Here is a 144,179-nt window from a genome sequence, read left to right as displayed (position 1 = left end):
TTCAACCGTTGACTTCTGGTTTAAAATGTCGCTAGTGAAGCACAACAGCTCCTCATCGGTAGGAAACAAAACTGACAAAACTACTAATTACTTCCACATTGAGTGTTTGGCGGCCTCTTTTTTAATTGGTTCTATTGGGTTTCTTTGCTTTGTGGTTGTCTGTAAGGAGACAAATATCAAGGTTGTATAATGTATACATCCTTTGATAATGAGTGTACTTTGAATTTTGATATGAAAGTTCATAATGCTTTAGACAGCTGATCCTTTGTGATAACAAAGTAATCTTTGAGTTAGGTTCAAGCACAACTAGAAAAGTTATGCAGATTGGAAAAATTTAGATTCTTTCAGCAATGGGATTAGCTTTGAGGTGAGAGGGACAGGTGTGCAATGGATGCAATTTCCACAGCCCTACACTCATCTCTGGAGTACCTGGTCAGTAAAGGCAACAAATCCAGACTATTGTTGATTGACTACGGCTCTCCGTTCAATACTATAATTCCAAGAAAACACATCACCGAATTCTGGACCCTGGGAGTCAACAGCTTCATCTACAACTGGATCCTTGACTTCCTGACCAGCAGGCCACAATCAGGCAGCAACACCTCCACCACGATTATTCTCAGCACCTGGTGCCCCACAAGATTGTGCCCTCAGCCCCCTCCTCATCTCCCTGTACACCGTGACGGTGTGGCCAGATACTGCTCTAACTCCATCTCCGGATAATACCACCAGGTTGGAGTACAGGACGGAGACAGAGAGCTTAGTAACATGGCGCCATGACAACAACCTTTCCCTCAATGTCAACAAAACAGAAGGTCAGGTCAGTGACCTCAGGAAGAGGAGGCGATGCTCAAGCTCCTGTCTATATCAACGACGTTGAGGTTGAGAAGATTGAGAGTTCCTAGAAGTTAATATCACCAATACCCTCCGTGGGTCCAACCATGTTATTGTCACGGCCAAGAAAGCTTGCCAACGCCTCTACTTCCCCAGGAGGCTAAAAGAATGTGACTTGAACCTGTCCGTCAACGCGCCATAGAAAGCATCCTGTCCAGATGCGTCATAGCTTGGGATGACAACAGCTCTTCACGTGGCTTCAAGGAACTGAAGAGAGTTGTGGACACAGCTCAGCAAATCAGAAAAACCAGCCTCTCCTCCATGGACTCTAACTATACTCCCCAGTGCATCGGTAATGCAACCAGCATCATCAAAGAGAATGCTGGGCATTCTCTATTGGGCAGAAGATACATACCACCAGGCTCACAGATAGCTCCTATCCAGTCTCAGAAGATCCTTAGTTGATAAATTTGACCCATGACCTTACCATCCACCTTGCTTTGATCTTGCACCTTATTGTTCATTTGCACTGCACTTTCTCTGTAACGGTTACTCTTTATTCTGTGTTGTTATTGTTCTACCTCAATGCACTGTGTAATGATCTGATCTATGTGAGCAGAATGCAAGACAAGTTTTTCCACTGTATCTCAGTACACCTGACAACAATAAACCAATTCTAATTCTAAAGCTAAAGTTGGGAGCTTGCACTTCAGTAGAGCAGTACAGTCGGCCCTCCTTACCCGCGGGGGATTGGTTCCAGGACCCCCCGCAGATACCAAAATTCGCGGATGCTCAGGTCCCTTATTTAACCTGTCTTTAGGTGGTCTTTAGGACCCAGCGGAAACCCGGACTTTATTTAACATGTCTCCGTGCGGTGGACATTAGGACCTGGCGGTGAAGCTCTGAATCCGCAGTGTTTCTGTTCACGAAAATAATCACGATCACGATTGAAAATTAGGTGGAAGTAATAAAACGATCGGAAAGAGGTGAAACGCCATTGGTCATTGGAAAAGCATTAGGCTACAGTCGGTCAACGATCAGAACAATTTTAATGGAGCATGTGAAAGGCCCTGCCCCGATGAAAGCTACAATTATTACTAAGCAACGCAGTGGTTAAGTGATTGAAATACGTATGATTCTTAAGTGTTTTATATGCATAGAAAGGTAAAATATGTACTACATACTAAGAAAAACATTTGACTAACTGACGCTAAATAATACCGGATGTACCTGTTCCGACTTCAAATCCGACTTAAAGACGGACTCGGGAACAGAACTCATTCATAACCCGGGGACTGCCTGTACTTTTAAGTCATTTCTAGATTACTTATAATACCTAATACAATATAAATGCTATGTATATAGTTATACTGTATTGTTTAGGGAATAATGACAAGAAAAAGTAGTCTGTACATGCTCAAACAACGAGTGCTAGAGAGAGAACTTCCGGGTTTTCCCAATCCGCGGTTGGTTGAATCCACGCATGCGGAACCCGCGGATAAGGAGGGCCGACTATATATCTTCCTTGAAAGACTAAGCAGTGGTGTGGGGAAGGAAGCAGAGGTGGCGTTGGAAAGGAAGCAGGGAAAGATTAAAATAAGACTGTTGCAATATGGTTGAGATGATAGGGAGATGGAATATGGGAACCAAAGGCAGAACTAGCTAAGGTGAGTTCTGAGAGAATGCAACTTGGATGTTTATGAGGTTGCCAAAAGGGTTTGCTATTCCTGATTAGAAAATATTCTGGAGAAACTGGAAATGGAGAAAAGTGGGAGTTGAATGCCACAGTTGCCAAAAGAGATTTGAGAAGAAGAAATCATTAAGAGGTCAACTACGGGATCTATTTGGCCAGAATTAGGGAATGATAGAGGAGTTATCATCCTAGATCATTTTTCTCAAAAGCACAAGAGCATCTGCAGATGCTGGAGATTCAAGGGACCACAAAGAAAATGCTGGAGGAATTCAACAGGCCAGACAGCATCTGTGGAAAAGAATGAGTAGTCGACAGTTTGGGCCGAGACCCTTCATCAGGACTGGGGAAAAAAAAGATGAGAATTTGGAGTAAAAAGTTGGGGGCAGGGGAGGAAGAAGTACAAGGTGGTAGGTGATAGGTGAAAGAGGGATAGGGTGAGGGGGTGAAGGAAAGAGCTGGAAAGTTGATTGGTGAAAGAGATAAAGGGCTGGCAGAGGGGAAATCTGATAGGAGAGGGTAGAAGTGATGGAAGGAAGTGAAGGAGGAGAAGCACTTGAGAGGGGTGATGGGCAGGTAAGGAGATAAGGTGAGAGAGGGAAACAGGAATGGGGAATGGTATTACCCTAAGTTCAAGAAATCAATGTTCATGCCAACAGATTGGCAGCTACCCAGACGGAATATAAGGTGTTGCTTCTTCAACCCGAGTGTGGCCTCATAGTGACAGAGGCAGAGGCCACGGACTGACATGTTGGAATGGGAATGAGAAGTAGAATTAAAATGAGTGGCTAAAGGGAGAGCCTGCTTTTTCAAGTGGATGGAGCAGTTTCCCAATCTATGTCGGGTCTCCCCGATATACAGGAGGCCACAGCAGGAGCACTGGATACAGTAGATGACCACAACAGACGCAGCCATGGTCGAGCTAACTTGCAGATAAATGATAGAAAGGTTTAATAATCTACAGGTCAGTTGTTCTCAATAGACTTCAAAGAACAAAGAAAAGTGGTGGAATTCTTGAAATTGGCTGATTTCTTTTCTCATTTTCTTTGAATATATTTATTCCCTACAAGAGGGAAATGATGGCCATTTGACTGAAATGCACAATTGAAGGTCGGTGGCCATATGATGGAATCCCTGATACGCTCACAGCTGGTAATTCTACATTTATCTGGGCATCAGTTATAGAGTCATAGAAAGAAACAATCCCTTCGGCCAACATATTGTTACATTTATAGCATAAGGTTACTCATTTCCCAGGAAACCTTGGCTAGCCTTAATAAATAGAATGTGGTTTTGTTATTTTATTTTTAGATGAGTTCTTTTTGTGGATCATTGTACAAATTTTTTCAATCCGTGAGCTTCCAGCCCAGTGTGGAAGACAGCAGATTTGTTTCCTGTTGCGTATTTAGTATTTCAATAATATTTGAGTAATCTTATAGATTAAGCTTTCCTGTTTGTTTGAATAATTCATTATGGGTTATATGCAAAAATACGTATGTCATTAAGCTACCACGTGATGCGTGCGTGCTTCACTTAAAGATGAGGCTACACCCGTATTGCTGGACACTTGTGTCTTTTTTTTAATTAGAAGTTTGCATTTTTGAAGTTACAGAACATAAGATTTCCATTTTTGGAAACTGAACTGCAGCACATTTCAGTGGGGGAGAATTTGGAGAAGAGTGATCACATTTTTTCACAGTACAGAAAGAGTGGCTGCCAGGAATAGGTTGAGTGAACTCGGCCTTTTCTCCTTGGAGCGACGGAGGATGAGAGGTGACCTGATAGAGGTGTATAAGATGATGAGAGGCATTCATCGTATGGATAGCAAGAGGCTTTTTCCCCAGGGCTGAAATGGCTAACACGAGAGGGCACAGTTTTAAGGTGCTTGGAAATAGGTACAGAGGAGATATCAGGGGTAAGTTTTTTACTCAGAGAGGGGTGAGTACGTGGAATGGGCTGCCAGCAAAGGTGGTGGAGGCAAATACAATAGGGTCTTTTAAGAGACTCCTGGACAGGTACATAGAGCTTGGAAAAACAAAGGGCTATGGGTAACCCTAGGTAATTTCTAAAGTACGTACATGTTCAGCACAGCACTGTGGGCTGAATGGCCTGTATTGTGCTGTAGGTTTTTCTAGGACATGGGAGACATGAACCTACAAAATCTGCATTTTAGTAGGTTCAGAAAAGTTAGGAAAAGATCGGAAAATAGCAACAATTAAATTTAAAAATGTTTATTTGAAGAAGTAAAGGACTGAGTCAAGGCATAGTGGAATCAAAATACGTGAGGTCAAACAATAGTTTAATAGCGGGAAGCCATTGTAGAAGACACTATTTAGGTACGGAATAAACATATTTCCTTGACAATTAGCTGCTTTAGGGAGCAGAGGAGATTTACCAGGATGCTTCCTCAATTAGAGAACATGTCTTATGTGGAAAGGTTAGCAAGCTGGGGTTTTTCTCTTTGAAACAAAGGAGGATGAAAGGTGACTTTATAGAGGTTTCTGTACCTAAATAATGTCCTTTACAATGGCTTCCCGCTATTAAACTATTGTTTAACCTCATGCATTTTGATTCCACCATGCCATGACTCAGTCCTTTAATTCCTCAGATAAATATTTTTAAATTTAATTGCTGCTATTTTCTGATGTTTCTCCTAACTTTTCTAAACCTACTAAAATGTGATCACTCTTCTCCCAATTCTCCCCCGCTGAAATATGCTGCAGTCTAATTTCCAAAAATGGAAATTTTATGTTTTGTAAATTCAAAACATTAAACTAATTCAATGAGAGACACGGGTGTCTGGCAATACGGGTGTAACTTAGTCTTTACTTTAAGTGCAGCGCGCACGTGTCATGAGGCAGTGTAATGATGTATGTATATTTAAGATTATAATGTATAGGTGGAGTGGACAGCCAGCACCTTTCTCCCAGGGCAGCAACAGCTAATACCAGAGGACATCCTTTTAAGGTGGAGGGAAGTTTAGGGGAAATGTCAGAGGTAGGTTTCTCTTTACACAGAGCGAGGTATGTACCTGGATTGCACTGCTGAGGATGCTGGTAAATTAGGGCTGAGATATCGGGGACATTTAAGGGGCTCGGGCATGTGGATGAAAGAAGAATAGAGTTTCATGGGCTATGTAGGAGGGAAAGGTTCATTGATCTTGGAGTAGGCTAAAAGGTTGGCACAATGTTTATTCTGTGTTCTAGTATATTTCACATTAAGAAAGCATGCTAATTCTGATGGAGTTTCCAGAATTAAAGATTAATTGTCAAGGTATTACTGCAAATCATCAAGTTGAAAGAGGAATTGGGTGATTTTCTCCCCCTTTTTTTGGAAAATATTTATTCCCTACAGGAGGGGAATGATGGCCATTTGACTGAAATGCACAATTGAAGGTCGGTGTCCATATGATGGAATCTCTGGAGACGTGCTCACAGCTGGTGATTCTACATTTAACTGGGCATGGGTTATAGAGACGTAGAAAGACATGGTACAGATATAGTCCCTTTGGCCAACTTATACCGCTACATTTATAGCACAAGATTACCCATTTCCCAGGAAACCCTTGGCTAGCCTTAATAAGCAGAATGTGATTCATAAAAAAAATTAGATGAGTTCTTTTTGTGGATCAATGATTTTATTAATGTTTGCCAAAATCAGGCTTTTTTGATTATAAAAAAGTTCACTTAAGAAAAGCAAAAACTTTCAGTCTCCATAAGTAGCAGCTAAAGTGATTACAGGCTCGTCCAGAATTTATCATAATAATTTCTCCAATAAGGGCATCTTTTACATAATTGTGAAAATTTGTCCTCTTGAGTATTATTTTTTCTTGGACATTTTCTTCTGGGTTTATCACTTCAGTCACTCCACTGACCAATGTACTGTATCCCACATTGGTCAATAATCTAAACAAACCATGGGTTGCCATGGTAGCATAGCAGTTAGCGCGATGCTACGACAGTTGAGAGAGTCAGCGTTGGGAGTTCAATTCTGGTGCCGTCTGTGTGGGGTTTGTACGTCGTCCCTGTGAACGCATGGGTTTCCTTCAGGTGCTCTGGTTCCAAAGACGTATGGGATAGTAGGTTAATTGGTCATTGTAAATTGTCTTGTGTCTAGGGATAAATGGGTATGTTGATGGGTGGTGCGGCTTGTTGGGCCAAGAAGGCCTCTTCTACGCTGTATCTTTAAATAAATTATATAAAAAGAAACTATTTTGACAGCCATTTCTACAGCATTCTTGAGACAACATGAATGAAAATGTAAATTCGGCACGTGGATGTTTACTGCTGGTGTGGAGTGTTATCAATATAAATAATTTTAAAAACACCTTTCACTTCGGTCTTCGGGGATGTTTTATTTTTGACTTTCAATCCGTTGAAACTGAAAGCCTTGATCCCTAAAACTATAAGTATATTGGTGCCTCGGCAGAGCAGTCAGGAGGCTGTTAAACGCCATGAGACAATGTCAGAGTTTCTGATGACTAGGACGAAACTCTTAACTGCAGTGTGCATTGACAATCTTTTTCAAAGGCTTTGGTTGGCTATTGCTGCTGCAGAATGAGGGTCAGTAATTAGAGTTCTCATTAGACATATGTCTACAACTGACAATGAATCCTTACTCAAATAAAGAGGCCTAGGTTCAGGTAAAGTGGACTCAGACCGTTTGAATTTCAGAGTTATCTTTATTATCAGAGTACGTATATGTCACCACCTACAGCACTGAGATTCATTTCCCTGCGGGCATGCTCAGCAAACCTATAGAATAGTAACTGTAAACAGGATCAATGAAAGAGCAAGTAGAGCATAGATGACAACTGTGCAAATGCAAACAGCAATAAATAACCACAGCGTGAAATAACAAGATAAAGTCTTTAAAGTGAGATAATCTGTTGTGGGAGTATTTGTCAGTAATAGTCACTTCGAGTAAGGGCTCCCAGTTCCCACGTCAGACATTCGTATGACCTGTCCGAATGAGACAATGACCTAGGACACACTTCCTGTGGGCTCACACTTCTCATTGGTGTTGTCCAGGAACTGGACTATGATTATCCCAAACTCAAACAGCACTACTAAAGAGGCGGGGACTGGAGAAACAGCAGATGCTGGACCCGGTAACAAAAGTTCTGCTGGAGGAACTGAGCCGGCGGAGGAAAGGGGATATAGCTGGTGCTTCCAGGACCAGGGATCGATGGGCTCTGCACAAAAAGCTTGTCGAAAAAGTGGATGGGTTCTGTCTGAACCATGGCACCGCTTGTAGCCTTATCCAAAATGAGAATGGAGTCGGTTCAATATCAAAGCCCAAGGGTCTAGGAGGCCGACTTGAAACCCAGTTCCTGAGTGAATGTTTTCTGATCAAAGTCCAGCCCAAGACTTCAGCAGGCCTGTTCTATATCCATGCTTAGTGAAAGCCCAGGTCCAAAGGTGAAGAAGCTCTACTGGAAAAGACCCTGAGGTACAGTAGCTCTGCTGAAACCTACTTCCCTATTCACAGCCAAAAAGAAACCCTCTTTGATTCAAGCAGCAAGATTTCAGCAGGACACCACCTGCTGTGAAAACAGAACACACTTGCTCCAGTTTCATGCAGTGAATTTAATGGGTAGATCACAGCATTACAGCTTCAAACACCAAGTGACCTGTACCATAATCACAGCATACCAGGCCATGAATACAACGTGCCAGAAAAAAAAGTTTAGCCTAATTCTACTGCAATTCAGTAACATAATCAGCAATAAATCATTCCTGGTGTGTCATTCTATGTAAAACCTACCCAAATCCCTCACTTGTTTTCCACCCTGAAATCTACTCATTCCAAGCATAAACCACATGAACACCTTGCTAAAGTTCCAGTCCATAAATCATTCTAGATATCCATGATTCTCAGTGCAAATCACCCAAGCCCCTAGGTTATGTTCTAGCCAGTAAATCAACCCTTTTGTTATTGTATACATAAAGCATCCGGATTCCTCAATTAGAATTCTGTCCGTAGCTTATTCCAGCTCTCAATTATTCTACAACTGGGTGGACAGGATGTTTCCTATGGTGGGGGTATCCAGAACAAGTGGGCACAGCCTCAAAATTGAAGGGCAACCCTTTAGAACAGAGATAAGCAGGATTTTTTTTAAACCAGGGAGTAGGGAATCTGTGGAATGCTCTGCCACAGACTGTGGTGGAGGCCAAGTCCGTGGGTATATTTAAGACAGAAGTTGATCGTTTCCTGATTGGTCAGGGCATCAGAGGATATGGCAAGAAGACAGGTGTGTGGGCTTGAGTGGGATCCAGGATCAGCCATGATGGAATGGCGGAGCAGACTCGATGGGCTGAATGGCCTAATTCTGCTCCTATATCTTATGTTCTTATGGTCTACATATAAACCATCCAAGCCCCCTGACTAAATTCCAGTCTGGCGCCCATTTCATTTTGGGTAATCTTTATTCTCTGCCTAAACCACCCATTTTGCGATATAATTCCTGACTATAAAAGTCACTTTTTACATTTTACCCTTTATAAAAATAAAACAAAGAAGCCATCAGTTATTTTCCAGGCTGCAATCAAACACATCGGGGTATATGTAGACTATAATTAAAACCTCACTCTTCCATACGTTGTGGCCTCCACCACCACCTTAGTAAATCTTCCATGTGTTTCTCTTCCTCAAGGTCTCAAGCCAGCACTGCTGACCTGGACTAACCACATCAATACTGTGGCCAGAATAGCAGCTCAAAGGCCAAGTATTCACTGATGTGTAACTCCCCTCCTCTGATTTCCCAAAGCCTTTTCATTTACAACGTGCAGAGCAGGAGTGAGGTAGAGTGCCAATTACCACTAACACCTGGAAAAGAGGTGCAAATTCTGCAAATTCCCCTCTGAGGAACAGGATCATTTGAACATTATTTTTATTTGAACAACTTACAATGCCCCACAAATGCACCAACCTGGTTTAGAAATATAGAAAACCTACAGCACAAAACAGGCCCTTGGGCCCGCAAAGTTGTGCCGAATATGTCCCTACCTCAGAAATTACTAGGCTTGCCTATAGCCCTCTATTTTACCAAGCTCCATGTAGCTATCTAAAAGCCTCTTAAAAGACCCTATCGTATCCGCCTCCACCACCGTTGCCGGCAGCCCATTCCACGCACTCACCACTCTCTGAGTAAAGAGCTTAACCCTGACATCTCCTCTGTAACTACTCCCCAGTCTCCGGGCCCTATGCTTGTGAAAAAAGCCTGAAATTGTATCGCTAAGTTATTGTGACGCTGCTACAGGTAAGGTTTTGATTTCACCAATGTATCCATATACTTGAGCATGTGACAGTAAACCTGATGGTGATTTTGACTTTGACAATGCTCTACACTTCCAGAACAAAACATGAACAAATGTCTGAGAAGAATGTCTGTTTCAGTTCACATCTTACCCCTCAGCTTGAGATGAATATGTAGGATACAGTCATAAATTTCCCAATAATTTCAGCTATCGCGGGCTCCAACATTCTGACAGGATGAGGAAAGAAGGATTGATTTCATTTTCTTTTCAATTGTTATTTGTTTAACTTGATTACAGTCTTAGATGAGATTCGTGCAGTGATTTAACTATTTGATATATTTTGCTTAAAGTATTGGGCATAAAAGGTGTTGAAATATTAATCGGTCAGTATTATTCTGGAAGTATTTCTACTAACATTAATATTTTTGTCAATATTGTGAGTGAACATGGAAATTTGTGTACCAATATATTACTTTAATTTGAAATTGTGGAGGGTAAGCCTGATGCGATTGGACCAGGTGGGAAACATCCCGAAGTTGGTACTGTGCAAAAATCCTAAGTGATGTTTGCCTACAGATGTGTGCTAGAGGTCAAACAGGAAGAACTCGTGACTCAGTAGTAGGATATCGACACACAGGCGAAGTCACATAGTAGAAATTCTCTTGGCCAGTTGCATCATAATGGGCGATGATTGGAAGCAGAACATAGGAACTGCTGCAGAGGCCAAAAAGTTGTTAAGAATTGGAGTGAGAGATTAAGGAAAAAATGATGTTGAATCTATTTCTGCATACTAGTTACAGTTCATATTGTAGCAACTCACCACTCTTCGTCAACTCTACCCACAACATCTACAAATGAACAAGGTCATCAGTTCCAAATTCTACTCCATATTACACATCATCCTGTGGGCTTGGTCAGAATCCAGGAATTCCTTATCTTAAAGTGCCAACATCTTCAGGGACTGCTATGGTTCAGTCAACTCACCCGGGGGGGGGGGGGGCACGTGACGAAGGATTCATTCCATCCTCTGTGGAGTTAGCTTACTCTCAAGATGTTCCTGTGTCGGTTTGATTGGATTTGGCATGGCAGGGCTGGTGAAAGTTAAGGTCAGCCAGCTTCCGTAAACCTAATCCCTGTTCTGCAGTAAAGTGACTGTGGGAGTGGAATTGGGATCAGCTGCGGTTGTCCCAAAAGGAGCAAATATTCCCATTTCGGTGAACTGCAGTGCAGGGTTAATAGAAGCCCGACGTTCAACGATTTGGGCAAGATGTGAACAAAAAAAAACTATTGTCAGAACAAACACGCCTGAGGTACATTGCATAAGGAACACACCTAATGGAGCATCAGATTGATAGGTCCCTAGCATTCACACCCTCTTTAATTCAGATACACCCAGAAAACAAATGAATATTGTCATTGTTTCTGGCCTAGCAGCCTCTTTGCTGCTGATGCATGCTCCACTTCTGAGGAATGTCATTTCCAAAAAAACCTGACTGTCCACATAATTTCAAGAGAGTCTCAGACAAGTGCTTCGGCTTTGGAATTTAACATGCCACACTAACTCTGATGGCTCCCGGCACTTCTGTTTTTTTAATCCCTTCCTGTCTTTTCAATGCCATTGTTCAGAGCAGTCTGCAATTTGGACACCCTCTGTGACCTTTACCGGTGACAAGCAATGCCGCATCGCACCCTTTTTTTCCCTCCGTTCTCCAATTAACCTAGTTTACTTCTTCCTGTGTTACCTAAGTGGACTGCATTACTGGGAATCGAGAGCCATTGGGTTTTTGCATTCAATAAACATGTTTTTTTTTAAAGCCATTTTATGTGCTGTTCTTAATTTACCTCTTGTCTCTTGTTCCTTGTCTTTCTGGAGGTCATAGAGTTGCGAGGTGCTATCTGACAAGAGATTGCTGCAATGCATTTATAAACACCCCCTAGCTAAGGTGAAGGGAGTAAAGCAAGTGAAAAAAGTGGAGAGGCAAGTGATGATTAATTAGCTACAATGCCTTGGGTAATATTGTGTGTGAGTGTTATGGGACAAACAAATACAGGGTATCTCATCCCACTCCTGCTGTGCCTCGTAGATGGTGGAAAGGCTTTGAAAGACCAGCAGGTGAGTCAGTGCAGACAGGATACATACAGTAGCTATGACTTATTCCAGATTCATTATTGCACTCACCAGTTGAGGTAATCCTCAACATGTCACGAAGGATTCAACGCTCTCCATCCCACTGAATGTCACGCATAGGTGGTTAGACTAGCTGGAGGATGTTATTGCTTGGCTCCTGTGTGCTGTAATGTGTTGTTCAGCTTTTATCGGTCCCTGTGCGAATGCGGTCTGAAGAGTTGTAAAATTAGTCAGGTCCGTCATGGGCTCTAGCCTCCATAGTATCCAGGACATCTTCGAGGAGTGATGCCTCAAAAAGGCAGTGGCCATCATGAAGGGCTTCCATCACTCAGGTCATGTCTTGCTCTCACTGTTACCATCAGGAAGGAGGTACAGAAACCTGAAGGCACACACTCAATGATTCAGGAAAACCTCTTTCCCCTCTGTCATCTGATTTCTGATTGGGCATTGAACCATGAACACTACCTCACTACTTTTTTATTTCTATTTTTGCACTACTTATTTAATTTAAATATACTTACTGTAATTCACAGTTTTTTCTATTGTTATGTATTGCATTGTACTGCGGCTGCAAAGACAACAAATTTCACGACATAAGCCGGTGACATTAAACCTGATTCTGAATTAGACTGAACATTGCACGAGCATCAGTAAGCATCCAAGGTCAGACCTTATATGAGAAGGCATTGATGAAGAGATTGAAGATCACTGAGGCCAAAGCATTGCTTGGAAGTCCCAAAACTGAAATGACTGACCTTCAACCATCCAACAGATTATTGTTAAGTGCTTCTACACAATAACAGTACAGTAACATTTGCCTTATTAGATAGATAGATAGATAGATAGATAAATTAATGAATACAAAATAAAGACCTGGTTGTTACTTACCAAAATTTGTCTTTACTTGTGTTGGGTGTCCTACCAACGTGTCAATTGATGTCCTTGGATGGAAGGGCTTGCAAAAATTAGTAGATACAGCCCAGACCATCAAGGGTAAACACCTCCCCACTATTGACCACATCTACATAGCATCTATCATCAAGGACCCTCACTGTCTAGACTATGCTCTCTTCTCACCACTGCACTCAGGAAGGAGGTACCAGTGCCTCAAGACCCACACCACCAGGCTTTGGGACAGTTATAACTCTTCAGCCATTAGGCTCTTGAACCGAAGGGGATAACTTCACTCACTCCGACACTGAACTGTTCCAACAACCTATATGTTTCAGTCATTTTATATTCCAGTGACATTTGAATAATCGTGTGTATATATATATAGTTTGATTAAGCATTCTTGTTCATCTAAATAATTAATTAAGGGTTATATGTAAAAATATGTTAATTACTTATGTCATCACCTAATATGTGATGTGTGTATGCCTCACTTAAAGGAAACTCGAAGTTAGGCCTGCATTCACGGATTCCCGTGTCTTCCTTTGAATATTTTGAAGTTACAAAACATAACACTACGGACTCACTTTGAAGGGTTCTCGACATTCGTTGCTTATTTATTTTTTTCCCTTTTGTATTTGCACAGATTGTTGTCTTTGCACATAGAGCGTTTGCCTTGTAGTGTGTGGTCTTCCACCGATCCCATTGTGTTTCTTTCACTGTGCTTGCCTGCAAGAAAACAGATGTCAGGGTTGGATAATGGATATATGGCGACCTATGAGTCCATTGATGATAAATTTACTTTGAACCAATAATTAGCTTTTCTCCCCATTAACTTCAACATGACTTAACATTCCTGATGTCATACTTGATCAAATGCTGCCTGGATGTGAAGTACAGTCACTCTCATCTAACCTCACTGAGGTTTGCAATGTGGTTTTGAGTAAGTGGTTCAGGGGAAACCCAAACTGAATAACAGTCTGCAAGCTATCATCGAATAAATATTCTTGATGGCATTGATAATGACACTCTTTTATTTCTTAGCCAATGAGCAGCATAGACAAATGGGCAATTAAATGCGGTGCTGCACTTGTCGTGAGTTTTATGGAGGAGTGTATTCAGGAGGGTTTCTACATTATCAAGTGACTGTGGGAGTTGCCGTGTACTGGGTCAGCTTAGCTAGAGTTACTGCTTGTGGTGCTACTTGTCCTTAAAACTAGAGTGGGGTCTATCATGGTGTGTCCAGTGTTCTCAGAGGCTTAGTGATCTCACGATGAATAAATTCGAGCAAGAGGCTGGGTTCTCTTTGGACGTACTGTCAGTTGTCGCTTATTCAAACTCCAGTTCAGCTAAGCACCCACTTTAATGAATAATGTTAAGAAACAGTTCTTGTCCAAATGTAAATAAATCCGAACACTATTTAGGCAGTTTTGTGTGTGTGATTCACAGATTATTTCTGGTGCAGGACGAGTTTTGCAAACTTCTGGCCCGTGTGGACCAATAGGCTGAGATTGATAGGCACCAGTGGTGGGGCTCGTCATCAACAATGTCGAGACGGCCTACAGAGAGGAGCTTGAGGCCTGTTATCAGGCAGGCAACCTGGTAGTTCTTTGCTAATGGCAGCAAGACAAAGGAGATGGTTATCAAATTCAGGAGAAATCGTGCCATTCGTTCACCCCTCCCCCTCTTACACTGACGGTACTGAGGGTGCACATCACACACAACCTCTCACGGGCCCAGAACACACCCTACACAGTCAAGAAAGTTCACCAATGTCTCTACTTTCTGAGGAGGCCGAAGAGAGCTGGACTTTGCACATCAATACTCACATCATCTTAACAAGCTGCATCAGCACACATGGTACGGAAACTGCACTGTGCGACAGGTAGTCAAAACTGTCCATAGCTTCACTGGGACCAGCCTACTCGCCATCAAGGGCATATATACAGAAAGGTGCCGGAAAAGGGCCAGTAACATCATGAAGGGTCCCAGCCACCCTGTTCGTGGACCGTCCCACCCACTCTCACCATGGAGGAGACTACGCTGCATCTACGCCAGGACCACCAGACTCAAAAATAGTTACTTTCCGCAAGCAGTAAGGCTGATCAACGCCTCCACCCGCTAATTCGCCCCTCCATGCCCTCAATATCCACTACTGTATTATTTCCTGTCTTCTTATGATTGGGACGGCAAGTTCGACGTTCACACAAGCTTAACCAGTTTGCAACATTTGTGTTTTTTTTCTTCCCTTTCCTTTTCTGTTTTGGGATGTATTTCCCTCATTTTCTCTCATTTTTTTCTGTTCCTTTTTCCTTCCCCTTTCCTCTTATTTCCAATAACTCCTTCCTTTTCCTCCCCCCTCTTTCACCACACTGTCACTCACTATTGGTATGACTTAATGACCCAATTGTCTCTTCATGTTTATTTGTCCTGTGGGTGTTCTATTTGGATCTGTCTGCAAATGACCTCCTCTTCCTGGGGTTTGTGTAACATTCAATGGTCAGTCATGCTGCTGCTTTTCTCAAACACTAAATTCTTTTCCGGACTCCAAGATTGTAATTCTATGAAAAACAGGCATTTCTAAAGGCAGGAAATGGGTGATTCAAGCATTAAGAATGATGCTGTGACTGACTTTTAAAATATTTTTGAAACTGATTGTACTCTCTCAACATAAAATGCATGAAATACATAAAATGTGTTCAAGACCAAAGCCTCACTTCAAATCATACCTAATCGGGGGGGAGGAAATCACCAAGCGAGTGTCTGAGAGGTAATGAAAGAAAACGGGAGTGTGAGTGAGAGGTAGTGAAAAGGGAGGTGTTGGAGAAGCAGCAATGAACTGGAGCATGTTGTCTGTGCCTTCAGTTTAGGAGTTGACTAGAAACCAGAGCCTTCAGGAAATGTGAGGGTATTAAGAGCCAGAGTCCTCAGGAAAGGAAGGCTTCTGAACCTCATTGAGGCTCAGCACTCCCAGGCGAAGATAGTCCTTAAACCCCGGTGAGAGTTAGCACTTTCAGGAGAGAAGGAGATCTGCATCTGAGCTGGACTCTACGCTTTCAGGTGAAACTGGGGTCTTGGACTTCAGGGGTCGTTTGCTCCTGAATTCCAGGAACAGGCAGCCCCTTTCCCAGAAGAGAGAAAGGAATAAAGTATCCGTGAATTCATGAATTAATTTAGAGCAGCAACCGGTAAACAGGATGCTGATCTGTCCTTCGGCTTTTTGCATCTCCGTTCTGGTTACACTGTCATTACTTTGTTTTAACATCATCGTCATTATGTGCCGCGTTGTGTGACATCATCATTATGTGCCGCGTTGTATGACAGAGGTGATCATGGTCTATCCTTGACCGTGACCGTTCTTGGCAATTTTTTCTACAGGTGTGATTTGCCATTGCCGTCTTCTGGGCAGTGTCTTTACTAGACGGCCGACCCCAGCCATTATCAATACTCTTCAGAGGCTGTCTGCCTGGCATCAGTGGTGGCATAACCAGGATTTGTGATATGCACCAGCTGCTCATATGACCATCCACCACCTGCTCCCATGGCTTGACATGATCAGGGTGGTACACCTTGCCCAAGGGTGACCTGCAGGCTAGCAGAAGGAAGGGCCGCCTTATACATCCTTTGGTAGAGACCCTGCCCCCAAAGTTTTAACATCAGACAATTAAATACATGACAACAGGAAATTCAAGAAGACAAAAATGATACCCAGAATCGAGAGAATGAAGCTGTACTCAGAGCTCCAATGGCTGTGAGTCTAATTGCAGAAGAAAGCTGGAGTCAAAACACGATTTAGTCCTGACTGAGATAATTCAACATTGAAGGAAGCATGACATGTGATCTGCACCTTACATTTAATTGACTGTCTCACTTTACCAACTAGTTATTGCCACATAGTGCATTTGCTGGAATATGTACTGGCAACAGTTCACAGACGTTATGCAAGTTGAGAGGTCAGCAGAAGGCAAACCAATCGTTGACACGTGAAATATCGGGTCAGAGTGAGATGTGAGCTGACTTCCCTCTAAGTCAGAAGGTCAAGGGGTTTACCCTCATTCTATAGACTTTAATAATATAGGTTGACACACCATGGTATTATGCTTTTATACTTTTGAAGGTGCCACTTTAACATGAGATGTTGACTGAAATCCCATTTGACATCAAAAATGTATGTAAAAAATCCGACCGCTCGTCGAAGCAGAACAGCTTGTTGTAGCCTCCTGGCCAACACTCAGTACCTAAATAAACACGTTGTTGGAATATTTAAGCACATATGAACTTATACATTTTATTATTGCTACACCGTCCCACTGAAGCTAAGCATCCCATTCCAGATCATAACAAATCGTTATATAAAAAAGGACGTGATATAGAGTTACTATAGACTACTACAGCACAGAAACAGGCCCTTCGGCCCATCTAGTCCACGCCAAACTATTCATCTGCCTAGTCCCATCGACCTGCACCTAGACCATAGCCCTCTGTACCCCTCCCATCCACGTATCTATTCAAATTGATCCTAAATGTTGAACTCGAACCTGCTGGCAGTTTGTTCCACACTCTCACCACCCTCTGAATAAAGACGTTCCCCCTTAGGTTCACCTTTCACCCTTAACCCAAAACGTAGAAGAGTACAGCACAGGAACAGGCCATTCGGCCTTCAGTCTGGTGCTGAACCAGTCAAAAAGCAAATCAAAAGCACACAAACACTAATCCCTCTTACCTGCACCACGTCCACATCCCTCAATCCCCCTTATATCCATGTGCCTTTCCAAACATCTCTTAAAGGCCTCTAAAATACTTGCCTCTACCACCATACCAGGCAGCACATTCCAGGCATCCACCACGCTCTGAGTAAAAAAAAATTACCCCTCACATCCCCCGCACCTACCCCCCTCACCTTCAATGCATGCCCTCAGGTGTCAGACATTTCCTTACTATTTCCCTGGATTTTCTTTCTGATACGGGTCCTCTTACTGCTGTGACTTTTTATTTTGCAATTACAGAAGAAGCATGAGCCTTTATAGTCCAAAAGTAAAATACAGAGGTGACTGGCTGAGCGATGTGCAGACTGGCAGATAAGATCAGAGAGTTGAGTACGTGGCTTAAAAGACTGGTGTGAGAGTAATGGGTTTCAATAGCTGGAGAGACGGCAAGAATCAAATCAAGTTTGATTATCATTTAAACCATACATAGATACAGCCGAATGAGACTGTGTTCCTCTGGGGTCGAGATGCAAAACATTAAAAATAGCAAGCAAACATTCAAAAATAGCGAGTAATGCAATTCAAAATATCGAGCAAAGAGGTATATTCACTTGAAAAAAAGAACATTAATAGCCCAAGACACTGAGCGAAGATGTCCAGAAGTCAATGGTACCACCTCCCGGCAGTGTATAGACGCACGCCGTCCAGCCTGTCATCCCACCGCTTGAACACAGGAGGGCAGCACTGATGGGGGAGGCCAGGCCCCAGACGAGTGCTTCAGCGTCTCTCACCTGGTCTGAAGCAGCAGGCAAGCCCGAGGCCTGAGGCCTAGTTTTCCCTACAACTGAGGCTACACAGCTCCCATGCCACCTGTCTCTCCACCTGACAAAGGTAACAGGCCTACAGCAACTTACACTATCACTGTCCAAATAAGTCTTGCGATCACAGGTGAAATGCCCAGGACAATCTCCCACGGTTATACTGCACCTACCTGAGCAGCAGGCAGCACAGTGTGCAGCCAGGTCCGCTCTCCTGTACCCAAACCTGCTCCCCCAATATCCCAACTGGCTCCTTTGACATCCCGTCAGACTCCTCTGATATCCCGACCAGCTCCTTCACCTCCTCAACCGACACCATTCCAGCTACTCCAATCAACGAGCAGCTCACTGATGGAGAAGCCCTGCAGTGCCCGAATTTCCTGGAATAGAATTGTCTTTGGATCATAAAAGACAAATTTTACAAAGAATAAAGCACCTTTTGTTAGCCCCTGACAGGCCGCTGCATTTGCACGCGCTGCCATCTTACCAGAACCGGTAATTAACTGGTTTAACTGGAAAGAGGGAGTCGCTCCATTATGACGAGGTTTGCCTGGGCTGGGAGGAATGCCCGAGCAAATTCAATAAGTAGAGCTACAGGTAAAGTCAAAAGCTAGATAATGGTGTGGAGAGCATTGCAAGGAAAATTTAGCAAGTGAAGGACAAAGGGCAAGCAATTAATTCAGGGTAGTGAACAGACCAAAGATAAGCAGATTTTGTCAGGACAGGACAATAATCACCAACTGGAAAATTGGTGGAAAGATAACTCTGAAGGCTATTTGTTCCACAGCACACAGCATGAACAGCACATTGATGAATTAATAGCACAAAAAAGTATGATCTAATAGCCATCATTGATACATGGCTGCAGTATAACCAAGGATGGAGATTAAATACACTGGATTCTGGTTAATTAGGCGATTGGCTAATTGGGAACAGCCACTTATTTGGGACAATTCTTAAAGAACAAAAACTAATTGAGAAAATAGCTAGGATTCCCTTCATTTATTTGGGACATGATGCCGCTTAATTGGGACACAAGACCGTTGCTGAACAGTTTCTAACTACAGTCAGCCTGTTGGGTGCGCTGTGTTCCGGACGAACAGTTTTTAAATAGTGTCACTTGCATGCTTGTGTCCAAAAAGCAGGGATTTTTGTCACTCATAGTTACCGAGCAATAAACAGTAAAACCATTCAGAACTGTTTTGCTCACTGCAGTTTCAGGCATTCAGGCGTGGAGATGCCAGAAGCGGCCAGGAGGGAAACAACTTCAGCAAGATAGCAACTACGAAGGATTTGAAGGTATCGACGATCACCTTGAATGTTACGATGAAGATGAAGATTTGGAGGATGCAATCATCAGAAGCACTGGTTGAAAGCAGTCCATTATCTGTAGTAGGTGTCTGTACCGACTTTGTTCGTCTACAGTCGATCATAAGAACTTATCAGTGTACACTGAGTGAATTCCCCTGTTGATAACTATCAGGAACTAATTATCGCTGTCCAACTGAGTTTTATAGTACTGTAGTAGTATTTTTAGTATTTTAATTTATTCTGTATTTCTTCAAAACACATAATTTGTTATTCAGTTAAACAGTGGTTTGTCTTTTATACACCTTTTTAACTATTTCCATGAAACTTTGGCTAATTGGGCCAAAATGTACTGATCCTGTTGTAATCCAATAAACTGGAATCCACTGTTCTCCCACATACTTAAATTTTTAGAAAGAAGGACAAAATGAAAATGGAGGAGAGGTGATCCTGAGAACAAAGCACAAGAGAAAGAGAGAAAGACAATGCAGAAAAAAACATTTTAGTTCAGAAAATTAAGATAAATTTTGGAGGAACAATAAGGTGCTGAAAAAATATTGGGACTTATCTTAAGGCCCCCAAACAATACTGCTGAAGTGTGCATGTGACCATCGATGTTGTGTCCTAGCTGTTCAGATACGCAAGCCTGGGCATAAATTAAATCAGGAAATTAGATGCGTATGCAAGAAGGGTAGCAGAACAAGCACCGGGGAGTTTCATCTCATTTTGCTGAACAAATCAGATTGCGATGATTCATGGAGTCTATTAGAAGCAGTTTCCAGTTTGGTACACTGGGAAACCAGCAATGGAACAGGCTTTTAGATCTGAGATGGTGCAATGCAAAATGGTTAATTAATAATCTGACCATTAAGCTGGTTAAAGGACTACAGAAAGGGGTAAGTGGGAGACAACGCGCCAGTTCTTATTAGTAGGTCAGAGGTGGAGAGAGCCGGCATTTTCAAATCCTCGGTTGCAAATGTTTTGAATGACCTTTTCTAGGCCCAGAACATAGATGCGATCGTGAAGACGCCAGCACTGCTATGTTTAAAAGCTTAAGATTTGGCATATCACCAAGTACTTCGACTAACATCCAGTGTTTTACTGTGGCCTGGTACAGCAATTCCAGTACACACAGCCCTATCTATCATGGCCCTAGCCCTCCCCACCATTGGAAGCATATCCTCATGAGGTACTGTCTCAAGGCATCTAGAACCCCATTGTCCAAGTCGTGCCCTCTAGCTGCTACTGTTGGGCAAGAGGTACAGAAACATAGAAAACATAGAAACAAAGAAAACCTACAGCACAATACAGGCCCTTCAGCCCACAAAGTTGTGCCAAACATGTCCCTATCTTAGAAATTACTAGGCTTACCTATAGCCCTCTATTTTACTAACCTCCATGTACCTATCTAAAAGTCTCTTAAAAGTCCCTATTGTATCTGCCTCCACCACCGTTGCTGGCAGCCCATTCCACGCACTCACCACTCTGAGTAAAAAACTTACCCCTGACATCTCCTCTGTACCTACTCCCCAGCACCTTAAACCTGTGTCCTCTTGTGGCAACCATTTCAGCCCTGGGAAAAAGCCTCTGACTATCCACACGAACAATGTCTCTCATCATCTTGTACACCTCTATTAGGTCACCTCCCATCCTCCTTCGCTCCAAGGAGAAAAGGCCGAGTTCACTCAACCTATTCTCATAAGGCATGCTCCTCAATCCGGGCAATGTCCCGCCACCGCATTCAGGAACCGCTACTGTACTTTCCTACAATTACCAAGTTCTTGAACCGACCTGCAGAAATCTAACTTGATCTCAGTAATGGTACACGATGGAGCTCCTCTCGAGCTAGCATGTACTAATGTTTTGTTCTGCACAGTCTTGTCAGCTTATGTATAAATACATTTATAATTTATATTATGTGTCTTATCAGTGTCTACATGCTTGTGTTTCTGCAGAAAGCAAGTTTTTCATTGCTCCTGTATTTGTACTTATGACAATGAATTTAATTTGACTTGACCATGAGAAAAGAGTGATTACCATAGAAGAGAATTTCATAAAGACTGAAAATGATCCAATTCAATCTGCTAACAGGATCTTAAACCTACTAAAAACTCAAATTATGAAGGTATGAGGCATGAATTACCATTAGAAAACTGGGAGAAACTACATTAACGGCATTTATAATGAATAAGCAATGGCTAACCCATAAACATGAGAGAATTGGCAGATGCTGGAAATCCAAAACAACACACAAAATAATGCTGGAAGAACTCAGCAGGTTAGGCAGCATCTGTGGAAATGAATAAACAGAGGATGTTTCAGGCCAAGGCCCTTCTGCAGGGCTGACTTATGAAGGATTAAAAAAGAGTTCACAAGATCATTTAAGAGGCTTTAGATAAATTAAAGGTAAGCTTATAATGTTGCCAAAAAGACCAGAAAGCCCAAAGACTGGGAAAAAAGTCATAATCGACCAAAGGTGGAATAAAGCATTGATAATGAAGTCAAAATATGAGAATAATTTAGTAAGCACCATAACGTCAACATCTTTATAGGTGTGTAAAATGGGAAAAAAGGGCAAAAGTTAACATGGGGGAAATGTCTAAATTGGGGAATAAGGAATAATACAGAAATTAAATGAATATTTTATTACTCTTCATGGTTAACAGTAAACCTCCCAGAAATAGTGGAAAATATCAGGTCTGCAGTGAATGAAATGCTGACAGATGCAGAGATACATCCTGGGATGTGCTGGGACGCATCATTAGTGAGGTAACCTGGGGTCATCAGGTAATTTGAGTCTTACAACATGAAACACCCTCGCCCCGGCGACCCAGCTAGAACTGATCAGGCCCCAGCTTGTGTCTCAGCAACACTGGTCCATGGATCGCACCTTTTCATCCATAGCCGTTTGGAGGCACACTCACACTGTGACAGTCCCAATGGCTCTTCTCTTTGCAGCTCCCGTTATGCCAAGGAGAGAGTAGGTTCTGCAGAGTGAGCAGCTTTAGCATTAGTTAAAAGAAAGTATTGGAGAAATTGGGTATGGAAAGCCATTAAGTTCCAAAGGCCAGATGTTCTGCAGCCCGAGGCTTTGAAAGAAATACTTAGGTTTATGGCAGATATGGTGGTTGTCATCGTCCAAACTTTTATAGACCCTGAAACAGTTACCACAGCTTGGAAGGCAGCAAATGTAACCTCAGTTTATAGCAAAAAAGGAGGAAAGAAAAAAACTACAAGTCCATTACCCTGATCAGGCAAGAATCAATTATTAAGGAAATGCTAAGAACGCACTTCAAAAATAAATGGATTCATAGCTTTTCAACATTGTCTCTGAGATGTCTTGGTGAAGAAGATGGGTGGTTGTGAGGGTATAGGTTCTTCAGCTTCATATTGAGTGTGAGGAGACAGCAGTAGACGCAAGTGCCAGACGTGTAACCACAAAGACCAGCCTGCAATGGCATGAAGATTTAATGGCCTCATACTTGGCTCCTTAAGGTTGTAATGGCTGGGGTAGTAGTGGGGACAAGCTCCCACCACCTATCAAATGCTCCCGATGACATGCGCCTCAAATAGCCTCTGACAACCAAGTCCAGCTCCTGGCCTTCACATGAAGCTTAGCTACTAAACCCAGAGTAACCATTTTTGCTGACAGAAGAAGGGGAAAAGACGGGTTACAGGCACCTTAAAACGAGTCGCTTCTGGCAGATGGGGCTCGTCAGTCATGGTTGAGGAGCTCAATGAAGAGAGAGAAAACCCTGATCTCAAACCTCCGCTGACTTGTGTCTATACACCCTCACGGGGAAGGCTTTGGGAGTGAACCCCGAGGGAAAAATCTGGAGCTGGAGTCCCTAAGGCAGTCCCACGTTGAGATCAAAACTGACTGGCAACTCCTGATACCAAACTGTATCGGTCTCTGCCGTTCCTTTGGGTTCATCAGATGCGTGGAGAGGGGAAGCTTGCTACCTGGGCAACGGTTAGCTCTCCGTATCGTACTGCCCAGAGTTGCGTGTCCGGACTGCTAGGACACAACATCCATGGTTGACCCTGACCCACAGAGGCCCTCACCTCACTTCAAAAGTCATGTCTCACCAACTGCACACCCGTCTTGCTACATCTCCGTCATTAATCTACCAATGACTTCTTCGAGTCAATCTTGGGAGCTAGCATAATGTGTGACACCGCGTCATCATATGCTGCAAGTGTCAGACTACAGCCTACACTGAATGGCAAGAAAACTACAGTGAAATCCACATTATAAACTATCACAATCATTCTTCCACTGAGTTCCTGGATAGAGTGGCCTCAAGCTGCATCGGAAGCAAACAGTTATATGTTTTAGCCCTAGAGAACAGCGAGCTCATCACAACTGAACTAGCCATTACACAGTCTGAAACCATTAAAGATGACAGTATATTTTACAATCTGGAGGCATTACTCAGCTGAGCCAGTCACAGAAATTTTGTGGCTGCACAATTGTGTCAGGATCCTGCAATGAGTAAGCCACAGAAGAACTTCCTTCCGCCTGCAAGGTACAAATATGAAGCAGTATTTCCTTCTTGCATGCATGACTGTTACTGTGTAGTACCCAAGCTGCTCGTCACCATTCAGTTTGTTGTTGTTGTTGAGTCCGACTCTTCGTGTCCTCATGCAGTTCCGTAGGTTTTTCACGGAAGTAGACTACCAGGCCGTTCTTCCGCACAGACACTGCTGCTGCCGGCTGGCTTTGAACTCAGGACCATCTGCCTTAAAGTGCAATGCTGATGCCAATATACCACCAGCCAGCTCATTCAGTACAAATCAGCTAATTTAATTGGCACCTAATCCACACCCGGTATATTTGCTCTCCCCACGAGTGGCACGCTATGGCTACAAGACGTGCTAAAGGCAATCGCCAAAGCTTCTGAAACAGTAACTCAGGATGGGACGATGAGCCAGTGTAACGAAGGGGGTCGATGGTCGGACACAATAAAATTCCTGACGTAAAAGCAGGTAAACTCTAGGAGCCCATAGCCAATTTTTTTTTTGCATAAATGAGATAGTCACCTTGATTTCAACAACTGTAGACCAAACCATGTTTACCTTCAGATGCTACACAAACATTAGTCATGGTGTGGTGGTAGAAGGTTAGAATTCTGCCATGCAACTTCAGTTTGCTGCCACGCAAAGTCAAAATGTTGGAAACTGGAGCTAAAAGGGGCTTATATGGTGTCACCACCAAAAACTTACAGTATCTTTCGATACAATTCTTCGTTTTTTCCATTAAAAGTCAATAGCTTTCCACTATCTGTGCAACAGACACTAATGGTGCACTGTGTTTAAGTACGAACACAAGCAAAGGTATACACCAAGGGAAAGCACACGAGTCATTAGTTGCTGCTTGTATGGCATTTTCCATGGTCTGTTTGGGATTAGCAAAAGCACTAGCAAAAGTCTTAGTTAGGTATGTATACCTATATATATATTGTCAATGGTTCAGGCCAAAACCCTTCGGCAGAACTGTATTCCTTAACATGGAGCAGAGAGCGAGTTTGTAAATCTGGCAGGAGTAAAGGATGTTGGGAATGGAGAGGGTGCAGCGCCATGGGAGGGGTGTGAGACAAGCGGCAGAGAAGGAAAGCCAGGGACACGGGGGGTGGCACGAGTGGAGGCACACCCAGCCCTGAGACACCAGTCAAGGTTATTTGATTCTAAACAATTGGCTTATTGACCATAACAGAATGTCTCTCTGGTGCTTCCTGCTCCCCCCCTCCCTTCCCCTTTTTCCCAACCGTGATCCCCCTCTCCCTGTCCCCTTCCCCTTCTCAGACCAGAATTGAGACCTATATCAGAATCAGGTTTATCATCACTCACTTATGTCATGAAATTTTTTTTGTGGCAGCAATATAGTGCAATACATAAAATTACTACAGTATTGTGCAAAAGTCTTAGGCAACCTAGCTACATATATGCGTCAGACATTTGCACAGTACAGTAGAACTTTATTTTGTCATTGTGATGAAGCATTTGGTGTGTTGCTCAGCATCAGAGGAAAAGTATGACTGAAACTATTATGGAATGGGGAAATGGAATTGCATTAGAATGCAGCAGGATGAACAGTTTTATCCTATTATGTGCTTGCTATAGTGTAGGTATGAGGGGTAGGCCTCTAGGTGCAGAGTTGCCTATTTACGGATGGCAGGAGAGAGGCATCAGAGCCTCAATTGGGGGCAGTGTGGTGCAGTGTCCAGGCAGGAGTCGGTGCGGCCCCCCCTAGTGTTCGCTTGGCAGAAGGCAAGCTCTGTTGTGGTCATCTGCAGATTTTGGCGGCGTTGGATGGCTCAAGTTGGGACTGTATCTTTCTATCTTACACGTGCTCTGTGCGTGACTGCTGGTACTGCGTTTTGCACCTTGACCCCGGAGTAACGTTGTCTCATTTAGCTGTACTAATGAGTATTCATGTATGGTTAAATGACAATTAAACTTGAATTGAATTCAAGTTGAATTATGGTGGTCAGCCATAAACAGCCAGTTACGTTGTCTCTCCCCTTCATATCTGTACCTTGCAGGTGAAGGAAGTTCATTACAGGATCCTGACACAATTGTGCAGCCACAAAATTTCTGTGACAGGCTCAGCTGTGTAATGCCTCCAGATTGTAAAATATACTGTCATCTTTAATGGTTTCAGACTGTGTAATGGCTAGTTCAGCTCTCTCTTCCTCTATTTCTCCTTCCACCTGCTCTACAAGGCCAGTCTAAACGCTTTTGAAGTTATGTAGCATACGGTATTTGGTATTGGTATTGGTTTATCATTGTCAAACTTACTGAAATATAAAAGAAAGCTTTTGTTTAATATACCATCCATTTTGATTATGTCATACATAATTACGTAGTGGTAGCAAAAAGAAAGCAGAAATCAGAATTAGAGCATTGCAGAGAGCAAGTGCAGTGCGGGTAAACAAATTAAGTGCACGGGCCAGAGCGAAGTAGATTGGGAGATCCAGAATTCTAACCAGGCTCCACTCTGAACTGCAAGGCTCCAAGCCAGTGAGAAAATCACCTTTCTTTCCCAGAGTCCTAATGAAGGGTCTCAGCCCGAAACGTTGACGTTTATTCCTCTCCATAGATGCTGCCTGACCTGCTGAGTTCCTCCAGCATTTGGTGTGTGTGTGTCGCTCTGGATTTCCAGCATCTGCGGAATCCCTTGTGGTTAAGGACCTCTCTTTAGTTTGGCACAGTGGTCCGCACTGGCTGGATGTAGCAGACTAAAAGCAAAGCAGCAGCTTCCCAGATGCTATCGGGTTGCTTTGGGCACGGTCGATGCATTTAGAAATGGGAAGACCTTGTGGTCGTTGTGTGCCTTGTGGCTTACTTGCAATGCCAGCAAAACAAGATAAATATGCATGGGACCTTGAAGCTTTGGTAAACTGCAATCAAGAAAGGTAATGTGGCCTCGCCAAGGGAGAATAAGTTGCATTTCTCTTTTGTGGAGTGGCGTCTCTGACCATTTTGGTAGAGTGGAAACTGTGACCTTTTGCACTTGTTACCAGCTTAAGCTGGAGAGGGCAACTTGAGTAAGTGCTGTTTCGACTGCAGGCTTAGAGCAAAAGGCACTAGCTATGAACTTCCATTCTGTGATTTTGTTGTGGATGCAGAATTAGGCATCTGTTACAGAATGTGACCTCCTTCCCAATGCAGTCACCTCGTAGATTTCGTGGATAAGTTCTTCAGCCAGCGTCTCCTTCCTCTTTCTTCACCCTGGTTTGCTCTGTTTGGGGCATTTTCTCATCATTCTCCACATTACGTTGCAGTTCTGAAAAACGGCACCCCTGTCCAACAATAAACAGGGCTTCGCTGAAGCTTTGAAGTTAAAACATTCTCCATGATTTTGCCATTTCCCACTCTTTATACTTCACTATCTATAGCTAAGCCCGGAAACGTAACTAATAACTTACTCTAACCAATACTTCACAAATCAGTCAGCAGGAAATCCCATTAAATCAGGGGTTCCCAAACTGGGGTCCACGGACTCCTTGCTTAATGGTATTGGGAACCCCAGCATTAATTAGAGATCCTTGCTGTATCCTCAATACAATTAGCATTAGCTGCGTCATTATAGTACAATTTGGCAGGCTTGCTCTTTGTTTGAATCACAATCCATGTACTTTTCTGTGTGCAAGATAATCACAAGTGCTTACATGCCTCCCAATATGGCAGATGGCATGAAAAAAATCACTGAAACCTGTTCCTCACCCACAGTAACCAAGCACTGAGCCCCACGCAGTCAAGTTTTTCAGTTTGTTTATTATTGGGTCTATCAGTGCACTTCATAATTTTGAATACCTCTTTCACATGCCCCATTAACCTCTTTTCTAAGGGAACAGTACTCGCTTTTATAGTTTCTTCACATAATGAAGTTCCTTATTACAGATAATATTCTGAAAGAACTTATTTGGACTTGCTGCACGGTTTTGAATTTCAGCTAGAATGTACTCCAGTTCGGCTCCTATTTGCAACTTGCCCATGTTTGCATATTTATAAAAATCAGGATATCCTGTGCATGTTAAGCAGAATCTTTATTTTCATTCTCAAAAAGTTTGTAAGTGAGCTAATTCTCCCTGATTTCTTTGTCTTACACCACTGTTTTACTGTATGATTTCAATTATTCTCATCAGCTTAGTTTTCAAAATTAATTTCAGAATTTTCTGCACTGAATTTCGTCTGCAATGTCCCTGTTCATGTCACCATCCTATCGACCACCTGGTACGTTTTTGTGCATTACCTGCTTGTGATATCAATGCTCTTGTGAAATCTTGTTATGCTGATATTGCCTCGAACATTTCAAAACTTAATACAGCTGTATAAGATGATAAGAGGCATAGGTCGAGTGGATAACCAGAGATTTCCTCCAAAGGTGGAAATAGCCGAAACGAGTGGGCATAATTTTAAATAGATTGGCAGGGGTGTGCAGGGGGATTGTCAGAGGTAAGTTTTTATACACAGCGAGTGGTAAGTAAGTGGAGCGGCCTGCCAGGGATGCTAGTAGAGACAGATACATTAGGGGCATATAAGAAAGTCTTAGATAGGCACATGGATGACAGAAAAATGGAGGGCTATGTAGGGGGGCTGGATTAAACATAGAGTAGGTTAAAAGGCTGGCACAACATTGTGTGCTGAAGGGCCTGTACTGTGCTGTAATGGTCGATGTAACTACTTGCAATCACTTCCTGAAGATTTGAAATACACTCCATAAGTGGTAGTTGATTGCTCCTTATTGGGTGTCTTTGATAGAGATGGAGATGGGGGGCATTAATAAAATGGACATCGATGAGATATAATCAGGTTATTGGGAAGAGCGTAAGTTGTGCAATTGCATCAAAGGTTTTCTGAAGGCGGTGGGGGGGGGGGGGGGGACGGAACAGATTGGAGACACAAACATAGGCTCAAACAATGTTAGGGGGCAGAGAATGAAGAAAGCGAAGACCGAGAATCTGTCTCCCGCAAGACCAGGGTCTCGGATTCCTTGGATACACCTGATAAAGTGTGTGCATTTTAACAAAGAAGCAATGGGCAGTCCTCCAGCTAAGGCCTGCTTTGAAATGAGTGCACCCTGCTGCTCAGGGACTACAGATCTATGACACTAGTACAGAACTACAGAGAGCAACGTTTCCAGAGCCACGTCTCACAGCAACACTGCCACCTTCTGCAGCTGAGATAGCTGCCTGCGTCAGTCTGCAAGCCCGCAAGCACACACACCCTCAGCTCTGAACGTTAGGGTGCACAATCCTGAAACCCAGCTAAGGTCGAGGACCAGGGATCAAGTTCCGTGACACAGGGCAGCAGCGGCACTGAAAAGCCTGGGGATTTCATGCTAAATTACCAGCTGACAGCAGGATCTGCCTTTAAGAATCAACATTAAATAAACTGCCTGATCACCCTTCCATAATTATTTATTCAACGTTTGCAGCATACCCTGGCAGGCAGCCCACATTACACTACGGTACATCAACGCAGCTCGAGATCCCTCTTTGTTCAATTGGACGGCCAGTTTGTTGCTTCATGAATGAAGTCAGGGACTCAAAGAGGCTCACAGCGCAGCAGGAGCAAGTGCTGCATTTCTCCACGGAGAGATCAGCAAGAAAATCTGTACTGCATAACCAGTTGGCAAAGTAAAAGAAATGGGCAGCCACACCTGCTACTGAATTTTGAATAATGTACATCGATTGATACTTCATTTATTTTATTTTTCTAGCGACATGGCGCGGGGTTGACCCTATGAGCAGCCCCCCGACAACCCCGATTTAACCCCAACCTAATCACGGGACAATTTACAACGAGCAATAACCTACCCAGCACATTTTCAGACAGTACGAGGGAACCAGAGCACATGAACGAAATCCACACATTCCACGGGGAGGACGTACAGAGGGCGCCAGAACTGAACTCTGAACTCCAACGCTCTGAGCTGTTGTAGCGTCGCGCTAAACGCTAATCTACTGCGGCGCCCTGTATTAGAATATACTTAGTATTGTTATAACGCTATGCTATGTGATTGACATTTCAGTAATGTCAGCGTTATTACAGAGTACTAATATATTATAGAATGCTAGCACTTTTATCATGACATTGTACACAGCATCACCATTGTTATGACGATATTCTAAATAATATCACAAAGCCAGATTAATATTCAGGTTTATTTATATTAAATTATTTTTCTTAATCCCCTGGGATTGAGGATGGCTTGCTTCCATTGGAACAACGCCTTCCCCTCCATCGCTCAATGATCCAGGAACAGCTTCTTCCCCTCCACCAATCATTTTCCTGAATGGTCTATGAACCCATGAGTATTACCTCAGTATTCCTTTCTTTTACACTATGTATCCATTTCTAGTTTATAGTAATCTTTTGTCTTTGCACTGTACTGCTGCTCCAAAACACAAGGTCCATGCCATATAACACTATAGAACCATAAAACATTACAGCACAGAAACAGGCCTTTTGGCCCTTCTTGACTGTGCCGAACCATTTTTCTGCCTAGTCCCACTGACTTGCACCTGGACCATATCCCTCCATACCCCTCTCATCCATGTACCTGTCCAAGTTTTTCTTAAGTGTTAAAAGTGAGCCTGCATTTACCATTTCATCTGGCAGCTCATTCCACACTCCCACCACTCTCTGTGTGAAGAAGCCCCCCCCCCCAATGTTCCTTTCAAACCTTTCCCCCTTCACCCTTAACCTGTGTCCTCTGGGTTTTTTTTCTCCCCTAGCCTCAGTGGAAAAAGCCTGCTTGCATTCACTCTATCTATACCCATCATAATTTTATATACCTCTATCAAATCTCCCCTCATTCTTCTACGCTCCAGGGAATAAAGTCCTAACCTATTCAACCTTTCTCTGTAACTCAATTTCTCAAGTCCCAGCAATATCCTTGTAAACCTTCTCTGCACTCTTTCAACCTTATTAATATCCTTCCTGTAATTAGGTGACCAAAACTGCACGCAATACTCCAAATTCGACCTCAATGACAATAAACTTGACTTTGATTCTGATATTGGTTCAGGTATAACAACCTATGATCTGGAGTACCCTTACAGCCATTTACATGGGGTTTTAGTGTCCACTTCCATGTAGCCAATTTTTCAATACCATCTCAAATGCTCCTTTTCCACTTTGAGTAGACTCGAGCCAAGAGTTTCATAAGAAACAGTGAAGATGCTCCATTTTTCATAAAGGCTTTGCATAAGTTCTTATATCTTTTCCTCCATTCTCCCTGGTCATCTTTTCCTGCAATAGAGGTTGGAATTGTGCATCTGCTTTGGAGAATATACAAGTGATCCACGTGACTTGTCCGACTCGAGTGACTGATTGTGACCACTGTCTCAGTGTTGGGGGTGTTGGCCTGGAGAACGCGCTGATCTGGAGCACTTGACAGAAAAGGTGTACCAGATTAGATCAATAAATATAAACTAAATTCTGTAATATTATTCAATATTGTTGGTCGTCTGTTTCATTAGACAACAGTGAACATGGTTTGCCTGCCTGCTTGCCAGCATACCTCAATGACGTATTCTGTCGAATTCCATTTGAGCTGCGGTCAATGGGGAGAGGAGCATTGCTTAGCTCATTAGTTGACTGGGGCTTAGTTTGAGAATGACGTCTATGGGAGGAATTCACAACCTTATGTGGGTGACAATGCTGCTCTACATACAGTATGTATGTACATACTGTACATTATGTGCTCTACATACAGATGGTTCTCACAATATGAATGTGTTTTTTTAAAATGTATTCAATTATGGAATGTGGGTTCATCGCCAGCTAAGCCAGCATTTATTGCCCATCCCTAGATGCCCTTGAGAAGGTGGTGATGAGCTGCCTTCTTGAACCACTGCGGTCCCTGAGGTGTGGGTACACCCACGGTGCTGTTAGGGAGGGAATTCCATGATTTCGACCCAGCGACAATGAAGGAACGGCGATACGTTTCCAAGTCAGGATGGTGAGTGACTTGGGGGGGGGGATTCCCAAGTGGTGGTGTTCCCGGTATCTGCCGTTCTTGTCCTTGTAGATGGTAGTGGTCGTGGATCTGGAAGGTGCTGCCTTAGGAACTTTGGTGTGTTGTTGCAGTGCATCTTGTAGATAGTACACTCTGCTGCAGCTGTTCGTCGATGGTGGAGGGAATGGATGCTTGTGGAGGGGTACCAATCGAGTGAGCTGCCTTGTACTGGATGGTGTCGAGCTTTTTGAGTGTTGATGGAGCCGCACTCATTATAAATGTGTTGAAGTGATAACACTTAGAACATAGAGACTGAAAGACATTAAGGAAGTTTTTTTTGTATTTTTTTATTTTTTGCATATATTTTTCTAAATACTGTAATATTTATTCGAATCTAAAAAATCATTAACACCCCAACCCCGATTAGGGTATGAAAACTGGAAATGGCTACTTTAAAGAACAAGCTGATAGACACACCTTTGTCTGGAGAGGCAAATGGAAGGAGAAATGGCATCTTCACAGGAGTGAATTTCAAGTTAGTAATCTCTCAGTAACTATCCCTTCAGCGTAGTGAATGCTTTATTGCGCGTCAGCTCATTCTGACACAAAACCGACATTCATCGGTCATCAGTCCGTATGTCCCAATCTTGGAAGCTTTGGATGAGCCAAGGAGGATTTGAAAAAGAAATTCTTGTGCATATTCCAGAGAAGGACCAGCCGACCCTGTTGCTCAACATCAGCAGCGAGACTATAAAGCACACAACCGCTCTGGCAAGGTATGGCTAGTGTGAAAAGAGCAGCAAAAGCCAATGTCAACACGGTTCTTTTCCTGCCAAAATGCTTGGAACATGTCTTGTCATATTGAGCATACTAATTTGTCAGAGGGCCAAGTACAAGGTTCCATGGCAACATCACCCAGCCAAGCACAGTCACCCATACTGTGGTCCAAACAAGAGATCATAAAGATATTGCATCATTTCTGCCACACAGATCACAGCATTATTTCATTACACTATTCCAACCAATTTCCCGATTGATTTACAAACTATTTGCATGAATGAAGAAATGAGGGACTTCAGATGTGCAGAGACTAGAGGACGTGGGTAGATCCAGTTTCAGCGAGAAAGCACAAGGAGATACGGCGTTTGATGAAGGAATTATTTGAATGAATATGCCTTTCACATTACTTTCTGAGAGTCTCAAATCACTTTTCACCCAATGAAGCATTTTAAATCAATATTGTAATGACAATGTTCAAAACCATGCTTAGTTCTATAAAGTTAATAAGAAGAAAGATCAAAAAGCAAAGGCTGCTGATTTAAATTGACTGGTAAACTACCAATAAAATGACACCAGTTGTTTAGCTTTGCAGTGGATAGAGCTAGTACAGAAATGATAGGCCAACAATTTCATTCTTTATGTCATTCAGTTATAACTAACATCTTAAAGGCTTGATTAATAATTTGGTATTGTGGTATTTTATAGTACATTACAATATCCAGTTTAATATTTCAATCATCTAGGTATTATTACCTGCATCGATGAATAGTATAACATACCAAACAAGATTTTCATCTACAATACTGAGTGAAATGACAATAGGTTGATTACAGTATCCTAATTTATGTGACAATAGATGTACTGATATTACAGCCTGATTAATATTACAACATGTTGACTATTCCAATGATAATGTTGCTTGTATTACAATGTCATGTCTAATATATGTTATACTAACTGATAATACGTGGAGAGGATGTTCTGTTTTTTTAGCAGGATAAGTTGCAATGTTATGGTAAGGATCTGTTAAAGATTCCAATCTGAGTCAATCGAGCAGGAATGATGACTTTTGTGACAGCACACTCCACATAAAAAACTCTTACTCAATGCTAAGCAAATAAAGCTCAGAGCCTTCTCTGGTTTGCTCACTCACGCTGCATGATACAGCAGTAGTTAGCAGTTTGTAAACGTGCTGAACTGCAAGTCCCTGCTCTCTGTTTGACTCCAGTTGACAGGCGTACTCTGCACAATCCCTCTATTGTTTCAGTACAATTCCTTGCACTGGTTCTGTTTCAAATACTGGATAAACTTAGCTGCAAATCTTGTCCCTGAGTTAGGAGGTTATAGGTTCAAGTACTCTGTCAGGAGACATGAGCAGCAAAATCTAGATCAACATTGAGGTCAGCCACCAGGGAGATTGTGTTGCCATTATCTTTCAGATAAGACACAAAACCCAGTTCCTGTCTACTCTCTCGGGGAGATATAAATATTCCCAAGGCACTATTTGGAAGAAGTACGATTATCCGTGGTGTCCTGGCCAATAATTATTCCTTATATATCACTTAAAAAATTGCCTTGTCATAATCACAATGTTTTTATGGAAGTGTATGAACTAGTTAGCTACTCAAGCAGGGGTCCCCAACCTATTGACAGACCCCTCGGTTAATGATAGGGCTCCATGGCATAAAAAAGGTTGGGAACCCCTCCTCTGGAGTAACTATACTCAAAAGCACTTAACAGGCCAAAAGACACCTTTGAATACTCTGGTGCTATATTAGTAGAAATATAGACCAACTTTTGCTTTAAAAGTAAACACAAGAGATTCTGCAGTCGCTGGAAATCCAAAGCAACACACACAAAATGCTGGAGGAGCTCAGCAGGCCGGGCAGCATCTATGGAAAAGTGTGAACAGTCAACGTTTTGGGTCAAGACTGGAAAGGAAGGGGGAAGATGACAGAATAAACCCCACCTCCTCCAATAGCAACAGAGACACTGAGGAACAGATCAGGAGGCAGATTTAGGAAAGATGCAAAAATAACAGGGTTGTTGCCATGGTGACTTCAATTTTTTTAAATATTTATTGGCACCTACTTAAAGCAGAAGGTTTGGATGGAGCAGAATTTGTTAGGTGCGTCCAGGAAGGATTCCTGACACAATACGTTGACAGGCCGACCAGAGGAAAGGCCATATTGGATCCAGCACTTGGTAATGAACCTGCTCAGATGATAGATCTCATGGTGGGTGAGCATTTCGGAGACAATGACATCAACTCCCTGACCTTTAGCTTAGCTTTGGACAGGGATAGGAGCAGGCAGTTTGAAAGAGTATTTAACTGGGGGAGGGCAAATTATGATGCTATTAGGCTGGAACTTGGAAGATAATATGGAAACAGATGTTGTCGGGGAAATGTAGGACATAATTGTGGAGGTTTGTTAGGGAGTACTTGATGCACCATCAATAACTCACTCTGAGACGTAAAGGCGAGATATCGGCTTTTATTGACTGGAAGAAGGAACAAGCAGTGAGTGACCACTATACTACATCCTGGAGACAGAGAGGCCGGGCTCAGACCTCCATCACCTTTATACAGGGGTCTGTGGGAGGAACCACAGGAGCAGTCAGCAGGGGCGTGTCCGGACAGGTATATGTAGTTCACCACAGTACTTGCATGGGGTTCTGGACAGGTTTGTTGTATTGAAGCAGGGAAAAGAAGGAACCATAGTTGACAAGAGAAGTGGAGCATCTAGAATAAAGGAAGAATGAAGCATTCATAAAGTTTAAGAAGGAAGGATCAGAAAGGGCTCTTGAGAGTTATAAGATAGCCAGGAAGGAGTTTAAAGAAGGACTTAGGGGAGTTAAAAGGAGACTTAAGAAGGCCCTGAGTTAGGAGAAGCCCAAGGCATTTTACAGATCCTGTATGTAGAGAACAGGAGGATGACTAGAGTGAGGGTAGGTCTAATCAGGGATAAAAAAGGACACATCCCTGGAGTCGGGAGAAGTAGGAGATACTTTGCTTCTGTATTCACCAGAGAATGGGACCCTGATGAATGTGAGGACTGCGTAGAACAGACTAATGTGCTGGAACATGTCGATGTTAAGAAAGAGGATGTGCTGGAATGTTTGGAAAACATTAGGCTAGATACTGTAAGTCCCTTGGATATAGCCCAGGTTATTATGGGAAGCCTTTGGCAATGATCTTTGCATCCTCACTGGCCACAGGACAAATACCAGAAGAATGGAGGGTATCAAAAGTTATTGCTTTGTCCAAGCAAGGCAATGGGGATAATCATGGGAATTATAGACCAGTGAGTGGTGGACAAACCATTGGAGAAGTTTCTTAGAGAGAGGACTTACAAACATTTGGAGAAGCATATTCTGATTAGGGATGGTCTTTTTGAGGGGCAGGTCACAGGGAGAGCAATCCCCACTGTGCCACGGAGAACAAGCAGCAGCTGTGAAAGGAGAGACTGCACAACCAAAAGACCCGACCACGAACCAGATCCACCACGTACTCTTGCCCACACTGCATCTGAATGTGTGGATCCCAGATGGGCCTCTGCAGCCACCTGAGGACCCACCAATAGTCAACCCCTTAGGAGAGCATCCTCCTCCGCTCGACTGATCGCACTACTGCTTGCCTCATGACCTAGGTTGAATTCTTCAAGGTGGCGATGAAACAAATCGATGAAGGTTGAGCGGTGGAAGTGGTGTCGAGAGTCGGGCGAGGTTGGATCGCTCAGGGTACCGAGCCAGCTTGGAGGGATCGAGAACGGCTCCTTCGGTGGTAAGATCTAGGCCCACAGCAATTTGCTGGCGGTGGGGCCAGGTCCTAATGAGAGGTTTGGACAATTTAAACACCGGCCCAGATAGCCTGGCGTCTTCTCTCTCTGCGACACTAAGGCTGTGAGTCTGCTCCCCGCTGCTGTGTTTTGTGTCTGCAAATTTTGTGGCGATTAGCCTTGCTAATATGATGAGCTGAATACCGAGGCTTTGGGCCTACTCTGGGCTGCTCCAGGGATTTTCATCTAAGGACACATTTTCGTTTGGAATGCTGTTGTTGCTTGTTTCTATTCTTTATATGAAACGTTTTGTGTTTTTAACTTTCTCTTTCTCTGTGGGTACTGGGGGGATTGTCTTTTTTTTTATTGGATTCAGTTGGGTTCCTTGCTTTGCAACTGCCTGTAAGCAAACAAATCTCAAGGCTATATAATTTATACATTCTTTGATAATAAATGCACTTTGAAACTTTGATAGGGATTTTAGTAAGGCGGTCAATAAGATTCCCCATATAGGCTCATTCAGAAATTCAGGAGGCATGGGATCTAGGCAAACTTGGCTGCGTGGATTCAAAACTGGCTCGCCTACAGAAGGCAGAGGGTGGCCTTAGATGGAGCATACTCTCCACTTAGATGGAGATTTGTGACCAGTGTTGTTCTGCAGGGATCTGTTCTGGTACACCAGCTTTCTGTCATTTTCATAGATGACTTGAATGAGGAAGTGGAACGGTGGGTTAGTAAGCTTGCAGATGACATGAAGGTTGGCGATGTTGTGGATAGTGTAGAAGGTTGGCACGCATTGCAACGGGACACTGATAGGGCGCAGAGCTGACTGACCGGTGACAGGTGGAGTCTGGAAAAGTGCGAAGTGATACACTTTGGAAAGTTGAACACGAAGGCTGAGCACAAGGTTAGTGGCAGCTTTCCTAGCAGTGTGGAGAACAGAGAGATCTTGGGACCCACATCCATAGATCCCTCAAAGTCGGGTGGTTAAGAAGGTGAATGGTTTGCTGGCCTTCATTAGTCAGGCGATTGCGCTCAAGAACCACGAGGTTACGTTGCGGATCTATAAAACTCTGGTTAGACAGCTCGTGGAATACTGTGTTCACTCTAGTCATCTCTTTATAGGAAGGATTGGAGAGGGTGCAAAGGATATTTACCAGGATGCTGCCTGGACTAGAGAAGGTTTCTTAAGAGGAAAGGCTGAATAAAACAGGGCTTTTCTCTTTGGAGCAAAGGAGGACGAGAGGTGACTGGATAAAGACAGACAGACATACTTTATTGATCCCAAGGGAAATTGGGTTTTGTTATGGTACAGTCACACCAACCAAGAATAGTGTAGAAATATAGCAATATTAAACCATAAATAATTAAATATTAATAAGTAAATAATGCCAAGTAGAAATTAGTCCAGGACCAGCCTATTGGCTCAGGGTGTCTGACACTCCGAGGGAGGAGTTGGAAAGTTTGATGGCCACAGGCAGGAATGACTTCCTATGACGCTCAGTGTGGCATCTCGGTGGAATGAGTCTCTGGCTGAATGTACATAATATACATAAAGATGTAGAAGATAATGAAAGGCACACATAGAGTGGTGGCAGGACTTCCAGTGCAGCAACAGCTAATGCAAGAGGGCATACTTTTAAGATGACTGGAGGAATCATGACAATAAGTTGACTTTGAACTTTGAAAATACAGAGGGATGTCACAGGTAGGATTGTTTTAGGCAGAGAGTGGTAAATGTGTGGAATGTGCATGTGCACATTCTAGGGGGTGGGGGGGGGGGGGTAATGATAAAGGCTGATATATTAGGGAGACTTAAGAGACTCCTAGACAGGTACATGGATGAAAGGGCTATGTGAGAGGAGGGGTTTTGATTGATCTTGGAACAGCTTAAAAGGTCAGCACAACATTGTAGGCCGAAGAGCTAATACTGTGTTGTGCAGTTCCATGTTCTATAAACTTAGTGCATTTGTGTATGTTTATGATTTTCTTTCTCCCTCAGCTTCTATTTCAGTCACTTTCAGTCTCCATATCTCTTTATTTTATTTTCCTTTTCAAGTCTCCTTACCGTAATTTCCTTCATAATTTCCCAATTTTCTTTTCCCCTTTCCCTGCTTTTCCTGTCGCTCCTCTATTTTTTTTACCTTTTCACTATTTTCTGTTTTTATTTGGGTGGTGTTTTCTCTCTCTTCACAATATTTTTGCTGTAAGGTATTACTTGTCTTTCAGTATCTCTGTTCCTATCAGTCCTTCCTCTCCCTAAACCAGTTGTACCGGGTGTCCACTCCCTCCCTTCCTTTCAGCTGCCCCAAGCAAATTCCAGCTCCGGCCCCACACCTTCCCTTTTCTGAGCACACGCTGTTCTGTTTTGGTTAGTGTTGTTCTCAAACGAATCACTAGTACTGCCAGCAGAGACGTTGACTTTATATTGAGGGGTGAACTAACGCAGTCACAGAGAAAATTTTTGTCAGTCTTCAGCTCTCAATTCCCTTTCGACACAAGCCCTGCGTTAACCCTTTTGCTGTTGCATTTCGTGAGAACTGTCAGACTCCAGTCACACTTTCTTTTTCTGCCAGATGTACGCGATCTTGTTTTAAGCGTGCACGGTGCAGCGGTCCCAGTTCTGTATGCTTGAATGTTTCTAAAATCCAAAACAGCTGCAAAGTGGAATCAAAAAGCTGGAAGCGTAATAAAACATGTTTTTTTTAAAGCATAGCCCAAACAGCTGTGAATTCCCTTCAAAATTCACGGAAATGTTGACAGCCAGAGGGTGGGAAAAGGTAATCAATTCCTCTATTACATTGTAGAGAAGTGTAAATCCCCCTCTGCACCACGACACAAGTGCAAATCCCCCTCTGCATCACCTCCCAAACCTGAGGCTGGGTTGGGCATTCATATATCTCTATTCAAGGCATCCTTCTGGAATGTTAAAGAGTGGTTTCTGGTTCTTTTCAAATCAGACGGCTGACGAAAGGAAAGGAAGGAAGGAGAAAACTTAATATTTACCAACTGCAAGCACATCATCAAAAGAGAATGACCAGCGCAGGGATATGGAACTGGACGATATATAGGAGGAGGATACTTACTATAAATTCACATGAAGATTGTGGGCTGAAGGGGTTGTCCGGTGCTGAACTGTTCTGCCCTATATACATTGAAAAACGTAGAGAAGTTGACCACAGCGATAGATTTTAAGAAATATCCTAAAGGAGGAGACGGAGAGCCCAGATGGTGTAGAGAGAGGAGTCCAGCAGCTGGAGCCCTGGATGAGGGTATGGCCAATCCGGACCAGTGACACGTACGGTCACTACTGGCCAGGAAAATTGCAGCTCCCACTGCGAGACTACCTAGTGCTGACATAGACAACGTGTGCTCAGTAAGTGCTGGCCTGTCTTCTTCTTCTTCTTCTTCTTCTTCTTCTTCAGTTGTCCATCGAAATCCAATGACAACATCCACTCCTTTAACAGTGAGATCTTTGATGACTGTACAGTCCTATCCTGGACCCACAAGCTCTATTGCAGGTGGCACATGTATATGTGGTAGTGGTGGTAGTGATGGCAACCATGGCTGCGTTTCTCCTGGCTCTCTTCTGCTGTCTTCCGGTTGTTCTTTTCATCTCCAGAATGCGAACCCCATCCCTACACAGCTGTCGTCAAGTGTTACGGTCGGCAGCAACATCCTCCAGGTCCTCAGGTCTGATCTTGCACTTCCTTAAAGCATTCTTCATCTGATCCTTATAGCACTTCTTCGGCCCTCCAGCTGAGTGTCGACCGTGATATAGCTGGTGACAAGTTCATTGATTGCCTCAGTTACTTGAAATGACTCTGGCCGTGTAACACTCTGTGGGGTAGCCAACATGGGGGCCTCCTTATCACGTGCCCCAGCCACTGCAGCTGATCATGGCCTCAGTACTTCTGCAGTTGGTCTTTACAAGTATTTCAGTGTGAGGCACCCGCTCACGCCAGGTAATTCCCAGGATGCGCTGAAGGCAGCTTATGTGGAAGCGCTGCAAGGACTCGATGTGACGGCTGTAGGTTACCCAAGCTTCACAGCTATCAAGGAGGGTGATGACACAGACTGCTTGGTATAGGGCGACCTTTGTGGAGGGCCTGTATAACACGCATAAAGACAAGAACTGTTCAGGATGGGAAACAACTTCTTCCCTCAGGCTATTAGGCTTCTGAACTCCCTGCCGCGTCGCATTCAAAGTGTCACCGGTTAAATTGTCCTGTACCCTACAATATTGAACTTACCAACTGCACTGTGTTTACTTATGCATAATTCATTTGTGGATTTAATTCTTACTTTTCTAAGTTGTCGTGTGTTACTGTGCTTTACACCCTTGTCCGGAGAAACGTTGTCTCATTTGACGGTATACACATATTTGGCTAAGTGACAATAAACTTGACTTGATGCCTGTGGCCAGTTTTGCTCATGAAACATACATGGCCAATGCTGGTGCTTGCTTGAAGAGACAGTGGATTCACCGATTGAAAATCTTCATAACTTCCTGAATTCCTGGAAGGTACCAGAAGTTTGGGAAACAACTAACGTTGTTCCTTGTTCCAAAGAGCAGAAAGGCAGAAGGCAAGGAACTGCAGGTCAGGTAGTTTAACAGCTGTTCTTGGCAAGATGCTCGTGTCAATAATGACACAGGAAATAGCTAATCATTTAGGAAAGCTGAAAATATTTAAACCCAGTCAACATGGTTTTAGGAAACATGAGTCACATTTGACAAATTTGTTCTAATTGTTTGAGGATGCAACAGAGAGCTGATGTTGAGGGGGGGGGGGGGGGGGGAGGGGTGCGAGAGCCTGTGGATGGAGGGTATTTAGAATTCCAAAAGGCATTTGACAAGGTGTAAAGCTCATGTAAGTGTGTTGGAATGGACGGAATGCTGAATATCTTATAGAAAAAAAGAGTTGGAATAAATGTCCTTTACAGATTAGTGGAGAGCCCCAGAGATCAGTTCTTGGCCCTCAAACTTTCATTATTTACGTATTGATTTAGAGGAAGGAACACTGTGTAAGGTTTCCAAATTTGTTGATGATATGAAAATAGGTGGAAGGCATGTTACAATACTGTGATCCTGCAATGGGAATTGGACAGATTCAGTATGTGGAAAAAAAGGACCAAAAATGGATTTTAATACTGACAAGTGGCAGGTCATACTCTTCAATAGGAGAAATAAAAGGCGGGTTATTATCCTTGTGTTAACCTCACGATAGACTGGCGTCCTATCCGGGCGGGAGTCTCGTACTCTCAGTCGCTTCACGCCACGGAAACCGGCATAAGCACGGGCCTGATGAGCCTATAAGGCTCGGGTCAGACTGTTTATTCATTTCCATAGATGCTACCTGGCCATTTGAGTTGCTCCAGCATTTTGTGCGTGGTGCTTTGGATTTCCAGCGTCTGCAGATTTTCTTGTGGTTGTGGCAGATTATTATCCGACTAGAGAGTTCCGATTCCTATTCCTGTTCCGGCATGTCAGTCCTCTAGTACCAAGATGAGGGCACCCTCAGGGTGAAGGAGCAACACCTTATATTCCATCTGGGTAGCCTCCAACCTGATGGCAAGAAGATTAATGTCTCCTTCCGGTAATAAATTCCACCTACCCTCTGCCATCACTTCCGCTATTACTCACTCTGATCTTCTACCTCTTCTCACCTGCCTAAAGCTTCCCCTGGGTCCCCTCCTCCTTCCCTTTCTCCCATGGTCCACTCTCCCCTCCTACCAGATTCCTCCTTCTCCAGCCCTTCACCTTTCCCATCCACTTTCCAACCAGCCTCCTTCTCCCCCCCCCCACCACCCCACCTATTTATTGTGGAGTCTTCCCTCTTCCTTCTCAGACCTAAAGAACTACCTCGGCCTAAAGCGTCGACTCTCTATTCACTTCCACAGATGCTGCCTGACCTGCTGAGTTCCTCCGGCATTTTGTGGGTGTCGCTTTGGATTTCCAGCATCTGCAGACTTTCTCTTGTTATTGATACTAACATTGCTATTCCTCCAAGAGTGAAGCCCATCAGTTTAACTAAAGCAAGCACAAACTGGATTCCATTTTAGAAATATCCTGATGGCCGGAGGGTCTGTGATCTATTGTGATGTAATACTGCATTCTTTCCCCACCATGCTTCAGGTTTGCAGTTCAGATCAAAATCAGGTTTAACATCACCGGCATTCATCACAAAATCTATTAACCTTGCGGCAGCGGTACAATGCAATACGTGATAAATATAGAAACAAATAAATGAATTACAGTAAGTATATATAGTGTATGTATATTTATTAGTTACATTGAAAATAGTGCAAAAAGAGAAATAATGGAAAAAAGTAGCGTGGTTGTGTTCTCAGGTTCAATGTCCATTTAGGAATTGGCAGAGGAGAAGAAGCTTTTCCTGAATCGCCTTCAGGCTTCTGTACCTCCTTCCTGATGGTAACAATGAGAAGAGGGCCTGTCCTGGGTGGTGGGGGTCCTTAATGATGGGCACTGCCTTCCTGAGGCACCACTTTTGAAGATGTCTTGGACACTACGGAGGCTAACACCCAAGATGGAGCTGACTAATTTTACAACTTTCTGTAGCTTCTTTGTCTATAAATACAAATATTTATATAAATAAATATATAAATATAAATATTGTTCCCTCTTTGGTTTCTTCAACAGTCACAATCAAAACAGAAGATGGCAAACCATAGCCTTTCTCGGGCCAGATTCATTCAATTAAACTCCCTCGAGCAGGTTCTTTATCTCCTCAGCGGAAACGCAAGATGCATAGCTGACTGGAGACTGGTAACTCGGCCTTGAGTGTGGACTGTACAGCTCACATCTCCAGCTGTTTACTTCTTCCCTTCTACTCCGAGTACCCTAATTCTTCTAACACGTTAGAGTCACTTCTTCTCGTAGCCGCCGCCTGTAGTTCTAGCCATTCAATAATTAGAACAAGACTTTAAACTTGGAGACAGATCAGAGCGTCAAAGAAAGGATATTGCAAAAGCACTGAGAATTTACGTCCTATAAATAAAGGGAGGGTGGATTTATTCTCCTTAGAAAAAGAGACCTCAAGGTAATTAAAAGCAAGATTGCAAGATCATGAACAGAATCAACAAATGTGAGCAAGGGGTAAGAGTTTAAATCCCAGCAGGAGGGAATCAAATTATAGGTGAAAAGATACTAACAGATTTTTATTGTTTTTATCCAGCATCTTCTATTCTTATTTTAGCTTTCGAGGATTTGTGCTTTTTTTATTTTTGATTATTTCTCAGGGAAGCTGACACTATGGTGCAATGGAATTGATGTCAGCCTGCTGGGAGAACTCAGCGAGGCTACCAGAATTGACAGGAGGAGAGGAATTATTGATGTTTTGGGTCAAAGCCCTGCATCAAAACTTGCTCTCTGTTGCTCCAGATTCCAGCATCTGCAGTCTCTTGTGTTTCAGATGGAATTGATTAACAGGGAAGGCACTGGAACCAAGCTGAGGTTAAGACGCCTTCAGTGAATAGAGAAATAATTGAGTGACATAGGAAGAAGGTGGAGCAATAGGTTTGATTATTACTGGGAGATCTTATGGTCTTAAGAGTAGTAAAAACAGAAAGCAATGGGCTTGCCCATGCACCATCAAGTTGCCGGACATGTTACTGGGACAGTTGGGTAATATATATATATATATTTTTGGAGTAGCTGTATATTTTCTGCTATCTTATATGTTCTATGCCTGCCTTGTGCTGTGTATAACTATAGGTACAGTGTTTTGCATCTTGGCCCGGGAGTAACGCTGTCTTGTTTGGCAGAATTCATGGATATTCATGTATGGGTGGATGACAATTGAACTTATCCAGCAGGCCAGGCAACACGTACAAAAGAAACAGAATGAATGCTTCCGGTTAATGACCTTTCGTCATAATCGAAAAGGGTTAGAGAAAAAGAACATTCATTTCTTGAAGTCACAGCCATCAAGATTTAGACCAATGTGCTTCAATGTGCAAATCCTCTGCAACAAGGCTGATTATTTCCCCCATTGTCAGTTACACAAGGAATAATGTCACGGGTCACATCGTGCACATACCCCCCCCCCCCCCCCCCCATAAACGTGCAGGTTTTTCATATAACCTCTAACTTTCACTGAACACTCAGGGAAAATCTAGAAGCCGAGACTGATCATGAGACTTCAACTAAAGGGCCTTCGATTTGACTCTGCACACAGCGTTTTCCAGTGCTCAGGATAACAACGTCAGGTTTGGTCCCTTCATTGTCTGCAGCCTTTCTTATATAAGTGACACCGGAGATGCACAAGGCAATGGCTGGCTGCACAGTGATCCCACACGCCAACAATGCAACGGCCCTCGTAGCACCGGAGGCGATCAGGCGCCAACAATCATAGGGGTGGAATCAAAGGACACAGAACATCACCGTGTTCTTCTCTTCCTGCACTTCCCAAATGCCCTTTCCGCAGGCTGCAGCTCTTCCCGGCGAGCCCGGCGGCGCTGAAAATGCAGTTGTGAGTTTTGCCGCACAGGTCCTGTTTTATGGGTGGGGGGGAGGGGGGGCTAGGGTTTGAAAATGGTACACATGTTAGCTTGCACACTTTTTCAGGCGATATTGCATAGTGCTTCCGGATTTATTTTCCGATTTAACATAACCCTTCAAGGGACATCAACGCGCACAAAATGCTGCTGGAACTCGGCGCAGGTCAGGCAGCATCTCTGGGAATGAATAGACAATCGGCGTTTGTCCATCAGGACTGAGAAGGGAGGGGGGAGACGCCAGAATAAAACGGTGGGGGCTGGCTGGAAGGTGACAGGTGAAGCCAGTTGGGCCGGAGCGGTCGAGGGCTGGAGAAGGAGGAATCTGATAGGAGGGGAGAGTGGACCATAGGAGAAAGGGAAGGAGGAGGAAGCCCAGTGGGAAGTGCTGGGCAGGTGAGAAGAGGTAAAAGGTTAGAGTGGGGAATGGGGGGGGGGGGGGTGGATAGCATGTACCCTTTTGCACAGTGTGCGCTAGCAGGAGGTAGTGTAAATCATTCACAATTACTACCTTCAAGAAGCACTTACAAAGATGCTGAAATAGATAAGCCATGGAAAGATATGGTTCTAGTGCAGGAAAATGGGAGTCGTATAGACGAATGAAATGATTGGTATGGATGCGGTATGCTAAAGGCAATTCTATGACTCTATGAATAATAAATTTCAGCCGAAAAATATCTAGCCGACCAAACACTTAATGCACTGCAACTTGATTTTTATACTTATCTAAAATTCACAATACCTACTTCTGAAGAAACGTTGTTTAAACTTGCTTTCGGCTTCTGCGAGGCTTAAACTGCGGTGATGGATAATGGTGGGCCCCACTAAATTAAACTATAAATAAAAATGGCTTCACTCATCTCTTCCCCGCGACTTTTTCATGCGCAGCGTTAAAAATCAAGCTGAAGTACAAGTTGTCACAGACTCAAACTTTTATGTTTTTATCTGCGTCTTTTTTTTGAAAAAGATCATTCCTCTTTAAGACAGCGTAAGTAAGTGTGGAGCCGTGGGCGGGAGGACGACGTCCTGAATGACATCAGGACCCAGAGGCCCGCCTTTATTAAGCAAACTGCGGGGCATATTGCAACAGAGATACATTTAATTTGAGTGAGGAACCAGAGCGAGTAAGAGATAGAATGCAGTCTGCAGAAATGTTGATGTATTCTCTGCTGCACTGAGCCGGAACGACTGGAGAATTTACGCCGGATTTCCTGCCCCATCAGGAGGTAGGTAAGTTTCTCGCCACACACTGCTGCTCTCTGTTGTCTCAGGTCCCTCGTTCCAAATCGGAAAAGCTCACCCATAAATTCTCTTTTAAAAAAAATCTTTCTCTATTCTTTAATACTAAAGCCTTCCGGTTTCTACTTGACGTTCTGCAAATGACTCTGTTAAAACTACACTATTTTCCAAGAAGCACAACACGGCATAGTGTTTATTGCGCTGCCAAATGAACAAAATACCCTATAAATCATTAGCCGTGAGCTCCTCCGATCTGTTTAATATATAACCCGAGCTTGCAAGGGCTTTGCACGATTTCAGTACTCTCTCCAAAACGAAAATTCTTCATTGCAAAAATGTTGCAAGTGAATTTTCAAAGTTGGGGTTTCTTAAGGCTGGTTTCGTATTAATCACAGACTTTTGTACACGAATATTCAGTATTCTCTCAGTCGGTTGTTACAGACTTTAACGTTCTTCGCATCTGAGGTGGATCTAAAATCAGTTTCTGAGTTATAGTGAGTAGAGTGGACCTGTTACCTGGAGCCTGCAGATTTACAGGGTCTGCCCAATCAAATCTGCATGCTTCCTATTCAGACCGGGTCCCTCTACCGAGCGTTTCCTGCCGCCAATCAGTAGACTAAATCTAAGCAGCAATCGTTGCAGACGAGTTAAAGGTTAGCGAAATTCACGATTGGATTTTCCCTTCTCATGTATGATGAGGTATTTTAAAATCAGTTTTTCCGCTCCAGTAGCAAAGGCATCCAGGCTTGGAAACTGTTCATGAATAACGATTTAAAGCGGCTTGCTCGCCTCTACCTATTTTCTGTAGCTGTCTACTTTAAAAAAAAATGTTTACTAACGATACAGTTCAAGCCGTCTGCTTTCTGCTTTCATTGGCTATGTTCCACCAGACCTAAATGCATTCATTTTTAAGAGGGTAATAAATTTTACTAATCCTGTGATACGGCAGGTTAGAGCACATGGCATAAGTAAATTAAAAAAAAAATTATAACAAGCCATTCATCGTCCGTACCCCCCGGGTGCCCTGAGGAAATGCTCCAGTAGTGGTTGCAGAATATTACATGTCCTCTGGCAGAGCGGTCGAGCCTAAACCCCGAACATCAGCAGGGTCAGTGTGTGGACCAAAACGTCTGAGCTTATTTTTGCTTAACATTTCTTTTAAAAAAAAGAATAGAGTAATTAATTGACTTGCATCCTTCACATACATGAAGAGTAAAAATCTTTACATCTCTGTCTGAGTGTGCAATTTATGGTAATTTACAATAAATAGTATGTACAACAGGACGGTCAGGATAAACGCAGGAGCACAGTCAATATCACTCACATGGGGACATTTTGGATGTGTAGTGACTTTCTGCAGTCACAAACCACGAAACGCATTCAACTTGCCTTGCCAATGGTATGTTGAGAATCTTTCTTGAAAGTGAATGTTTGCTTTAAAACCAAGCAATAGAATGAATGGCACACGACTGTACTTTTGAGGCGGAGAGTGTTTAAATTGGCTATAGTACAGGGTGTCCTAGATTAGGATAAGGGGGAAGCAATAGATTCTGCATGCCGGGATCTGAAGTGACAAGCTACCTAGCTGATGGAAGAATCAGGTTTAATATCGCCGGCATGTGTCGTGAAATTTGTTGTCTTCGCGGCAGCAGTACAATGCAATACGTGATAATAAAGGGGGGGAAACTGATATAGTGCAAAAATAGAAAGCAGTGAGGTGGTGTTCACGGGTTCAATGTCCATTCAGAAATCTGATGGCAGAGGGGAAGAAGCTGTTCCTGAATCGTTGAGTGTGTGTCTTCAGGCTCCTGTACCTCCTTCCTGACCCGTGGCAAAGAGGGAATCTGGAACGAAATAAAAAGGGACTATTTACTTCACTGTGCGAGTGACAGATCTTGGAGTTTTACAGTTAATCCCACTCCCTTAACACAAGGGATTCTGCAGATTCTGGAAATCCGGAGCAGGGCGCGCGCGCGCGCGCGCACACACACACACACACACACACACACACACACACACACACACACACACACACACACACACACACACACACACACTCTCACACACACTCACACACACTCACACACACACACACACACACACACACACACACACTCTCACACACACTCTCACACACACACACACACACACACACACACACACACACACACACACACACACACACACACACACACACACACACACCCCCCCCCCCCCAGGTCAGGCAGCATCCATAGACATTTTTTGGATGAGATCCTAATGAAGGGTCTGGGTCCTAAATATTGAAAGTCTGTTCCCTTCTTTAGATGCTGCCTGGCCTGCTGAGTTCCTCCAGTATTTTCTCTTGATATTTTCCTAGAGCTTTGCAATTCAATTTCTTTTGAAGTGTGTTATTGTGCTCCTCTCCCTCTGTCACTTTACTGTTGATGATTAAACCTTTCTTCTTGAGAGGAAATGTCATTTATGGATACATTGAGCAGCTCAGGATTTGTCATCTGGGTTTTGTTTTTCCTGTTAGTATTAATAAACTGCAACACCCACACTGGATATGCAGGACATTATTGGTGCCATTACTCACACTGTTATTGCTTCATCAAGATCAGTCATAGCAAAGCATAGCTTCGCCAACGTAATGGAGATTGTAAAGAGGTATTCAATACCAAGAAATTGCCAGCTTTCTTTCTCACTGAGGTGTGACAAATTACCTGGCATCATCACGTTTTTCCCCCATACCCGATGGCTCATCGTGTGTTTGAATTAATAGAGACAAGCCCAGATCCAAACACAGCAATCAGAATGAACTGGCTTCTGCACCGCACAGATTTCTGATCCGGGCTATTTTAAACTGAGGGGAGAGGGTTTAATATTGCTGTTTTTCAGAAGCTATAATTAATAAAGTTAAATCTATTGCTGGCAGCATCTCAGCTGACAATCAAGCATTGTCAGCTCTGCCTGTAACCATGTTTCTAAACTGAGTAGCTGCTGTCAGCTTGGCAGATCTTTTCCAGTTGAGTGGCACTGATTCGATTGAGTTGGGTGAAACGATTAGTCCAGATTAAAAATATCTCATTAGTGTTTAGAATGAATGAAAAGAGAAGTGTTTAGCTAGTTTGAAGACATGCACATGGATCTTTAGGGTACTCCCTGCTTTACACTTGTATTTTTCTGCTCTCCCATTTTATCTCCAGTCACAGAATGCTGCCGGCTCGCTTTGGAATCTTGCCCAGATAGACACATTTAACGTGTAAGCTGAGACCCTGTAAGCAAGCTACTCGATCAATTTAGAACCTGATTCTTCTTACCTGAAATCCAACAGAAATCACAGTCAAATGTGGAACAAAAACCCCCAACTGCAAATTCTCCCCTTTCCAAGATGACATTGCTTGCTTGCTCCTGGGTATCATCCCTCCGATCTCTGCCCTTGCTGCACTACTATTGGCTATTTAAAGTGTAAACTTAAAAGGAGGCAGCTTAAAGCAAGATTGCATGAAATATCAAAGAAATGCATTTTTTATTTGAGTTGCAAATACCTAGAAAGAAACGAGCAATCTTATTTACATTAACTACTGCATTACACTCTAACATGGAGACTGCTTCTGTGGATGAACAATAAATAGTGGCCTCACTGGTGATACCTAAATCCTGGTTGTTAATTCTAAAATTTAACTGCTGCTTGAATCTTCAGCTGATTTTTCTCTTGCTTAAAATTGTAAATATTATCTTCCCTTAACTTTGCAATATAAACTCAGAGTAGAGCAACCTGGTCTCAATATTAAGTCATGTTTTTACAGAGATTGGCAAAATATTCATAGTTCCCTAACTCCTGCACAGCATTGTAATTCTAAACCCTGTTCCTAATTAAATTTACTCATTTTGTTATCTACTTAGAAACTTCAACCGCTCTTCTTGCCTAAGAACCTGAAGAAGTCGGTAGTTCAGTGACATGCACCTCACTTGAGGGCAAATCATTGTAATTTCCAGGTGCACAGGTCTCAGTCCAAGGTTCCAAGCCAGGGGAAGGCAGCCTGCATTAGAGAAAGGTTTAAAAAGAAAATTGGGACGGAGCCTAGACTGTGAAATGAATCTCAGGATTGCCTAGGGTGACATTTATGCACTTTTGATAATAAATTTCCTTTGACCTTTAGACCATATATCATCAGTGTCTCAGTTTTAGGAATGATAGAATGTACGGGGGAGATGTAATAGAAAGTATTAGCTAAATTGAAAATGTGCAAATGGATCTTTGGGAATGCCTTTTTTGACAAATGGGTCCTTATTGTTGTTCCCCTGGGCAGGAAGGGAGCAGCAGGCTGAAAGTCTTAATGTTGTGCTTCCATCGAAGTTGCACCTGTCTTCATTTTCCTGTGGAGGTTCCATCTGTATTTTGTGATCAGTCTGCCATACTGGCTCAGTGCATAGGATTTGATCTGTTATGATACTGTGACCATAGGATTGGATTCGGGCTCCATGTCATTTGTACGCCACATATACCTAACACGCTAAGTATCCTTTGACTCTAGTTACTTTCTCCTCCAGCTTGCTCTAACTATTTCACAAATGCAACACTCCCCAAACGGTACATGCCCCGCTTTCTCTCAGCAACCTGATTTTTTTTAAGCTGGTATACTTTCATGCAAATGCAGCTGACAGAAAGGAAATAAATTCACTTACAAGTGTGGGTGAGTAGTGTTACTGTAATCTGCCACTCCCCTTGACATCACTGGCCTTTCCACAAAAAGATTATTCATTGTACTTTGAAATGTAGTATTTTGAAGTTTGTTCCTTATAACCAAAGATCCCAGAGACTTGAATTTAAAGACTCCCTAGCAGTAAATAAATTATTAGGATAATATAGGAAACTTTGTAAACTTGGACACCTGATTACCTCAAACATTGAAATATGGGCATTGGCAGTCTACATCAAAAATAGACCAAGTTTCACCTAGTGGACACTTCAGGGGGGAAATGATAAGTAGTTTGTCTTTCTCCACATTTTCTACTTCCTCTCTATTGTATCAATATTATTGTCATCATTGCTGAATTTTCCTTTTTCTGAGATCCAAATCTGTCAAGTTCTCTTTATTGAAATCCTAGCTTGTGGCTTCTACAACATATTTCTGGATCTTAAACTTGTGATATATCCTTTATTTTGAGATAAGGACTTTTGCACTCAAGTCGCTAAATCGAAAGAGAACGCACTGAATGTTAGCATGATAGCATGAAACTTCACTCTCATGGGAGTTCTGGTCTTTTAAATATTTTATTGTCCAGTCCTGTACTGTAATTCACTTCATCTGTTTTCTATACGAAAGAATGTTTAATGTTAATTATTTTCTCACCTCTTCAATGACCAATATCATTACTGTTCCAAAGCGTGCCATTGTGCACCTTAGAAAGCACACATTGGGCTACACAATAAATGGCACAATTGGAGGGATGCTTTTTGTCTCTCTCCACCCCACGGCACAAGGCTGTTGAAATCAGTCCCCCCAAAAGACCTACCCCTCAAAATGAAAATGATCAAAGTCTTTCAAATCAGATAAAATTCTGGAAATGCAGAACATCTTCATCAATACCTCCTAACAAATAAACAATGGGTCTGTGCACCTTTTCACCAGCAACTGCCCAAGGAAATTCCAATCGTCAAAGAGTTTAGAATGACAGGGTCATAGGCATGGGAAAGGTCCTTTGGCTTTCAGTGATTGTCTAAGTTATGCATATATTTACATATAGCATGGTAACTTTTTTTTCCATTCTCCCCACATTTCTACCAATTTACTACTCACCCCACCCTCCTATCCACCAATCCTGCCAATCACTTGCACACTAGGACAAGTTTACAATGGGATCGGTTGCATGCTGTTTTTAACTATTTAGCAAGCATATAGTTAGTATAGTGTTGTGGTTTTGAGATTTTTGGCAAAGCTCCTAGAATGCTGATGTGTACTGTAAAGCAGGATTGAGCCTCTGACTCGACAGAAATTTGAATGATGTTGTGCCATGCCACAAGGCTACAGATTATGGTTACCTACACCTCTGCTGCTACAGACGATTTAGTAGCAGCCCAAGAATGTCCAGTTCTGAGCTGCCATATGCATTTTGAGTTTATCCCACTTAGCATGATTGTGCATTGTCATAAAACAAGATGAACGTTCTCCAAAATATGAAGATGGACGTTTGTTTTCAGGAGTTGTGCAGTGGCAATTTCTACCAATACTGTTGTTGACAAATAACCTTTGCCAGAAATGAAATGCAGAGGATGAAATCAACATTATCCTTTGTCTTGGTTCATCTGGTTCCCCGAATGCTTTTAATGTATTATTTCAATTAACCAGAAACAGCCTTAAATTGATGAGTAAGTACAATAATTCAGGGCTTTGTTAACTGGTCTTGCTTGAATTAAAATAAGGTGAATGAGCAGATGAATAATTCAAAAATTATCTTTTGTTAAGGAATGCAAGACTCTTGTCAACTTGAAGACAGCACACAGACTTTAAAGGATTGGTATCTTTCCTAAATTGCCAAGATGTCAAGTGCTGGGCTAGCAGCACAGGAGATCCGTAGTCCGCTGAGTAACTGCTTCATGCATGGTACTCATGGTGTCATCAGCAACAAGAGCTGCTGGAATCAGTCAAGTACCTTGGACAAGTGAGTAGAGTAACAGTGTGCCACTTGGTTTGGGTGGTGGTATCTTCACTGATAGGGGAGGTAATGTGGTGTAATTTTGCCAGCAAACATTTCTCAGAAAATAACGAGATGTTGGCAAACGAGGGATTATCAGCACAGGTAAAATCCCAGTGTGGTGGTGTGGGTTTATATTTGGGAATACATCTGGGTTGATTGAGAGCAGATGACATTCACTGCAGCCGTTATAAACAGTATTATAAATGGGAAGCAAGACATTCCACAAAAAAAGGCAAAACTTAGCCATAGGGAAGATAGAGAGCTTGGAGGGTTGATTCATCAATAATACAATAAACATGTCAGTAAAGTAATATTGTTCTGGAAGTTGACCTGATATTATGAATGACCCTGGTCAGGGTTCAGACAGCTAAATTAAGATCTTGACACGCCTGCACCAATATGAGATTTTCCTGTGCAGAGTAAGATAATAGGCCTGATCCCTGGGATTAAGTGGGATTAGCTGTGAAGGTGCTTTTGGATTTTCAAACCCCTGAAGTGTTTACTTAACATCCTGAGAGATAAACCTGATCAGCACCATTAGATATCCCAGGACTCATTTGAGGAACGATTTGGATTTCATAATGGGAAGAGTGAGATGGGGTCTGCTGTCCTTGAAGAGATTGAAAGCCTTTGTGTTCCAGGGACAGACTCTTTACTCAGACAGTCTTGACAAATGTTTTTCTGTTGCTTGTGTTTTTAGCATCTACTTTGCTGAAGCCACAGCCGTGACCTGTGCTTTGAATGCTGCTCCCCATAAACAGTCCTACATCGTACCTTCAACCAACAGTACGTATCTCACCTCAAAGGGACAAAAATGTCAAAAGTTTTTACTTGTTTTGTAGAGAAATTGATTTTGGTAAATTACTTGCTCATGGGGTGTGGGTGCCATTGGCAATGCCAACATTGATTGTCCACTTCCAAACATCACTGCAGTTGAGAGTCAACCTCATTGTTATAAAATCATAAGTTTGTCTTGGGAGTTCCTGACTTTGAATTGGACACAAATTAGATTCCTTTACTACATTTTAAATTAGTTGACTCTGAACTGTGTTTTGAATGGCCCGATAAACCACTTTATCACAGTATAATACCACTGGTTGAAGAAGGCTCGTTATGACAGCCGGGGATGGATAGGTTGGGGTTAGAAGTGCCTGATTTATGGGTACTCTGCACATATGAATAAACATTTTAGGTACTGGCAAGATGAATGGAGATGACTTACCAGCCTTTGTGGGGCCTGCAGAAATCACCATTTCCACGTGCTTCCCCTTCCCATCAACACCACCTACTTTTGTATCTCCGCCCGCCCCGCACGTTCGGTTCTGGGTTGAGCTGGGCGTGCTGAGCAGACTTGCTCACTCACTGAGCCAGCAAGGCTGCTCTTCACGTGGCCGTCTGCCACAACTACCTCTCCCACACACTGCTTTTGTTCACGTCTAACTTGGGAATGGAACCTGGGGGCTGCCTGTCTGATTTGTTACTCTGTGTATCAGTTGGGTAAACTCTTTCCCTGTCTGTTCTAATTCTGTTTTCATGTAGTCTGACGCCATCTTAACTCTGTTCTGAGACAACTTATTTCCTTTAGGTAGGTCCGCTTGCTTATGGCTGTTGCCTAGTTCAATTGCAATAATTCTTAGCTGGTCTCAAAGGCACCTTGAATGAGGTACTGAGGTGACCAGTGGCTCGAGAGCAGGAGCTTGACAAGAGACGAGGCTTTGGAAAGGGGAGGGAGAAAATTGAGACAGACATTTAACATTTGTTTTAAAAAGAATACTCCTTCCCTCCCTTTGTATAGGACAAGAAGCAGAGCCACTTGGACTGAATAGAGACTGCTGTTTTGGAAGCTGCCTCAGATCATCCTTCCACAAGGTGCAGCATCCACCTCTGAAAATGCAAAACTGCGAGGAGTCTTTAGTACAGTTGGAGAAGGGTCAGCTGTTGTCTCAGTTTAATAAACTCTCAGTGAACAGTAATATGCTGCCACAACCTCAGACACCATTAAGGGGAGCAACTGCACCAATTAACATCGGATGCTCCAGTGACCGAAGCTCTAAGCCACTTCCGCCGCTGCCTTTCTCGGGCGATGTGTCCTTTGATGACGTGGACAGTGAGGTCGAGTCCATCACGAACTCAGAAACTGACTTGCTCCTGCAGGACTACAGACCACTAAGCTTCAGGTACGGGGCTCCAAGCAGAAGGAGCTTCCGTGGGTGCGGGCAAACCAACTATGCTTACTCTGAGAGCGTTGGTCAGAGTCGAGTGCCAGAGAGTTCCCACGTTATAAAGGACACTAAAATGGAAAATAAAGAGGTCACTGAACATCGTGTTCGCCCCCACCGCAAATTGCGACGTTCGCATTCGGGCCCAGCTGGATCCTACAACAAGCCCACCATATTGAAAAATGCAAACTGCCTATCAAGTTCCTCGCCAGATTCCACTGAAGTGAAGCCTGAGGTTCCCCCTCGAGTGCCCATACCCCCACGCCCGGTGAATCATGACTACAGGAGATGGTCTGCAGAGGTGATGCACTGCGACGAGGACAAACCGCCAAAAGTTCCACCACGAGAGCCCTTGTCCAGAAGCAATTCGCGCACCCCAAGCCCCAAAAGTCTCCCAGCCTACCTCAATGGGGTGATGCCCCCAACACGAAGCTTTGCACCCGATCCCAAATACGTCAGCAACAAAGTCCTCCAGAGGCAGGCGAGTGACGGGGCAACCTTGCGGGTACCGTGCATTTTACCGATCATTGAAGATGGGAAGAAGGTGAGTTCCACGCATTACTACCTGCTTCCCGAGAGACAAATTTCAGAAGTAATTTGTGGAAGCCCAGGCCTCTGAGGAATCAACTGATTGCACAACGCAACGCTTCAAGACATTTGCAGTCACCAAACCGGAGATGGGAAAGCAGAAACTTGTTTCCAACGTAGACTCTTCTTAGTTGCAACAAAGAAAAAGTGGCAAAGAATAATCCCAGTCTTATTAAGGCTCCTGGCTTGCAGGATCCACAGGAAAAACAAACATCATTGCGGAATGTGATCCCAAAACCTCAGCTAAATTCCATACATTACATATGTATATGTGGAATATGACTTAACTATTATCTATAAAATGGAAGACCTTGAACAATCCACAGTGAACAGGATGCCTACTTTGGTTTTTGCTTTTAGACTTTTGTGACCTTTTCATCAGGATGTCTCTGTTGTTTTTATTGCACTTTATCTACTTCTGGAACTTTGCAATGAACAGTGAACTAGACTTCGGGCATGGCCACAGTGCCCTTTGACATTCTGGCAGGTGCATTGTCTATTTTGGCCCATCATTAACCAGGAACCTTGCAGAAAACTAATACAGAAAATATTAGTTTCTCTGGCCAAAACTTCTTTACGTAACTGTTCGGAGACCCTTTTGGTTGAGAAACTGGCAATTGTTACAGGGCAGTGTACAAGCAATTATGCTTGGTGTCAATTCAGCTCAGGGATGCTTAATGAAGGTCACCTCTTACTTAATGGCTATTTAAGTGAAAAAGTATTATGTTCAAGTGAAGGGAAAGAATTAAAAGACTTCTTAAAAACACACAACTGCCACAAATTAATGTTTCTGCCTCTCTTTCCCCATCCACTCAGTGATTTGCAGCATTGTGTTAAATGATAAGAGAATCCCAAAGTTCGGAACGAGGGGAGTGGGCATTCCATTTTTCCTAGAAGGTTAGCAATCTGCGTGCTGCTGTTTCTGCTCCGTTCCCTCCTCATTTTTTTTTAAAGTGACCCCAAATGAGGTTGGGGGAAGGAGGGAGGGTATGTTGAGGGTGAGGGCTGCCAGTGGGAAGGTTTTCTACACATCATTCATCATTCTCTGCGTATCAGCACTGGAAGCTTGCCTGTTCTACCACGTTCAAGTACAATGCACAATCTGATTTTTCACTTACTTTTTTAAAGTGTAGATGACCAATGGCAGTTAACAGGAGCTGTTGTAGTCAAGACCCTGTTGGCAATAAGACTACAGAGGTGTAGTTTTGACCAGCTCCCCTCTGATATCATGTATGGATACCCTTTCTTGGTGATGATGTAAAATTAATCATGAAAGGCATTGAGTACTGCCCAAACCTGTCACTTTATACATAGTGTGTCTGTGTTCAAACACTGGATTTCAAGCCAGACCCTCAAAGGCCCATGACAGCCACCTTCCAGGGGTTCTTGCTACCCAAAATGTTTATGGAGGGACACAATTTCTATCAGTATGCCCCTTAGTGATTCAAGCCTTGGACCATTACAATCTGGTACTTCGCATCGCTTTATCGTCTGGATTTGGGGGTGGGGGGGGGAGGGTGGTGGGAGGACGAAGGAGAAGCAAGAAAACTCTCAGAATGGCTGACAGAAAGGTGTTGGGCCTTCCTATCTCGACACACCTCCCTGCTGAAAACCAGTGAAAAGAAAGGAAGCTTCAATTGGAGTTTAAAAGAACATTCTCCCTCCTCCCCATGTATGACTGCGAGCATATTGAGGGAAATCGTGGCAAAAAACAGCTTGTGTTTTAAACTTATAGACTGAGTAAAGGGAGGCATAGTAAGAGGTTCAGTACTAACCTACAAGCTAGTTTACATGGTTTTGGACTGGACTAGGAACCTATATGAAGAATCATGCAGGTACTCGTTTGGAAAGTTTTTTGTCAGAAATCAATTAACTGTATGTAACATAAATGAAGGCCTATATTTCTGCTCTTGTATATTCACTGGCTGTAACATATTTTGTTTCTATAATATTTGTTGGAAAGCTCCAGAACAATGTTTCTGTGGGTCTGTGCAGTATTATTATATATATTTAAACAAAAAAAAATCTCAGCTGTCTTTATTTTAAAGTGTGTGGTTTGCTCATGGCCTTTGATTGGTACATCCGCTCTCTCGACAGAATTTGGTGATAAAGTTGCTACTGTGACAACCTAATGTAAATTCAGTCCACGATCAGCAGTGCACCTCCACATTTTTCAAACTCTGACTTTGACCTGTAAATGATTCATGAAAAGTATCTCCCTTGGGGCGTGTTAAAGACTTTCTGTTCTCTTGTAGTTTAATTGGAGGCAAGAGCTCTGAGAGTGATGAATTACAGATGTGCTGGGGTGGGCCTTTTAAAACAAGCCAGCTGCACAGGAGTCAATTGTTCCCTCTTGCTCAGTGTCTGCAGATGTACAGGAAATGAATAAAATGCGTACACGTGAGCTAAACGTCGTGAAAGAGAATAATTCATTCCTTCTAAGTGTGTATTGGGGCAGAAGAGAAAACACACTTGCAGAAACAGTGCTGTTCACTGTTCCAAAGTACTTTACAATCCATTTGAAATGTGTTTGCTGGTTTATGGTGGAAGCAAATTTGTGCAGAGAAAATTCTTCATGACAGTAATGTGAAGAAGTGACTTGATAATTGCGCAAGGTTCTGGTCGCCCCACAAGAGGAAGGATGTTGAGGCTTTGGAGAGGGTGCAGAAGAGGTTTACCAGGATGCTGCCTGAGTTAGAGGGCATCTGCTATCACGAGAGGCTGGATAAACTTGGGCTGTTTTCTCTGGAGCGCCAGAGGCTGAGGGGAGATCTGATTGAGGTTTACAAGATTATGAAAGACATAGGAAGAGTAGACAGGGAGTATCTGTTTCCCTGGGTTGAAAGTTCTAATGCCAGAGGGTGTGCATTGAAGGTGAGGGGGAGGGGTAGGTTCAAAGGGGGATGTGAGGGGTAACTTTTTTATTCAGAGTTGTGGATGCCTGGTATGGTGGTAGAGGCAAATACATTGGAGGCTTTTAAAAGGTGTTTGGATAGGCACATGGATGTAAGGGAGATAGAGGGATAGGGACATTGCGTAGATAGGAGGAATTAGTGTTTGGGTGTTTTTGATCTGCTTTTCAGCTGGTTTGGTACAACATTGCAGGCTGAATGGCCTGTTCCTGAGCTGTACTGTTCTGTGTGTTTCTTGATGCCCTCCCAGTGTCCAATTCCAGCTTTCATTCTCTTCCCATCTCACAGTGGGATTTGGGAAGCTCCAACAAGAGCTCAGTGAGTTCTGAAAATGGCTTAATTCAGGAGGTCAGAACTCTCAGCTAGGTAGACCTCTTCTGATACATCATTCAACTCTACTATCATAGCAGAACTGACTCTTCACCCAATAATTCATCAGAGATTACATCATGCCATTTGCTGATGTTCTCTAAGTATTGAATTTCCAATCTGGCAGTATGCTGGATCATAACTGTACTAAGCTCTGTGTACAACTTCAAGTGAATGTCCAAGTCAGGAATGTAGTGAGTACAATAAAATTCCAATGTTCCAATTAAAGTCGGGCACCCATAGGACATTTGAAAGTGGACTGAAACATTTTTGGGACATTATTAACCAAACATATGTTTATTTCATTATTTTTAAATGATACACAGTAGCACAATAAATTTTCCAGTGAATCCAACCAATCTGAAGGAAATAGAAGATTAATGTGTGAGCCAGATGTTCATCTACACAGATGGATTTCTGAATAAGCAGATACCAGATTATCAGCGTTTTACCACGTGGACAGTTCTATTAGAAGCTGTTCTTTGCAACTACGTTCGGAAAGCTGTGTTGCCTACCCAGCATCAGGGTGACGGTGATCATGTCAGGATTAAGGAAAGATTTGGAGAACCACTTGTTGATGCCTATATGGGTGAAGGAAAAAAAAATTCTATGACAGATTTAAGTCCATAAGCAGAGTTACAAAACATCTGTGGATCAATCTTACTTCTACATGTAAAATGGTAGAGGAGTCAAACTAAACCAGTGTGAATGCACAGCTCAGGGTGATTTGGGGAAAAAGGAATTTCAGTTTCTGGGCACTGGTACCTATACTGAGAAAGAGGAAGCTGTCCTATTGGAATTGGCTTTACTTTGAGACCAGAGTTACGGTGAATAGAATCATGAAGCTGAACAGAATTGGGGGAGAAAAAGCCCCTCGACCCAACTTGACCATGCTGGCCAAGTTGTTTAACTGAGCTGGTCCCATTTGCCTGTGTTTGGGTCTTGTCCCTATTTATATACCTGCAGATATAATAATTGTCATATCTCTGGAGGTTCATTCTATATAGGGACTATGCTTAGAAAAAGTTGCCTTTTGGGTCTCTTTTCCCTTTCACTTCAAACTTATGCCCTTGTTTTGAATTCCCCTACCCAGGGGTAAAGATTGTGGCTATTCATCTTACCTACATCCCTCATGATTTTATAAGCTTCTCAACTTCTTTGCTCCAGGGAGAAATTCCCAACCAGCCTCTCCTTACAACTCAAAATCTCCAGTCTTGATAACATGCTTGCAAATCTTTTTGGCACCCTTTTCCAATTTAGTAACATCCTTCCACTAGTGGGGCAATCAGAACTGTACACAATACTCCCAGTGTGGCCTTACCAATGTCTTGTCCAGCTGAAACATGGAATTCCAATTCCTGTAGTCCATATATGTCAAACTCAAGGCCCGCGGGCCAAATCCGGCCCGCAGTGGAATTATCTTTGGCCCGCGAGATAATATCTAATTACTATTAAAGCTGGCCCCAGTAATCGAAGCGCCTATGGCGTATGATATGGCTAATGCTGAGTTTATTCAGGTACCAGGTTTTCAGGGTTTTTAGTGTTTATTCGGCAGTCTTCTTCATAAGAAACGGAATTTGTAAAGTGAAACACTTTGTAGTTATAGCAGAGACTGAGACACATGAGAGCAGGCTGAAAAAACGGAGGCAACGAAAGCTGCGTTCGCACACGTCCGACTGATCCGGCCCGCATGAAGCTGCATTTTGCTCAATCCGGCCCGTGACCTAAAATGAGTTTGACACCCCTGCAAGTGTAGTCAATTTTCTCAACAATGAAGGCAAACATGCCTAATGCTTTCTTCATCATCCTGCCCAGCTCTGCCACTGCTTTCAAGGAACTATGTACCTGCACTCCTAGATTTGTTTTTCGACGCGCCCCAGGGCCCTACCATGTACTGTATAAATCCTGCCCTGCTGTGTTTTACCAAAATGCAACTCTTCACATTTGTCTGATTTGAATAACATATGCTGCAGATTGGGATTTAAATAGATCAGAATCAGATATATCATCACTGATTTAAGTGATGTGAAATGTGGGGCGTGGGAGGGTTAATTTGAGAAGGGGAAATTCTGAAAGTTAAACAGAAAGGGAGAAAGTGACAGCTGCATTGAAATGGGTACTAATAAACAGAGAATAACATGGAGGGGCAAAGCACAGGAAGATGAGTAGATAATCTGCATCACGGCCTGGTGTGGAAACGCCAATGCCCTTGAATAGTGGATACCGTCTAGTCCATCACGGGTAAAGCCCTCCCCACTACTGAGCACATCTACATGAAATGTTGTGGCAGGAAAGCAGCATCCATCATCAGGGACTCCCACCACTCAGGACACGCTCTCTTCTCGCTGCTGCCATCAGGAAGGAAGTACAGGAGCCTCAGGACTCACACCACTGGGTTCGGGAACAGTTACTATCTCTCAACCATCGGGCTCCTGAACTAAAGGGGATAACTTCACTTACCCCATCATTGAAATGTTCCCACAAACTACAGACTCACTTTCAACGACTCTGCATTTCATGTTCTCGATATCGCTTGCTTGCTTGCTTGCTTACTTATTTATTTATTTGTATTTCCACAGTCTATTGTCCTTTGTACACTGGTTGAATGCCCAAGTTGGTGTGGTCCTTCATTGATTCTGTTATGGTTATTATTCTATAAATTACATTGAGAATGGCTGCAAGCCAATGAATCTCAGGGTTGTATATGGTGACATATATGTACTTTGATAATAAATTTGCTTTGAACTTTGAATTTATTTTGATATGCAGGTCCTTCCCAATTAATAACTATCTGACCTCTGTGTAGCCCATCTTCTGCCTTGTGAGGTGAAGGTTTGAGAGCACGTTTTCAATGTTCCGGTTGCAACAGTTCACAGGAACGGAACGCCGCTGTAACCTGGGGAAGAGTTCGTGTCAAAGCAAAGAGAACTGGCAAAAAGTCAAAGTTCCTTTTTATTTTAGGTGACCAAAGCTGGGAATAGAGTATTCCAGGAAATCTAAAGCTACAATAATAACCCCAATTCTAACCAAATGCTCTGATAATAGAGGATGGTATTAGGATTATAGTAATAGATTGTCTTAGCTCAGAAAATGAGCATATAGTGTAGGTAGTTAGTCTAACAAAGGAAAGAATTCACTAGTGGAAGTAATCTTAAATTACTTAAATCACCTTATTGGACACCAACAGTTTTAGAGATTTTGTTAAGAATTTTAACCAAATTACAATGTAGATTTACTTAATAAAATCTTGGTGAAATGACAGACTTTTAATCAAATACTGATGTCAGGGACAGTAACATAAAATCAATCAAGGGTTTTCAAAATAAAGATAATGCAAAAATTGTGAATGACTTTACACAAAAAACTATTCCCAAAATTGTAGAGCAGGTTGCAACTGTGGGGTGAGTAGTGTTAACATTTCAGGGTTACTGACCTTTCAAAGGAAATGGGGAAGGTTAGAAAACCTCAGCTCTGCTGAATGAATTCCCTCTCCACAGTAGCTACCTGACTTACCTGCGGAGTATTGCCAAATTTCTACAGATGCACCACGGAGAGTGTCCTAACTGGCTGCATCACAGTCTGGTAAGTGGGCTGGTGGTGGTGGGGGGACTGGAGGGGGCTACCGTACACAATCGAAGTGAGATGCAGAGAGCTGTGAACTTAGCTCCATCATGGGCACTAACCTCCGTAGTATCCAGGATATCTTCAAGGAGCGGTGCCTCAAAGAGGGGGCATCCATCATTAAGGACTCCCATAACCCAGGTCACACTTTGTTCTCATTGCTACCATCAGGAAGAAGCATGAAGGCGCACATTCAACAATTCAGGAGCAACTTCTTCCCCTCCGCCATCTGATTTCCGAATGGACATTGAACCCTGAACACTACCTCACTACTTTTTAACATCTCTATTTCTATTTTTGCACCACTTATTTTATTTAAGTATTTTATGTGTGTTTTTTCTCTTTTATTATGTGTTACAATGTACTGCTGCCACAAAGACAACTTTCACAACGCATGCCAGTGATACTAAACCTGATTCTGATTCTGATTATTTCTTTAGTTTTATTTCAGCATTCCAGCATCTAAGGTTTCTGATATTTTAATCTTCACATGTATTAGGAAGGGTAGTCTTGAGGTTGATTTCTTAAAACTCATTCAAGATAGTTTCCTAGAACAGTGCATTGTGGCTCCATACAGAGGACAGATTATTTTAGACTTGGTCATAGATCATGAGATGGGATGAACTGATGATCTCATAGTAGTTTATGGAAAGAGGTTAAATTTGAAATATTATGTCCCATACTAGGATCTTCAGTTTAAATAAAGACAATTATCTCGGAAAACAGCAGACATTTGGCACCTGTCTTCCTAGTTCACAAAAAGCAAACAAAAAAATAATAAATATTGTGAAAAAAGAAGGAACCTAAAACAAAAAGGTCAGTAGTTAAAAAGGTAAATGAGTGGGGAAAAGAGCACACATCTTGCACCCTATGTTTTGGAAAGGACCCAGTCAATTGAGGAACTGCAAATGGCTATAATCTAGAAAAGAAAATGAGAGAGGAGGAGAGCTTAATATGTTGTTCTGAAAATACTAGTGTCCATTTTTAAGGAAATAGTAATTAGGAAACCCCCATTTCCTTCCTGCTCTGCCTTACCCTTCAACTGTAACCTGTTTCTGTATGTCATTGTGACTGTAGTCCTAAAGTATCCAGCCAGTATCACACAATTATAAATCATGTCACCCACAATCCTCCGTCAACCCCACCCCAACTTATCTATAAATAGATGACCCAAAGCTCCCTCTGGATGCCAGTAACCTTGCTCTACCCTTTCAATTTCAGTCATTTACAATGAACAGGAACCCTGACTGACAAGTGTTCCTTCAAGAAACAAGTTGATCTGGTGTGTAGATAGATTGTGGCTTGTTGCTTCCCCCAGTCATTTTGCTGAGTGATTTTCCTGCAGCTAAGCAAGTACTGCAAAGAGGTCACGTCGTGCCAGCAAGGAACTGCATAAGTATATCTGCGGACCCCAATGTATTTCACTTATATAAATATACCTGTGCTATGCTACCAGAATGTCACAGTTACTGTTAATATTTCTCTGTGTCTTCAGGGAAAGGACCTTGTTTAATATGTAAAAGGTGTTACTATTGAATTCACCTTCAGTCTTTTTCACTCCAGAAATAGGTTTCAGTCTATCCGATCTCATTACTCTAGACGTCCAGTCCAGAATTAGATGAGTTTGATCCAACTGTTTCTAGAAACCTGTTGACCAAGAATCAGAGTTAAGTATTTTGAGGTCATTGATGCTCTAAAAACAAAACAAAAACAAAAGAAATAGATACATTGGTTGAGAATGATTGAGGGTGGGAGGTGCGTAGGGTTCTGAGGTGGAGCCCAGAGTATAAAGGCTGGTGAAAGGGTGGTAATGAGCAATATCTTATTGTAATTGGGCACCAAGCAGTGAAACGTTAAGGAGTAAAGATGCATTTACAGAAGCCACTGATACTAATGAACAAAGTAATCATCCAGAACAAATCTTGTCTTTGAACAGACCCCTATGCTCTAAATTCTTCACAACTTTTCCCATTCTTCCAACATCCAGTCCCTGTTTTCTTCACCACCTCTCTACATCAGCATCAGTAGATGTGGAAAGGATGTTTCCCATGGTGGGAGAGTCTAGGGCAGAAGGGCACAGCCTCAGGACAGAGGGGCGCCCTTTCAAAACAGAGATGTGGAAGAATTTCTTTAGCCAAAGGGTGGTGAAGTTGTGCAATTTGTTGCCACAGGCAGCTGTGGAGGCCAGGTCATTGGGTGTATTTAAGGCAGAGATTGATAGGTTCTTGATTGGACATGGCATCAAACATTACAGGGAGAAGGCCGGGATCTGGAGTTGAGGAGGAGAGAAAAAAGAAGGATCAGCCATGATTGAAGCGGAACAGACTCGACGAGCCAGATGGCCTAATTCTGAATTCTGCTCCTATGTCTTATAGTCTAATTGTCCATTATCTGTACCGTGACATCCAAATAGAACCTAGTATCCATTAACTACATAGTAACCTAAGTCATTACTGCTGAGCAAGTCCATCTACTTAACTTTAAAGTGACTTCCAATTACCAAGCAGAAGAGTAACTAGCAAAAAAGGGGGGAAGTAACATTTCAAGCAGGGATATTAGGAAGGATTTTGTTTACATTTATTTGTTGGCAATATGTGGGCGTTGGTGGTGGTGACCACATTTATTGCCTCTAAGAGGAATAAATCCCTTATTGCCTCTGAGAGGAAATAGTTGCGAGTCAATGTTTCCTGCATCCGCAGGCTAATTTACACCATGCTGGGTTTCACAGATTTGCTCCCTGCAATGATCTTGGTGAGCCAGATGGCCTTTAACAACAATCTGAAAGCTCCATTGTTCCCATTTCTCAAGCTAACTCTTTACAATTCCAGGTGTGCTTAGTTACTTCAGCTACACTGAAATTCAAACTTACGCCTCTAAGTCAGAAATCCATGAATCAAGTCTAGTAACTTGGGCACTAAGCTATTAAAATGACAAATGTATTTCAAAGTTCAAAGTAAATTTATTATCAAGTACATATATGTCATCATATACAACCCTCAGATACATTTCCTTGCAGGCATACTTAATAAATACACGAAACACGATAGAATCAATGAAAAGCTACACCCAACAGGACGAACAAACAACTAATATGCAAAAGACAACAAATTTTGTAAATACAATAGAAAAATAAAGAGATAATAATAAATAAACAATAAATATCGAGAACATGAGGTGAGAAGTCCTTAAGGGTGAGTGCATAAGTTGTGGGAACAGTTCAGTGATGGTGGGAATGAAGTTATCCATTCTCATTCAGGAGCATGATGGTTAAGGGGTAATAACTGTTCCTGAACCTGATAGTGTGTCTCCTGAGGCCTGTGTGGCGCGTGGCCAAGTGGTTAAGGCATTGGTCTAGTGATCTGAAGGTTGCTAGTTCAAGCCTCAGCTAAGGCAGTGTGTTGTGTCCTTGAGCAAGGCACTTAACCACACATTGCTTTGCGATGACACCGGTGCCAAGCTGTATCGGCCCTTGCCCTCCCCTTGGACAACATCGGTGGCGCGGAGTGGGAGACTTGCAGCATGGACAACTGCCAGTCTCCCATACAACCCTGCCCAGGCCTGAACCCTGGAAACTTTCCAAGGTGCGAATCCATGGTCTCTTGAGACTAATGGATGCCAATTTTGAGGCTCTGTACCTTCTAATGGGCGACATCAGTGAGAAGAGAGCATGGCCTGGACGGCGGGGTTCCTCGATGATGGATTTTCCTTTCCTGTGACAGTGCTTCATGTGGATGTGTGCAATGGTGGGAAGGACTTAACCCATGATGGATTGAACTGTGTCCATTACTTTTTGTAGGACTTTCTGTTCAAGGGTATTGATCCCCTGAAATGATAACACTGAGGAATTTAAAGTTGCTGATCCTCTCCACCTCTGATCCCTTGATGAGGATGGCTCATGGCACATGGACCTCTGGTTTCCCCCTCCTGAGGTCAATAATCTGCTCCTTGTTGGTCTTGCTGACATCGAATAAGAGGTTGTTGTTGGCACCACTCAGCCAGATTTTCAATCTCCCTCCTACATGCTGATTCGTCACCACCTTTGATTTAGCCAATGACAGCGGTGTTGTCAGCAAACTTAAATATGGCATTGAAGCTATGCTTAAGTATAAAGCAAGTAGAGCTGGGCGCTAAGCACACAGCCTTGGGACGCACTTCTGCTGATGGTAATTGTGAAGGAGATGTTGGTGCCTGTCCGAATTGACTGGGGTCTGCAGGTATTGAAATCAAGGATCCAATTTCACAAGGAAGAATTGAAGACAAGGTTAGTTTTGAGAGGATGATGGTATTCAACACTGAGCTGTCGTCAATGAAGAGCATCTTGATGTAGGCACCTTTGCTGTCCAGATGTTTCAGGCTTGAGTGAAGAACCAATGAGATGGCATCTGCTGTGGACTGTTTTGCCAATGGTAAATTGGAGTACATCCAAGTTGCTTCTCAGGCAGGAGTCGATACCTTTCATCACCAACCTCTCAAAGCCCTTCATCACGGTGGATGTAAGTGCTACCAGATGATAGTCATTGAATTAGGTTACCATGTTCTTCTTAGACACCGGAATAATTGAAGCCTGCTTAAAGCAGGTGGGTTACCTCAGACTGCCGAAGCGAGAAGTTAAAGATATCGGTGAACACGCCAGCCAGTCGATCAACACAGTTCTTCAGCACTCGGCCAAGAATGCTCTCACATCAGCCTCAGAGAGTGATAGCACAGGGCCGTTGTGGGCTGTGGAAGCTTGTGAAGGTCTTCCATGTTTTGATGGTCAAAGCCAACATAGAAGACATTGAGCTCATCTGGGATCTTCACTGAAGTATTTGCAAAATACAAAACCGGATAGTTTCATAAAGGGAATTGTAGAGTATTTTCCCGCTTTGTGATATTGCAGCATCCCCTAGTGTCCAGTATCTGAACCATGACCACAAGTGAAGACTCAAGAGAGGCTGCAGGCACTGGAAATCTGGAGCAAACACACAAAATGCTGAAAGAGCTCCAACGGGTCAGGCAGCATTTATGGAAGAAAATGGACAGTTGATATTTCAGGTCGACTCTGATGAAAGATCTCTACCCAAAATGTCAACAGTCCATTCCCCTCCATAGATGCTACCTAGCCCTCTGAGTTCCTACAGCATTTTGTGTGTTTGCTCTATGACCGCAACTGAAATCTTTACAAAATCTTATTACATTAAAAGTATACAGACACACTATACACAGTGAAAAATAAAAATAATTCGATCAAACATAGCTCCAATGCAATTGACTACAAAGCTCATTTTTACAACTCAAAACAAAGGCTATGTCCTCTTAGTCTGATTGTACAGCAATGGAAGCATGCAGTGTGCTACAAGGTGGAGATCGGACTCGCATGCAGACCAAGTTCCAGTTTATTCCGGTTCCTGACACCAACTTTCAAATTCATGTACTAGGAGTCATTTGATCCAAGAACTTGAACTGTATTGTGATTGTGCACATAAAGCAGTTGGACCCAGCTGCAGATTCCCCAATGCTACCAAAAGAGCCTATTTTGGTGAGCACATCTATCATATACTTGCATGCAAGGAATGCACTACAATGTTGCCAGAGATCCAGAGCAAATTTGTACCCACTGATAATAATCTTAGAATCATAAGTCAGAAATTAAAAATAAGAATGGTCACTGATTTCTGAGAGCTTTCTCTCTGACCTTTCTACATCTTAATGAGAGAGACGATATGAGTCATATGCTACCCATTAGCACGCATTCGGATATGCTAAACATATCCCCTTACTCTTCAGCATGGCCCACACAGTCCAATTCCCCACAGACAAGCCCAACTTCCTTTTGGTTGTCCTACACTTCTTAAATGACTGGGTGGTCTTTGTTACTTCTTCAGAGTTAACAACCAAACCACATGGTCCATTATGGGGGCCACTATGTGGAATGAAAGGACTGCAAAACTGTTTAGTTTTTAAACTCCATGCTATACTACCTGCTATAGAGCATCCTCAATGTGCTCTTCTGTGTAGATGTCAATGAGGTGTTGTACCTATTGAGCAGAGCATTATTATGGTGTTCTATGTTTAAATGATCAGGGGCCAAGTCTTACTCTTTTACATTAACAAGTTGCTCTCTCTGTAGCCACTGTGCTACTCTTAACATCCAGGTGTTGGTTGGCCCTCCTTATTTGTATTCCTTTCCCAGTTAACTGAAGTGGAGGTGCCTCTTCCCAAGAAAGGGATAGCATAGGCAAGATGGGCTGAACAGTCTTGCCTGGCACGTGCTAGTATACACTAAAATCACCAATTTATTGTGCACATACAGAGAATTTCTTCTGCAGTGGATTTGGACTTGGCTTATTGTTTGGGAGGTTCGAATGTTATACTGCACATGATGCACAATGGACCTTTCCTCTAGAACTCCTACCTTTGTAGCGAATGGATATCATTAAGGAAACACACCAGAAGCAAGGTTTGTGCATTAAAGGGTGCTTGCAAAGGGTTTCATTAGAAGAGGGGACTGAGGGAGCAAGTTTGCTCGTGGAGGCAAAGGAGTCAAATGGGTGATCGAGAAGGGGCAAGATTTGGACAGCATTGATACATGTAATTAATACATTTAAAGACTTTTCAGCAGAGTGCAAAGAGATAACATGGAACTTTGAACATGTGGAATATCTAAGAAATTTAAAAATGGCCAAATATGTACATTGTTATCTGAAACAATGATGAAAAATGTTAAAACTTTAACTGGATACTTTGACATGAAATACTAAAGCACTGCATAAAAAAATGGTTTCCCACTTCACCAGCAGTTGAGATTATGACCACCATCAAATATAAGACTAGCAGATCACATGGCATAGGAGCAGAATTAGGCCATTTGGCCTATCGAATATGCTCTACCATTTAACCATGGCTGAGTTGTTACTCCTTTCAACCTTTGACGCCCTTACTAATCAAGAATCTATCAATCTCTGCTTTAAATATACCCAGCAACCCGGGCTCCACAGCCATCTGCGGCAAAGAATTCTGCAGGTTTACCACTCTCTGGCTAAAAAAATACTTCCTCATTTCTCTCCTTTTTTTCTGAAGCTGTGCCCTCCGGTCCTAAACTCAATAGGTCCTATGTTCAATAGGTTTCAATGAGATCCGCCCCCCCCCCCCCCCACATTCTTCTAAACTCCAGTGAATACAGGCCCAGAGCCATCAAACGCACCTCTTACATTAACCCTATCATTCCCAAAACCATTCTCCAGAACCTCCTCTGGACTCTCTCTAATTCCTTTAGATAATGGGCCCAAAATTGCTCACAATATTCCAAGTGCACTCTGATAAATGCCTTATAAAGCTTCAGTATTACATCTTTGCTTTTATATTCTAGTCCTCATGAAATTAATGTTAACATCGCATTTGCCTTCCTTACCACTGACTCAACCTGCAAGATAACTTTTAGGGAATCCTTGTAAAGGACTCCCAAGTCCCTTTGTACCTTGATTTCTGAAATTTCTCCCCCATTTAGAAAATAGTATATGTCTTTATTCCTTCTATCAATATCCCAATTAATCCCACTTAGGATCATCAGAGTTGGCAGCATATATTAAGTCAATTAGATTCATGAAGAACCTTTTTTACAAAAATATAATTTACTCGTAAAATTTACATACTTAATATAATTCACATATTGTCACTCGCAGTGTAAGGCAGATAACACTTGTTTGTACATGATATGATAGAGTCATAGATTCGTAGAGACATATGTCACAGAAATGGGCCTCCAGGCCCACAATGTCCATGTTAATCTTATCCCGGAGAAGAAAAATGTAACAAAGCTTGCACAAATATGAACATGGTTCATTCTCCCCCTCTGTGCTGTTGTAACCAAGTTTATCTCTGTGACAAGAAGGTAAAAACTGACCTCAACTAGATACTTCAAATATCTTGTACATTGTGTTGAAAAGGGTAGGTATAACTTGCAATTTTCGTCAATGCAATTAAATTTCCACAGTTGAAAAAAAGACTGCCAGCAATAAAGTGTCAATAATAATTGGGCTTTTATCACAATTTGAGGGATCAAAAGAAGATTTTTATCGAATATTTGGACAGTGGATCGCAGCAACTGATATTACACTTAAAAAAGTCAAAAATATGCTTTTTTGTGCATATTTTGCACTTCTCTAAAGTGCACCAAAGAAATTGATAGATTTGCCTTACATCTAACTTACCCCAAATCAATTCTTACATATTCGCAGTCCTGTGCACCTTGCTTCAATTTTTTTTGGTGTAATTGGGTTCTGCATATGTTCCCTCCATGTAAGTGGTTCCTAAATTAGGTGACAGAGTGCAAGCAATCTCTTCGTCTAGTTCTTTGATGTGTTTCCTTGACTTGGTTTCTCAGTTTAAATCAGGGGTGCATAAATTCAGGTCATGGGGGTAGATTATTTATTTCTGATGCTTATTCACAAGACACAGTTTATTTGTACAAGCCATTGAACAAAATATATAACAGGTTTTTTTCCCAAAGTCTAATTGTTCAGACGTTCTCCTTAGAAGGGAGACATTTTCCCATCCAACTAGATCAGGAAGCTGAACACATTAATCTGGATAGGTTACATGTTAAAATGGTAGATCAGCAAAAATCTCATAAGCTCTCAGCTAGTGAGGGAGGGAGATGAACTATCCTCAACTAATTCGGAAGTTAGGGATGGTGTCAAATTTAATGAATCATATACCTCTTTGTGTCCGTGCCAACATTTTGAAGGAGCTCTTTGAAACTACAGTTTATGCAACTAAGCATGTTCAGTTTGATTCAATTCAAATTTAATTGTCATTCAACTATACATGAATACCCATGAATACAACCAAACAAGACAGCGTTACTCCGGGATCAAGGTGCAAACCGCGGTACCAACAATCACACGCAGTAAGCACACACAAGATCACAATCGCGTAATAAGAGTCCCAAGCCTCCACTCCTCATCTCCCCACCCCATGGCTTGATGAATACATCTCCCCACCCAGCTACGTCAGGAAGCTGAACACATTGAACTGGATAGATTACATCTTAAAATGGGAGGTCAGCAAAAATCTCATAACTCTCAGCAATGGTAGCGAGGAAGGGAGATTTCAAAAGAAAGATGAACTATCCTCAGCTAATTAGTAAGTTAGGGATGGTATCAAATTGAATGGTTCATATACCTCTTTGTGTCTGTGCCGACATGTTAAAAGAGCTCTTTGAAACTACAGTTTATGCAATGTTGTGTACAACACCACTGTATCCCTCTGCTAAAAAATGAAACAACCATGCACACACAAGTATTGTAATCATTGTCAAGATTGTCAAGCCCAGCATTGCCCTGTGCTACAAGATTCACCGTGATTCTTGAGCATTTGGTCTTTGGTCTAAGGCCTGATTTAGATAGGCCCCGGACAGTAGCCGAATCAATCAGGTGGTTGTGCTCTACCTCTGGTTTACAACTGCAGCCAAATCATTTGCTCCTGGCGGTTTGTTATTCATCACTGAGCTAGACTGACTAAGGCGCTCAGTGTAAGTGATCGTGATCTGGTTAAAATCCTTGCGGTCCTCACCACCTTATTGTAGGCCACTTCATTCAACAACTCTTGATTATTTTCTCACCTCTTTATTCCACCTCTGGTGCTTTTCCTATAGATCAAATTCTCCTTTACTGTATCCATAATCGCTTGGAAGGCCAGCGACTTTGCTCATTCCTTATTTCCCTTTTAAAGGCAATGGTCAGCTGATTTCCTGAATCCCCACAATCTGTTTGTTGTTGCATAGGAATTTCCAGGATTTACATCCAGTTCAACAAATAAATGACGATATCTTTCCAAGTCCGGATAGAGTGTGACCTGTTGGGAACTTAAAGCTGCTGGGCATACAGAAGCACCTGCTGCTCTTTGCCCTTTTAAATGAAGATATCGTGGGGCTTGGAGGTCTAGTTGATGAGCAATAGGCATTTTCTGCAATACGTTTTGTAAATGTACATTTATGCCGTGTTGCGTTGGTGGGATTGAATGCATAGATCAGTGGCTGGATTGCCAGTCTGAAAGGTCTGCTACATCTTGGATGGCTTCTTGAGATTGTTGGCATTGTTTTATCTGAAGATAAATATGACGTGCTTCATTTCAATCTTAATATACCATGTAAATAGTAGAAAGAATTCTGCTCTCAGGAAGCGATTCACTTTCCATTCTCTGCTTTTAAATATCATTAGAAGTTTGCTGTTGATCTAGTTAATTTCCCAATAAATGGTGAGTCCCCAGGATGCTGGTTGGTGTCCATAAAACGGTGTTAAGACCAAGTGGTAAGATTCCTGGAGAAGGTCACTGTTCTGCTTTGTAACTTCAGAAACTAATTGAAAGAAAAACACAGGCTCCGGGATATGTTTTGTCTTTAGAGAGTTTTGTCTTTAGTTTTTCTTTAGTGAGACACCCACATATGATGTGCTGGTGTGATGACATCTACCAGACACGTACTTCTTACATAGAACTCATAATGAATTATGTAAACAACAAAGAATAATTAATCAAACAATGTATTTACAATATTACTCAAATATTAAATATACTGCACTCCTTCCTGATTACCTATAAACTCCAACTCAATATAGAATGCATCTGAACTCAAATATGTAACACAATGCTCACAAGTTATATATATATATACTGTATACTATATATTACAACTACTATGTAGACAGCCACAGCATAGTCAATTTTAAATTGTTCCACTCAGAGCTAAATACTTAATCGCTGTGGAGGGTTTCTTACATTTGTGGGATAATCTCTTTCCTGACAAAGGGGGGCAGGGGTCTCTCTGCTTCACAGATGAGACTTGTGGCTGTGAATCAGTCTCAGGTTCTGAGGCCCCCTCCACAGTGGTTGTAGGAGTTGCCACTGAATGTGAGAGTGTGTCCTTAATCTTTCCAAGTGCCCACTTTTGATCACTTCTGCAGTCCCTTGCCATAACTGCTTGTCCAGGAATGAAACATCAAACCTCCTTGGTTGAGAAGCCCTCAATTTGTCTCAGCTGTTTGTCCTGCATCCTCCTTCTGAGACTGGGTTTGAGGAGACCGAAGCGGGAGCACAAGGGACAACCCAGGAACAGGTGAGTTGTTGGTTGTGAAGTGTGCGGCATTCCGATATTCAAGGAGGAGATTGGCGAGCTTCTGATTCAGTGTCAGTGTGGTGCGTTCTTTAGACTCTGGACTGACCTTTCTGTTAAGCCATTTGTAGCTGGATGGCACAGTTCGGATGTTCCACAACAAACTATGGTCTGCTGTCATTGACTAAGTTTTGGGGAATACCAGTCCTTGAGAAGAGGCTTCTCAACATGTCAACAGCGCGCGAGGAGTGGAGGCCGTTGGGAACACTTCTGGCCATTTGGCAGCTGCATCCACTACTAAGAAGAAACTTGCGCCCATGAATGGTCCAGCAAAGTCCACATGAATCCTCTGCCAAGGCAGTGCCCAGGGATGGGGAGGTGCTGCTCTTGGCATCTTCTGGAGGTGTTGGCATCCCGAACCGTGCATGGCAGGCTGCTCGATGTGCTGATCTATCCCAGGCCACCAGAGAAAACCTTGAGCCAACGCTTTCACTTTGACACATGTAGATGACCGGATCCTCTAACTCTTTAGTTCTCAGCTTAGATGGTACAGCTCTCAATCCCCACATAAGGCAGCCTGGGTTAAGCACAAGATCATCCTGCTATTGGTAAAAACGGGGGAACTGGAGTTTCTACTGCACATTAAAGCCATTTTGAGTTGCTATGTAGATATGAGACAGTGTGGGTTTTTTCTGGTTTCTCTTTGGACTATCTCTACTGTAATAGGGAGACTTTCAATTTGCAATATGGACAGTACTTCAAGAGGAATGTCCTCTTTTGTAAGTTTTTCAGGTGTTTCCTTTTCCCAGGGTAAATGAGATAATCCATCAGCATTTCCATGATTAGTTGTCCTCTTGAATTTGATTTTGTAATTGTGTCCTCCAAGAAACAGAGCCCATCTCTGCATTTATGCTGCTGCTGTTAGTGGAACTAGTGGTTGATGATCAGTAATGAGGGTAAACTCTCTCCCATACAAATACTAGTTGAAACGCTTTACCTCAAACCAGACTCAAGGCCTCTGTGCATATTTTTCTCTGTAGCAGTAAGGGAGTATGTTACAAAGACTACACTTACATTGCTCATACCATGTGACATGACTCACCTATACCATAAGGAGAGACATCAGAGGCAAGCTACACTGCACGATGTGCATCATCATGTGTGAGTACACTGCGAGTCACCATTTCCTTTATCTTTTGGAAAGCCACCTCACACTGCTTTGTCCATTGTTATTTCTCCCCAATCTGTAGTTATGAGTTCAAGGAGTGGGACACAGTAGCCAAGTTTGGCAGGAACCTGTTATAGTAATTGACAAATCCTAAAAAGGACCACAGCTGTGACATGTCCTTTGGCTTTGGGGCATCCGCCACTGAATGAATTTTCTCAGCACACTTGTGTAATCTGGTGCGTCAGTGGTCAATTGTGTGACCACAGTAAGTGATGCTTGGTTTAAAGAATTCACACTTGTTGCGCCATGCTCTGAGGCCCTAATCTCCTAATCTTTTTAACACTGTCTTGAGATTTTGGAGGTGTTCCTTCACATCCTCACCGATAACAATGATGCCATCCAGGTACACTGAGTTCCTGGGCAGCCTTGCAGTACCTGGTCCATAGCTTTCTGCCAGAGTGCAGATGCAAAGGCTTTTCAACAAAAAAAACCCCTATTATAGTGATAAAGCCCTTGTTGAGCATTTATGACGGGAATCACTTTGGACTTTTCCTCCATCTCCATCCGTAGGCAAGACTCAGCTACCTCCGCTTTGCTGAACCATTTCTCTCCAGAAAGGTTTGCAGAGATACCTTCTATCCTGGGCAGAGGGTATTGATCTACTTTCAGTGCTGGGTTGATGGTGACCTTAAAATCACCACAGATGCTGACAAACTCATTTTTTTCTTTGCTGCTGGACCACCGACACTGCCCATGGGCTCCACTCAACCCTGGAAATGATTCTTTTAGCCTCCATGTGATTTAGCTCACTGGCTATTTTATCACGGATGGTATGAGGTACCAAATGGGCTTTGCAAAACTTGGATGTGGCATTTTCACTTAATGCTGTCTTACCCTTGATATGTTTGTGTTTTCCAATGCCATCCTTAAACACTGCTGTGGCACACATCCAGTAGCTTTCTTAATTTGCTTTCTGTTGACTCTTTTGCACAGGATGTGGCATACAAATGGTGGATGGATCTCCAATGAAGTTGTAGTTGTCTCAGCCCATCTGTTTTTACCACATGCAGGCCCAGTGTGGCTTGTTGGTTGTTGTAATTCACTGTTAAAATTAACTTCCCATAGGAGTTATCTTTTCTCCAGTTTAAGTTCTTAGTTGGATACCTGCAGGCTTCAGTTCAGTATCTTTGAAATGCCTTTCAAACTAATTTTTTGTAATGACTGAAACAGCTGAGCCAATTTCCAAGTTCATTTTAATTACCGTTCACTTGTGGTGTAAGCCATATTGCTGGCCTCTTGTTAGTTTTCACATTGTATATCTCAAGGCTACTCAGTCATGCGTCCCTCTCATCATTATCAGATTTTTAATCAACAGCATGCAGATTAGCGCTATTTTTGAAACTGCATCTTGACTTTGCCCTGAGCAGTCCATTTATTTTTGACTGCCTGACATGCTCTTTGTATGTGTGCTACTTCCTTACATTTTCTGCAAGTTTTGCCTTTAAACTTGCATTGGTCTGGTGTATGCGAGCCTCTGCCACATTGCTAACACAATTTATTCCACCAGGTAGGTTTCTGTTTTGACCTTGCAATTTTGTTCACACTCACTTTCATTCCAGACTGCAACTCAATTGTGTCTCTGGATGCTGTTTCCATTGATACAGCAATTTTAACTATTCTTTTGAATTTGAGTTTTGCTTCAGTTAGGAGTCATACTTGAATGCTTCCTTGTAAGATTCCACAAGCTAAATGATTTCTTAGTCTATCCTTAAGCCCATTATCGAACTGACATACTGTAGCTCAGGCAAATTCTTCAGTTCAGCCACATAAACTGAAGTGGATGCTCCTTCCTTTTGACTCCACTTATGAAACCTAAAGTGTTCTACAATCAAGAATGGTTTTGGTTCTAAATATTCCTGCTTTATATTCACGATATCAGCAAAGTTCATTTTGACCAGTTTTGGTTGGAGCTGTCAGACTTCCGTGCAAACTTCGTTTTTCCACCGATTACATTCAGCAACACTGGCACTCATTTCTTATCAGCTATTCCATTTGCTTTAAAATACTGTTCAATTCATTCAGTGTACATCATCCAATTATCTGTCATGCAATTGAACGCATTTACCTTTCTAATGTAGCCAGTCAGTTCTGCTTTTTAAAAACTCACTGTTTAGGAGCTCATGGCTATACCCCCTGCTTATTAATTTTGTCTATTTTCTGCCTTTTTAAAAACTCGATTGTCTCTCTCCCCTTCCGAAGAAAATAACATATCGCGCTTCAACAGGTAGGTAGTCATCTTGGGTTGTTTTTAAAATTTCCTCATTGTCACTATTATGTTTTATAACTTCAGAAACTAGTTGTAAGAAAAACACAGGAGCCGGGTATGTTTTGTCTTCTTAGTTTCTCTTAGTGAGGCACTCGCGTATGACGTGGTGGTGTCATGATATGTGCCATTCACGTACTTATTACCGGTAACCCATAATGAAATATGTAAACAACAAAGAATAATTAATCAAACAATATATTTACAATATTACTCAAATATTACTGAGACATTAAATACACTAGAGTCACCTGAGACATTAAATACACTAGAGTCACTGCCCATAACTTAAGTATTGCAAACATTTCTTTTCACTTTCCAGTAAATGCCTAAATGTATCGATAAGTCAGCTCTGTCCTGTATTGACATCTAAATCTGGTTTAAAACGATACCTTTACATAGCATGAAGTTCAGCCCGTAGCGCAAATGAAACCTGGTACAGCCAGAAGCAGTTTAAAGCTCAACCGTTATAATGCGAGAGGCCAAAAGGCAGGAAAAGCAGAGGCTGAGGTTGGACAACCAGTGATGGTGTGCATGAGTGCAGGATCAGCCGTCGAATCAAGGTGCATTTTATTGTCAAAGTATGCATTCTGATATCTGTCTTCTCCAGATAGCTATGAAATACATATGAAAAAGACGTATTTTCTCCCCACAGAAAAAGAACGACAATAACAATCTCCAACCCCTCCTCCGCAGAAAAAAACATGAATCCAATCCAGAACCCCTCCCCACAGAAAATAAACAACAGCAATACAATCCCCAACTCCACCCTGCAGAAAAAACAGCAACAATAACAATGCCAACCCCCTCCCCCACAGAAGAAACAGCAACAGTACAATTTACGAACCCCTCACTTGCAGGAAGAAAGACAACGACAATAGGAACACGTCCCCAGCCCCTCCCCCACAGAAACAAACAGCAACCAACCCACTCACTTGCAAAAAAAATAGTGACAATAGCATCAAAAAACCCCTACCCCCCACCACTGACACATGAAGAACTTACAGATCACCCACCCGCCAATCGGCCACAAGAATGAAAACACCAAAGAACTGAAGTAGACCAATATAAAGTTCAGTCAAATCACATAAACCTCAGAACATCGAACAGTTCTTCCATGACTCAAAACGCACGCCCGATCTGAACGGTGGCCTCCATTGGGAGTGATCGCTGACCCTCTGGCCCCGTTGGGAGTGATTGCTGATCGAGCAGAATGCCATCGTCCTGGTGGCCTCAGTCCACTCAGTCACTCACTGACTGGGTTCAAACACCTTCACCTCAATGCTTCAATCTTCATCGCCGCTTCAAGATGGAGTTGCTCATGACCCTGCCTTTTTTTTCCCACAAGTCAGCTTGTGTTCTCGGCCCTGATTGGGTTCTTGTCTCTGATCTCCACGAGTCAGCTCTCCGGACGGAGCATAGCACTAGGTCCTTCAATCGAGATGCAAACTGTACATCACAGACACCAACAGTTTATGTAACAAAAGCAATACAAAAAGAACAAGCAGAAGGCGTAGAAAAAGTGAAATAATTCAGAAGATTTCCCATCTGGAAGATGTCGCCGATTGGAATCGTTAATCCAGCACAACGCTGCGGCCTGGCCAATGGGATGGGCTGGGTTGGGATGGGCTGTCCTCAGACGTGTTTCTATTCTCATCATATCTGGGCATCGCGTGTTTCTATTTGAGCACGTTTGACTAAGAATGGGCTGGTTTTGCCCATTCTAACTCATGATCATAATGTTTAAACAATCATTCCCTTACATACAATTAATCTCTTTGCTATTCTCATGGATGTTTTCTGTAATGATTCTCTTTCCCGGAAGCTGACGTGGGTGACAGTGTGGGGATGCACGTTACACTGCTGTGGCAGGTTACCCCTGATGATCCCGATTTCTGTGACTGGAATTTGCACTTTCTTCCTGCAACCGCATGGGTTTTCCAGGGTTCTCCGGCTAACTCCCACAGCCCAGTGAAGCGCAGTAGGTCACCAAGCTGCTGTAAATGATCCTTTGTTTGGATAACTCATAGAAGGAGATCGGGAATGCAGGGATTGATGAACACGGAACACGAAAAGTTCTCAGTGCTTTCGGCATTGGTCGGGTCGCAAGGGTGCCAGACATGAGTTTCAATCTGTACGGCAAAAATGCTCTGCGCTGTTGGGGTCTCTCATAGATGAATTAAATAACAGTTAGCTTCACAAACTTCAATAATTGTTTTGCCACCACCTCTTCTTCCATTACCCTTTTTATTCCATGGGAATAAGCCCTAAATTTTCAGTTTGCTGTTCAGATAGATGACTTCTCGTTTCTAGTGTCATTTATGTCAAGTTTCACTGAACTTTAAGAAGGTGCAGGCTGAGCTTTCCTCGCTGCAATTCATGCCTCCTCTGTGTAGAAAATTAGGAGCACCAAGTTTCTGGGAGTGCACACAATGGGCAATTTCACCTGGTCCTTCAAACCACCTCTTTGGTCAAGCAAGCACAGCGGGGTCCCCACTTCCTGAGGAGATCAGGCAAGAGAGGCTCCCCCATGCCCATTTTCTTTCTTTATCAATCTTTTTATTAGATAAATAAAAAATACACATATATATATATAAACAAGAGGAGATATCTCACAAGTATCTATATCAATAACAGTTCAAATAAAAGGAAAACTAAACATTATCAAGCTCAAAGTATTCATCTAATAGTATATAACAAAGAGAAAGGTAATTGATTCTCCTCTTATCCATAAAAAGACAAAAAAGATAAAGAAACTTTTATAATTGACATATACAGAAAAAAAACCCAAAACACAAAAAAAGAAAAAAAGGAAAAAAGAACTGGGCAGCTCAAACTGACAGTGAAAGCCAAAAAAACAAGGGAAAACTTTCTGATCAAATCGAAAACTTCAAAAAGGTAACTGGAAGGGCCACCACACCCATTTTAACCAATTTTTACAGGCGCACCCTTGAGAGCGTCCTGACCAGCTACAACACCATCTGGTACAGGAATTGCATGGCATCTGGTTGCAAGTCCCTACAAAGGGTTGCAAGGATTTCTGAGAGAATCATTGGGGTCTCTCTTCTACCCATCAGAGATATTTACACAGAAACTTTAGCATTGTCAATGAACACTCCCATCTGGCCAGCAATCTCTTTGCCCCCACCCCCCACCACCACCAGGAAGGAAGTACCCTAGTGTTCGGACAAGAACAGCTTTTACCCCCAGGCTGTAAGTCAACTAAACTCCCTGTGACCACGTATGAATCTCATCATGTGGTCTCATCACGAATGAAGCACCAGTAGTGTTATACTGTTTACTTTTTAACCTGTATCATATATGTACTCTATTATTATTTATCACTAATAATGTGTATTATTTGTGGTAATAATACTTTATGTGTTATATGTGTGAGTTATAGGTACTGTGTTATGCACCTTGATCCAGAGGAACATTGTTTCATTTGACAGCATACGTGTATACAATTGAATGACAATAAACTGAATTTGAACTTGAACTTGAAGTTATAGGGAATCATGGAATTGCAGTGAGCTGGTATAGTCTTGATGGGTTGAATGCCCTCCGAGGTTGTATGGAAATATGAGTAACTTGCCCTTGGACACAGCTGTGTAAAATGCAATAAAGTTTCAGTGGTTAATTCCTGAGAAATAGAATTATGGTTAACATATCAATATATATTGCATGTGTTTATAGATACTGATTAACCACTGAGCAAACAAGGCCAAGTACATCTTCAGTGTTATGAGCAACTTACCACTTCTTAATTTGCAGCTAAGTCCAGATAAAATTTAACACACAAATGATGACATTCTCACTAAACCTTAAAGCCTGAATGCCTGCAGTTCCTTTCCATTTCAGATCACACACTCACTTTGATGGGTTCCTCGGTGGGCGCTGACACTTGCTGGGTTTCAGATTTCCTCTCCTGGTTGTCGATTCTCACTAGGATTGGTTTCTGTAGTGTTTGGTTATTCTCCAATATCCTCTCACTGTGCTAGAGCTATAGACTTCTACTGCATCAAAACAGGCCATTTCTCTAAAGTTCCCTCTAATTTTTTACAGCTGCGCGGACCAACCATTGCTCTGAGGAGGAAATTTTTACATGGCCTGAAAACTACGTGGCAGTTTTTTTTTGTAATATGCATGCCATGAATATTTAGAATTTAAAGATGACTTACCATAATGTCAGAATATAGTGTTTTTTCACACCAAACACAAACCATGGTTGACAACACAAGTGAATGATATCAAGCAATCAAAACCAACTGACAGGCACAATGGCAAAAGTAAAATGCTTTGACTAGACGGTGTTGGTGTTGAGCAGGCCAGCGGTTTGTTAACAACGAGCTACCGACTTCCATTCTGTTACAACTAGTAACAGTATTGTAACTTGAAACACTGACAATGTAAATATGTCGAAGCTCTAAAATGTTTCAAAGTAAATGTTTATTATTTATAAAAATGTATCGATTACATTCATTAACACATAATTAATTATAGGATATTTCACTATTATATTAGCCTATATTTCTGAATTGTACAGCATATAAATAATTACAAATTTATACTAACATTGTATAAAAGAAAACAAGCTGTATGGCAACAAAGGCTAGGTGTGCGGGAGCATTTCTGCTATTGTGCGGCCGTGCACCCCTGCAGATTAGAGGGAACAGTGCCTTCATCTCTCCATGTCTATGCCAATCACATGACTTTCTATACTAATGCCATGCCTTCATTAATTCCATATCTTTCTACGCCTCGCTCTTTCACGTGCCTTTCAAATGTCGTTACAGTTCCTGCTGCCACCACCTTCTCATTCATAATACAAACTAAAAGTTCAAAGTACAAAGTAAATTTTATTATCAGAGTACATATATGTCATCACTTACAACCCTGAGATTCATTTATCTGCAGGCACACTCAGCAAATCTATAGAATAGTAATTGTAACAGGATTAATGAAAGGTCAACCAGAGTGCAGAAGACAACGAACTGTGCAAATGCAAATATACATAAATAGCAATGAATAATAAGAACATAAAATAATAAGATAAAGAGTCCTTAAAGTGAGATCATTGGTTGTAGGACCATCTCAATGGATGGGCAGATGAGTGTAGTTATCCCCTTTTGTTCAAGAGCCTGACGGGTGAAGGATTGTCACTGTTCCTGATCCTGGTGGTGAGAGCCCTGAGGCTCTTGTACCTTCTACCTGATGGCAGCAGCGAGAGAGGAGCACGGCCGGGATGGTGAGCATCTCTCACTGACAGATGCTGCTTTCCTACCACAGCGTTTCATGTAGATGTGCTCAATGGTGGACAGGGCTTTAACCTGTGATGTACTGGGCTGAATCCACTACCTTTTGTAGGAATTTTCCGTTCAAAGGCGTTGATGTTTCCATACCCGGCTGTGATGCAGCCAGTCAATACACTCTCCACTACACGTCCGTAGAAGTTTATCAAAGGTTTTGATGACAGGCCAAATCTCCGAGGACTCTGAAGGAAGTGGAGGCACTGTGTGCTTTCTTCGCAAATGCATACTCGTTGTGTGAAAAATTTGCCCTTCAAATCGCCTTTAAACCTATTCCCTCTCACCTTAAGGCTGTGGTCTCATGTTTTAGTTACATCTCTTATGGTAAAGAAACACTGGCTATCTACCCTATCCATGCCTCTCATAGTTTTATACCCCTTTATCATTTCACCCCTTAGCCCCTCCTGCTCCAGCGAAAACAAACACAGCCTATTCTATCTCTCCTGGGAACTCAAGTCATCCAATTCAGGGGGTTCTTGTGTGAAACCTAGACGGTGAATGGAAGGAAGAGATTTATCAGCATATCCACAGTATCTATAATTTCAAAGCAGATTAGATACAGAGTATTGCTTGCTGTTTCCTATTTGTTTTATTGTTTGCCGAGTATTTCTAGCAGCTTTTAGCCAACAGATGTTGTAAATTGGTGATCCAGATTCAGGGTCGTGACATGGCCATTACTTTAGATAACTTAACTGAAATTCTGAAGGGAAGGCTGGGGAGTTCATTGATGCTTAGTACTTGTCAAATAAATGACTTCATTTTTTTCTCTTGACTTTGTGTACTTATTTAGTTCCACTGTGTACTTAATCTTTAACTTCTGCAAGGCAAAACTGAAGTAATTTAAGAGCTCAGAATGATAGGAGTCAGGGAGCGCTCACCATGTAGGATGATTCACCCACAGCCGGTGATAGACAGTTGATAGTACAGTGGATTCTGGTTAATTGGGACACAGCCAGACCAGTACATTTTGGCCCAATTAAGCAGCTGCCCCAATTAACCATAGTTGCTCAAAATAGTCAAATAGTTATTAAAATAGTTAAATAGGTATAAAAAAGACAAACTACTGTTTAACTGAGTAACAAATTATGTATTGAAATGAAGTACAGAACAATTTAGAGTACCAGCAATACTATAAAACTGAGCGTTATTTCCGAATCGTTATAGACAGAGGGTTTCACCAGGAGTATGCCGCTGTGATTTTTTATTTACACCTTGTGCAGATGGTTGTTCGTCGTATCTGTCAATGACAGGAGAGCTGTGCGGCAGAGTTCTTTAAAGTGGAGAAGCCATTACACCAGGGCAGTTCCACTCTCTTGGACTCGGAAGTCTGAGCCAGTGTACAAGTATTTGACACGACCTGGGGATTTCCTTAGTTGTGATGGATGACCATGAATTCTGTGCCTTTCCATGCCCTTCGCTCTCCCCAAAGCGGTGCCGAGTCTTCCTGTTGATCCCATCTGCCCTCTCGGCTGCAGCTGACACAGAGTGCTAGTTCAGGCATGTCCCTGTCTCACTGGCTTCCCCTTGCCTCATTTAGCTTGTCTGCTGAAGGGCTGCACTGGGGTGTAGCTGCTGTTGCATGCAAACAGCTACTTGGACTCACAGGTCTGAGCTGTGCATCTGCTGGGGAGCAGATATGAGTGAACTGCCCCAGCGTGGACACTACAAGCCCCTTCACCAAAGGTGCTACCCCTCCCTGGACTGATAATAGGTTGTCTTCATACAATGCGTTTGATGTTTGCATCTGCAAAATCTTCATTTTCATTGTAACATTCAGTATGATTGTTAATACCTTCAAATTACTCATAGTTCCTAACTTATTGAAGTAGTGAAATCGTTCCATTTTCACTCTTGTCTGTTTCTGGCATCTCCAAGGCAGAATGCATAAAACCAGTGCTTGTTTCCACTAACTATCAGTGACAGAAATCACTGTTTTTTGATCAGAAACACGTGCAACTGATGCTATTTAAAACTGGTCTGGTTTAAGCATGGTGTAATGTCTAACAGCCAAAACAAATGCACATGACTGACGCTAGTTAGAAACTGGCAATAGTCTTCTGCCCCAATTAAGTGGCATAGTGTCACAAATAAACTTAGGGAATCCTGGCTATTTTCTCAATTACCGTAGATTCTGGATTATAAGCCACTACTTTTTCCCCACGCTTTGAACAGCTTTGAACACTGCGGCCTTTACTACGGTGCGGCTAATGCATGGTTTTTTTTCATGCCGCCAAAAACATTTTGCCTCGTAACAGTAGACCAATAAAATTGATGAGTAGTTCACAGAGGTCCAATGAAATTGTACGATAAATCAAGCGCACTTTCACAATTAAATTATTGTAAATCAGTCATTTGTACTCACCCTCATCAACATGGAAAACACTCGAAGAAAAGCATTTTGCTGCCTTTATGGCAGTTATTTAGTTTATAATATTTTCGCTTAGTAATTCATTTGTTAGTATTTTCTAGTTAAAGTTAGAAGTGTTTTAAGTATATTTGTTTTCTGTACTACATCCCGGGATGCTATGATGTCACATCCGGTTTCGCCGCGTCTTGTGGGGAAAATACCAGTTTGCGATAAACAGAAAGGAGGGGGCGAGCGCATTAGACCCGCGCGATGATGCAGCTTTTAAGTTAAAGGCGATCAATAACTTTTCCTGGTAGGCTGCAGTATATATTTTTTTACCAGTCATTAGGAGATATTGGAATGTTGTTCGTGCACTGTTCAGTAAAAAAGTATACGCAACGTAATTTGTGTGTTACCGATACGTATGTATATTTAAAAGTAGCCGTGTTACAGGCATGGTTCGAAAAAAAGCATTTGCAATATGTATTTGTTTATGTTACCATACGGATTTAATTAAAAGTTAAAAAATCCTCACGTGTAATATCTTTCTGTGTAAATATCTCATATTACAACGTGGGACACCTGCGGCTTAAAATCCGGTGCGGCTTGTACAAGTACAAAATTGATTTTCTTTCTAAAATTAGAGCCTGCGGCTTTTAATCAGGTGCGCTCTGTAGTACGGAATCTACGGTAGTTTTTTTTTCCTTTAAGAGTTGTTCCAAATAAGTGGCTGCCCCAATAGCTGATGGCTCATTTAATTGGAATTCAGTGTATTACCATACCACCAAACTAAAAAAACTACTTTCCCCAAGCAGTAAAGCTGATCAACACCTCCACCCACTAACTCCACCACCACTTTATTATTTCTTGTCAATCACTTTATATGCAGCCTAGTGTCATACAATCAATGTATATTATGTATTTATATTTATTGTGTTTTTACTACTGTTATGTTCATTATCTTACTGTGTTTATTTTTGTGTTGCATCAAATCCAAAGTAACAATTATTTCATACTCCTTACACTTGTTTACAGGAAATTACCTTAAACAATCTTGAACCTTGAATCGTGACTAAACAAATCTCACTGATAACCTGTTTCCAAAATCATTGTAGGGTGGTTGGGGCATTCGATCTGAAATGGTAGGCTGACTGCAGTAACCAGATTCATAATGATTAGCAAGAATATCAAGCAGCAATAAAGGAAGATTTTCTTAACAGAAATGTGGCAGAAGCAGCTTTAGTCGCAACTTTTAGAAGGAACTGGATAAACATATGAGAAGAAATCAGCTGCAGGGCAATGAACAAAAAATAAGGGTTAATTGAATTTAACTTCAGTTAGTTCTGGGATAAGAACAAGACTGACCAGATTTGCATTTATACCACATTCCTAGCTGTTCTGAACTTGTGCTGCTGCATTGCATTTTGCCCTGATTGAGGAATTCCCACTTTGCTGCTAGGAGGTAGCTCCAGGTTATAGAGCCAGTGATGATGAAGGACTTTTGATATATTTCCAAGTCAGGTTGGTGTGCTACATGGATGGGAACTAGTGTTAGTGATGTTCCCTTAGGGAAGGGCATCACATCCCTTTAAAGTCTTGGTGGTAGAAGTCATATGTTCAGAAGCTGAAAATAAGGACTCCAGAACTATATAACCTTGAGACCCTACATCCCCATTGATCAGTTATTTTCGTGTGTGCTGCTTTCTTCAATCCAGAATGTTACAGAGCAGAAATTGATCAGTCACACTTGTTTTACAATGGGAGAATGGCCTATGCAAAGTACCTATGCTGGCACTGATGTTCATGAGGATCAGGTTTAATTTGCCTTTAATTTGGAAATTAGAGAGCTTTTGTCTATTACACAAACAGCATCGCAAATTGGACCCTCATCACCAGGGCAATTACCGAGCCAGGGTATTGTGGTTCTGTGCCCCAAGATCTTGTCGGCTATGAATCAATACATTGTAGAATTTTACTGGTGTGATTCTGCATCCTGAAAAACTGGAAATCCTGTCACTACCCAAAGGCATGTAACCACTGAGACTGACACACCTAGGTACAAGTCAGCTCTGTCAGATCTGGCCTCAACCAAGAAATTGCCACAGCATCCTGTGGCAAAGGATTTTTCAAACCTGAAAGTGTGTTTGTTTTTGATGTCTGAAATTGATTTAGGCCTCAACATTCTTGGGAGTCCCAGTTTACTCCATCTTCTTAAAACGAGTTGCCATTTATCTCGTCAGGCAAAATAGTTTGTGGACCAGGAAGAGCACTCGAGTGTCCATGGCTGCAGACTTGAGGTACTAGGACTTGACATCTGCTACAGTCATTTGGTCTGTGGGGTCAGTAGTAAGACCTAGAACCCAGTGCCAGGTCCAGATCTGCAGAATCCAACCAGTGCTGTCAAATTCCCATCCAGTGCAGACCTCAGGACCCACTTGATGCAAGGCCTGGGGCTCACCCGATGGCGGGCATCGATCAGGAGCTCATTTGCAGCTGGGACCGGAGATCTGTCTGGGCCTAAGACTCGGACCCAGGAAAGGTAATACTCAAAGCTCAGAAGCTTATAGGGCTTGGCAGAGCCCAGTCTTTCTGGAGCTACTTACGAGAGAACCCCTTAGAACTTAAACCCTGTGAGATAATCCCTTGAGACAATACCCCGTAAAACTATATCCCACGGCACTGTAGATGTGAGATTCTGTAAATACAGGATTTCATCTGTTCTGATTATTCTATTTGAAACCATGCCCTATAAGGGCCAAATGACTCCATTGGGTGGACTTATTTAACTTCATCCATACAGCAATGATGCAGGACTTGCTCAGGGCAATACATTTTAACTGCCTCTGTTCTCTGTTCTTTAGCATCTGTTCCCCGGGTTCTGATTTCCAGAAAGAAACATAGAAACATAGAAAATAGGTGCAGGAGTAGGCCATTCGGCCCTTTGAGCCTGCACCACCATTCAGTATGATCATGGCTGATCATCCAACTCAGAACCCTGAACCTGCTTTCTCTCCATACCCCCTGATCCCTTTAGCCACAAGGGCCATACCTAACTTCCTCTTAAATACAGCCAATGAACCGGCCTCAACTGTTTCCTGTGGCAGAGAATTCCACAGATTCACCACTCCCAGTGTGAAGAAGTTTCTCCTCATCTTGGTCCTAAACTTCCCCTTTATCTTCCCCTTTATCCTTAAACTGTGACCCCTCGTTCTGGACTTCCCCAACATTGGGAACAATCCTCCTGCATCTAGCCTGTCCAATCCCTTTAGAATTTTATACATTTCAATAAGATCCCCCCTCAATCTTCTAAATTCCAGTGAGAATAAGCCTAGTCGATCCAGTCTTTCTTCATATGAAAGTCCTGCCATCGCAGGAATCAATCTGGTGAACCTTCTTTGTACTCCCTCTATGGGAAGAATGTCTTTCCTCAGATTAGGGGACCAAAACTGCACACAATACTCTAGGTGCTATCTCATCAAGGCCTTGTACAACTGCAGTAGAACCTCCCTGCTCCTATACTCGAATCCTCTTGCTATGAATGCCAACATACCATTCGCCTTTTTCACCGCCTGCTGTACCTGCATGCCCACTTTCAATGACTGGTGTACAATGACACCCAGGTCTCGTTGCACCCCCCCTTTTCCTAATCGGCCACCATTCAGATAATAATCTGTTTTCCTGTTCTTGCCACCGAAGTGGATAACCTCACATTTATCCACATTAAATTGCATCTGCCATGAATTTGCCCATTCACCTAACCTATCCATCCTCTTAGCATCCTCCAAAGAAGTAGCATCCAAACAAGTAGCCCCTTATATGAGAAAATGCAATACAAATCCCATATCACATATCTAGTTTTATTTTTGACATGTATTTTCCATGCACCGCAGAGTTCCAACACAATGTGAAAGTATTGATCATTTTGAGAAGAAGAGAAATCAGACTTCACTGCATGTGAGGCAAAGGAGAATCTAGGCAAGGTAACACAGAGGTGTAATCTGATTATCAAGGTATTACAAACATCCTTGGTAGCACAGTGCAGACCAGGATTTGAAGCCTATTTCCAGCAACCACATATCTTGCAATTGAACTACTGTTGAGCCAAAAAAAGAGAGCAAGGTATTTTACTTGAATTTTATCAGACAATTACAAATACTGGACAAATTTTTTGATCAAGCCAACAGAAACTTGGCCAAAGGGGTAGAATTTTAAGCATTGATTTAAAGAAGGGCATCCTCTCGCAGGGTGCTCTACGTGGCAAATTAAGAAGATCCCTGTAGGATCCAAGGAAAAATGATATGTTGAGTTAAAAGTTTGTCCCTCGAGTAGAAAATTCTGTTTTCTCAGTGAGATTCTTCTCCATTTAGTTGTGTGAAACATCTGTAATTTCATGTTTCAGCATATTGCTCATCCTACCGTTGCTATCAAGGTAGTGGATCAGCTGTGTTTCAATAGGGGCCTGCCCAGCTCAGTATCAGCCATACACCAAATGAGGCTGAACCTGTAATACAGCACCAGAGCACACACTAGATGAAGCTAAATAGATAAAGCCTGCAACCAATAGATAGGATAATGGATGAATCTGCAGTTCTTCCAAATCTTGTCATGAGATGATCTGGAAAATTGAACAACTAATAAGAGAAGCAGCAATAAGAGCACCACCCACCCCCAGTCTACCACGTGAGTACTAAAGATGAAGCCAAAGTATTTGCAAATATATTCTTCCAGAAATGCTCAACAGATGATCAACTCTTCAACAAAGCCAGTCTTCAGCCACATTAATTCACCCTACAATATCAGTGGCTAAGAGCACCAGGTACAACAAAGACTGTGGGACCCAGCAAAGATCTGGGTTGTTATAGTTGGAGTTGCACTCCAGAAACTGACCACACCTCTGTGATTACATTGTCAGCATCTATCTCACATTGCAGACAAGCGCCCTGTTCACAAAAAACCAGGCAAATCTGTTCTGACTCCACACCACACAGTCAGCTTTCAATCATAGGTAAGGTAATGAAAGGTGTCATAAGCAGTGAAATTAAGCACCTACATGCCAATAACATGCTCACCAATGCATAGTTTGGGTTTCTCCAGGGCCACTTGGCCTCACATCTTATCATATTCTTGGTTCAAATATGAACTACAGAGGTGAATTGCAGAAGTGAGGTGAGGATGAATGTCTTTGGCATCAAGTCTGAAGTTGACTAACTGGTCATGAGTGCATTGTAGAAAAACTATAACCAATGAGAGTCAAGGAGAAAACATTCCAGTGACTGGTGCTCTACCTCACATTGAGGAAGCACTTGTAGGAGGTCAGCCATTCCAGCCACAGTCCATCACTGCTGGTGTCCCAGAGAGCATGATGTTCAATTACACTTGCTAATCCTCATCAATGGAAACAGTCCACCCCTGCTTGCAGTAAGATGTAGGCAACATTCAAGTATGTGCTTTTAAGTCCCACGTAATGTTTTCATCACAGAGGTGGTGCATACTAATCTTGCCCAGTGTGGGAGCCTTTCCTTGGCAGTCAGTACACTTACTATTGCCAAGTACCCATTATCAACATCCTCGGGATTACCATTGACCAGAACGTTAACTTTACCGGCCACAGAAATATCCTGGCTGCAAGATTGCCTCCGACGTTGGGTATCCTGAAGTGATTAACTCACCTCCTGACACTGCAGAGTTGTAGAGTCAAGAAACCCGGGTAGATAGGGAGGAGTGAGGCAATTGAGGCATTTGTCACTCTCAATTTTAGATACATCATCATATTTATTGTTGTGTAAAATAACTAGCATGATTTTAAGGAAAATAACACAATATTTCAAAATAAAGGAAGACAACCATCGAAGTCCTCTGACTCATATTTATCACACCAACAACAATTAGATGATCTCATCCTTGTTTCTTTTCAGTTTGTGGAAGCTTGCTGTGTATAAAGTTGCTGCTACATCGTCTACACTGCCAATGTAAGTCCTTTATAAGATTATACAAGGTAGCGAAAACTGCTATATAAATGCAAGACTTCTTTCTGCCACTCTGCAGACCTAAAAGATAAAGTATCATGTGAGCAAGGGGCTCAAGCAATCTAATTTGCTTCATTCTGCTTCTTTGTGTAATCCTGAATGCAAGATTGGAAATAGACCATGGTGTTATTCTGTGGCATAAACAAAATGATGTAGCATTTTGGAATAAAATATCCCAGAGCAATACTAAAGGCACTAGTGACAGTTAGGAAAGTCTGTATGAACGAAGTGTACCTCTCCTGATTGGGGGTGACCATTGATGTCATGAACAGGATGTAATATACAAAGCAGATCATCATACTGAAGGCGATGAACTTAGCCTCATTGTAGTTTTTTGGAAGGTCTCTTCCCATGTAAGCAAAGAGAAAACACGCTACGGTGAGAAAGACAGTGTAAAGTAAACTGAGAGAGAAGGCAACGATATTACCAGTGTCGCAGTCTAGGACAATTGCTCCCTCGATGATGTAGCCGTGAGGTCTGGGTGGGTCTGTGATTAGCCACACGGTAGAAATGATGATTTGGATGAGAGTGCTTAAGAAGATGAATATGTACTGCCCATTATACTTAACCCAATATTCATGGGCCTTAGGCAGCTTGGTGGCCATCTTGAATATGCAGACAATTTGGAAAGACCTGACTAAAATACAGGACAGGCAGATGGTGAAGTTCACCGTGAAGAATGGCTGTCTTATTTGGCAGAAAACTTTGCTTGGTTTATCAATGTAGAAAAACACACAGGAAAAGCTACAAATCATTGATGTAAGCATGAGAAAACACATTCTACCACCAGCAGACCTGACAACTGGAGTATTGTAATTCAGTATAAAGATGATTGCTATGATAATAGTCAATACAAGCCCACCGTTTGTCAAAACTAATAGGAATATCGAGAAGGCGCTTTGCCATTCCAGATACTTCAAATCCCGTTCCAGGCAGCGATGGCTCTTTGGAGATGACCATTGGTGCCAGGGACAATCCACACAACAGTAGGGATCTGCAAAAAAAAAAAAGTTAAATGCAATTAAACCACAAGGAGAGCAAAAATAGCATATTAAAGAAACTGGACTGTGCAAGTTGGATATGACAAAGAACTTACGATGAATAGTGTGTTAATTAAGTTAAGTGTTATTAATGATGGGGAATTCAGGAGCTTCCATTTCAGTCCCTAATTATCAATAACTGTCTTACCCAGGGCAGGTACTTCATGAGTAGATACAAAGCTCCCTTTATATCACTCCATCATACACTGGCAAGTACAATATTAATTAGTTACGGTATAAAGTAAAGCTCTTCTTCCACCAAGCAATTCTATTGCAAGTACAACCCGATCTAAATACCAAGTGAAGCAACCTCTATACTTTTTCAGCATACACTAAGGGAGGTCCATCAGAGTTTAAAAATTGAGGAAATCTCTGCTATTTTTTTTAATCAAAGACTCCTGATGTTGATATAGCATGGATTAGATATGAAATCTCTCTCTACACTGTCCCATGATACACTCCAAGGATTAGCATAGGTTAGGTACAGGATAAAGCTCCATCTACCCTGCCCATTATGCACATCCAGGATACAGATATCATAAGTTAGCACCAAGAAAGAGGAGCAGGAGAACCATATAAGGCTTGATCCTGCTCCACCATTTCAGAAGACCATGGCCGAACTCTAATTTGCCATGGAACATATTCAGATCCCCTAGGATCAGGAATTTCAATGGGTTAAAATAAAACACTCTCCTGGTTCTCTAAGCTTGGAGTTATGTCCCTTAGATAGATAGATAGATAGATAGATAGATAGATAGATAGATAGATAGATAGATAGATAGATAGATAGATAGATAGATAGATAGATACTTTATTCATCCCCATGGGGAAATTCAACATTTTTTTCCCATGTCCCATACACTTGTTTTAGCAAAACTAATTACATACAATACTTAACTCAGTAAAAATATGATATGCATCTAAATCACTCTCTCAAAAAGCATTAATAATAGCTTTTAAAAAGTTCTTAAGTAGTTTACTTAGATACATTAAATACAATCAACCCCGGCACTTTAACATATCTTACTCCTGGCGGTTGAATTGTAAAGCCTAATGGCATTGGGGAGTATTGACCTCTTCATCCTGTCTGAGGAACATTGCATCGATAGCAACCTGTCGCTGAAACTGCTTCTCTGTCTCTGGATGGTGCTATGTAGAGGATGTTCAGGGTTTTCCATAATTGACCGTAGCCTACTCAGCGCCCTTCGCTCAGCTACCGATGTTATACTCTCCAGTACTTTGCCCACGACAGAGCCTGCCTTCCTTACCAGCTTATTAAGACGTGAGGCGTCCCTCTTCTTAATGCTGCCTCCCCAACACGCCACCACAAAGAAGAGGGCGCTCTCCACAACTGACCTATAGAACATCTTCAGCATCTCACTACAGACATGTAGTTCTAAACTCCCCAGTCTTCATAGGATCTACACTACCTAGATCTCAGACACTATTAGCATGTGAGATCTCTTTTCATCTGAACTCAGAGAATCTAATTTATTGAATTCTATCATGGGAATCAGTCTAGGGAGCCTTCGTTTGACAACCTCTAGAAGATAGGTCACTAGGTGTCAAGATATGGGGTAGAAATTGGATTGCACTAGAATATGTACACTGAGATTGCAGTACATAATTGCAAGGGATGCTGTAATCATTTGAAGCTAGCTCAAGTTGTTTGTTTTCTAAATAAAAGATAGTCATTGCCCGAAGACACCAGTGGAATTTTAAGGTTGGAGGAAGCCATGGCAGAGTGTGGACAAGAACAGGAACCCTGGTTTTACGATGTTCTGCTCCAATCACAGATGAGATGGAGACAAGGAGAAATATCTTCTACATGTATGGGTTCAAGATGCTTTTTAGGTTCAAATTGAAATAGAATTGAAAGGGAATCAAAACATTATGTAGATTCATTAAATAGAAATTCCTTTGCTTCAATAATGTTGATTCTGACTAATAATTTTATGCATTACCAACTGCTCCAATCAGAATAATAATAAATTTAAACTCTGTTCCTAGTATCGACTTTAGATTAATTTGCTAATTATTCCCTATTTAGCCCCATCCTTTTTGGAACAGTAGAATTATATTCGTTAATTTTCATTCAAAACAGATCAAATAGAATTTGAGGAATTCTGAAGAATTAATTCAAGGTGCCTTTGCATTCACCTTCATGTACAGAGCATGATTTTTCCAGATTTTTATGTTAATGTTAATTTCTTCAAGTTCGTCACTCTCATTAGTTTAGAGTTTAGATGAAAAGACATCCTGAATTTCCCACACTTTCTAGTAGGAAGTGTCCTTGAATGTCTTCACGTATGTATATAATACACTTAGTATACTTTAATACACTCAATATACCTTTAGCGTTTCCATGTTCCTCATTAAATGTTCTTTTGTTCCTACTCTCTGAGGGGGTCCAGGTTTATTTGTGGCATTTCCTTTCTATTTAGGTTTCTGACTAGCTTATTATTGTGTTCTGTTTTCTTTCATTTTCAAAATGCTTCCACTTCTAACCAATCTTTTAATAACATTGTTCATCCCTTTCTTTAAATTGAATACATTAATGATATTTCATTAATATGACAATAACAATGAGTAATATAATAATGATAATAATTAGTAATATCTATATAATTGGTATCATCCCAAAGGCATTACACAATAGCATTAAACATTTCAGGCTGTTCATGGTGTTCACAAATATTCACAGTGTCTTCAACCAGCCAATCAGATCACAATGTCTAATCAGTATCCACTTGGACCCTGGAGGAGTATAAAAACAAGCATTCTGAGGAGACAACATCCTCATCTATGCACTGTTGAAGGCTTCTTGATTGGAGCCGGAATATCTGCAAACATCTTGCCAAATTCGGAGAGCAACCGGACTTCCACAACGAGGGCTCCCCTGCAATATCTACGTAAATCTTCAGAAAGCCACAATACTAAACAACACCAGAACAATAAATAAACTCTTCTCAGTCTTCCTGCCAGGTACAGGTATCGACTATAACGGACGTTTCGATGACAAACTCCACCATCTTCTTCAGGGATGGTGCCTGGGCATGTCTAGCCTGCTGGTATTTAGACAGGCCCAGGCATCTTCCCTGAAGAAGATGGTGGAGTTTGTCATAGAAACATAGAAAACCTACAGCACAATACAGGCCGTTCGGCCAACAAAGTTGTGTCAAACATGTCCCTACCTCAGAAATTACTAGGTTTACCCATAGCCCTCTATTTTACTAAGCTCCATGTACCTATCCAAAAGTCTTTTAAAAGACCCTATCACATCCACCTCCACCACCGTTGCCGGCAGCCCATTCCACGCACTCACCACTCTCTGAGTAGAAAACTTGCCCCTGACATCTCCTCTGTACCTACTCCCCAGCACCTTAAACCAGTGTCCTCTTGTGGCAACCATTTCAGCCCTGGGAAAAAGCCTCTGACTATCCACACGATCAATGCCTCTCATCATCTTGTACACCTCTCTCAGGTTACCTCTCATCCTCCTTCGCTCCAAGGAGAAAAGGCCGAGTTCACTCAACCTATTCTCATAAGGCATGCTCGCCAATCCAGGCAACATCCTCGTAAATCTCCTCTGCACCCTTTCTATGGCTTCCACATCCTTCCTGTAGTAAGGCGACCAGAACTGAGCACAGTACTCCAAGTGGGGTCTGACCAGGGTCCTATATAGCTGCATCATTATCTCTCGGCTCCTAAATTCAATTCCACAATTGATGAAGGCCAATACACCATACACCATTGTCATGAAAACATTGGTTACAATCAGGAGGTGATGAAGGGCCTCGGTGTAAGCATCTTTTCCATGGATGCTGCCTGGGCTGCTGAGTTATTCCAGGTGTGTGTGTGTGTGTGTGTGTGTGTGTGTGTGTGTGTGTGTGTGTGTGTGTGTGTGTGTGTGTGTGTGTGTGTGTGTGTGTGTGTGTGTGTGTGTGTGTGTGTGTGTGTGTGTGTGTGTGTGTGTGTGCTGTGACTGCTCTGTCATCAGATGAGCATGTAGGCCTTCACTGAAGGTGGTCACTATACTCGGTGTTCGCCATGGCTGCCCACAAAATACTTGAAAAATCAGTCAGTCCTGTGCCAGATCTCATATTTCCATATGTTCCTGGCCAACAAGATGGTTTGCAAACTCCCAACTGAGAGTGTGTTTGTATTTTTATGCAGCCATTTTGGGGACTTAATAAGCCACATGTCCACTGCTAAACAATGGAACATAAACCGTAATATAGGCTTTGCAATTACTAAGGAGTTATCTTTAACTTTCAGCTCATGTAACGAAGCTGAAAGGGTGGTAATCTCTGGACTGCTGCCTGTGCCATGCAGCAGTGAGGGTAAGAATAGGATGATTTGGCAGAAGAATGCGTGGCTGCAGGGTTTTGGATTTCTGGGTCATTGGGATCTTTCCTGGGGAAGATACGAAAAGGATGGGTTACACCTGCATCTGAGCCGGAACCAGTATCCCCGCAGGTAGGTTTGCTAGATCTGTTGGGGAGGGTTTAAACTAATGCGGTAGAGGGATGGGAACGGGAGTGCTAGGGCTGAGGATGGGGAGTTGGTCTACAAGTAGATACAGCGTGTAGCGAGACTGTGACAAAAGACAGGCAGATGATAAGGCAAATTGCAGTCAGTGGGATGAGGTGAAATGTAACATGGGGGCAAAACCGAGAAGGTTGATGAATACAGGACTAAAGGCGTTACGTTCGAATGCACGTAGCATACGGAATAAGGTAGATGACCTTGTAGCACAGTTAGAGATTGGCTGGTACGATGTTACGGGCACTTCTGAGTCGCGGCTGAAAGGAGATCATAGTTGGGAGCTTAATATCCAAGGATACACACTGTGTTGAAAGGACAGGCAGGTAGACAGAGGGAGTGGGGTGGCTCTATTGGTTAAAAAAATGAAATCAAATCCTTAGAAAGAGGTGACATATCATCAGAAGATGTAGAGTCCTTGGGGGTAGAATTAAGAAACTGCAAGAGTGAAATGATCCTGATGGGAGTTATATATAAAGAGTAAAGTGTATATAAAGAGTAAAAGAAAGGTGAGAGTGGATATTGGACTGCTGGAAAATTACACTGGAGAGGTAGTAACGGGTGACAAAGAAATGGCAGACGAACTTAGTAAGTATTTTGTGTCCACCTTCACTGTGGAAGAAACTAGTAGAATGCCACAATTTTGCGAGTGTCAGGGGACAGAAGTGAGTGTGGTTGCTATTACTGAGGAGAAGGTGCTTGGGAAGCTGAAAGGTCTGAAGGTAAATAAATTAGGTGGACTACACGCCAGGGTTCTGAAAAAGGTAGCTGAAGAGATTGTGGAGGGATCAGTAATGATCTTTCAAGAATCATTAGATCCTGGAATGGTTCCGGAGGACTGGAAAATTGCACCTGCAACACTAGCGGGCTCAACACCTTTGACCACTGCTACACTACCGTCAAGTGTGTCTCCACTCTTTAAAAGGGGAGGGAGGCAGAAGAAAGGAAATTATAGGCTAGTTAGTCTGTCTTTGATGGTTGGGAAGATGTTGCAGTCCATTATTAAGGACGAGGTTTCAGGGTACTTGGAGGCACATGATGAAGTAGGGCCAAGTTTGTACGGTTTCCTTAAGGAAAATCTTGCATGACAAATCAGCTGGAATTCATTAAGGAACTAACAAGCAGGAGAGACTAAGGAGAGTCAGGAGGTATTGTGTACTTGGATTTTCAGAAGGCCTTTGAAAAGATGCTACACATGAGGCTGCTTAACAGGAGAAGAGCCCATGGTATTACAGAAAAGGTACTGGCATTGATAGAAGATTGGCTGACTGGCAGGAGGCAAAGGGTGGGAATAAATGGGGCCCTCTCCGATTGGCCGAGTGACTAGTGGTGTCCCACAGGTATCAGTGTTCAGACCGCTTCTTTCACATTTTACCACATTTCAGTGACTTTGACGATGGAATTCATGGCTTTGTGACCAAGTTTGAAGATGATACGACGATAGGTGGAGAGGCAGATAGTGTTGAGGAAGCAGCTGTTATGATTTGTAACTCCAATGCATAAAACTAATTGAAAGAAAACTTGGAGCCAGGGATGCGCGTCTTAGTTTTGTTTTTACTTTAAACAAGACGCGCACGTTGTGGTGAACTACATGTACCTGTCTGGACACGCCCCCCTGCTGACTGTTCCTGTGGCTCCTCCCACTGACCGTGGCTCCTCCCACAGACCCCAGTATGTGGTGAACTACATATACCTGTCTGGACACGCCCCTCTGCTGTCTGCTCCTGTGGCTCCTCCCACAGACCCCTGTATAAAGGCGATTGGAGGCATATTGATGGTGCATCACACGTATGATGTGGTGGCACGATGAAGTATGCTATTCAGATACATTTCCATATAACTTGTAATGAATTATTTAAACAAAAAAGAATGCTTAATCAAATAATATATTTACAAGATTACTCAATATTAAATAACCAACCCTCCTCCCTGCTTAGCTATAAACTCCAACTCAATATAGAATGCAGGTGAGCCTTGTGGTTGTGAAACAATCTCAGTTCTGGGCCTTCTCCATGGTGGTTGTAGGAGCTGACTCTGGGACTGCAAAAAGTTGTTCTGACAGTCTGAACACCTTTCTTCTCTAACAATTGACTCTGCTCTCCTCATAGTTTGACGCGTCGTCTCCAGACGACATCAGGCACAACTTCCACTGTGCAGGAGAGTACTCCAGTTACCCCTGTGGTCCCTCACTGGGACTGCTTGTCCGGGAGTGAAACATAAACCTCCTTGTCTGAGGAGCCCTCAATTTGACTCAGCTGTTTCACCTGCGATTAGGTTTGAGGAAATCCGAGTGTGAACAGTAGGGGTGACCCAGGAGCAGCATAGCCGGGGAGTTGCTGGTCGTGGAGCATGTTGTATTGCAGAGTGCAAGGAGGAAATTGGTGAGCTTCTGATTCAGTGTTGGTGTAGTGTGTCCTGATGACAAACCTTTCCACCAAGCCATTTGCAGCAGTGTGCTATGGTGCAGATGTAATAATGCATGTCTTATCCCATTCAGTTTTAGGAATGACGGAAACTTTTTGGCAACAAACTCTGGTCCATTGTCACAGATTCAGTTTTCTGGAACACCAGTCCTTGAGAAGAGGGTTCTCAACACCTTAACAAAGTGGCAGGCTGTAGTGCAGGTCATTGGGAACACTTCAGGCCTCTCTGTAGCTGCATCCACTTCTACCAAGAAATTTGTGCCCATGAATGGCCTGGCAAAGTCCACATCAATCCTCTGCCAGGGCATTGCAGGCCATTCCTGGGATGGAGAGGCACTGCTCTTGGCATCTTCTGGATGTGTTGGCATCCCGAACTGGGCATGGCAAGCTGCCCGGTTTGCTCGTCTGTCCCAGGTCACCAGGTGGAGCTTTGAGCCAACACTTTCGTTTTCATCACACCAAGATGAGCAGCATGTAGAACACCTCAGCTCTCAGCCTGGATAGTACAACAGTACTCAATCCTCACGTAAGGCAAACCCCTTCAAGGGCGAGTTCATCCCAGTGCTGGTAAAAATGGAGGAGCTGGTATTTCTGCTGCACATTCCAGCCATTTTGAGTGGAGCGTGGTCTTTTCTAGTTTTCTTTTAGATTACCTCTGTTATAAAAGGGAGACTTTTGATCTGCATTAGGTTAAAAACATCAAAAGGAATGTCCTCTTTCATAAATTTTTCAGGTATTTCCTTTTCCAAGGGCAAATGGCACAATTCATCAACATTGCTATGATTAATTGAATTTGATCTTGTCCTCCAAGAAGCAGAGCCCATCTCTGCATTTGTGCTGCTGCTGTTAGTGGCAAGATATATTTACAAGATTGCTCAAATATTAAATACACAGCGTTCCTTCTCTAGATTGAAAATGGACACTATTGGTTGATGGTCAGTAATGAGGTTAATCTGTCTCCCATACTACTTGAAACGTTTTACACCCCAAACCAGACTCAAGGCCTCTCTGACAACCTGTGTGTAATTTCTCTTTGCAGCAGTGATGCAAGGGCTGAGTGTTCACTTCTATCATTCATGGCATGTGACATGACTGCTCCTATACCACAAGGCGAGGAGTCACGGGCAAGCTTCACTGGACAATGTGGATCATTATGCGTGAGTACACTGTGAGTCACCATTTCCTTTACCTTCCGGAAAGCCACCTCACACTGCTTTGACAATTGTCATTCCTTCCCGATCTGAAGTAATGAGTTCAAGGGGTGGAGCACAGTAGCCAGGTTGGGAAGGAACCTGTTACAGTGATTGACAAATCATACATAAAAAGACAACATAACAAGACAGTACTGGGCAAACCTGCAGCAACTGAACCATAGCTTTTTGCCAAAATGAAGATGTAGATGCTACTCCAAAAATAAGCCTATTATAATGATAATGTCTTGTATGAGTGATTATGATGTTGACTCTTCTTCCATCTCCATCTCTAGATAGGTCTCAGCGAAGTCCACTTTGCATAAGTTTTCCCCCAAGAAAGGTCTGCAAAGATGTCCTCTATCCTGGGCAGAGGATATTGATCTACTTTCAGTATCGGGTTGATGGTGACCTTCAGATTCCAGATCCTGACGGGCACATTCTTCTTGGCTACTGGGACATTGGCATTGCCCATTGGCTCCACTCAATCTTAGAAAGAATTCTTTCCGCCTCCATGCCATCTAGCTCACTGGCTGTTTTATCTTGGTTAGTATAAGGAACCGGATGGGCTTTGTTAAACTTGGGTGTGGCATTTTTATTTAACACTGTTTTATCCTTGACGTGTTTGAGTTTTCCAGTGTCATCCTTGAACACTGCTGAGGCATCGTCCAGTAGCTTTCATATGTATCAGTTCAGGTTGACTCAATTGCAGAGGATGTGGATGGATCTTGTCACTACTGTTATGTTCTGTAACTCCAAAACATAAAACTAATTGAAAGGAAATATGGTGCTGGTTATTTGTGACTTTTTACTTTCAGTGAGGCATGCACGTATGCCGTGGTGACGTGATGATGTATGCCATTCACATACTTCTACATATAACCCATAATGAAATACTTAAATGAACAAGAAAAGTTAATCAAACAATGTATTTACAATATTACTCAGATATTACTGAAATATTAAATACACCAGGGCAGCAAGTCCACAGAAGGACTTAGACAAATTGGGAGAATGGGCAAAGAAGTGGCAGATGGACTAGAGTGTAGGGAAGTGTATGGTAAGACACTTTGATTGAAGGAATAAAGGCATAGACTATTTTCTAATTGGGGAGACATTTCAAAAATCAGAGGTGCAAAGCAACTTGGGAGATTCACGCAGGATTCCCTAAAGGATTTACCAAGTACCTATGCTCCATCTACCAGAAGAAGCTGGACCTCTCTGTGGCCACCCATTCAATTCCACTTTTCCTTTCCCATTCCGACGTGTCAGTCCATGGCTTTCTCTACTACTGCAATGAGGCCTCACTCAGCTTGGAGGAGCAACACCTTATATTCCACCTGCGTAGCCTCCAACCTGAGGGCATGAACGTCGATTTCTCAAACTTCCAGTAATTGCCCCCACGTTCATCTTTCCCCGTTCCTATTTCTCGCTCTCACCTTATCTCTTTACTTGCTCATCACCTCCCTCTGGTACTCTCCCCCTTCCCTTTCTTCCATTGTCTTCTAACCTCTCCTGTCTTATTCCTCCTCCTCCAGCCCTTTATCTCTTTCACCAATCAACTTCTCAGCTCTTAGCTTCACCCCTCCCAGTTTCACGTATCACCTATCAGCTACCACCTTGTACTGCTTCCTACCTACCCCACCTGCTTACTCTGACTTCTCCCCCCTTCCTTTCCAGTCCTGATGAAGGGTCCTGGCCTGAAACGTCAACAGTCCTCCAGCATTTTGTGTGTTGCTTTGGATTTCCAGCATCTGCAGATTTTCACCTGTTTGGGTTACCCTAAAGGATAACCTGCAGGTTAAGTTGGTGGTGCCAAAGACAAATTCACTGTTAGCATTTATTTTGAGAAGACTAGAATATAAAAGCAAGGATGTAATGCTGAGGCTTTCTGAGACAATGGTCAGACCACCCTTGTTTTGTGAGCAGTTTCAGGCTCCTTATCTAAGAAAAGCTGCGATAGCATTGGAGAGGGTCAAGGAATGAAAGGATTAACGTATGAGGAATGTCTGATGGCTCTGGGCCAGTATTCACTGCAGCTTAGAAGAATGAGGAGGGATCTCATTGAAACCTATTGAATATTGAAAAGCCTAGGTAGTGAGGAGGTGGGGAGGATGTTTCCTCTAGTGGGGGAGCATAGGACAAGAGTGCACAGCCTCAAAATAGAGGGACATCCATTTAGAACTGAGATGAGGACAAATTTCTTTAGCCAGAGAGCAGTGAATCTGTGGAATTCATTGCCACAGGGAGTCTGGAGGCCAAGTCATTAGGAGCATTTAAAGCAGAGGTTGATAAGTCTTGCTTAGTCAGGACATCAAAGGTTATGGAGAAAAGCCAGGAGAACGGGATTGAGAGTTAACTGCCAAAGCAGATCGTTTGGCTGAATGGCCTAATTCTGCTCCTATGCCTTATGGTCTCATCCAGTTTCAGAATGTGAAGGAATCTCCTGCCAAACAGTTCTAAAACGCATTTCTCTCGGATTGCATTCCAGAGATATTTTTGTAACAATTTTTGCAAGTTTGGTGATGAATTGTTTTGACCCCAATTTAATATCTAACATCTCCCCTTGCCCCCTCTCCTCATATGCTGAGTTATTAAGGCAGGGCTTCTCCAGAAAGAAAAGGAATTCTCACTGAATAAAGACCCCAGGCTTCTTTGGGTGACTGGTCCAATTAGATAAGAGTGGAAAGGCAATATATTTTTAACATATTTTCTCGTTAGATGTTTGGAACTGCAGATAGTGTGATACATCAAAATCCAATGAGATAAAAATAAATAATAATCTGAGGGATATTGGGTGCTTACTTACCACTTTGATTTAGGTATGTTCCAGAGGGGCAATCTTCACAGCTGAAGCAGCAAGGAAAAATCCCTCTTGGGACCTTCTTCTGTCCTAGATCACAGTTTGCTGAACAATTAGAAAATGGGATCTGTTGGAAGAAGAACGCAAGATCTCATTGTAAGCTTTGCAAGGGGACCTACCGGTAGTTAATATCCTTAGGGATGAATTATACTGTGGGGTGTGGTGGGAAGGGCTGGGAAAGATGGATTAAGTGTTACGTTCGATTTTTGTAACTCAGCAGAACAACTGTTTGGAAAATAAGGCAAAAACTTTGTTGTTTTTGTGGAATTTCCACGTATCTCCGCAAAAACAATTCGGAAATTCACTCGCAACAGATTCCTCCCCTCAGCTTCTTGTTTTAGTGTGATGGTATTATTTACTGAGTGCTGGGAATCCCCTGGCATTCCCTCATACCGATAGTTTTCATTATCCAATCTAAAAATAACCGTGAACTCTGAGCTACTTCCCACTGCAAACATGAACGAGTTGTTGCCTAGAATTTGAGTGGCAATGATTTGATGCATCTAGGTGCCATGCGCGGTGGGCAACTAAAACATTGTTGGGTGCTCACATTGCAAAATTCAGAAATGTGTTTTGTCCAAGTCTTCATGTGTTACCGATTTGACCTTACTCATGGAACAATTTTTCAGGTAACTCCAGATGCCGATTGTAATTCGATTTGCAAGGGATAGAGGCTTGAGAAGGGGCTAAGGCTGGCAAATGATAGAAGAACAATCAGCAGTGCAAGAGTCAGTTAGGGTTTCGGGTGAAGAGTGAAAGAGGAGAAAGAGGGAAGAGAGATTAGATGAGGAAGGGACAGAGCAAAAGTCAGTGTGCGAGGCTGGGGTGAAGAGAGGAAATGGTAGGACATGGGGTGAAGATAAGTCAGCCAGTAGTGTAATGGCATTCGCACTGGGCTTTGAGGCAAGTGGTCCTGGGTTCGAATCCGGTCAGCACCTTACACACTTTACATCCGTGCTGGGTTGAGCATCGAGCTAGCAACTCAGTCTTGTAAAAAAACAAATGCTAAAGAAATGGCAAGGTTTCCACCTGTTGCACCACAAGGCATGGTGAGGAACATCATGGGGTGAAGTTAAGCTGTGTGGGGTGGCATGTTACTCCAGCGAAACACTTTACAGTGCCCCCAATCAGAAGATCAGGATTTAATTCCCACTGTTGTCTGTAAAGAGCTTGTGTGTTCTCCCCACGACTGTGTGGGTTTCTTCTGGGTGCTCCGGTTCCCTCCCACATTCCAAAGCTGGACAGGATTAGTGAGCTGTGGGATTGCTATGTTGGCACTGGAAGCGTAGCAACACTTGCGAGCTGTCCCCAGCACATCCTCGGAATGTATTGGTCATTAATGGAAACAACGCATTTCACAGTGTTATATATGTGACAGGTAAAGCTGATCTTTTATCTTGCGATGTGGGATGCGACCAGCAACGGCTGTGGTTGGGCTGCCAAGGTGGACCATCGTATTGGTAAGAATATTACTCAAGATGGGCCAAGCTGAATTGTGTTCCCAGCACCAGACTCCTCAGCCTGAGTTTTGTTCAGATAGGTCTCTATAAGCAACGACAAAAAAGGCTTTACAATTTGCTCATCGTGCACGACCCCTAAATATATCTATATGGTTGTGTCTAAATGTACCTAAATATATCTAAAAGGGTATACAGTATGTATCTAAATTTACGTAAATGTATCTAAATGGATGCCGTTCAATTTCTAGACCACAACTTTTTTATATTCTTGGTGGAAGTAGCTTAGACTGGTAGTCACTTTTTAGATTGGGTAATAAAAACTACTCAGGCCTACTTCAGTATGAATTACATACTTGGATTTCTGAATACCAATTGATTCATTGTAGTGGAAAATCAAAAACTGCCAATCCTGGAAAACTGAAACAAAAATCACTAAACCCTGGAAACACTCAGCTGAACCTGGCAGCATCTGTAGAAAGAGAAATAAAGATGTTCCCTCTGTTCTATTCATCTTTCCTCCACCTCTCTGCAGCTTAAAGCTAATTTCTTTGCTTGCTTTCCCAGTTCTGTCGAAGGGCTGTCAGCCTGAAATGTTAACCTCCCATTTAAAGATCTTTCAAAGACGCTGTTTGCTCTGCTTTCTCCAGCATTTTCTATTTTTCATATTGTAGTTCCTGCTTCTCTGCTCTTTAAATAGACTGTGTTTTCTGACAAATTGATCTTTGCTACACAATAAATAATTTTCTGTGAGTCATACACCCTAGGGTTTGATATAGTGTACAAAAACCTTCAGGATTCCTCACTGCCGAGGCAGTGCTTTCAAAGTCTTATCACTTGTTATATGGGAAAGTACAGCAGCACATTTTCAAAGAGCAAGGCCCTAAAACCATTGGGAGGTACATGATCTGATCATCTGTTATACTGCTTTTGGCTAAAGGATGTAGTAACCCCATTGCACTTCTCTCAAGGGCACCCAAAGACTCACCAGAGAGGGCAGACAGCTCCTCACCTTCAGTGTAATACCATGCTATAAATCTGAATTATATACTCAATTTCTTGAACATTAGCTTGAATCCCTGCTGACTCAGAGGGAATAATGCTACTTCTGAGCCAATGTTAATGCATCTTATTAATATACAAGTACAAGCCTTTTCGACAAGCAAAAGAATGAATTTTTAACTGAATTCTCACCAAGTTATCTTCCCAATTCCAGTGGATCAAGGATGGATCGATGCTGATCTTTCTAGCAGATGGCACGTATGAACCAATAGACTTGAAGTGGACTCCTGCTCCTGTCCGTTCCCATGAAACAATGTCATAGCCAGCTGGTGGGTCTCCATTCTCATCAAAGTAGAGAGTGTAATCGTGAAGCTTAAATTTCACTGTCTTTAATCTGCTGAGCAACTGACAGACAAATTTTAAACTGACTGAATGCAAGTAGATGACATCAAAATTGGACTTGGGAAGTTTAACCAAGATGATTGAAATGGCAGAGCAGACTCGATGGGCTGAATGGCCTCATTCTGCTCCTATCTCTTAATGGTCTTATGATTGATAATGTTTGTAATTATGCTCTCTTCATTACTAGAACTGTAAACATCATCTCTTTTTGGTTCACATTCTTTAATTCTTCTTGCCCAGTTTTACTTACGCAGTATCTGGTATTGTTTTCTGTCTTGTTTTTTTTTCCGTGGGTTCTTTCTCTTTATGCTAAATTAGTTGCTGAAGGCTAAGGATTTGGAAGTTAAGTTTATTCGCTAGGATAGGGTTTTCAGGATAGCTTAAAGCAATATCTGAGGTTTAGTGATTTCTTTTTAAAAGCCAGATCTTACCTACCATCGAGCCAATTTTTAATCCAGTTGGCTACCTCATGCTGGATTCCATGTAACCAAACTTTCAGGTCTAGCCTACTATGCAGGAACTGATGGAAGGCTTTGCCAAAGTCCATGTAGACGATGGTGACTGCCCTTCCCTCAGCAATTGGACTCGTCTTGGTATGGAGGGTATTTGATCGTCAGTATTGACATGGTGAACCATTGTGTGCTGTATGACACAACGGTTCCATTACTGTTAGGTTAAGGTTAGGCTTCGGGTGAGGAAGAAAACAGGCAATTAATTTTGTGTGAATAAGTGATTAGACTCAGGTAAACTTTAGAATTTTTTCAGGGTTTGTATATCAGTGTCACCCAGCTGATTAAGTACATCTTTTGATATCAAACTGAATTACTACACCTCTGCTCAATGTTGAATGAACACAGAACCAAACGAGAGCACAGATTGTTTCATTTCTTCCAGGCTGGAAAGTAAGTAACCACAATCAGACTTTAATCCTGCCTGGTGAACTGATGATACACGTTTATGATATCAGGCAGGGTTTGTGATAACACATCCCTTAATGTTCAGTAGGCTGCTAGCAATCACATATGTAGGATCAGAGTTCTGATGAACTGGGTTCACTGAAGGTCACACACTGGCTAGAATTAACAAAGGAAGCAGTAATAAACCTTTACTGAGGGCACACTTAAAGCCAAGGAACTGTGAAAAGTTACTTGAAGATAGATTTTATATTGGTAAGATGAATGGTTAAACTGATAGTTCAGTGCGCATTTGAAAACTGGCATGAGATGGTGTGGTAGAAGTTAAGCAGATGGAGTGATGGAATGGAATTAAAGGATGCTTGAGGAAGCAGATAAATGAATTTGAGGAAGAAGGTGGATTGGTAACTCCATCACTGATCAAGCTGGCTGAGTCTTTTAGTTCACCGGGGGTTACGTGGATTGTCAGCCAGGTTGGCATTTCACGTCCACAAGTCAAGGCCGATACGAGCTTGAACGCTGGTTCTACTGAATTATTTAACCTTTCTTCATGAACTCTGCAGTCCTTGAGGCTGTGAGGTGTGGAGTTCTACAATTTTCCCTCAGAAGCAATGACAGAATGGTGAAATATTCCCAAGGCAATATTATGTGTGACATGGAATTTAGAGCCGAGGCTGTTCCCATACACCAGCTTCCTTTGTCCCTCTGTGTAATGAGAGTTCTTGTTTTGGTGGGTGCTTCTAAAGAAGATTCAGTGTATTTTGCAGATGGTACATATCATAGCCAGAGTGAACAAGTTAACTATTCAGGGTGTTGGATGGGGTATAAATTTAAATGCTATTGACTGGAGGCTGGGAAAGATCGTCAAAATGAGATGCTAACCTAATGGCCTCATCCTTAACAATCTACCTACTGTCAATAGATGACTATTTTGCTAGATGGGACACTGCCCAACTCCCATCCATATTTATGATACTCCAATATCTTTCTGAGCCCAGCTGGTGGCGCAGTGACATCACCGCCAGACTCCGGAGCGTAGGTTCCCAAGCTCGAATCCAGTCGGGCCGCTCCCAGACACGCTTTCCATCCGTGCCGGGTTGAGTGTCGAGCTCGCAACTCAGCCTCGTAAAAAAAAAACAACTGTGCTGTGAGAAGGACGTGGGGGACCACTCACAAAATCTTTCCTCCAAGACAACCACTTGAAAAAATAAGTGGTCGCCGAGGCTCTGGCAGAGTATGGCACACCAAAAAAAAGTCTTTCTAAAACAGACAGATTCATGACAGACCTGGGAGATCAGAATTGAGTGCCAATAAGGCACAGTGGACTATTAGTAAAGGAACTGTGTTTTGTCACAGCCTGGCAGGTCCTTGATTCTCCACTGCCACCAGACCAAGAGAACAAGAGAATAAAAAGTGTGGAAGAGCATTGCAGGAGCAGCATTGGTAAAACAGTGAAGCTACAACATATAACTAGACACCTGCTATATAGTGACAGCAGCATGATACAGACTGACACACATACTCAGAAATAAAGGGCTAGAATCTCTAAAGTTCTGCCAGATCCAGGCGTGACTGGTGAATGAAAAGAACACACAGAAACAGAAATAAGAACAGGAACAGGCCTCATGACGTCCACCTCATCAAAGTTACTCCTCCATTCAATACAATCATGGCTGATTGAAGCCGCCCTCAACTCCATTTCTGTGCCAAACCCCCTGTAAACCTCAATACCCTGACCTTTCAGAAATGTATCTACCTCCACTTTAAACACGCCAAATAAGCTAGCCTCTACAACTCTCTGGGTAGGGAATTCCATAGATTCACTGCCATCTGCAAGAAAAATCATTTCCTCTCTTAAAGAAACTTTAAAATGCTAGCTTCATTCTCTCGAGGTCCAACACCTACCTTACTTCTCTAAAGGTCCCAAACCTACTCTTTTCACTTTCTTTCTATTTTTATATCCATAGCAACACATTGATATTACACACAGGCTTACATGCAAAATCAATTTTCTCCCTTCTTCTGAGTTTTCTTTTACTCCTGGATCCTCAAAATTTCTCAGACCTCTGACCTGTCACCAGCCCTTGCCACTCAATTTAACCTTATTCTCAACTTCCTTTGTTAAGCACAGATTGTGCCTGTTTCTGACTGGGATAAATTCCCGCATAGTGTTACAGACCAGCTGCTTGGTTGCCTATGGCTGTTCATCTCCTGACCTATTTTCTATTTTCCTAGTGCACCTTAAACAATTCTGCCTTCATGCCATTATAATTCCCCATAGTTAAGCTGAAGAAGGTTGTTTTGATTCCCCAAATCACTTCCAATGTGCAACTATGGAGACCAAAAGGCTGCGGATTCCTGAACCTGGAGGAGCTGGAGGAACTCAACAACTCTCTAACTGCTGAGTTCCTCCAGCATCTTGTTTGCTGTTTCGATTTCTATCATACTGTAGTCACTATTTCCTAAGTGATCGTTAACCACAAAATCTCTTTTTAATCCTTCCTAATTACTCATGACCAATCCCAAATAACCTGTTTTTGGATAGATTCCATAACATACTGTTCAAAAAATGAATCCCAGAAGTACTCCACAAAAATGCTTTTTCTACAAAAACCTTGCAGGTTTGGTTTGTCCAATCTAAGTAGATTAAATTTCCCACAACAGTTGCAGTTCCCTTCAAACATATCTGAGGTATTTCTCCATTTATGCTACACCAGATCAAGAGGTCATATTTTGGGAGGCCTATAGACTTCTCCCACCCTTGCCTTGCTTCCTTTGTTATTTAAGATTTTAGTTCATACTCATATGCTCAGTCTATGCTTTCGACTGCTCCAATTTGCAAATGCTGCATGCATTCAAATAAAGGCAGAAGCTTTGAATTTTTTGCAGTGTTTGCTAATTCTGTGCTCCTACTTTCGATAACTTTTTCTGCCCCGGCTTTGACTCTCCCCCTCACTCTCCTATTCTTTGATTTCCTCCAGATTTAGTAAACGTCCTGCTCTTGGAACCCTGCCACCTCCTGTTTCGTTTGAAACCGTCTCTACAACACGACCGATGCAATTTGCCAGGATACCTGTCCCAGCAGAATTCAGGTGAAGCCCATTCTAACAGAGCAGCTCTCCCCTTCCCCAGTGTCTGTACCCCATAAATCAAAAACTATTTCCACCACACCACGCTTTGAACAGTCCATCTACCTCTCTGATCTCATTTACCCTTTGCCAATTTACACATGTTTCAGGTAAAACGAGGGGTGATTGATAAGTTCGTGGCCTATGGTAGAAGGCGTCAACTTTAGAAAACCTAGCACATTTTTTTTTCAATATAGTCCCCTCCTACATAACGATTTGGATGAAGGCATAGAAAATAACATCAGCAAATTTGCTGATGATACTAAGCAGGGTGGCAGTGTGACATGTGATGAGGATGTTAGGAGAATTCAGGGTGACTTGGATAGGCTGGGTGAGTGGGCAGATACTTGGCAGATGGCGTTTAATGTGAATAAGTGTGAGGTTATCCACTTTGGGAGTAAGAACAGGAAGGCAGATTATTATCTGAACGGTATAGAGTTGGGTAAGGGAATAATACAAAGAGATCTCGGAGTCCTTGTTCATCAGTCACTGAAGGTGAGTGAGCAAGTGCAGCAGGCAGTGAAGAAGGCTAATGGAATGTTGACCTTTATTACAAAGGGAATTGAGTACAAGAGCAAGGAAATCCTCTTGCATTTGTACAGAGCCCTGGTGAGACCACACCTGGAGTATTGTGTACAGTTTTGGTCTCCAGGGTTAAGGAAGGACATCCTGGCTGTAGAGGAAGTGCAGCGTAGATTCACGAGGTTAATTCCTGGGATGTCTGGACTGTCTTACGCAGAGAGGTTAGAGAGACTGGGCTTGTACACGCTGGAATTAAGGAGATTGAGAGGGGATCTGATTGAAACATATAAGATTATTAAGGGATTGGACAAGATAAAGGCAGGAAATATGTTCCAGATGCTGGGAGAGTCCAGTACCAGAGGGCATGGTTTGAGAATAAGGGGTAGGTCATTTAGGACAGAGTTAAGGAAAAACTTCTTCTCCCAGAGAGTTGTGGGGGTCTGGAATGCACTGCCGCGGAAGGTAGTGGAGGCCAATTCTCTGGATGCTTTCAAGAAAGAGCTAGATAGGTATCTTATGGATAGGGGAATCAAGGGATATGGGGACAAGGCAGGATCCGGGTATTGATAGGAATTGATCAGCCATGATCTCAAAATGGCGGTGCAGGCTTGAAGGGCCGAATGGTCTACTTCTGCACCTATTGTCTATTGTCTATTTACACACTTAGTCCAGCAGTCGTGGAGCATACAGATCCCATCTTTGTAGAAGTCAGCGTCTTGGACCTCCAGAAAGTGGTCCACAGCAGGGGTGATTGATAAATCCGTGGCCTAAGGTAGAAAGAGATGAGTTATACAGCTCTCATTGTACACACGTGCAGTTCAACTCTGAGTGATTATGCAGAAAGTTTGAAGTTAATAACTTCCGTGGTATTTCTGTTTCAGATAATTGAAAATTGCAAGTAAGCAGTGTCTGAGAAAATGGACATCGGCCTTCGTGCAGTCATCCGCTACCTCAGTCTCAAGGGCTTATCACCCAAGGAGGTCCACTAGGGGAGGGTGAAAAATAAATGTGCTAGGTTTTCTAAAATTGACTCCTTCTACCTTAGGCCATAAACTTATCAATCACCCCTCGTATTCCAAAGATTATCACCCTCGTGATTTTGCTTTTCAATTTTGCCCCAAAATCTTCATTATTGCTGAGCAGAACTTCCTTCCTCGTCCTACCTATGAGGATAGTCCTATGTGGACCATGACAACTAAATCCTGCTGCCCACACCCCCACCATATCCCGCACCATGTTCTTCTCCAGACCTGAACAGATATCATTAATCCTAGCATCAGCCAGGCATACAGCCTTTGGGACTCTCTGTGTTTGCAGCAGAGAACAATGTCTGTTCACCAATGCCATTTTCTATGACCATTATTCTCTTTTATCCTCCCATTTCAACAGCTCCCTGTACCTTGGCACCCTGAACTATTTACATTGCCTCTCTATGACCCCAACACTTGTCCAGACAGGGAGTGTGGGCCTTGTATCTATTGGACAAAATTAAGGGCTGAGTTTTCTCTGGAACTACCCCAGGGATCCCTTTGCCTCTTTCTTCTGCAGTTACACTGTTCTGTCCCTGACCATTCATCAATTTAGAGGTAAATAATCTAAGAGGTGTCATTCCCTCTCCTTCTGTCAAAGTGTCTGGAGCTTGGACTCCAGCTCATCAACTCTAAGCTGAAGGTCCTCAAACGGCCAACACTTGCTGTAGATATGGTCACTGTTTCATTGTTTACCAAAATAGAGTCTATTAGGTCATTTATGTTGCAACTACAATGGATTGCTTGCCCTGCCACCTGTGCTATTAATTCATTGAAACACTGGACCAATCAGAATAAGCAAGCTGAAAATAAAAGATAAATACCCACTAGTCACCTACGTGGAGGCTCCTGGTAGGTGACTACTTGTCTGGGAACACCTAGATACAGTACTTAAAATTTGCACGCCACAATTAACTTTGTCCAGCCAAGATACTTCAGCAATGGCCATAATACTGGCATCACTGTATCAGCTGAGTGATGGAAACCATTATCAACACTTCCAGCAACTGGCACACTTCTCAACAATAATTTGATCACTAATGCATAGTTCGGATTCCACCAGCTCTGGACTTCAGTGCATCCTTGGTCTGAACGAGGACAGAAGTGCAGAATTCCAGTTAATTTATTTACTGAGATCCAGCTTTCCACCCCTTTGAGCTGAGCCACCCAGCAACCCCTGATTTAATCTTATCCTAATCACAGGACAACTTACAGTGACCAATTAACCTATGTCTTTGGTTTGTGGGAGGAAACCAGAGCACCTGGAGGAAACCCATGTGGTTATGGGGGGAACAAATAAACTTTTTACAGGCAGCGATGGGAACTGAACCCGGGTCGCCGGTGCAGTAAAGCATTGTGCTAACCACTACTCTGCTGAGTCATTCCCTTCAGTTCACTCTTCATTTCAAGTCAGTGTTTACAAAGTGTGGCATCAAGGAACTGAGCAGCACTCATGTCAATGGGGATTAATGGGAAAACCTTTCTACTGGTGAATCATTTGTCATTTCCTGGCACAGACGATTGCTGTAGTTGTTGCTCCAGCGCACTGCCGATGAGTCCCTCAGGACAGTGTTCAGTTCCAAATGACCTTTCATTGCTCCAGTAAAAGAATACACTCTATTATAACAGAAGTGGGTCATTTGCTGATGATTGTATGATTTTCTTTTCCACACCCAGCTCCTCAGATAATGTCATAATCAGCAATGCTGTGCAAAACGAACAAGAGGCTTGGGTTCCCATGTGTCAAGTAACACGCCTGCCACCAAAGTGCCCGATTTCCCCCATGTGAATGCCTAACCCACTGAGAGTCAACAGAATTGAATTCGCCACTGGCCAGAGTTCTAAATGGAAATACTGTGACTACAAGCGCGTTAGAAACAGAGCATTCCATCTGTATGATTCTTCTCCTGGTTCCCTGAAGCCTTTCCGCCATTTCAAGTCAAGAGTGTGATGGAATGCTCTGTACTTGCTTGGAAGGGGGCAGGTCCAATAATATTCAGGAAGTCTAGTATCATTCAGGACAAAACAGACCACTTGAATAACACCAAATCTACCAACATAAACATTCACCCTCTCCATGATCATGATCAATAAACCTGGCTTTGACTTAGACCATTAAAAAAATGTGAGATTGAGAGGAATAAAGAATAATAGCAATCGACTACAGAATGAGAAATTGAGTTTGAAGGATATGACAAGGTTGGGCTGAATAATATAAAGGGCAAGTGACATTGAAGGAGAAAGAAAATAGGTGCGACTTAGGCACGAATGCTGGATTAAGAAGACTGAGAAGATTAAGAAGATTGAGAGCTAAATTAAGAAAGTGGACGGTATTGAAGAATGGTTTCGTAGATAGAGTAAAGATATGTCAAATTTGACCGAACTCTTGCTCTGTAGAGAGCATTCTGATTAGTTGCATCCCAGCCTGGAATGGAGTCTGCAATGTACAAGGTCACAAGAGGCTGCAGAAAGTTGTCTACTCGGCCAACTTCATTCCAAGAACAACGCTCCCCACCATCAACGAAATCCTTCCTGAGGCACGGTCATTAAGGAACCTCACCACATGGAACATGCCCTCTTCTCATTACTATTGCCATGGGTAAGGTACAAGATCCTAAAGACCTACACTCAGTGATTCAGGGATAGCTTCTTTACTGCAGTCATTAGATTTCTGAATGGCCCACAAACCCATGAACACTACCTCCTTGCAACAGACATACAAAATGCTGGAGGAACTCAGCAGGCCAGGCAGCATCTATGGAAAAAAGTACAGCTGACGTTTTGGGCTGAAACCCTTCGGCAGGACTGCAGAGAAAAAGGCTGCCTACCCTGAAGAACTTTAAATCTTCCCTTCAACGGGAGTTCAGTAAAACCCTCCCTCACTGCTCCCCCTCTATGATCCCTGCTGCTCTCTTTTTTCATAGATGCTGCCTGGCCTGCTGAGTTCCTCCAGCATTTTGTGTGTGTCGCTTGGATTTCCAGCATCTGCAGATTTTCTCTTGTTTGTGATTTGAACACTACCTCTTCATTCCTTTTTTTATAACTGTTTATTTAATTTATAATTTATAGTAATTTTAATTCTTTGCACTATGCTGCAGAAACAGAATTCACCATCATATAAGACAGTGTTAACAAACGTGATTCTGATGTTGAAACAGATGGTGTTGGAGATTTAGGGCAAGGACTAAGAGGTGGAGGTAAAATGGAGAGATATGATGTGAGGTTAAGGTGAGGGATGAGGCTGAGGGAACACTGAGCGTGGATGGGATCGAGGCCTCCATTGGTCAGATCGACCATGGATGCTGCATCCTATCTCAGTACTCAAGCCGGGGCAGTACAGTAGGGAGAGCAAGCTGTTGGCCATGCAGCAGGCTCCCGTTCTCCCTGCAGTTGATGGTTCAAAAGGATTGGCAGAAACCAATACAAATTGGCACCAGTGGCTTCACGGGGGTTGCAGTCACGTTGAACTCAACATTGGACTGTCTTCAGGACTCCAGCTTTGGATTTTCCTTGGGTTTATTCCTGAAACCTTCATCACGAGTGGGTATAGCCACAAGGTTTGAGGCTGGAGTTTTCCTTCTCATAGATGAGCTGCCAACCCCTAAGCAATTGGTTTTAAGGCGCTAGGATCCTGCCTTTGCCCCTTCTCTTATCAGTAGAAATGGTTCCGCCGGGCTTAGTCGCTAAGCCACCATTTCAAGGCCAGGAGCTGGACTTGGGTTGTCAGAGGCTACTCAAGACACACACCAATGGGAGCATTTAATAAGCTGTAGGAGCTTATCCCCACAGTACCCTCACCATTCCCCTCCTCCAGACCAACTTCAAGGAACTGTGGATGGGATGGATGTGTTAAAACTAGGACAGGTTTGTTGTATTTAACAAACTTCTCATGCTTCTAACAATTTTTGAGCTCTCATAACACTGTGTAAGTGAGGAGCACACCCTACCTGCCACGGGAGGACACTCTGAGTTTTATCACAGTGTGTTGTGTTACATTGGAGCAGACTATGCAAACCATAGGCGACAGCATATACAGCTGAGTATACGTTGTATGAGATTCTCTTCTCCACATTGTACGATGAAGAGTTTAAGTACTTAGTCCACTGCCAATGACATTCACTACATCCTTGGTCACAGGTGCTTCTAGTGCCGACACACTCCCCCAGCTCCAGGTCTGGCATGATCCATGAATTAATCTCGTTCCGAGGTTTGTCTAGGAACTCCTTAAAGTGTGTCATTTTCCCTTCCTGAACTGCAATGCCTATAACAGTCCCAATAGTCTCAATATTTGGTATGTTTGCTATCTCCTCCGATGATGAAATAGATTCACTTACGATCCATACTTTGGGAGTAAGTTTTCGAACCACAGCTATACTGAAAAATACATGTGCTATTAAGCTACTGGAAAAGAGGACAGTAACGTTAACCGTGGTACTGATATTGTTGATGGCTTGGGTGATGATCTCGGGGGAAGTGGTGATGATACCCTGATATGCAATGCAGATCCCCAGTGCTGAGGCCATTTCCACCACCTTGCTGACCGCTTTGCGACCATATTCATTATCGCTACCAATGACAGCAACCCAGTTCCAGCGGAATTCCTGGATCAGTAAAGTCATGGCTTCTGCTTGATTTTTGTCACTTGGAATGGTCCGCATAAATGATGGGAAACGTATTTTATCACTCAGAATCTCACCTGATGCCAGGTAACTAATCTGTAGAAGCAAAGAGAATACCTGTATTAATGCGGCATTTCACCAACAACGAAGCCTTCACTGTGTCAGCTTATCTTGCTGCAAGTCAGAAACAGAGAAGGCACATAAATCTGTTTCATAAACACCAGAGATTCTGCAGATGCTGGAAATCCAGAGCAACACACACACAAAATACTGGAGGGTCTCAGCAGGTCAGGCAGCATCACATCGACTGTTAACTCTTTTCCATAGATGCTGCCTGGCCTATTGAATTGCTCCAGCATTTTGGGCGTGTCGCTTTGGATTTCCAGCATCTACAGAATTTCTTGTGTTTGACATTTCAGAGAAACTCAGCAGGTCAGGGAGCATCTATTGGAGAGGAGTAAGCGGTTGTTGTTTCAGGCTGAGACCATTCATCAGGACCAAATGGCCGGCCCAAGCAACCTTCTTTGGCAGCTGCTTAAGTTTTACACAATCTGGTTTACAGCAATAAGGCAACAAATGCTAAAGAGGATTGCCTAGTTCAGCCAAAGGCAGAAGCCATGATATGGGTAGATGTAGTGGAGAAAGTATGAAATTTGTAATGAGGGTTGAAGACAATATCTTCAGTTTTATGAATGCTGGAAGGATTTACAAATTGTTCAAGATTAGATGTCAATAGAGTACTTTGACAGCATAGAGGAAGTGGTGGAATTATAAGAGGTGGTACAGGCTAGAAATTGGGTGTAATGTAGCAGAATGTATTGCACAGTACATTTCAGACATGCCAGCAGATGTCACTGTGAAGGGGCAATGTGTTTCACTTCCAGTCTGAGTTGTATTTGCTATCTTCAACTAGGTGGTGGGCAGAGGAAAATCAATAATGTCTTGACCTAATGTCCTTCCCTCCAAAAGGACCACAACCTTGTCATTGGGTTTGGAGGCTTGCGTGCTTTAATGACCCAGAGAGCTATATTGGTTGGAGTCAAGGCTTTACACTTTAGCTCTTGGTAGGGTCACCCATGCCAAAAGGTCAAAGGGTAGAGGCCAGACTATGAGCGAGCCACTGGTCCTCCAGGTTCGGGGGTTCACCTCAGGGCTAACAACCCTGACTGGTCAAACAAAGTTGTTACGGAAACAGAAATAAAGAAACTTTTTATATCTGAGTGTGATGGCATTCCTTAGTCTCCACCAGGACTTGCATGATTGACAGTAGAGAAAACAGAGAGGAAGCTAGTGACATGATGAAGGAATCCCTGAACACCATCAGAGATGCAAAATCTTCAATTCTGCCCTAAACACCTGTGGTGTAACAGGCTGTAAACACCTAATGTTTTCCAAGGATGCTCATGGTCATCAAAAGCAGTTGGGTAAAATGCTCCAACAAATATCTAATTTCTTTAACATAACTAATGGATGCTTGTGTGACAATACAGAGGGCTTAGACATCTTCAGGAAGGAAGGGTCTTGACCCCTTGGGAAAAACGTCACCATAAATAGTTCAGAGGGCAAACTAAAGCAGGGACTTTAAATGAGGGAATGATTATACAGTTCATCCAAACTTTATGGTAATATCGGGGCTGCAAACTTCGACTACTGCAGTCCAAATATTAACAAGCATCATGCTTAAACTCACCTGAGGAATGAGGAAGAAGCCTAACACCCTAGCAATGATAATAGCTGTATCTGTCGTTGGTGGTCCAATAACAGCAATCACTCTGGGCCGATAGGATGTATAATTGTTTAATATCTCCACTTCGGTTCCTTCTTTGGCTGACAGGAATCTGAACATGGCTTGGATGTCCACAACCTCAAGGCAGCTGTCAGCAACATCATAGCCCAGGGTAACACCTGGCAACAGTTCAGTTGAGTTATTAATTTCCTCAATGGCATATCTCATCGCTTGGAAAGAGACAAACATCTCTGCCTTGAAAGTAGACCTAAAAGGACACGATCCGTTTCAGTTAAACTGTGATTGATAGGAAACATGGAACAGCGAACAGACCTTTTGACCCACAATATCTGTGCCAACCATACCAATTTAATTAATCCTATCCTATGGTTTACATGTAGTACTGTCCGGGACTGAGCTATAGCTGGTATTATTCCATTGTCATAGTCTAATGAATTCACGGGAATTGGCAAAAAATTGCATGTTACAAACCAATGAATTCCACAGTGAGTCGTCCATGGTCTATCTCTCTCCATTCCTTGACTATTCATGTGCCTGTCTAAAAGCCTCTTAAATGTTATTATTGCACCTGCTTCCATGCCTTCCCTGGCAGATTCTGGGTACCTATTGTTCTCTGTGTAAAGAAACCTGCCTCCTAAATCTCCTTTGATCTATCCCCCCTCTTAAAATAAGCTTCTAGTATTTGGCTTTTCCACCTTGAGAGAAAGGATCTGACTATCTACCCTACCTGTGTCCCTCATTCTTTCATATATTTCTATTCGGTCACCACCTCAGCATCTGACACTCCAGAGAAAACAGTCCAAATTTGCCCAGTCTCTCTTTATATCTAATTGCTATCTGGTTCCTGGGAAATAACTTCCACAAGTGTCAGCCATTTGGTCAGGTACTGGGACATGAAAATTGCACGGCCCTAGTCTGTCCACCTATTGATCATAAGCAAAAATGATGTGGGCAATTGATCACTACCAATGTGTCTAACAAACACAGGCTTGAGGGGAGAAAAACACCCAGCGTTGATGGGTTTTGGGAACCCCAAAAGTCACCTGCTTTTCATAGACACACAGCATTCACTACGTGTCTCAAGCTATCAAGCATTTTCCTGCGTTGCTAGAACAATGAGTATCTCCATAAAAAATCTGACCCAGTTTTAACCTGAGATGCAAATCTCCAGCAGCTGGATAGTAATGTTACAACAGTCATTGAGATTTTATGGCAAGGATCCAAGGATATGTTCAGCTGCACAAAACAACATCATTCAGGTGGGCTGCAGCTGCTGTTATCACTGATCTAAGCAAACTCAGTGTTGTGAGCCTGCCACCTGCCTGGCTAATGTTCAACTTTGAAAAAACCTGCCCGGCGATATCGAAACATTACGAAGTTCCAGGCTACGATCAGAATGTTCTGTCTCCTGCTGGGGTCTTCAGCTCTGCCGTGGGAAACCGATACCAAGTTCAGGTAGAGTGAAGGAGACTCCGCAGATGTCAAACCAAACGGTGAAATAAAGACGCATGTTGCCTGAAGTGTTATTGCTACTAGAGTCAGCAACAGTTGGACAATTCATGGTGGAATTTATGGGTTTGAAACGTGCAACTTGTTGCCAATTCCCATTAATTTATTAAGACTATGACAATGGAATAGTCCCAGAGAAAACTCAGTCCTGGATAGTGCTACATGTAAACCATCCAACTTTTTAAAATAGAATGCAATCGTTCGTAGATAATGTGTATCAAAATCTACCCACGCCCTTCACTTGGATTATAACTAAGTCTCTAACTTTCTTGATTTCTGTTATGCATTCATGCCATAGCAGTTATAGTATCTTTCCAAAGATTAGTTCCACATTAGGATATAAATTTATTCAGCTGTTACTTACTTCCCACAGCTGGGCACAACCGGCTCCGATCGATCAACGTCGTTAAATGGGAGTGTGTGAATCGGAAACAAGCCCCCAATCACATATTCTCCTGGTGCAGTTAATATCCTCGTGCATCCTTCTGGGACGACACTGACGGGCCCCAGTGTTATGGAGTAGACAAGCAGGGTAAGAAGGAGGTACATTTTTTCTGCAGGGAATACGAGAGAGAGAAAGTGCTCTCCACACATGGAGGAAGCTGATGTTTGCCATTTCCACTTTTAAAGAATACTGCACAATGGGTGGCGAGAGAGCCAGATGATTATTTGCATGGATTTGCCTAGAACTTGCTGTTTACTTAAGTTGGGTGCAATGCAGATGCGTCCCCGCCTCATCATTAACACCCCCATCACTGACCTCTAGCTGGCCCCATGGCTACTCAGGGTTGCCGTATTAATGTGGAGCGTTCAGGTACTAATTAAAATCACACCCCCACTAGGCATCCCACTCCACTGATCTCCCACAAGACCATAACACATAGGAGCAGAGTTAAGCCATTTTGGCCCATGAACCAATTATGGCCGATCCATTTCCCTCCCAGCCCGATTCTCCTGCCTTCACCCTGTTCAAGAACCTATCAATCTCCACCTTAAATAAACCCAATGACCCGGCCTCCACAGCCGCCTGTGGCAATGAATTCCACAGATTCACCACCCTCTGGCTAAAGAAATTCCACCTCATCGCCGTTCTAAACGGTCATCCTTCTATCCTGATGCTATGCCCCCGATCATGAGTATTACAGAAATTTTGTTTAAAATATAGTATTAATAAAGGAATGATAAGGGTCTAGACACAAGGTACATTTAAGAGTGTTTTGTACATCCCTTTCTCCTGTAAGTTATGGGCTTGAATGATGGATGGACCAATGAGGACAAAGAATTCCCTGGAACAGTTGATTCAACCCATAACCTTCTAACTTGTCTACCAAAACCAGACTCAATTCATTTAGCTTCCAGAATCTAAAGCACCAAGGACAGCTGGCCACCTCACTTCTTTCCTTGGCCACTACAATTCCAGCTAAAGTCATGAAGTGGTGACATATTGGGAGTGACAGAGGTCTATGTGAGAAATGACATTGTGCCAAAAGCTACAGATGTTCCAGAGTTACAATCAAATCTAATCTTCCCCTCACTTCACACCCACCACCTGATAGTCAAAACAATGAGCAGGCAGCCTGGTTGCTTGAAATCCACCCAACTCAATATCCGAATCCAACCAAAAATCAACAAGACTACGCAGGTCTGCTCATTCAACACATACCTGATACACCTAATATATATGGATTTCAGCAAGGCATTTGATAAAGTACCCCGTGCAAGGCTTATTGAGAAAGTAAGGAGGCATGGGATCCAAGGGGACATTGCTTTCTGGATCCAGAACTAGCTTGCCCACAGAAGGCAAAGAGTGGTTGTAGATGCGTCATATTCTGCATGGAGGTTGGTCACCAGTGGGGTGCCTCAGGAATCTGTTCTGGGACCCTCATTCTTCATGATTTTTATAAATGACTTGGATGAGGAAGTGGAGGGATGGGTTAGTAAGTTTGCTGATGACACAAAGGTTGGGGGTGTTGTGGATAGTGTGGGGCTGTCAGAGGTTACAGCGGGACATTGATAGGATGCAAAACTGGGCTGAGAAGTGGCAGATGGAGTTCAACCCAGATAAGTGTGAAGTGATTCATTTTGGTAGGTCAAATATGATGGCAGAGTATAGTATTAATGGTAAGACTCTTGGCAGTGTGGAGGATCGGAGGGATCTTGGGATCTGAGTCCATAGGACACTCAAAGCAGCTGCGCAGGTTGACTCTGTGGTTAAAAAGACGTATGGTGGATTGGTCTTCATCAATCATGGAATTGAATTTAGGAGCCCAAGAGGTAATGTTGCAGCTATATAGGACACTGGTCAGACCCCACTTGGACCCCACTGTGCTCAGTTCTGGTCGCCTCACTACAGGAAGGATGTGGAAGGCATAGAAAGGGTGCAGAGGAGATTTACAAAGATGTTGCCTGGATTGGGGAACATACCTTTTGAGAATAGGTTGAGTGAACTCGGCCTTTTCTCTTTGGAGCGACGGAGGATGAGAGGTGACCTGATAGAGGTGTATAAGATGATGAGAGGCACTGATTTTGTGGATAGTCAGAGGCTTTTTCCCAGGGCTGAAATGGTTGCCACAAGAGGACACAGGTTTAAGGTGCTGGGGAGTATGTACAGAAGAGATGTCAAGGGTAAGATTTTTACTCAGAGTGTGGTGAGTGCGTGGAATGGGCTGCCGGCAACAGTGGTGGAGGCAGATACGATAGAGTCTTTTAAGAGGCTTTTAGATAGGTACATGGAGCTTAGTAAAATAGAGGGCTATAGGTAAGCCTAGTAATTTCTAAGGTAGGGACATGTTCGGCACAACTTTGTGGGCCAAAGGGCCTGTATTGTGCTGTAGGTTTTCTATGTTTCTATGTTTCTGTCCTGTCGTGAGATGCTTTGGAATTCTGCACAGAAGACTGCTTTTTCCAACATTCCGAGCAGGATGACCCCTCCGATCCGGAACTGAATCCGGAGCAAATCCTTCCAGTAGAAGGCTAGAAGGAGAAGCCAAACCAGGCTGTAAAGCATGTAGATGATACAGACCACCATGTTAAACTGCAGAAAGGCAACCAATCAGACTGAATAATACTGCCATTGCATCATATTAAGTATGGGACAATTAACACTGCGTCTACAACAGACCATCCTCTACCTGTTTCTAAGTTGAAGCACGTTATTCCCCAGAAGCTCAAAGTTCAAAGTACATTTATTATCCAATAGTGTGCACTACATGCAACTTTGAGATTCATCTCCTTACAGGCAGCCACAAAGCAAAGAAACCCAATAGAACCCATTTAAAAATTGTCAAATACCCAAAACATACCAAATCGCGTAAACAATAGAAAGCAAATACCACTCAGAACAGAAGCTCACAAAAGTGAGTCCACAGCCATGAAGCCAATCATCACTGCAGCCGATTCAGGAGCCCACTTGTTGCAGGATGCAGCCTCAGCTCAGCCCAGAGATGAGTAACCCTCACAGAGCAGCCATCCCTTGCTTTCGGCCCCAAAACCCTGACCTTCTCGATCTGGCTCAGCGATAAGCCGGCCAAACCTCGTGTCATTCCTTGCTCTCAGACCCGGGCCCCGTTGCTTCGGTAGTCTCTTGGGTTCAGGCCCCACCGCCTTGACTCTCTCGCCTCAGTTCTGACACATTGAATTGGCTCCAAGTCTGCTCCAGCAATGGCCAAAGATTGGCTCCCTCCCCACTGCTAAGAAGGCAACATTAGCAGCTAACTGTAATAATAGATTATCTTCTCCATTTGCAGAATGTGCCTGCAGTTATAGATTACGTGTGAAAGTCTTTTTAACATATCCCAAGGCACACTAAGACCCACAATTTTCAGTCCCCTTTGTTCCTTCCATATCAGGATTATGTTACCTTTCTATCTTCTGACGCAGCAAACCCATGGTTGATGTGAAACTACTGTACACTTTCGGCTGTTAACCCAAGAACTGAGGTAATGCTCTTCAGCTCAGGTTAATTTTAAGAGCGACTATGCTTTGCCTTCAGCATCCCCCTCCCCTTCAAATGTTTGAGCTGACAAGAATGGGTATGGTATAGACTTAGCAAAATGATAGGTATGCTGAGTAACACACACACAAAAATGGTGGAGAAACACAGCAGTCCTGATGAAGAGTCTCACCCAAAATGTTGACTGTTGATTCCCCTCTTTAGATGCTGCCTGACCTGCTGGGTTTCCCCAGCGTTTTGTGTGTGTTGATTAGGATTTCCAGCATTTGCAGACTTGCTTGTGTATATGGCTAAATATGTTTTTCTGATACTTCAGTAGTTTCATGGCAACCATGACCAGTAGTAAACTTCTTCGACAAAAACTACACATATTGTTTTTTTTAAGTGTACCCACCAAGTGGGTTTCAAATTCATGTCTCTGGGCTTATAGATTTTACTCCTGTACTTTAAATATTCTCTCCCAAAGCCCTCAATTAGACCAGCTCATCATTCTGAAGAAGACATGCGCAGGACAATAATAAAAGAGCCATGAGCAGGCCAAATTGTCAATAAGCTGAATGTATCTTTGGACAACTACCAGACGTGTAGACCTCCTGATGACCCATTGTCTTGGACCTGTGAATCAGCAGCGAATGAATGAAACCATCCAAAGCTTGAAGGTCAGCTTCTGATAAGAGTTTGCAGCCATGCGGGACTGAATAGTTGTTGGGAAATGTATGAAAATGCATTTTGGTAAAAGGAACAATAGTGCAAGATATTATCTAAATGGGGAGAAAATTCAAACATCATAAGTGCAGAGGGACTTAGGAGTCCTTGTGCAAGACTCCCAGAAGATTAATTCACAGGTTGAGTCTGTGGTCAAGAAGGCAAATGCAATGTTGGCATTTCTTTCAAAGGAAACAGAATATAAAAGCAAGGAGATAATGCTGAGGCTTTATAAGACACTAGTCAGGATGCACTTGGAGTATTGTCAACAGTTTGGGGCCCCATGTCAGAAAGGAAGTGTTGTCATTGGATAGAGTCCAGAGAAGGTTCATGAGGATGATTCTGGGAATGAAGGGGTTAACATATAAGGAGGATTTGGCAGCTTTAGGAATTTAGAAGAATGTGGGAGGGATCTCATTGAAACCTACCGAATTTTGAAAGCACTAGATAAGGTGGATGTGGAGAGAATGTTTCCTGTGGTGGGGGTATCTAGAACTAGAGGGAACAGCCTCAAAACTGAGGGGTGGCCTTTTAGAATGGAGATGAGGAGGAATTTTTTTAGCCAGAGTAGTGAATCTGTGGAATGCTCTGCTACAGACTGCAGTGGAGGCCAAGTCCTTGGGTATATTTAAAGCAGAAGTTAATAGTTTCTTGATTGGTCAGGGCATCAAGGGATATGGTGAGAAGGCAGGTTTTAATTCAATAAGCATCATGAACGAAGCAGATGAGCTTAGAGCGTAGATCAGTACTTGGAGCTATGATGTTGTGGCCATTACAGAGACTTGGATGGTGCAGGTATAGGAATAGTTACTTAGAGTGCCAGGCTTTAGATGTTTCAGAAAGGAGGCAAAAGAGGTGGGGGCGTGACACTGCCGATTAGAGATAGTGTCACAGCTGCAGAAAAGGAGGAAGTCATGGAGAGATTGTCTACTGAGTCTCTGTGGGTGGAAGTTAGGAACAGGAAGGGGTCAATAACTCTACTGGGTGTTTTTTATAGACCACCCAATAGTAACAGGGACATCAAGGAACAGATAGGGAGACAGATTCTGGAAAGGTGTAATAATAACAGGGTTGTCATGGTGGGAGATTTTAATTTCCCAAATTTTGATTGGCATCTTCCTAGACCGAGGGGTTTAGATGGTGTGGAGTTTGTTAGGTGTGTTCAGGAAGATTTCTTGACACAATATGTAGATAAGCCTACAAGAGGAGAGGCTGTACTTGATCTGGTATTGGGAATTGAACCTGGTCAGGTGTCAGGTCTCTCAGTGGGAGAGCATTTTAGAGATAGTGATCGCAATTCTATCTTCTTTACCATAGCATTGGAGAGGGATAGGAACAGACAAGTTAGGAAAGCATTTAATTGAAGTAAGGAGAAATATGAAGCTATCAGGCAGGAAATTAGAAATATAAATTGGGAACAGATGCTCTCAGGGAAATGTACAGCAGAAATATGGCAAATGCTCAGGGGATAATTGAGTGGTGTTCTGCATAGGTATGTTCCAATGAGACAGGAAAAGGATGGTAAGTATAGGAACCATGGTGTACAAAGGCTGTTGAAGTTCTAGTCAAGAAGAAAAGAGAAGTTTACGAAAGGTTTATTGAGAAAGTAAGGAGGCATGGGATCCAAGGGGAGCTTGCTTTGTTTTTCCAGAATTCGCTTGCTCACAGAAGGCAAAGAATGGTTGTAGATGAGTCATATTCAGCATAGAGGTTGGTGACCAGTGGTGTGCCACAGGGATCTGTTCAGGGACCCCTTCTCTTCGTGATTTTTATAAATGACTTGGATGAGGAAGTGGAGGGATGGGTTAGTAAATTTGCTGATGACACAAAGGTTGGGGGTGTTGTGGATAATGTGGAGCGCTGTCAGAGGTTACAGCAGAACATCGATAGGATGCAAAACGTGGCTGAAAGGTGGCAGATGAAGTTCAACCCAGATAAGTGTGAAGTGCTTCATTTTGGTAGGTCAAATATAATGGCAGAATATAGTATTAATGGTAAGACTCTTGGCAGTGTGGAGGATCAGAGGAATCTTGGGGTCCGAGTTCATAGGACACTCAAAGCTGCTGCGCAGGTTGACTCTGTGGTTAAGAAGGCATACGGTGCATTGGCCTTCATCAACCGTGGGATTGAATTTAAGAGCTGAGAGGTAATGTTGCAGCTATATAGGACCCTGGTCAGACCCAACTTAGAGTACTGTGCTCATTTCTGGTCACCTCACTACAGGAAGGATGTGGAAACTATAGAAAGGGTGCAAAGGAGATTTACAAGGATATTGCCTGGATTGGGGAGCATACCTTATGAGAATAGGTTGAATGAACTCGGCCTTTTCTCCTTGGAGCATCAGAGGATGAGAGGTGACCGGATAGAGGTGTAAAAGATGATCATGTGGATAGTCAGAGGCTTTTTCCCAGGGCTAAAATGGCTAACATGAGAGGTCACAATTTTAAGGTGCTTGGAAGCAGGTACAGAGGAGATTTCAGGGGTAAGTTTTTTACTCAGAGAGTGGTGAATGCGTGGAATGGGCTGCCAGCAACGGTGCTGAAGGCAGATATGATAGGGTCTTTTAAGAGACTCCTGGATAGGTGCATGGAGCTTAGAAAAATAAAGGGCTATGGGTAACCCCAGGTAATTTCTAAAGTAAATGTATGTTTGGCACAGCATTGCGGGCCAAAGGGCCTGTATTGTGCTGTAGGTTTTCTATGTTTCTGTGTCTCTGGGGTTGAGTGGGATCCGGGATCAGCCATGATGGAATGGCGGAGCAGACTCGATGGGCTGAATGGCTTAATTCAGCTCTTATGTCTTATGGTCTCCTCAAGGTTCTATGATTTCTGTTCATTCACTATGTTTCTCCTGTTACCTGCCATCTTTTACTATTTTTTGCTTCCATTCCTTGTTCCTCAGTGTGTACATCACATGCCTAGGGGGTATCATCAAGAAGTCCTCAGACCTAACTCATTAACTCACTGAGGTGATTGGAGTCAATATAAAATTGCCTATTTTTTAACAAAGTTAAGGTAGCATTTCAACGGCAAGAAGCTGATCTTCAAGCGTTGGTCTGTTTTCACTCATTTGCTCCCGATTCCCAGGTCCAAGTTAATGAGTCTTCAGGAGGTCTACATGTCTGGTACTTGTCCAAAGATACATTTACACTTATTGAAGGCTTGATTTTTAGCCTATTTATCAAACACAGATTTGCCTGACTTGTTGAGGGAAACTTTCAAAGCTCACTTTAGGGAAATGATAAGATGGACAAGTAGATTAAATGGATTTGGTGATTAGGTTGAAGGATTAGATGTTAAGGTGATAGTTGGAATATGTGGGTTTAATCTTTGCCAAAGGGACCATTTTGACTATTTGTTCCTATGTTTGTATCAAGCAGAAGACTTTGAAAACGATCTGAAGTACACAACATTTGGCCTTCCCCTTTGTATGAACCAGGTTCATACAAAACACTGACCTTGAATTATTTTTAACCAGAAATATCATCCCATGGCTAGCTCACTTTGAAATGTCATTCAGCATGTCTAAGAAATGCAAATATCCTCAAATAAGCTAACCTAGTTATTTGATTACAAAGAAAACAGATTAAAATGTTCACAAATAAATCAGTAGATTTTTTAGCTGCACAGCAGTAAAAATTCTATTAATGCGGAGACAATTATTGTGGATTGAAATGACTAGCTACATTGTGCAATTGGTTTTCTATTTATTGCTGGGCATGGCTTCTGTAACTGAGGCACCAGGACCTCAAGGAATCAATACACAGTACATGCAGCCCGGAGACTACATCATTGGAGCTCTGTTCCCTTTCCATGAGTTCACTACTGGCCTAGCTCATCGATTGAAGCCTGAGGGGGTGACTTGTGACAGGTAAGAGATTGTAATCTTTGAATTCTCTGAAGATGCTGACACCCGCTGAGGTGAAGGTCTATATGTGCTCTGAAGGTGCTTTCCAGGAAAGTGCCCCTCACCACTGTAACCACGCCCAAAGCTATTGTTTCCCTGATTTTGCTGACACTCCAAGTAGCTAGACATGTGTAATTTCTTTTCGTTTCAAACACTCATCCTGTTCCCTTTCTAAATCCAATCTGAATCGACCTCCACTACTGCCCCCCCCCCCCCCCCCGGCTTTCCATTACAGTCCCTAACCACTCATTATATTAAAAATGGGCTTCTTTTTATATCACATTTGGTTTCTTTGACAATCCTATTTGTTCTCTGATTGGTATCATGGTGAAATGATTATGTTTCTGGACTAGCAGCCAGAAGACTGGACCTTTGATCCAGAAGAATTGATTCCCAACATGGCACCCAGGACATTAAGTTAAAATTATTTAATAAATCTAGCATTTTTTAAAAGCCAATCTTGGTTACAGTAACCATGAAAGTAACGGATTCTCCTATAAACCAATTAGGTTTACTAATGCAGCACTGACAAAATGCTGGAGGATCTCTGCAAGTCGGGCAGCATCTGTGGAGGGGAATTAACATCAACATTTTGGGCCAAGACCCTTCATTGGGACTGGAAAGGATGGGGGCAGAACAAAGAGGTGGAGGGAGGGGAACAATTGTGAACTGGCAGATGATAGGTGAGATCAGATGAGGGGGAAGGTGGGTGAGTGGTGGATGAAGTAAGAAGCTGGGAGGTGATAGGTTGAAGAGGGAGAGGGCTGAAGAAGGCAGCAGCTAATAGGAGAGGAGAATGGATCATGCAAGAAGGGTTGGAGGTCAGGAGCCAGAGGGAGGTGATGGGCAGGTGAGGAGAAGAGGAGGGCTGAGAGGGGGAACCAGAAAGGGGACTGGAAAAAAAGTGAGAAAAGTTAAAGAAATCAATATTCATGCTATCAGGTTGGAAGCTACCCAGATGAAATTTGGGATGTTGCATCTCCAACTTGAGCATGGCATTTACTCATATCTGTCCTTACCTGGCCTGGCCTACACGTGGCTCCAGAACCATCGATGAGGTTGACGCCTAGCAACTTGCTCAATTCAGGGATGGATAAGGATGGTGGATAAATACTGGCACTGGCTGTGATGTCCACATCCCGTGAATAAATAAATTAAAAGTCGTCTAGTCCATGATCTTCCTGTCGTGACCTGCAGATGAGATGCAAAACACCATCAAATATTCAGAAACAGCAAGTCAACAAAACATGACAACTTTATACAATAATCACTATTAGTTGCCCCTATGGCGACCCATGAAGCATAACTGTTGAGTGAGGTCACCCCAGCCCTGGGGAGCGGGCTCAGGAACTATTCCTTCCACCTCACCGGATCCTTTTAATTTTGTTTTGCTTCTCCCCTCTCTTTCCCACTGCCAAGGTCTTTGGGGCTATTATCCACATAGCATTAATCTTTGTTTTCTCTGTTTAAGCTTTTACCCTCATGGTTACGGACTGTTTCTGGCAATGACATTTGCGATTGACGAAATAAATAACTCCACCTCACTTTTGCCGGGAATACGCCTGGGTTATGAAGTCCACGACGACTGTTTCGAGACTGCGGCCTCCATCCTGCCGAGCCTTCTCTTCTTGTCTAACAGCAAAGGGAGTGGGGTCGACGTGCTCTGCAACTACACTGAGTACAGGAGCCGGGCAATCGCTCTGCTGGGACCATGGACATCAGAACAGGCAATAATCATGGCCAAGTTGTTCGGGTTGTTTTTGTTTCCACAGGTAAGTCCTTTGCGGTCTTCTATTTGCCATGGTTGGGGCCAAAGCAAGCAGCGGTGAATTGGCATTCAATTTTGTATTCTGCTGGAATCCGTGGAAAAGGAAGCCAGGCCCTGTCTAAAATCTGCTGCCAAACTATAATCACACGTCTTGCACTGTCACTGAGCCGAATTTCTATCACTCAGTCCCTTACTGATGAGCTCGGTCCCAGGATTTGCATCAATTGCTGTTGAGGTGGTTGATTTCAACCGGCAGTCAAGCTTCAGTTAACAAAACTGATTGAGTGATCGCCACTCACACACACAGGGTGGAGAGCAGGGAAGTTAGTCGTTTTTTCAACCACCCAATCTCTGCCAAATGCCCTGTCCTGACTGAAAGCAGGTTTGACTTAATGACAGGGGAATTGGCAGCAACATCTTCGGCTTCAGTTGATAGAAGTTCTGAATGAAGGTGTCAACTCTCAGGGCATACACAAGATCTATGATAACAGTGGTCACCAGGAAGTCTTCAGTTTTCCCCAAGGATCCAGGGACAGACACATAGTGCAGGGTTTGCTCAGTGCCCACACAATGACATTAGAACAGAGAGCAGAAGTAGTCAAGAAGAAAAGGATTTGCCCCTCATGCCTCAGTTTCATTAGGAATAAATCCCAGAAATCACAGAGCGAAGTCACAAACTTAAATTTAACCATTCTAGTTTCCTTCTATTCTGAGGAACTAAATGTTCCCTGGGAACAAGGGATAGGAAGACGCTCCCTAGTACCTCATACCAAGCTTCACGGGTGCATGAATTACTGGAGAAAGTATGCAGCCACATTGGTTTAGGCGTCAGCAGTCTGTGGAGAACCGTACAAGTAGATGGTCAATTAGTCACTTTGTTTTTGCTTTGCTCTTCCACGTTGAAAGATCAGATATTGAGCCAAGCCTGAAAGTACAAAGTAAACAAAAAACAAAAATTAAAACCGAGGAAGCTGTAAACTCTCCAGATTACAAAAGGAGGGCAATAAGAAATGATCCAACAATCTTGACTTCAAAAGCAGAGACAGGACTATTGTGCAAAATGGTGTATTTATTGGAAAAGGGAGATTGGCATTTGGGTAAGATTTAATGTGTGAAGATACAATTACGGATTCTCTTCCTTTCTTAGGTTAGTTATGGAGCCTCCAGTGCCAAACTAAGCAACAAGAAGGACTTTCCGTCATTCCTGAGGATAATGCCAAGTGACAATAACCAAGCAATAGCCATTGTCTCTATTATCAGGAAGTTCAAATGGAACTGGATTGCTGGCATTGGGAGTGATGATGAATATGGGCGACAGGGGATAGAACTGGTCCAGAGGTATGCTTCACTCCAAGGTATCTGTGTAGGCTTCATTGAGATAATCCCCATCCACCTCAGCCTGTCCAGTACCAAGCAAAAAATCTCAGAGATCATCGACCATATCAGCCAAGTGAACATTAACATTATCATCCTCTTCTCCAGTGAAGGACCTGTTCAGGAACTGATGAAAGAGGTGATTCAGAGAAATATCACCAGGAAGGTCTGGATTGCAAGCGAAGCTTGGGTTAAATCGGGCGTTGTTATTAACATACCAGGTATTGAGCACATTGGCACAGTGATTGGTACAGTCATTAACAGTGGCAGCATGCCAGGGTTTGAGGATTACATTTTAAACCATCTTACCAACATCAGGAGTTCAAAGCGACAGCGATGTGATGCAGAGTACTGCGGTAATCATACCTTTCCTTTTTGGCCGTATCCCACCTCACAGCAGCTCCTCAGCGACGTTCAACATCTGTCACCTGAAAACCTGTCCGTTGTGTTGGACCAGCCAGTGAGACGGGACACGTTCAGTGTGTACACAGCTGTGTACAGTATCGCATACGCACTACATACCCTGCTAAAGTGCCACACTGGGGGATGTGAAACCGCAACAGTATGGTACAACTGGCAGGTACAAAAAAGTTTCAATGTTTACACCCAGAGTCAAAAGTTGCATGCAGATCTAATTTATGTTTCTGGATTGTGCACCATCTGACTATAGGTTCCAGCTACTAGATTCCTGTGACCAGGTCCCATGATCTTAGGAGTTATTAAGGGGTGGCACGGTAGTGCAGTAGTTAGCACGCTTTGCGCTATATGCGACCTGGGTTCAATTCCCACCGCTGCCTGCAAGGAGTTCGTACATTCTCCCCGTGACCGCGTGGGGTTGCTCTGGTGCCCTGGCTAAATCCCACACTCCAAAGACGTACCATTAATTAGTCATTGTAAATTGTCCCGTGATTAGATTGGGATTAAATTGGTGGGGTTGCTGGGCGGCGTGGCTCAAAGGAGCAGAAGGGCTGATTCCGCGCTGTACCTCAATAAATAAAAAGATAATAAAAAATCAATGGTGATCATCCCTTTGATCTTCATCTGTGGTGGAAATAATTAATCTCTAGCACCAGACTGCCATGTCCCTCTTGAGCTTTAGATCAGTGACAAATGTTGTTTAATTCTCTGCACTGAATTTAGTCCCGGGCTCAGTGGGAAAGAGTTGAAGGTGTCCATGATGCATAAGAGCTCGTAACCAGAGATGGCAGACTCCCATCAGAGCAGGACAGCTAGTGAGGTGGACACTTAGTGCTCCAAGTTTAAGAATCATAAATCTCACAGCTCATTTATCTGTCGCTGATGCTGGGGTCCACAGGAATACAGTAAAGGGAAGTTTATGGACTACCAGTAAAAACATTTGCTGGAAGACTACTTCCAGAATGCCCCCGAATGAAAAGGTCGAAACTACCTCTGCTACATATAGATGCTCAAAGGGAATGCTTTCTGCTGAGAATGTGAAAAATAACCACCAAATGCATTTATTTTCCCAAGAATTAATGAGCTGCTGCTTGTCTTCAATAGATCTGGCAGGAAAGAGAAATGCAGGAGCAGTGTCAAAAGACTTAATGAGAAAGGTCAAAGAGTGAAAGCACAGCTGGGTGCCCATTTCTACTTAAATCTCACTTCAAACTCTGTCACGTTCACGAGGTGGGAATTAGGCCCTAAGTACCTTTCAATCTCTTCCTGCTGCTCTTAAGCTACTTAAAGCCCCGAGGCACATTCCTTGCTGTGCTAAAACTGGAATTTTCCAGCCGTATCAGTGAATCTCCGGAACTCCCAATATGGCAGGCAGGAAATGCGTGCAGAATTCTGGTTTGAACTGAAACGGTCTAATCTGTGGGCAGCACAAGCAAAGCAGCTGCCCACAGATAACATGATAAGAGGAGCTCTGCGTCACTGAAGTGTGCCTTCTTACAATGATTGGATTAATACTGTATGTTGTTGGATCCTGGTGATTTTGTGATCCAGGCGTTCTTCAGAAGTCAAGAATGAGGCATAACACGTGGTGGTTATGGGCGTTTGTTATGTGTAATAAGAACTAAGAACAAAACAAAGGAAAAATACAAAGAAAAAAGAAGTCTAGCAGGTCTTATACTAAAACCTAACAAACTATAAAGATAACAAAACATTTCATAGTAGCAAATCACCTATTAAGGAAACAGATTTCAAATGATGTGACACCTGCTGTAGAGAAACTGAGGTTAGAAAAATACAAGATCAACTATACTACGATGAATGAAAAGTTCACTAAAAATTTAAACATGGGTTTTATATAAAAATACAAGAAAGCATAGGAAAGGTTAAACTATGGGAGAAATAACGATTTTACGCTCTAATCCAACAAGGCCAACAATCCTTGCTGTCTCTAACCTTGACTGAATTTCCTTTGACAGCTGCTGGAAGTGTTAAAACAAGTTAAGTTCACTGTCAACGGCATTGGCATTTCCTTCGACGCTGAAGGAAACTCACAGCAAGGTTACGACATCATTACCTGGACGCAGCGTGCAGGACAACTCCAGCTTCCAGTGATTGGCGGCTACAAAGATCACTTGACCATCGATGCTTCTCTGATTCAGTGGAAGACAGACAATAATGAGGTAAATTATGATGATATTTATACTTAATGCTATCCATTCACCTTTCTCTATAGTCCCACAGCAGCCTGGGCTCATTAAATCTCTCCATTTTATCTTAAAGACCCTCCTTAATACAAAGTTATTAGTTATCTGTACTAATGACTCTTTTTAGGCTCAGTGTTAATGTTTTTCTTTAATTATGTTGCTGCAAATACACTAGAATGCTTTATTACTGTTATTAAACTATTACATAAATGCAAACAATTATCTGTCATACACTGGTCATTATTCTTGATCCCCAATTTTTGTTCCCTTAAGTGCACCATGTGTACCAGATGACTGATTTACCAGTCACAGCCTGATCTGGCTGAGCAACAACTGAAGCCGGTTCTCCTCTACTTCTAATCAAGAGAAAATCTGCAGATGCTGGAAATCCGAGCAACACACATAAAATGCTGGAGGAACTCAGCAGGCCAGGTAGCATCGATGGAAACGAGTACAGTCGTTGTTTCACAAGGGTCTCGGCCCGAAACGTCGACTGTACTCTTTTCCGTCGATGCTGCCTGGTCTGCTGAGTTCCTCTAGCATTTTGTGTGTGTTGCTCCTCTACTTCCCAGCCAATCCTTCCCACTCCTTTTTGGATTGGACCTTTATTCATCTTTCTTGAATATTTCTCCTCTGTCACTTCCACTCTCATCTCCAACGGCAAATATGAAGGATTCATGAAATTCTTTGCTATTCAGATTGAGACATTGAAATATTCCCTCTCCAAATCCCTTTGGGTTTTGTCTTGTCCTAGTCCTGAACACATTTTTTTTTTAAAAATCGCCTCCATAACCTCCTCTGTCTATTGTCCAAAGGCACTTAAGCATAGTATAAGTCAGAGGATTGTGAGAGTGTGCAATGAGCTGCCAGCTCAAATTTACTGTTTAAGCGAAGTTTGGATAGGTACATGTATAGTAGGGGTATGGAGGACTATGGTCCCGGTGCAGATCAATGGAAGTAGTTTAAATGGACTAGGTTCAGCACGGACTAGGTGGGCTGAAGGGCCTGTTTCTGTGCTGTATATTTCTATGACTCTATTCCACGAACCATTCTAAAATGTTTCTCTATCTAAAAAAAGTTACGCATTGGTAGTTAGTGTAGTTATCATGTATTTATTTTCCAAGTAACAGGTTGCTTTCTGGTTCCAGCAGGAGCTTGTTAGCTGCAACATAATTATTACTCCGACAGCAGTGATCAGGGACATCATCTTTTACTGACGCACAAGTGTTTACGATACCCACAGCCCATACCCACAAATTACTTGTATGATAGCCCAGATCTTCGAGCCAGGGTTCAATAGCTCCTTGCTTCAAGTTTTATTTCGATTTCTTGAATTCTGAAACGTGAATGGTGAAATATTTTCAACTTGGAATTTAAACATTTGCATTAATTTAGACTCCAGTCAATAACTTATAGTTGGGAATTTGTATTCTATTTCTACACCACTAGAACAGCCCAGTTAGAATCCAAGTACAGACTGGAATTTTATCAAAGTGTTCAGGGCTTCCTATAGAATACAGACATATCGAAATGTAGATATTGATCAGAGCAGGCTTCAGGGACCAACCAGCCTACTCCTGCTCCTATCACTTTATATCAAAGTGCTGATTACATGCAGACATCCAATCCAGAATTTTGGAAGGTTTCCACAGGGTTGTTTGATGTTAGATGCAGATCCTGCATTCTAACTCCCAAACAAGAACATTACCCACGGGATCAAAGACCCACTTCAGTTTCTGAGTTAATTTCAGCAGCCCTTTTAACCATTGTTTGGTTCTTGGACCCAAACTGTCCAATCAGTGAAGCAGATCCATTACAGATGTCACTTAAACAGCTGACACAGCCATTTGCTATTGGTCCTCAGTTCCCCGTCCACTGAGAACCCATTAGCCCAGGAGCATCCTCCCGCTCGCTAGGGTCAGCAACTCACAAGTATTACTGCATTCACAGGTACCTCTGTCCCACTGTTCCAAGAGCTGTGGCCTGGGCCAAAAGAAACTTGTCATCAGTCTTTACTCCTGCTGCTTTGAATGTGAAGACTGCCCAAGTGGAACCTTCCAGAACTCAACTGGTGAGCCTGAATATTTCTATTTCAAAATGTATCTGACCACATTAGAATAGAGGAATCGGAACAGATCGTTCTCTGAAACATCTTACTGACAGCAACTTATCTATTTTGTAGCCATAGAGTACAAATATAGAATAAAAAAGGAGTTATAGGGCTGTGTCCAGTTGAGAAATTTGGACAGATATTAATAAATGTTCAAATTCTAGACTTATAACATGACTGACACCTGAGAGTGAATTGTAGCTGGAATATAATTTAGGGCTTTAGGACCTGATTAATGGAGTAAGATTTACCAAGAGTGAGTTACAAGCTGGAATTCAATCAAGGAGTTTAGAGATTCATATGCAAGGTAAGACATTCCTGGCAGTAAAGTTTAGGCTAGAATATAACTCAAGTTCTTTATAAATGGAATAGCACAGAACTGGTTTTGGTTTAATTAATAAAATATCTGGATTATGCATTAGAAGTTCAGGTGGTTTCATGTTACAGAAAATGGGAGTACTGTAAGGAAGGAAAGTAAGGAAGATAAGGCCTCATTTGGAGAATTTTGAGCAGTTTAGGGACCCTAATCTAAGGAAGGATGTGCTGACATTTGAGAGGGTTCAAAGAAGAGTCACAAAGATGATTCTGGGATCGAAAGGCTTGAGATATGAGGAGTGTTTGATGGTTCTGGGCTTCTGTTGGCTGGAATTCAGAGAATGAGGGTGACCTCATTGAAACCTATCAACTGTTGAAAGGCCTCAACAGAGTGGATGTGGAGAGGATGTTTTCTATGGTGGGGAAGTCTAAGACCAGAGGACACAGCCTCAGAATAGAGGGACGTCCTTTTAGAACTGAGATGAAGAGGATTTTTTTTTTAGCCAGTGAGTGGTGAATCTGTGGAATATCGTTGCTATAGGCAGCTGTGGAGGCCAAGTTACTGGGTACAGGGTATATTTAAAGCAGAGGTTGATAGATCCTTGATTGGTCAGAGCATGAAGGGATACAGGGAGCAGGCAGGAGATTGAGGCTGAGAGGGAAAATGGACCAACCATGATGAAATGGAGGAGCAGACTTGATGAGCCAAAAGGCCTAATTCTGCTGTTTTATCTTATGGTCTTATCAGCTAAAGGGCTCAGGTGATTTGACTACAGGATGATAGACTGTCAGGCTAGAGTCTAATTAAGTATAACAATTTATAAACAGACAAATTGGAATGTGCTTAAGGTTGAAATATCATTTGTTGTAATATGTGCGGAACTGTGTCATTCATATACTTCATAAGCATTATTAGATGGTTTGTATGTGACAATTTAATTTTGCTGTTCCAGATGGGTTTTCCTGTTATCTTTGCCAACCAGATGAATGGTCTCTGCCAAAAAGCTCTTCCTGCTTCAAGAGAACTCTGCAGTACCTGTCTGTGTCCTCACCTCTTGGCGTGACTCTGCTGCTGTTCATGGTGCTTGAGCTCACACTAATATTGGCTGTCATAGTCATCTTCCTGGTGAATTCCGGTGCTCCGATTGTGGAAGGTACCGGTGGGAAAATGAACATAGTCATCCTAACCTCACTGGCTCTCTTATGCTGCAGCTCATTGCTTTTCCTTGGAGAACCTACTGAACTCACCTGCAAGTTACGCCAGCCGGTAACTACTCTCAGCCTCACCATCTGCACATCAATTCTGCTTATCAACTCATTACAGATACTGCTCACCACGGAGTTCACCAGTTTAAGCAAGCCTTTCCTCTGCAAATACCAATGCTGTGGAAGGTACGTTATCCTCTGTGCCAGTCTTGGGGGCCAAGGAGCCATTTGTTACCTGTGGCTGAAGACCCACGGTGACTTTCTGATGATGACCATGGGCGATTCTGAAGGTGCCCTTTCCCTCTTCTGCAAGAGTGATTCAGAGCTGGTGTTCTGGCTGATGTTGGGATATAGTGGCCTCCAGGCACTGGCCTGCTTCATGTCTACCTTTCTGATCCAAACACCGGCTCGAACATACAATCTAGCCCGGGAGATTACTGTTTCCATGATCTTCTTTATATCTGTCTGGATTTGCTTTATCCCAATCTACACAGCTGTAAAAAAGAGGTACGCACCTGCTGTACAGATCACAGCCATGCTCCTCAGTTCCTTGGCAATACTTGGTGCCTATTTTATCCCCAAATGTTTTGTGCTTTGGTTTAAGCCACAATACAACACCAGAGATTACTTCCAAGTTTATAATCTTAAAATTTCAGGAAAGAAGGAGCATCAATGATATGAAGTGTCTGAATCTGCTTAAGAGGTAGTTCAGATAGTTAGAGGAAGGAATTCACATAGATGGAAAATCACGGATAGAGAGCAGGTCTTGTGTCGAGGAGGGGAAGGGGGAGGAAAATGGATTGTAAAAAGCATTTGGCTAGAGGGACGGGGTCAATTGGGGAAGGACATGGATTAATGAATAGATATAACAAGGAAAATGTCAGATCAAAACAAATTCATGATCTCACTGATCATTTCTCATTTGGGTGCCCTGGTCCTCATTCTTAGCTACATTCTGTCTGTGTCCTCTGGTCTTCGGTTCTCCCATCGTAGGAAACATCCTCTCCACATCCACTCTATCAAGGCCCTTCACCATTTTATAGGTCTCTACGAGGTCACCCCTCATTCTTCTGAATTCTAGTGAAAACAGTCCCAGAGCCATCAAATGCTCTTCACATGACAAGCCATTCAATCCTGGAATAATTTTCATGAACCTCCTTTGCACCCTCTGCAGTTTCAGCACATCCTTTCTAAGATAAAATGCCCAAACCTGCCCACAATACTTCAAGTGAGGCCTCACCAATGCTTTATAAAGTTTCAACATTACATCCTTGCTTTTATATTCTAGTCCTCTTGAAATAAATGCCAACATTGTAGTTGCCTTCCTCACCAAAGACTCAACCCTTAGGGAATCCTGCATAAGGACTCCCAAGTCCCTTTGCACCTCACAAAATAATTAACCCTTTCATTTCTTCTACCAAAATGCATGACCATACACTTCCAACACTGTACAGTATTCCATCTGCCATTTCTTTGCCCATTCTCCCAATCTGTCTAAGTCCTTCTGTGCCTACTCTGCTTCCTCAAAACTACCTGTCCCTCCACCTATCATCTGCAAACTTTGCAACAAAGCCATCAATTCCATCATCCAAATTATTGACATATAACGTAAAAAGAATCAGTCCCAACACAGACTCCTGTGGAACACCACTAGATCACTGGCAGTCAACCAGAAAAGGCTCCCTTTTGTTTCACTCTTTGTCTCCTGCCAATCAGCCTCTGCTTTATCCATGCTAGAATCTTCCTGTAATATTATTTTTTTACTTACAGAGCAAAGCCTCTGCCTTTCTGCCTATCCCTTCAATACAATGTGTATCCTTGGACATTATGCTCCCAGCTATAATCTTCCAGCCATGAATCAGTGGTGGCTATAACATCAAACCTGCCAATCTGGAACTGTGCTGCAAGTTCATCTGCTTTATTCCGTATACTGTGCACATTCAGATACACCTTCAGTCCTGTGTTCACCCTTTTCGTATTTTCTCGCACCATGCTCAACCTTTTGATTCCTAAATTTGTCTGAGGTCTTACCAACATTTGCCTCCACAATCTCTCCACTAACTGTTCTGGCTCTCTGTTTCCCATCCCCCTTCAACTTTAGTTTATATCTCACCGTGCAGCATTAACAAACCTTCCTTCTAGGATATTAGTCCCCCTCCAGTTCAGGTGCAAACCATCCCTTCTGTATAGGTCCCACCTTCCCTGGAAGAGAGCCCAATGATCCAAAACTCTTATGCCCTCCCTCCTACACCAACTCCTTTGCCACATATTGAACTGTATAATCTTCCTAGTTGTAGCCTCACTAGCACGTGGCACAGGTAGCAATCCTGAGATCACAACCCTGGAGGTCCAGCCTTTTAACTTAGCACCTAATTCCCTGATCTCACTTTGCAGAACCTCGTCACTCATCCTACTCATCCTACATGGACCACAACTTCTGTCTGTTCACCCTCCCACTTAAGAATGTTGTGTACCCGATCCGAGATATCCCAGACCTTGGCAGCCCAGAGGCATCATACCATCTGGGAATCTTATTCTCACCCACACAGAACCTTCTCTCTGTTTCCCTGACTAATTAATCCCTGATCACCACAGCATGCCTCTTCTTCCCCCTTCCCTTCTGAGTCACAGAGACAGAGTCAGTGCCAGAGACTTGACCACAGCGACTTTTCTCTGTTATGTCTTCCACCCTGACGGTATCCAAAGTGATATACCTGTTGTTGAGGGGAATGGCCACTGGGGTACTCTGCACTGACTCCTTAACCCCTTTCCCTTTCCTGACTGTCACCCAGTTTCCAGTGTCCTGCACCCTGGGTTTAACTACCTCCCTATATGTCTTCTCTATCATCCCTTCAGCCTCCCAAATGATCTGGAGTTCATTCAGTTCCAGGTCCATCTCCTTAACATGATTGTTAGAAGCTGCAGCCGGATGCACTTCTCACAGTTGTCATGGTCAGGGACACTGGAGGCCTCTCTGCCTTCCCACGTCCTGCAAGAGGAGCATTGTATTATCCTGCCTGGCATCTCTACTGTCCTAATTGAGCAGATATAAAGAAGAGAAGGGGAAAAAATGAGCTTTTTTCCCCTCTGCTTTCTCTGAATGAAGCCCCAAAGAGCTAAAGTCTTAAGATCACCACTCTGACTACGTCCACTCAGTTGATGGCCGCTGCGCTTGTCCCTGCCTTCCTTTAATTTGCTCTTACTAATCAATCCCAAATACTGATTGGCCCCAGGTCAAAGCTCTATTATACTGCTGCCAAATGCTGCTGCCTTTTATCCTCGGCAAGTGGACCTGTTTGAAGTCCCCTTCTCTCCAAACCTCCAAAGTCCAATTGGTGGCTGGTCAAAGCTCCCTCCTTGTTTTTATGTTGACTCTGACTTCCTTTGTCAGTCATTGTTGTGTCATCCCGCCTTTAGAATACGACTTTTTCTTCGGGATGTATCTATCTGGCATCTTCCGAATTTCTCCCAGAAACTTTAGCATTTGCTGCTCTGCTAGTGTCCCTTCCAATCAACTTTGGCCAGCTGCTCTCTCATGCCTCTGTAATTTCCTTTACTCCACAGTAATACTGTGACATTACTGTAATACTTTGACATTAGCTTTTCCCTTTCAAGTTGCAGGGTGAATTCTATCATAGTATGATCACTGTCTCCTAGGGGGTTCCTTTACTGAGCCACAACTCAGTGATGCCCACAATATCCTACCTGGCAATCTCCAACTGTGCTACAAAATTATCTAACTTATTCTGTACATTTCTGCGTGCATTCAAGTATAATACTTCCGTTCCTGTATTCATCACCCTTTTTGATTTTGTCCCCCTTTTACCCTGCAACTCATCCCACTGACTGAATTTTACCCTATCATCTGCCTGTCCTTCCTGACAATCTCACTACACTCTGCCTCTGCTTGTAAACCAACTGCCCCATCTCCAGCCTGTCAGTCAGTTTTCCATTCTCCTGCAAAACTAGCTTAAACCCTCTCCAACAGCTATAGCAAATCTGCCCGCAGGGATATTGATTCCCCTTGGTTCATAGGTAGACTGTCCCTTTTGTCCAGGTCATATAGTGGTGCTAGAAAGTTTGTGAACCCTGTAGAATTTTTCTATTTCTGCATAAATATGACCTAAAATGTGATCAGATCTTCACATGATCTTCACTGGATAAGGAGAATCCAATTAAATAAATAACACAAAAACATTATACTTGTTCATTAATTTATTGAGAAAAATTATCCAGTATTATACGTAAGAAACACACACAAAATGCTGGAGGAACTCGGCAGGCCGGGCAGCATCTATGGAAAAGAGTACAGTCGACAGTTCAGGCCGAGACCCTTCATCAGGACTGGAGAAAAAAGGTGAGGAGTCAGAATTAGAAGGTGGGGGAGGGGTGGGGGGAACACGGGGTGATGGGTGAAACCGGGAGGAGGGGAAGGGTGAAGTAAAGAGCTGGGATGTTGATTGGTGAAAGAGGGCAGGAGAAGGGGAATCTGACAGGAGAGGACAGAAGGCCATGCAAGAAAGAAAAGACAGGAGGAGTACCAGAGGGAGGCGATGGGCAGGTAAGGAGATAAGGTGAGAGAGGGGAAAGGGGATGGGGAATGGGGAAAGAGGAGGGGTGTAATTACCAGAAGTTCGAGAAATTGATGTTCATGCCAAAAAGTTGGAGGCTGACCAGACAGAACATGAGGTGTTGCTCATCCAATCTGAGTGTGGCCTCATCACGGCAGTAGAGGAAACCATGGATTGACATGTCGGGATGGGAATGGGAAGTGCAATTAAAACAGGTGGCCATGGGGAGATCCCACTTTTTCTGGCAGGTTGAGTGTAGGTGCTCGGCAAAGCGGTTTCCCAGTCTACCGATATACAGGAGGCCACACTGGGAGCACTGGCTGCAGTAGATGACCCCCACAGACTCACAGGTGAAGTGTCACCTCACCTGGAAGGGCAGTTCGTGGCCCTGAATGGTAGTGAGGGAGGAGGTGTAGGGGTTGGTGTAGCACTTGTTGCACTTGCAAGGGTAAGTGCCGGGGGGAGATCAGTGGGGATGGACGAATGGACAAGGGAGTCACGTAGGGAGTGATCCCTGCAGAAAGCAGAAAGTGGGGGGCAGGGGAGGGAAAGATGTGCTGGGTGGTGGGATCCCATTGGAGATGGCAGAAGTAACGGAGAATTATGTGCTGGATGCAGAGGCTGGTAGGGTGGTAGGTGAGGATAAGAGGAACTCTATCCCTGGTGGGGTGGTAGGAGGAGGATGGGATGAGAGCAGATGTGCATGTATTTGTTGGAAAAAGTATGTGAACCTTGGGGTTATACCTTCTACAAAAGCTATTTGGAGTCCGGTGCCCCAATCAATGAGATGAGATTGGAGGTGTGGGTTGTAGAGGTGCCCTGCCCTATAAAAAAGACATACAAAGTTAGGTTACTGTTAAAGCCTGCTTTTCTCAAGAAAGATCTGTTTATGTGCACCATGCCTCAATCAAAACAACTTTCAGGGGATCTTAGTAGAACTACGGAGATGCATGTAGCTGGAAAAGGCTACAAAAGCATTTCTAAAGACCTGAGTGCTCATCAGTCCACAGGTAGAGAAATTGTCTACAAATGGAGGAAACTCAGTACTATTACTATTCTCCCTAGGACTGGACATCCTGCAAAGATCACACCAATAACATAATGTGCAATGCTGAAGGAGGTGAATAAAAATCCAAGGGTAACAGCAAGAAACCTGCAGAAATCTGTAGAACTTGCTAAAGACTTTGTTCATGTGTCCACTATAAGAAAGACATTGAACAAGAATGGTGTTCATGAAAGGACACCATAGAGGAAACCACAGCTCTCCAAAAAAAAAACATTGCTGCGCATCTCAAGTTTGCAGAAGACCACCTGGATGTTCTACAACACTTCTGGGACAATGTTCTATGAGCAGATGAGACAAAAGTTGAACTTTTTGGCAGAAATGCACATTGCTATGTTTGAAGGAAAAAGGGCACTGCACACTAACACTAAAACCTCAACCCAACTGTGAAGCATGGTGGAAGGAGCATCATAGTTTGGGCTGCTTTGCTGCCTCAGAGCCTGGGGAGCTTGCAATCATTGAGAGAACAATGAATTCAAAATTGTATCAAGACATTTTACAGGAGAATGTCAGGGTTGCAGTCCATCACTGGAAGCTTAATAAAAGTTGGATAATGCCACAAGGCAATGATCCAAAAGACAAGAGTAAATCAACAACAGAATGGTTTAAAAAAGAAAATTTGTGTTTTGGAATGGCTGAGTCAAAGTCATGACCTTAATCCTATAGAAATGTTGTGGAAGGATCTGAAGTAAACAGTTCATACAAGGAAACCCACCAACATCCCAGAGTTGATGCAGTTTTGTAAGGAAGAATGGCCTAAAATTCCTCCAAGCCGATATGTAGGACTGATCAACAGTTACCGGAAATGTCTGGTTGAAGTTATTGCTGTTCAAGGAGGTCACACCAGTTACTGAAAGCAAAGCTTCACGTACGTTTTCCAATAAATACATGTAATATTGGATCATTTTTCTCAATAAACAAATGAACAAGTATAACGTTTTTGTGTTATTTATTTAATTGGCTTCTTTTTATCGAGTTTTAGGGCTTAAGTGAAGACCTGATCACATGGTAGTTCAAATTTATGCAGAAATAGAGAAAATTCTACAGGGTCCACAAACTTTCTAGCACCACTGTACCTTCCTCAGAAGAGTTCCCAGTGATCCAGAAATCTGAACCTTGCCCT

General features: G+C 42.7%; 3 protein-coding genes across 3 annotated transcripts; 2 read left to right on the top strand and 1 right to left on the bottom strand.

The window, feature by feature from the left end:
• Window positions 1-46,243: 46,243 nt before the first annotated feature.
• LOC140718371 (ERBB receptor feedback inhibitor 1-like) lies at window positions 46,244-56,693 on the top strand. The gene is made up of 4 exons (XM_073032004.1): window positions 46,244-46,412; window positions 52,874-53,069; window positions 53,806-53,891; window positions 54,901-56,693. The coding sequence occupies exons 2-4, from the start codon at window positions 52,948-52,950 to the stop codon at window positions 55,941-55,943; spliced, it is 1,251 nt and encodes a 416-aa protein (XP_072888105.1). The 5' UTR covers window positions 46,244-46,412; window positions 52,874-52,947; the 3' UTR covers window positions 55,944-56,693.
• A 34,109-nt stretch (window positions 56,694-90,802) lies between these two features.
• On the bottom strand, window positions 90,803-120,335 carry tas1r1 (taste receptor, type 1, member 1). Its single transcript, XM_073032494.1, has 6 exons — window positions 119,830-120,335; window positions 117,900-118,203; window positions 115,538-116,305; window positions 105,789-106,001; window positions 103,084-103,204; window positions 90,803-92,070 (listed from the first exon to the last, which is right to left on the bottom strand). The coding sequence occupies exons 1-6, from the start codon at window positions 120,057-120,059 to the stop codon at window positions 91,139-91,141; spliced, it is 2,568 nt and encodes an 855-aa protein (XP_072888595.1). The 5' UTR covers window positions 120,060-120,335; the 3' UTR covers window positions 90,803-91,138.
• A 7,524-nt stretch (window positions 120,336-127,859) lies between these two features.
• Window positions 127,860-141,723, top strand: LOC140718530 (taste receptor type 1 member 3-like). The gene is made up of 6 exons (XM_073032493.1): window positions 127,860-127,992; window positions 129,500-129,800; window positions 130,944-131,750; window positions 133,564-133,767; window positions 135,742-135,862; window positions 137,170-141,723. Exons 1-6 carry the CDS (start codon window positions 127,892-127,894, stop codon window positions 138,096-138,098), a joined length of 2,463 nt encoding a protein of 820 aa, XP_072888594.1. The 5' UTR covers window positions 127,860-127,891; the 3' UTR covers window positions 138,099-141,723.
• Window positions 141,724-144,179: the final 2,456 nt, after the last annotated feature.

The sequence above is a fragment of the Hemitrygon akajei genome, chromosome 29 (assembly GCF_048418815.1).
Source record: "Hemitrygon akajei chromosome 29, sHemAka1.3, whole genome shotgun sequence".
Classification (NCBI taxonomy): domain Eukaryota; kingdom Metazoa; phylum Chordata; class Chondrichthyes; order Myliobatiformes; family Dasyatidae; genus Hemitrygon; species Hemitrygon akajei.
This window is presented reverse-complemented; position numbering and strand designations above follow the sequence as displayed.

What these genes read in the sequence shown, in the direction of transcription:
- LOC140718371 (XM_073032004.1), top strand. Translation starts at nt 52,948, where the DNA reads ATGTCAAGTGCTGGGCTAGCAGCACAGGAGATCCGTAGTCCGCTGAGT. An exon ending in CAGTCAAGTACCTTGGACAA is followed by an intron (nt 53,070 to 53,805) that starts GTGAGTAGAGTA and finishes TTGTGTTTTTAG; the next exon opens with CATCTACTTTGCTGAAGCCA. An exon ending in CATCGTACCTTCAACCAACA is followed by an intron (nt 53,892 to 54,900) that starts GTACGTATCTCA and finishes CCCTTTGTATAG; the next exon opens with GACAAGAAGCAGAGCCACTT.
- tas1r1 (XM_073032494.1), bottom strand. Translation starts at nt 120,059, where the DNA reads ATGTGTGGAGAGCACTTTCTCTCTCTCGTATTCCCTGCAGAAAAAATG. An exon ending in GTTGTGCCCAGCTGTGGGAA is followed by an intron (nt 118,204 to 119,829) that starts GTAAGTAACAGC and finishes GTGTCCTTTTAG; the next exon opens with GTCTACTTTCAAGGCAGAGA. An exon ending in GCTTCTTCCTCATTCCTCAG is followed by an intron (nt 116,306 to 117,899) that starts GTGAGTTTAAGC and finishes TTGCTTCTACAG; the next exon opens with ATTAGTTACCTGGCATCAGG.
- LOC140718530 (XM_073032493.1), top strand. Translation starts at nt 127,892, where the DNA reads ATGCAGCCCGGAGACTACATCATTGGAGCTCTGTTCCCTTTCCATGAG. An exon ending in GGTTGTTTTTGTTTCCACAG is followed by an intron (nt 129,801 to 130,943) that starts GTAAGTCCTTTG and finishes TTCCTTTCTTAG; the next exon opens with GTTAGTTATGGAGCCTCCAG. An exon ending in AACCTTCCAGAACTCAACTG is followed by an intron (nt 135,863 to 137,169) that starts GTGAGCCTGAAT and finishes TTGCTGTTCCAG; the next exon opens with ATGGGTTTTCCTGTTATCTT.